Genomic DNA, 122,293 nt, shown 5'->3' on the forward strand with positions numbered 1-122,293 from the left:
CACTATGGAGAGGGCACTTGAAAACTCAGTAGAAGCAGTGAGAGCCCAATGTAGGTTTTTTAAAAATGACAGGTATAATTTGAATATGTGACCTGTATGTGAAGCCTGTATTCCAAACAAACCAACAATCATATATTCTAAAAATAGAATCTACATTGTATGAATAAGGCTGGGTACAGACTCCGTTTTTTTTGTCCATTTAACATTTCATGGAGAAAGAAAAAAAACGGATGCAACTGTGTGACATCCGTTTGGATCCTAACATTTATTATAAAAAATGAAAAAACAGCGTGAAACCAGCCTAGTTTTTTTATCCTGGAAAAAATAAAATTGTTTAGAAACATTATGTCTGCATGGCTTTGTTTAAGTGTCATTTAATTTATTTTTGCAGACAGCAAGCGATTTTAAGAAATTCTATAATAGGTTTTATTAAGCAAAAGATTTTTTTTTTTCTGTATTCAAAAAGCTGTTTTCCTACCTCCCCCCTTACTACTTATCTGTTCATTATCAAAGTCGTATACATTACAGAGGAGAAAAATAAAGATGTGTTTGCTGAGTCCATTATAACCTATGGAGGGGGCCAAGGGGGATAAGAGAGGAGGAAAAGGAGACAAGCAGCCGTGCAGTTTGGAGACTGTCTGGGCACATAAAATCATGGAATCACAGGTCAAACTGCTCAGTGCTGGTCTGGGAACTTGAGGTAAGACAGCAGGATGTTGTGCTGTGCAGGGCTGCCTTTCCTCCTCTTCATGCTCACTCACTGCCCTCCATAGACCATAATGGACACAACAATCCTGCTTTTTGTGAAGTGAGAGGGGAGGTAGGAAAACAGCTTTTTTCTACAGAAGAAAACTCTTCTGCTTAATAAAACCTATTACAGTTTCATAAATTGGTTGTACTATTGCTTTCTGCAAAATGACATTTAAATGCCAGTTACACTTTAAGCACAAAATTGGCTTTATCTCTGTCTTTTGTATGTTAATGGTCAACAAAATTCTGTTTCTGGATATAAGGTATTCCACACATCTAAACATGAAAACGGCATCTCCCCCGTGTGTTTTTTCTGATGATTGACAAGTTTTGATTTCTGTGAAAAACATATTCCACATTCTGAACATGAAAATGGCCTCTCCCCTGTGTGAGTTCTTTGATGCTGAACAAGATTAGATCTAAGAGTAAAACATTTCCCACATTCTGAACAAGAAAATGGTTTCTCTCCTGTATGAGTCCTTTGATGGTCAACAAGGTTTGACTTATGGGTAAAACATTTCCCACATTCTGAACAGGAAAATGGTTTCTCTCCTGTATGAGTCCTTTGATGGTCAACAAGGTTTGACTTCTGGGTAAAACATTTCCCACATTCTGAACAAGAAAATGGTTTTACTCCTCTGTGATTTCTTTCATGTCTATAGAGGTTTGATTTCTGAGTAAAACATTTTCCACATTCTTGGCATGAAAATGGTTTATTCCCTATGTGGGTTTTATGATGTTCAACAAGATGCAATTTCCTACTAAAAGATTTTTCACATTCTGCACATGACAGTAGTTGTTCTCCTGTGTGATTTGATTTCCTGGTGAAACTTTTCCCACATTTTGAACATGGAACTGCATTCTCTTCTGTGTGAGTTTTCTGGTGTTCAACAAAGATTGACTTTCTGGTGAAAGATTTATCTAATTTTGCAAGTGGCAGAGGTTGTTCTCCTGTGTGAATAATTTGATGGTTATCAAGAGTTGATTTCCTGGTGAAACGTTTCCCACATTCCAAACATAAAAATGGCTTCTCTCCTGTGTGAATTCTATGATGGTTAATGAGATTCGACTTTTTAGAAAAACATTTCTCACATTCTGTACAAGCAAATGGCTTCCCTCTTCTGTGAATTCTTCGATGGTCGGCAAGATTTGATTTCTTAGAAAAGCACCTACCACATTCTGAGCATGAAAATTGCTTCTCCGTTGCGTGATGTATCTGATGTTTATCAAGAAATGATTTACTGATGAACCATTTACCACATACTGAACATAAAAACTGCTCTTTTCTGTGAACTCGCTTGTGTGTACAAAAATTAAATTTCTTCTTAAATTGTTTACTACATTTTAAACATGGAAGTATTTTTTCTCCTTTGTGACCACTGTCTTGTATAACAATCTGTGACTGAGCAGATGATGGTTTCTTGTGATTGGTGGAATATGTAGATAAATCTATGTAAAGGGCTAAGGGTATATCTGGGGTAATTGAATATTGCCCCAAACCATCCGTGACAGTAGTATTATACTGTACTTTATGCTGCGGAGCTAAATGGAGACCTCGCCCAACGTTCCTGGTGCAGTCAACTGCCGAAACAGAAACAAATTTAATTAATTTAATTTCAGAAAATAAATTGTCAAATCTTACAACAGTAGGTGAAGCTTCCAAACAAAAGCCCAGATACACATATAAACTCAACAAAATGCAGGACCTCTTCTGCTTTTCCACCGCAAGGCTATGTTCACACATAGAATTTCTATCAGTGTTTTGGTCAGTATTTTTTCATTCTTTCCATTATAAGGGCCTGTTTACACTAAGCAAATTCGGTGGAATTCTCTGCCCCTCTGCCTCAAACAGTGTGTCTATGGGAGGGCTCGTGCGCCTCCGCTCAAAGAACTGACTTGTCAATTCTTTGAGCAGAGGAAGTGGAGCCGCGCAAGACCTCCCATAGACACACTGTTTGACACTGAGGCAAGAGGGATTCAACAGCGGAGAGCTCAGGCACGGAATTTGGCCGAATTTGCTGGGTGTGAACAGGCCCTTAGTGTGCCCTGTCAGTTCCACTTCTAATTTTGGCTGGAAAAAGACTGACCGAGAGGACGACTGAAATATTATGGGAATTTTAAAAGCCCTTGCCTTATCATTTCAACCTTAAAAAGGGTGCTCTATAGTGCATGTATACTGAGTGAGTAAAAAGTAACAAATATAAGGTAAACTGCTAACTTTATTTAGTATCAATGATTTGAAAGTAACTCTGTACCCACAATCTGACCCCCCCCCCCCCCCAAAAAAAAAAACGCTTGTACCTTCGGATAGCTGCTTTTAATCCAAGATCTGTCCTATGGTCCGTTCGGCAGGTGATGCAGTTATTGTCCTAAAAAAAACAACTTTTAAGCTTGCAGCCCCGTGCCCAACGGGAGTATCTGTGCCCTAACTTTGCACCACCACTCCGTCTCTCCTCCCCACACTCTTCATCATTAGGAATGCCACTGAAATATTTTCTCCATGCTGAACATTGCACAGGTCCTTAACGATCCAGCCCATGTGCCGGGCTGACACAGGTGGGGAATAGGAGGCAATCTGCCTGGAGCATTCCTAATGATGAGGAGGGTGGGGAGGAGGGACGGAGGGGTGGTGCAAAGTTAGGGCACAGATACTCCTGTTTGACACAGGGCTGCAAGTTTAAAAGTTGTTTTTTTAGGACAATAACTGCATCACCTGCTGAACGGACTGCAGGACAGATCTTGGACTAAAAGCAGCTGACAGTACAAGCAGTTTGGGGGGTCAGATTGTGGGTACAGAGTCGCTTTAAGGCTGCATTCACACGTGGAATGCCTGTAATGGACTCTCCCGAGCCCGGGCAGCATCTGTAATTAGATGCTGGGAGCGGGGGAACTGTACGGATATGAGCCGTGCTGCGGTGCATATCTGTAAAGTTCCCCCGCTCCCAGCATCTTATCAGAGATGCTGCCCGGGCGGGGGGGGGGGGGGGGGGGGGGGGGAAGAGTCTGTTACATGCATTCCACATCCGTGTGGAACATGGAACGTATTGAATGCAGCCTTAGGCTGGGTTCACACTACGTATATTTCAGACAGTATTTGGTCCTCAAGTCAGGTCCTCATAGCAACCAAAACCAGGAGTGGATTGAAAACACAGAAAGGCTCTGTTCACACAATGTTGAAACTGAGTGGATGGCCGTCATATAACGGTAAATAACTTCCATTATTTCAATATAACAGCCGTTGTTTTAAAATAACAGCAAAAATTTGCCATTAAATGACGGCCATCCACTCAATTACAACATTATGTGAACATAGCCTTTCTGTGTTTTCAATCCACTCCTGGTTTTGGTTGCTATACAGCCTCACAAATACAGCCTCAAATATACATAGTGTGAACCCAGCCTATTAGGCTGGGTTCACACTACGTATATTTCAGTCAGTATTGTGGTCCTCATATTGCAACCAAAACCAGGAGTGGATTAAAAACACAGAAAGGATCTGTCCACACAATGTTGAAATTGAGTGGATGGCCGCCATATAACAGTAAATAACGGCCATTATTTCAATACAACAGCCGTTGTTTTAAAATAACAGCAAATATTTGCCATTAAATGGCGGCCATCCACTCAATTTCAACATTGTGTGAACAGATCCTTTCTGTGTTTTTAATCCACTCCTGGTTTTAGTTGCAATATGAGGACCACAATACTGACTGAAATATACGTAGTGTGAACCCAGCCTTAGTCTGTCCCAAGGAATATAAACCAGTACCCTACCACATGATATCTTTTTTTGTATATACTGCCCCAATATTTGCTATAAATGTATTATGCCTGATAAAGGAGCTGAAGTGCGTAGTATAGAAATAAAACTTGAACCCCTCTAAATATGTACCTTTTCAAGCGACATCACTACTAAACTACTACAAAACACTAGTAATGGTTTAGTACAAGCAAAACCGCACAGAATGACAGAATCTCGGAACTACCCGCAACTCAAGTTCATCTGGGAGTGTTCTGAAATTAGTCCAAGCAAGAAGCGGAAGTCAGTGAGATACAGATGGTGCTCAGCTCAAAGTTCCATAAGTACACAATTCCAACAAAGAGGTAAGGTTGGCCTCACACTACATTTTTGCAATCCGTTTTTTTCATCGTTTTTTTTTTTTTTTGCAAAAAAACAGATTAAAAAACAGATGGAAAAAATGGATGCATGTGTGTGCATCCGTTTTGATCCATTTTTCCATTGAATACTATTATAAAAAAAGGGATCTGTTTTTTTTTAACGTACACAAAAACGTGGTCGACCTCATTTTTGTGACCATTAAAAAAAACAGCCTTTTTTTATGGAATTCAATGGAAAAACGGATCATAACGGATGCACACACGCATCCGTTTTTTCAATCCGTTTTTTGCAAACGTAGTGTGAACCCAGCCTTAAAACAGACAAGCAGCACTGGATAAATTCTCTTCTTACTTTATTGTACCAAAAACTCAACGTGTCAAGCCAGGTGCAGGTGCATGTTTCTGTTTGTGCTTCCTCACCTGCACCTGAACCTGGCTTTATTATTATTTCTATATCCAGTCAGTTCACTGGTCGCCCAGCCACTTAAAGAGGCACTGTGATTGCAAATAATTTTGCAATATGCTGTATTTTTTTTCTGTTTAAATCAACGTTATACATAGACCGAAATAATAAGGTTATAAATAGACCAAACACAGGAAGTCCCAGTCCCTTGCACACTTAGACATGGCTTGGTATTGATTGACAGCCATTCCTGAGCGAGCATGGAGAGGGACACGTCTTCACTGCACATGTGAACAGCTGTTGTGCATCCACATTCAGTTGTCCTGTTTATGGCAGATGGCACCTACCTGTACTGATATCTGCAGGAGAAATCTCAGTGCTGACCATCTTATATGTCTTTTTATTTTGTATTACAGGGTCCTTTAAGATAGCAGGCAGATATTCAACCTAAGTCACCAATCCAAACAAAAAAACAAGGGGTTAATACAGTCAGGTTTATTTTTATTATGCATCTATCACATCTATTACATCAGTGGCAAGTTTCTTCTTAATGGCTAATACTCTATCAATAAAATACTGCTAATAGTGTATTTCTAGAGTTTGGATGGTTTCACTCACAGTGTTATTTACGTCATTGCGTATTTCCCGTTCAAAAAGAAATGAAAATATAAATGAACGCTTTGTAAATAGGGACAATGTGCTATGGGACAGAGTACAGAACTCCTGGCATCATCATTCATAATAATGCCAGGAGTTCCGAATTCCATTATTCGTGCATGGAGCCTTATTACAGAACATGTGAATGCCCACTTACTGTGTAGACAAAAAGGATCCAGCTTCATCCCTGCACCCCTCCTACTAAAAACGGGGAGGGGGGTGACTGTCACCTAGGAAATCTTTCTAGTTTTGCAGTTATAATAAAAGTCCAAATAGAAAAAAGAAAAATAATGATATAATGTCAGACTTTATTTCCTCGGATAGGTACGTAGCCGGCTCACCACATGTCCTGTTCAGACCTCGCACGATCTGTCATTCCAATATAGACAATGATACATTGGATCAGCGCAGTCCAATAAATCAGTGCTTGTTGCTTTATTAAATAAACTGATTTAATGGACTGCGCTATCATGGCTGATTTTACTACAGACTTTATTCAGTCAGTATTGTGGTCCTCATAGCAACCAAAACCAGGAGTGGATTAAAAACACAGAAAGGATCTGTTCACATAATGTTGTAATTGAGTGGATGGCCGCCATATAACAGTAAATAACTGCCATTATTTCAATATAACAGCCGTTGTTTTAAAATACCAGCAAATATTTGCCATTAAATGGCGGCCATCCACTCAATTTCAACATTGTGTGAACATAGCCTTTCTGTGTTTTTAATCCACTCCTGGTTTTGGTTGCATTATGAGGACCACAATACTGACTGAAATATACGTAGTGTGAACCCAGCCTAATTATGATAATGCCGTAAAACACAGCGGAACAAGATTATATCTCACAAATCATAAGATCTTCGCTTCATCTACCTGACTGTCTTGTAGGACTTTGTTATTTCTTTCTGGATAATGGTGTAAATACGGAGAACTGGAACATTGCCCTGGATTCCTCTTACTGGATTCATCTGGTGGAGACACACACAGTCACTAGATAGAATATTCACGTATATATCAGGTGATTGGATTTATCTGTGACTTTCATACCCGCACCTTTCCCCAAAACCAACCAGATATTACCCTTACCTGCTAATGTGACAGGCGGGAGATTTTCCATTATAATGTCCTCATACTGATCTTTGTGTCCTTCTATATACTCCCACTCCTCCATAGAGAAATGGACGGTGAAATCCTGACACCTTAGATCAACCTGATGCACAAACAAATATATAGATTTGGTGTAAGAACACAACCGCAACATTTTTATCCTATGCTTTGTTTTCTATCAACTCCTTTTCTGATTAATTTTTTTCCATACTTAAAGGGTACCTATCATTTTGTGAAACTTCTGACATGTCTCTTTAAAGGGAGCCCATAGGAGATAGCGGCGGTCTGCTGTCACCACTCTCATTACACGGAGCAGCGACAGCAGATCTTTGCCATCATTGTCGTTTGTCTTTCAAAGTGTTGAAAGACATCGAAAGACAATGATTAGCTGACATTGTGCATGACGGCTGATTATTGCCTTTTATTATGGTGCGTTTACACAGAGATTTATCTGACAGATTTTTGAAGCCAAAGCCAGGAATGAATTTGAAAAGAGTAGAAATCTCAGTCTTTCCTTTATGACCTGTTCCCTGTTTATAGTCTGTTCCTGGCTTTGGCTTAAAAAATCTGACAGATAAATCTCTCTGTGTAAACACCATATAACTAAGCAACTATCAGCTGTGATGGACGATAATGGGCCAAATACGGACAATGAACGCTTTGTGTAATAGGGATTTTAGGAAACAGTATGAATTCCTACTGTATAAATAATTAAAAAAAAAAAAAAAAAAAAAAAAAAAAAAAAGGTATCCCAGCATTCCCGGCAGCCCTCACCTCCGCAGTCAGCAGCTCAATGATTTTGTTGGCGATATCCAGGATCTTCTGTTCATTACTTCTATCATTTATTGAGTGCAGTGAAGGCATCGTGATGGGGGTCTGGGCTCTTCTCCATCCTTCACCTTCATCAGGTATCTTCTTCACTATGGTGTACTCCTAGGCATGGAAGGGGACACTGATCTTACTTTCTACCTTCCCAACACTTCACTTGGTCTACTCTATATTATATGAATGAAGATGAAGGTCAGCAGTATCACATAATTCCCCGTATCCCTCACCTCTCCAGTCAGCAGATGGATGATCTCTAGGGTGGCGTGTAATATCCCCTCAGTAACGTGTTTTTTTTCCTTGTCCATCTCTGGTGGGTCGGTCAGGTTATTGTGGAAAAGACATGGACTTAGAAGATGCTCTACTTCAGGGACCTGGGTGGAAAAAAAAATTGTGTGAGTGTAAAAGTATATGAATAAGAGTATAAATGAGAAACAGTACAAAGCACATGTGACATATAGAATATAATGTCGTCCTGTACACTCTGCATAGGACTGCTGTGGCCAATCACTGGCATCAGCGATCACATCTAGGAAGAAGTGCACCACAGAGGCCAGTGACTGGCCGCAGCAACAGTGTGGAATCAGCAGCAACAATATGGGTGAGTATAGTATTTATTTATTTTTTAACTCCACCTTTACATGACCTCCAGCCCCACAAACAATTGCCATTACCTGCTGAAAGCTGGGTTCACACTACGTATATTTCAGGCAGTATTTGGTCCTCTTGTCAGGTCCTCATAGCCACCAAAACCAGGAGTGGATTGAAAACACAGAAAGGCTCTGTTCACACAATGTTGAAATTGAGTGGATGGCCGCCATATAACAGTAAATAACTGCCATTATTTCAATATAACAGCCGTTGTTTTAAAATAACAGCAAATATTTGCCATTAAATGGCGGCCATCCACTCAATTTCAACATTGTGTGAACAGAGCCTTTCTGTGTTTTCAATCCACTCCTTGTTTTGGTTGCTATACAGCCTCACAAATACAGCCTCAAATATACATAGTGTGAACCCAGCCTTAGGGTGCGTTCACACCTACAGGATCCGCAGCAGATTTGATGGTGCAGATTCGATGCTGTGTTCAGTTATTTAAATGAAATACGCTGCGAATCCGGTAAGTGTGAACGTGCCCTTACCGCAACATCAAATAGCACTGCTGCTTACACAGGGAGTAGGATGTGCATGTAATGTTGGAGAGAAGAGATAGATATACACATACACTATACAGATATATGCACACTAGAGATAATTTCACACCATGCTTTGAAGTATCCTGTTGAAAAGTGTAGTTGGTTTTATAGCTACTTTTCAGACAGGATGCGATCAGGAAGACCGTCCTGCCATCACTTACTGCTATTGTTAGGAAAACAGGATCGGCCTGGATCTTGTTCTCCAACAGGAAAAAACAGCCACGTCTCTTCCTGATGCATCCTGTTTTAAATAGCATTTTGACAAAAACCAGGATGCATGGTATGAACCTTACCACCTACACACTAATATACTAATATGTGTATGTCATATATATATATACACACACATATGCATATACATACACACATTCTTTATAAAAGACCATATATTCACAGATATTCCATATATATATATATATATATATATATATATATATATATATATATATATATTTTACACTGTATATATGTATAATATACTAACACTATACACACACAATCGGTATATAATGCATGCACCAATATCACATATCTAGAGATACAGATGTAGCCTGTGTTAATATCACAATGAAGCATTTTACTCTATGTTCTAATTCACTGTCATCATAAACTTTTGACATGTCAGAGAGACATACCAATACAGATGAGTCCAACAGTACCAGGGAATCAGATCCGTGTAGGAAATAGTAGAGAGGAGGATGCACGCGGTTTAGCCGCCAATCCCAAGTACCAGCAAATAGACATTATAAGGTGAGGATTCAACAGCAACCAGGAGAATAGAAAATCTTCAACTATCCAGGAAGAAGCGATGATTCGACTACAGTCTGGTCTTCATCAAGCACAGACCAGACTGTGGTCGAGAGTTCACTTGTTCCCGGATATGCAATAAAGCTCTTTGGAAGATTTTGTATTCTCCTGGATGCTGCTACTCACCTTCTGATGTCAGAGAGACCTGTCACCATGTACCAATCACAAGCCGGGAGAGGACTGCACTCGCACCCGGGCCGACTTATGACATGTCTCTCTAACATAATACGAATGTTTCTCTAACATGTCAACGTTTTTTATGATGACAGCGACACTTTAACATACCTCCCTCACACAATTGTTGTGTCAGGGATCATGTTAACCAGGGCTACAGCTGCATATAAAATAGTAACATAAACAGCCACGTGCGTATTAGATTTTACACAATCACAACCTCCGACCCGACTTCAGGGAACGGGATAAGAAAAGGGAAATAAATGGTGAATCCAGGGTTAGAAAAACCTGGCCACTTTCTTCCAGAGACATTTGGAAGGTAGAGTTTAAAAAAAAAATGAAACTTCTGCAGAAGCATATAGCATTACTTACCTGTCTATCCCAGTTTTGAAACTACCAAAAATCCATTTGTTTGGGGGTTTTTTTGTTTTGCATTGTGTTTCTGTCCTTCTTGGTTTAGCATTTCCTAGAATGCAATGCTTTTCCTCAGCTGATCATCAGTCCCCCACCCATCACAATCAGTAAAATTAATTTTGCACCTGTTTCTGGCTAGTCTGAGATGGTGAATCAGTCAGAGGATTGGGGGATCCAACCAAGCCTCCTGGGACATCATGCCCTGCCCCCTGTCTGCATCATCAGCCTGATCTCAGCAAACACACACAATGTGAGACAGAGGCATGGAAGATTTGTCTCCTAAGGGGGGTTAGCAGAAGGAGCAGGAGACAATGTGGATTGGCACAGAGGCCATTTTTTTCACTTCCTGGATTTCTATCAGCTACCAGTGTGGCAGAACCGTACAGGTATGGTAATACATTGTATAGACACATCTATATAACTTTTAATGTACTATTAATAGAAAACAAGTTTTTCTTATCTGAAGTTCCCCTTTAAAGGGGCTATCTGGCATTTAAAAAACATGGCCGCTCTTGTCTCTAAATTGGGTGCGGTTTTGTAATTAAGCTCCATTTATGTAATGAAACTGAGTTGCAAAACCTACACCCAAACTGGAGACAAGAGTCATGCTGTTTCTGAAAGAAAGCAGCCATGTTTTCTGGGCCTGGACAACCCCATTAAAGGGGAACTATCAGCAGGTTAGACAAATCTAACCTACTGATAGCAACCTTATAGTGCATGGGGCGCTGAGAAAGAAGGTAAGTCTCGTGCTGTTAGCAGTTTACTGCTCGGCCCTGCTCCCATAGCACTGAGTCGTATCGGAGGGGGTGCTCCTAATGGTGCTCTCGACCGAGGATTACACTGCTAACAACACAGGAACAGCGCAGAGGAGGAAGGTAAGATAAATAGCTTCTTCCTCAGTGGGGGGTTATCAGCAGGTTAGATTTGTCTAACTTGCTGATACACCCCCTTTAGTTGCAAACCACATCTGAACTAGAGACAAGAGTTGTGCTGTCTCTGGAAGAAAGTGGCCATGTTTGTCTAATGCTGGTTAACCCCTTTAACAAAACATAATCTCTCTTCAAACAGAATCTGTTGTCCTTAGTCTCTGTATTTCCAAATTAAACCATGCTTGCTATTCCCATTATATGATCTGTTCTCAGTTGTGTGTACTTGTCAATTCAATTTTAGGACGGCAGAGTAAACATGAACCTCAGCATTGGCTGATACCAGAAAACAACAGCTTTCTTAGAAAGTCCTTCTATATCTTCACCTGTCCTCAATAAGTATTATGTAGTGACACACATACACCCCTATATCACTGTAGGATATATATGGGGGCAGAGCACTTGTATATGTACTTTTATCTATGCACAATACCACGTGTTACGCACCAATGTGCCCTTCAGCATTGATGTGTTCGTATTATATGTACTCAGAGCCACATCCATGCCTACCGCAAAGACATAAATCTCTAGTACATGGACCAGGCCAAAAATAAACCTCAGATACATAGGTGGATAGATCCAAAGCCTTACCCTAACACACTGTATATACAGGTGTACTACATACTGTATATTTACTATTAACATTATAGACATTTCTGTACTAAATAGACCAGTGATCCCCAACCTGTGGTTTTCAAGCTGTTGTAAAACTACAACTCCCAGCATGCCTGGCAGCTGCAGACTATTATTAAACTACTATTTGGATACTACAGATATAGACACAGTATAAATATCCACTGTATATACTACACACAGATATACATTATAATATATCAAACTTCCATACAAAGCTGTAGTATATACACTCACCTTATACCACATAGCTACAGATACACAGGTATAGAATGCTCACACTGGACATAAAAGCTATGCATTGTATATAATACATACCAATAACTAACATTACATACACATTATATTACATAGCTGTGCAAATACAAAAAATATATCAAATACTATCTACATATCCCTGGACTAAAGATGCACACCTGTAAATGATATCTATAGGTATCACAGTTACCTAATACACTAACCTTACATATAGTATACTAATACTACACACACAATAGATAAGCACTGCCTGTAATACACACCAGCATCATAGGCATAGATAGATAGTATACCAGATATAATGCACTCTATAGACACATGTATACATACAGATAGTATACTAGATATAATGCACTCTATAGACACATGTATACTAGATATAATGCACTCTATAGACACATGTATACATACAGATAGTATACTAGATATAATGCACTCTATAGACACATGTATACATACAGATAGTATACTAGATATAATGCACTCTATAGACACATGTATACATACAGATAGTATACTAGATATAATGCACTCTATAGACACATGTATACATACAGATAGTATACTAGATATAATGCACTCTATAGACACACGTATACATACAGATAGTATACTAGATATAATGCACTCTATAGACACACGTATACATACAGATAGTATACTAGATATAATGCACTCTATAGACACATGTATACTAGATATAATGCACTCTATAGACACATGTATACATACAGATAGTATACTAGATATAATGCACTCTATAGACACATGTATACATACAGATTGCATTATATCTAGTATACAATCTGTATGTATACATGTGTCTATAGAGTGCATTATATCTAGTATACTATCTGTATGTATACATGTGTCTATAGAGTGCATTATATCTAGTATACTATCTATCTGTATCTATACATGTGTCTATAGAGTGCATTATATCTAGTATACTATCTATCTGTATCTATACATGTGTCTATAGAGTGCATTATATCAAGTATACACTCTATAGACACATGTATAGATACAGATAGATAGTATACTAGATATAATGCACTCTATAGACACATGTATAGATAGTATACTAGATATAATGCACTCTATAGACACATGTATACATACAGATAGTATACTAGATATAATGCACTCTATAGACACATGTATACATACAGATAGTATACTAGATATAATGCACTCTATAGACACATGTATACATAGATAGTATACTAGATATAATGCACTCTATAGACACATGTATACATAGATAGTATACTAGATATAATGCACTCTATAGACACATGTATACATACAGATAGTATACTAGATATAATGCACTCTATAGACACATGTATACATACAGATAGTATACTAGATATAATGCACTCTATAGACACACGTATACATACAGATAGTATACTAGATATAATGCACTCTATAGACACACGTATACATACAGATAGTATACTAGATATAATGCACTCTATAGACACATGTATACTAGATATAATGCACTCTATAGACACATGTATACATACAGATAGTATACTAGATATAATGCACTCTATAGACACATGTATACATACAGATTGCATTATATCTAGTATACAATCTGTATGTATACATGTGTCTATAGAGTGCATTATATCTAGTATACTATCTGTATGTATACATGTGTCTATAGAGTGCATTATATCTAGTATACTATCTATCTGTATCTATACATGTGTCTATAGAGTGCATTATATCTAGTATACTATCTATCTGTATCTATACATGTGTCTATAGAGTGCATTATATCAAGTATACACTCTATAGACACATGTATAGATACAGATAGATAGTATACTAGATATAATGCACTCTATAGACACATGTATAGATAGTATACTAGATATAATGCACTCTATAGACACATGTATACATACAGATAGTATACTAGATATAATGCACTCTATAGACACATGTATACATACAGATAGTATACTAGATATAATGCACTCTATAGACACATGTATACATAGATAGTATACTAGATATAATGCACTCTATAGACACATGTATACATAGATAGTATACTAGATATAATGCACTCTATAGACACATGTATACATACAGATAGATCTTATACTAGATACAATGCACTATATTGTATTACACAGCATGACAATGAAGTGACACTCACCCTGACCACTAACTTCTCTGCAGGGATGTGCCGCCCTACACGGGAGCTGTGCTGGTGAGGACCGGTCACGTGGTGAGGGGGGCGGTCACATGACCCTCCTGTTTCCTCAGTGCGGGCTGTGCAGGAAGCGCAGGATGTGAATGTTGTTGTAGATGGGGGGATGAGCTGCCAGCAGGGGATATTGTTGTTGGGGGCAGGAAGTTCTGCTGGATGGGGGGAGGGCAGAAGTCAGGAGGAGGCTGGAAGTGGGGCACATGAGAGGACTATGGGGCTTTTGGGTTTAGGGCACAGCAGTCTGTCCCCCATCTGCTAGGATTGTGTGTATTAGGCGTTAAAATAATGAACATGCCTATTATTTCCAGACGCTGTTTGCTGAACAATAGCTGTTCACACAATGTACAATACGTCTGGTGGCCATACTTTACATTGTAGTCAGGGCCGTATTTACCACTAGGCACCCGTAGTCCGGTGCCTAGGGCAGCACTTTGCAGGGGGGCAGCACCAGGGAGCAGGGGAACCGAAACTTTTTTTTTTGTTTTTATTTTTTTAGTTTCCCTCCTCCCGTTCAGACTTGCCAGTAAATCTGGTGTCTTTTCCACGGGGGTGGGGGGTATGGTGGTATTGGTCAGGTCTGGTATCACCAATAGGTGCGTGTAGATGGGGCGTCTTCAGGTTAGTGCCTAGGGCAGCAGCAGCTGTTAATACAGCCCTGATTGTAGTGAATGGTTAATTGAATTGCGGCACACTCAACAGGTGCCTGCAATTCAGTTGTAGGGTGCTAACACACACGACTGATACGCAGTGTATTTTCTGCAGCAGATAGATCTAAATGACTGAACACAGCATCAAATCTGCACCATCAAATCTGCTGCGTATCTGCTGCAGATACGGTGTGTGTGTTAGCACCCGTAAAAAGATAATGTTCCTGCAGCCGATACAGCAGTATCAGCTGAAGGAAAGTGCCGAACGCCGTCCGTTGCTATAGTAAGTGTGAACAAAGCCTTACATTGTTTCATCATGCATTCTATGTACTAACCTGTTGGGGACCATAGAGGGTGGTAGGGATGGGGTTTTCAATCTTTTACTTTTTCTTATACAATAAAATACTTTTAAGAAATGGCTTCTTGGTACAAATATACCTATAGCCTGTAGGACATAAAGCAGATGGAGCTCTATGTTTATTTTATTTATACAACCCTAAAGCTGAAACTGAACTCCAAGGTGAGTTACTATAAAATGTGAGCTTAAGGGTAGCTTCACACGTACCGTATCGCTGCGTATTTAACGCTGCGTATTTATCGCTGCGTGTTTGGTGCGATTTTTACATGCGAGTTTTGGTTTTCACATGAAAATCATGATACATACGCAGCGATACGGTACGTGTGAAGCTACCCTATTGGGGTTTTTCCATCTTGTTAAGTTATGCCCTATCCACAGTGCCCCCCCCATTGGCCATTAGTCACGGCCAGGGCCGTTTCTGCCATGAGGCGGAATGAGTATTCCGCCTCAGGCGGCAGATTCTGCGCCCCTGCAGGGGGCGGCAGACAGCAGCCCTGCAGCCGCTCACCTGTCCTGCCGCAGCTGTCCCGTCGCCAACGCTCACCGCTGTCTTCCCGGCCCTGCAGCCGCTCACCTGTCCTGCCGCAGCTGTCCCGTCACCAACGCTCACCGCTGTCCCGCGCCGTCAGCCAGCAGCTGTCATCGCCCTCCAGCGAGTCATGAGTGCCCGGGGTCAGTGGGGGCATCACGGCCCCTGCTGACCCCGGGCACTCACGACTCGCTGAAGGGCGATGACAGCTGCTGGCTGATGGCACGGGAGCACGGAAGGGAACAGCGGTGAGCGTTGGAGGCAGGACAACCCATCGGCGGCAGGACAGGTGAGCGGCTGCAGGACCGGGAAGACAGCGGTGAGCGTTGGCGGCGATGACAGCTGCTGACTGACGGCGCGGGACAGCGGTGAGCGTTGGCGGCGGGACCGGACGGCTGCTGCAGGACAGGTGAGTGGCTGCAGGGCCGGCCGGGGAGGGGGGGGGTTGTTCAGGTGCTGGGGGGGGTTGTTCAGGTGCTGGGGGGGGGGGGGAATTGTTGTTAGTGAGGGGGCGGCCGCCTGAGGTTTGCCTCGGGCGGCGGAGACCCCAGAATTGGCCCTGGTCATGGCAGCACTGATTGGCTGAAGAGGGGAGCTGGGAATTTCAAACTATCGGAGCGGGGGGGGGGGGTGGCGATCGGAGCGGCAGCGGGGTGGCGATCGGAGCGGCGGCGGGGTGGCGATCGGAGCGGCGTTGGGGGGCGATCGGAGCGGCGGGGGTGGCGATCGGGGCGGCACAGGGGGCTGCGGTTGAGCGAAGGGGTGGGCTGCCATACGATATATCGTACCGTCTAAACGCTGATAGTTATTTTAAAAAAATCGGTACTTCGAAATCGTTAATCGTACGATCGGGCCAATAATCGCCTCGTGTAAACTTAGCATTACTGTGGTTTAGATGTCCATTAAAAGGGGCTGATCTGCCTTTCCAACATGTTTTGTGTGTGGAATATGCACAAGCCAGTGTTCTATATGTACGTGTGTTATAGATCAGCTAGTGGAGTACAGCTCGTAATGTTTTCCATGGCAGTCAGGGTCCAGGCATGGGTGTCTGAGTACCCGGCTGTGCATCTATACATTGCCTACAGAATGCACTACAATATTGCAGACTATGGCTATGTTCACACACCGTTGAAATGACGGCTGTTTTTATTGGATGACCATCATTATACAAATAACGGCCGTTATTAAATGGCGGCCATCCAATAAGAAACACCATTGTTTTGAACACAGCCTATTATAGCAGTGAAGACCGCTGGGAGTAAGTAAGAAGTTAAATTAAATAAAATGTACTCACCCTCCCCCCACTCCCCACTCCATATATATATATATTTATGTCATTTCATTCTCTTTTCTTTCCTTTTATCACCTAAACATAACGGCACAAACAATAAAATAATATTATTATTTTATTTATCCTGCACAGTAAATTCTGTAAAAAATTTTTTTTTAAATGCTAGATTGCTGTCGCCTCTGTCTGTAAACAAAGAGTTAATAAATTAACCAGTAAGATATATGAGCCCTCACGTAATGTCATTAGGAAGTACAACTGTGTAAACATGCCCTCCTACGGCTTTGTAGACCAAAAAGGCAACAATGAAAAATGCGTGGACACTTTAGGTCCAGAAGGTATAAAGGGGTTAAAGAAGTTTCAAGGGGTGTGACAAGACTGATCACATGACCGTAACATCATTGAAGGTCCTATACACACTGGAATGTAACATTTTCCTTTATCCCTTATAATGATGGTGATCACATGACCACGACATCAAGCTGGGCTTGTCCTATAGCCTGATGTGTAGTTGATCAGGTGACCATGACATCACTGAAGGTCCTGCAACTACTAGAATGTAACATTTGCAGATAAGTGAGTGGTCAGGTTATGTGTGCCTTGTATTCATTGTTATTATGTTCTGGTCTGACGTCCAATGTAGTTGTGTGTGTGTGTGTATATATATATATATATATATATGTGTGTGTGTATAATTGTGGTGTGTATTTAGAGTGAGTATTATTTTATAACGATCAGTGTTTAGACGGAACGATATATCGTACAGAAAATTCGTTTTGCGATCGCTTAAGCCTCACACAGGTAAAATCAGTGAACGACTGTTTACACGGAACGATCGGTGAATTTTTTGCGAACGATGAATGACGATTTAAGAACATGTTAAAAGATCAAAATGAACGATTTATCGATCGTTCGCCGCGTTTACACGTACAATTATCGTTCGAATTCGATCGTTGTCACGAAAATTCGCCCAATAATCGTTCCGTGTAAACATAGCATTAGGGTCCATTTACACAGAAAGATTATCTGCCAAAGCCAGAAACAGACTATAAACAGAGAACAGGTCATAAAGGAAAGACTGAGATTTCTCCTCTTTTCAAATCCAAAAAAGATATGGAAAACATCTGTCCGATGCCACTTTTAGTAGTAGTCTGTCTGCAGCCTGGCAGCCGCTGCTCAGTACTGACAAGGGGCAAGAACCCCGAAACAGATGTCTGCTTAGGGGAAGCTCTAAACCAGGGATGGGGAACCTTCGGCCCTCCAGCTGTTGCAAAACTACAATTACCATCATGCCTGGACAGCTAAAGCTTTGGCTGCCCAGGCATGATGGGAGTTGTAGTTTTGCAACAGCTGGAGGGCCGAAGGGTCCCCATCCCTGCTCTAAACAATAGTATCAGAGCTGCTTTGCATATCCTTCTTCCCAGAATCCTCAGTGGAGCAGGAATGGTCTATAAGTCTCCAAATACTTTTATAGTGCTCTCCTCAAGAAGAATTAACCCTTTGGTCCAACTAAGTGGATACAGTTTGGGACAAGGTCCATAAAGTCGTGGTTGGGTGAGCTGTGGTTGTGGAAGAACGTGACCGACCAACACATAGCCCTGACCTCAACCCCACTGATCTAGATAAACTAGAATGGAGATTGTGAGACCGGCCTTGTCTAACATTAAATGAACTTAATGGGTAGAAATGTATTCTTGTGGTTGCTATTGAACAGGGGCAGGAAACCTTGGCTCTCCAGCTGTTGCAAAACTACAACTCCCATCATGTCTGGACAGCCAACGCTTTAGCTTTGGCTGTCCAGACATGATGGGAGTTGTAAGTTTGCAACAGCCGGAGAGCCAAGGTTCCCTACCTCTGCTCTAGAAGGTCTCCTTTGTCCATTATGTATGTTCTTTTATCATTCCCAATCAGATATACGTTAGTTCATGTAGGAAGTTCTTTATGTTTCTATTTAAAAACACTTTCTCCTCCATTTTTTCCCAGGTCCTGGAAGTAAATAATGGCCAGATAGAAGCCCCTCCAGAGAAAATGAGTCTCTCTCCAAGGATGGACAAGGACAGACAATACATCAATGAGATGATATTAAATGTTACCCTAGAAATAATCTACCTGCTAACAGGAGAGGTGAGGGATTCTGGGAATTCTGTCACATGGTGTCACTATATAAGAGGCTGTATAAAGGGAAACTATGTATTGTTGTATATTCAGGCTTATACATTGACAAAGAAAAAACCTGAAGAGGATGACAAAAGGAACAGGAACCAGGTTCCTATCGTGGTGTCTCCATGTTTCTCGCTGGCCAATGTTAAAAGCAATGAACAGAAGATCCTAGAACTCACCAACAACATCATTCGTCTGATCACCGGAGAGGTGAGCGCTGGAACACTACAGAGGAGGGAGGATAGTGTATGGATGACTACTGTATCATTGGGCATGAAAGGGTTAAAGGAAAAAAGGAGGCTTTTATAATTTTTTGACATGTCATAAATTATTGATCACAGCGGGTCTCACTGCTGAGACCCGCTCTGATCAGAAGATATAGCCGGGGAGAGATCACAGGCCCCTCATTCTGTCACTATTTTTTTATAGACTTACATTGATAGTATTGACACAATCTGATCAGAGCAGGTCTCAGGAGTGTGACACACTGTGATCAATAACCTTTAATGTCAAAAGTTATTTTTAGTGACAGGTACGCTTTAATGATTTCACAGATAGGCTAATGAACTGAATTGACTAAATTGACTGCCTTACAATAGTCAGAACTTTTTTTGACAAATGATGAATAATAATAAACTTTTTTTTCTACTTCTAGAGGAATAATACAGCTCTAAAAGTATTGCATTTGGTCCAAAGTCATTGGATTTAGCTTGTGGTTTGTACTTGGCGTGTAAATGATAAGTTAGCAGGATTTTTGTATTAAGGGGGAACTATCAGCAGCTACGCATCAAACCTGTTGATATGTCCCTATAGCGCTAAGGAGGAAGGTATGTGTGTTATCATCCTCCTCTGTGCTGGTCCTGCGCAGTTAGTCAGAGTAATCTTTGCACAGTTAGGAGCCCTGCCTTGTTATCGGGCCAGATTACGAAGCAGTGCCCCTAAGGGTGCTCCGGAGCAGAGTTTACCCCGACTAACATCACAGGACCAGCGCAGAGGAGGAAGGTAACATACATACCTTACTCCTCAGTGTCCCAGGGAGTTATTAGCAGATTAGTTAGATTCGTCTAACCTTATGAGAGTTCCCTTTTAATAGTATAATTGATTGACCAATAGTCCATTTAGCGGAGTTGATATTACTTTTGAAAGTTTATTTTTTTATAAAGATTTCATGTTTTATGTATTCTGTTGAGCATCAGAAAACGTAACTTGTCTAGTTGGAGACCATTCTGGGGTTGCCTAGTATTGTTTTGTTTTGGTGAACACATTGACAGTTTGAAGTATTCTCTGAATTTGTTACCTTACATATCAGGTTCCTATGAGATGTGAGGACGTCACTGTCCATCTTTCCACGGAGGAGTGGGAATTTGTAGAAGAGCATAAGCATCTCTATAAGGACATTTTAATAGAGAACCACCACTCTGTTGCATCATCAGGTAAGAGAAGACCATCATTGACTGCAAGGAGAGGGTTGATTTCGGTCTAAAAAAATTATTTATCTCTTAAACACATTCTCTAGGCAACTTATTTGGTGGAGATCCCCATCCCAGCTATGAGACATATTGCTTTCCCTCACTATAGACTAGGGGTAGGGGTCAGTGTTGGTCTCAAGCAGGGATGGGGGGATCCATTGGCACTCCAGATGTTGAAAAACTGCAATTCCCACCATGCCTGGACAGACAAAGCTTTGCCTGTCCAAGATTGATAGGAATTGTAGTTTTGCAGCAGCTGGCATGCTAAAGGTTCCGCCATCCCTGCTATAGACCAACACTGACCACATATGAACAAAATATTTAATAACCCTCCATATGTTTTTTACAGAGAGATCCACTAAGGAGAACATAACAGCGGATGAATTCTCTTGTCTGCTTCAAACCCAGGACTGCCCAAAGACAAATGACAATGTCCCACACGATTTCCAGGTAGATGCCTATGTTCCTATTTAGTGTACAGTGTTCTGTTAAACTTACTTTATAAACTTTCTTCTTATTTGTAATTTATGTAAAAAAATTAGGCAGAATATCTGACTTATATTAAAGAAGAAAATCTAATAGAAGAAAAAGAGATGTACGAGGAGATCAGCCAGCAATTTATGGAAACTGAAATGTCAACAGATATTAACACAGGTTAGTGATACCACTTGGTGCTGTACATGTAGCTTAAAGTGACTCTGTACCCATAATCTGTCCCCCCCAAACCACTTGTACCTTCAGATAGCTGCTTTTAATCCAAGATCTGTCCAGGGGTCCATTCGCCAGGGGATGCAGTTATTGTCCTAAAAACAACTTTTAATCCTACAGCGCTGTGTCTAACGGCCTGGGCTTACATTTGTTTATGCATTAGGCTGGCACCACCTCTACGTCCTTCCTCCCCACCCCTCCTCATCATTAGGAATGATCCAGGAACATTTACTGCTGTTTGAGCTTTGCACAGGTGTCTTAACGATCCAGCCCATGTTCAGTATTCACACAGGTAGGGAATAGGAAGCAATCTGCCTGGAGCATTTCTAGTGAAGAGGAGGGACAGAGAGGTTGTGCCAGCCTAATGCATATACAAATGTAAACCCCGGCCGTTAGACACAGCGTTGCCGGATTAAAAGTTGTTTTTATGACAATAACTGTATCCCCTGCCGAATGGACCCCAGGACAGATCTTGGATTAAAAGCAGCTATCTGAAGGTACAAGTGGTTTGGGGGGGTCAGATTGTGGGTACAGAGTCGCTTTAAAGGGCTAAACTGGCAATACAAATATTAGGGCTAGGCTGCCTTAAAAAAAAAAAAAAAAAAAACACGATGAGCTCAAACTCTGCTTGGGAAACAGAAGAAAAGAACAGATCAAAACGTTCCATGGTCAACCATGTGCGTTTGATGCATTTGATTTGTTTTTGTTTTTTTTATAATGGAAGTCAATGAAAAAAAAACAGACAATAGCGGATGTACACAAATGCATCCCTTTTTTCCATTAAACAGACAGCAAAAACGCAATGTGAACCCAGTTCTGTATTCATGTCTTTATTACATGAGTATATTTTATTTTGCTTTGCAAAACATTAAATATACTTTTTTCTGCTTCCAATAGGTAACTTAAGCGAGAACTGGGAAGAACAGCTTTTATCTCCAGAAAATGAGGCAAAATATAACAATATTGCACATGATAATTTTGAAGAAGACTCGGTTACTTCAGAGGTAACTCTAGTCCTTCTCAACAGAGATCTAGTTTCCAATCACGGTAAAACCGAGGAATTTTTAGCTGATCAATTACAAGATGATAAAGAAATTGAAAATGATAAAGAGGGTCAAATAATTCCATACTTTGAAGGTGACAAAATGTCTGACATGAAATTGCCATTTTCCTGTGCAGTATGTGGAAAACTTTTTACCCGAAAGTCAGATCTTGTTAGACATCAGAAAATTCACACAGGAGTGAAGCCGTATTCATGTTCTGAATGTGATAAATGTTTTAGGCAGAAATCAGATCTTTTTAACCATCAAAGAATACATACAGGTGAAAAACCATTTTCATGTTTGGCATGTGGAAAATATTTTTCTCAGAAATCCAGTCTTATTAAACATCAAAGAATCCACAATGGAGTGGAGTCATTTTCTTGTTCAGAATGTGGGAAAATTTTTACTAGCAAATCGTGTCTTGTTGAACATCAGAAAACTCACACTGGAGAGAAACAATTTTTATGTTCAGAATGTGGAAAATGTTTTGGATTAAAATTTCTTCTTCTTAAACATCAAAGAACTCACACAGAGAGGCCATTTTCATGTTCAAAATGTGGAAAGTGTTTTGCCAGTATGTCAAATCTTGTTGACCATCAGATAACTCACACAGGAAAGAAACCATTTTTCTGTAGAGAATGTGAAAAATATTTCACTAGGAAATCTGGACTTGTTGAGCATCAGCGAATACATGCAGGAGATAAGCCATTTGCATGTTCAGAGTGTGGAAAATGTTTTATCTTGAATTCACTTCTCATTAAACATCAAAGGACTCACACAGGAGAGAAGCCATTTGTATGTTCACAATGTCATAAACGTTTCACCAGGAAATGGAGTCTTTATGAGCATCAGAAAACACACACAGGGGAGAAGCCATTTTCATGTTCAGAATGTGGGAAATGTTTCACTCTGAAGTCGCTTCTTTGTAAACATCAAAGAACTCACACGGGAGAAAAGCCATATTCATGTTCAGAATGTGGGAAAACATTTACAAGGAAATTGAGTCTTATTAAACATCAGAGCGCTCACACAGGGGGGAAGGCATTTTCTTGTTCAGACTGCGGGAAATGTTGTGCTCTAAAATCACATCATGTTACACATCAAAGAACTCACACAGAGCAGATATATTTTGCCAGCAGATCCCATCTTGTTGAACATCAGATAAGTTCTTGTCATATAGAAGAGGAAAATATATTACCCATCAGTGAAGTCACGGACATCAAACAGTTAATAATTAACATGTCCCAAAAATAGAAAATGTAAAGGGAAGCCTTCTCCTATGGATCTGTTACAGTCTTGTAGATCTACAGATGCTTGTAAATCTGTTGTTTATGATGTGTACCCCTATTCCCTTAGACAAGGCTTTGCTACTTATTCCATGCTTTATACATTGTTTTAGTTGCTCTGCTTTAATATGATAATTTCTATAAAAATCTGCTGGAAAAAAAATACAATAAAAATGCAAATAAACTAAAACAAAATGCATTGTTTTGTGGCAGAAAAAAGAGAAATGATTGTGTTAGTAATATGAAGCATGGATTCACATTGGCCAAGATCATCAAACTGAAAGATTGTTGAGCTTAAAACTCCACAGAGAGATACATGTCTGGATGCTTGCTCAGTGTATTCTGACTTCTGCAGGGAGAGAGACATGGCTCTAGGCCAATGTTTCCCAACCATTTCTACCTTGGGGCACCCCTACCAAGTAACGTTGTACAAAATACAAAAAAAAAATCCTCATTCAGTGACTTGCAGGTGAGAGAAGAGAGCAGCGGTGTGCTGCTGCTGTTCCTATTTCACAGAAGCATGCTAAAGACAACATGATCTTTTACACAAAACTGATTATCGTCTGTAATAGGACCCTTAGGCTCTGCACTTTTCCTGCAACTTCCTTCCCACCTATAGGCTCCCAAACTGTAGTAATTTCACTGTTTGGTGGAATGCGACTAGCTATGTGGGTTTTCTCCTGTATGTAGGATCCCGTGCTGTGTCCCCCCCTATAGTAAAAATGCCCCTTGCTGTGCCGACATATAGTAATAATGATTCTTGCTGTGCCTCCATATTGTAATAAGGCCACCTGCTGTGCTCCCATATAGTAATAATGCCTCCTGCTGTGCCCCCATATAGTAGTAATGCCCATTGCTGTACCCTCCATATAGTAATAATGTCTCCTACTCTGCCCTCCATATAGTAGTAATGTCCCCTGCTGTGTCCCCATATAGTAATAATGCCCCTTTCTTTGCCGACATATAGTAATAATGCCCCGTTGTGCCTTCCATATAGTAATAATGTCCCCTGCTGTGTCCCCATATAGTAATAATGCCCCTTTCTTTGCCGACATATAGTAATAATGCCCCGTTGTGCCCTCCATATGGTAATGTCCCCTCCTGTGCCTCAATATAGTAATATTTCCCCATTGTGCCCTCCGTATAGTAATAATGTCTCCTGCTGTGCCCTCCATATAGTAATAATGTCTCCTGCTGTGCCCTCCATATAGTAATAATGTCTCCTGCTGTGCGCCCATAGTAACAATGTCCCCTGCTGTGTCCTGCATATTAATAATGCTCTCTGTTGTGGGCCTTTATATAGTAATAATGCCCCCTACTGTGTCACCCACATAGCAAAATGCCCCTTGTTGTGCCCTCATATTTAACATCTTCACGTCCTCAATACGTATACATATGTTCCTATTGCACTTGTCCTGTGCAGTAGGAACGTGTGTATATATCTATCTAACTATATATAATATAATATATATATATATATATATATATACACGTTCCTGCAGTGAAGGGGCTCACTGATGCCCGGAACACATCCAATCAGCAGGGATCTTGCACTAGCCCACCCCCTGTGTGACGTCGGTATTGCTTTAAAACGAGCGGTCACATGACCGCACCACACAGGAAGCAAGCTGCTGTTGTGTACTACAGACTACTGAGAAGATATTGTTGGAAAGGAAAGATTAGGAAAGCGGAGAGGAGAAACATCTAGTGATTGAGAGAGAAATATAGAGAGGGCGAAAGATAATTAGGCATAGGACAGCAAAGGGTGCAAGGAACCAAAACGTACTGTACAGATATACAAGTCCTATACTTCTGATGTGTATATCACATCCGTCTTATCCTGAGAGACAAAAATACCTGGTGCAGGTGTAAGCATTAGATCTTAAAAAAGTGCTATATATACATACATATACACAATTTTTATACTTGGACCCTTCTGATTGATAGTGTGTATATCACATCTGTCTTATCGTGAGAGACTAAAATATCTGGTGCAGGTGTAAGCATTATATCTTAAAAAAGTGTTATATATATATATATAGACAATTTCTATACTTGTCCTATATATTACAAGTCATTCATATATATATATATATATATATATATATATTATACACAAGTCCTATATATTACAGAAAATACTGTTCTCATCTACCAAGTGTAGCAATCAGAATTTGAATATAAAGTCATGGCACAGCGGCAGCAGGAAACCTCACAAAGCGTTTCAGGCAGAGGGCAGGGCAGAGAGTCTGGCTCAAGGGGCAGAAGAGGAAGTAGCGCAGGAAGAGGGTCCAGTGGCAGGCCTGAGCTTCCTTTGTCACACCAGGGTCGTGTCCACATGTCTAATTCCACAGTCCTGGAGTGGCTGGCTCACACTTCGACGTCCACAAGGATGAGTAGTGAGACAACCAGACAGGTATCTGTGGTACCTCGGACACGACCCTGACTTGGCATGGGCACGCAGCAATTCCCCCACGTCCTCGATCTGACATCCTCAGCAACATCCCGCTAACTTTTGACCCGCCGCCTGCAAGGGATCTGTTGGCGTCTATGAGCAGCGAACTGCTCTTTGATGATGATGAGCACATGGGGGAAGAGACAGGGGACAATCAAGTGCATGGCATAGCTGTGTCGGAGGCGATATCAGAGCAGGCCCTTGTTAGGCCTGGCAGGAGAGCAGAAGACAGTAGACGAGAGAGGGCTGGGCAGGAGCCTGATGAAGATGATAGCATCATTCTGGAACAGGATGATGCTACATCGGATGTTATATGGGATCCACGGCAGGATTTGGCTTATTCTACGGATTCGTCAGCCGGGAATCCATCCGCCAGAAGGCCCGCACCAACTTAAAAGCAGACAGGCAGCAGTAGTCAACTAACAAGTCGAAATGTAGCCGGGACAAGTAGATGACCACTGGGGAAACCTCCTCCACTGCAGGTCCTAGTATCGACAGTGCCGCCCATCCTCGCAGCCTGTCGGTACTAGACTGTACACCTCGCCTGTGTGGCAGTTTTTTAAAAAGTGCCCGAAGGATACCTATGTGGTCATCTGTCACCTTTGCGACAGGCGCATTATGTTGGCTACTGCTGGGCCTTAACTGGCATCTAGGTTGACTACTGGTGTGCCTGCCCTTGCCTCCTTGTTGGCTACTGCTGGACCTTAACTGGCATCCATGTGGACTACTGCTGCTCCTGCTTGGCCTCCACGTTGACTACTGTTGCTCCTGCCTGGCCTCCATGTTGGCTACTGCTGATCCTGCCTAGCCTCCATGTTGGCTACTGCTGATCCTGCCTGCCCTCCATGTTGACTACTGTTGCTCCTGCCTGGCCTCCATGTTGGCTACTGCTGATCCTGCCTGGCGTCCATGTTGGCTACTGCTGATCCTGCCTGGCCTCCATGTTGGCTACTGCTGATCCTGCCTGCCCTCCATGTTGACTACTGTTGCTCCTGCCTGGCCTCCATGTTGGCTACTGCTGCTCCTGCCTGGCCTCCATGTTGGCTACTGTTGCTCCTGCCTGGCCTCCATGTTGGCTACTGCTGCTCCTGTCTGGCCTCCATGTTGACTACTGCTGCTCCTGTACTGGCCTCAAATGACTATTGTTGGACCTCCACTGGCCTCCAATGACTACTGCTGCTCCTTCACTGCATTTGTGACCTTTTTCCTGCATATACCCAGTAATGGTAAATCAAGGGTTATTGGTCTGGGGCTTGCTCAATGGCTTCATCCTGTCCCCTGTGATCATCTAATCTGCCTGTTAAATCTTACTCCCAAGACACTTGGAAACAAACTGACTAAGTTGCTCTTGCAAATACAGCGGCTAGGACGTGAATAGCTTGATGCTGGAAGCAGTCCTCTCCTCCATCTTTACCAGATCTGATCTCTAGAATCAAAGAAATGAGGTCCATGGATTACCTTACCGCTTCCCTAAATGACAGAGTGGTCAAGTTTGAGGCTGTAAGGTCCCCTAAGGATCACTATTGTGTGCAAAGTGGTTAGGTATAAGGCCTAGCCTCTCTTATTTTACCCCCCTCCCCCATTCATATCTATTTCCCTTCTTATGTTTTATGTGGTATGTAATTGTCTATGATCCAGTGATATATCAGTTTTGGTATAATGACTACCTACTAATAGTTGAGGCTTGATTTTCCTACACTTATTTGCTTTATTATCCTCCTGAAGTAGCATAAGAATTCATACATGTTGCATATTGTAATATCCTCTCTTTGGGGTCTTGGGACTCCTTGGGCCTTTTTTTTTTTATACCTACCTTGTTGTTATTGCTTACTGTACGTCATATTCATTGCTATGTTTGTCCTTTTATTTTGGTATAAACATTGAAAAGTTAAATAAAAAAAATGTAAAAAAAAACAAAAAAAAAAAACACTTTTCAAACTACCCTAGTCTAACACCCTCCTGTCTCCTCCTTTCACACCTCTCCTGCTCTCATTGTTGTCGCCATTGCTCTGTTGTAAGTTTTTGGATATCCAGGACTATATTGAAGATGACGCTTTCCGGGTAACTACATCTCCCAGCATGCCGTTCACCAAGTCTGAATTCCCCAGACAAACATTGGGTTTTAAAGGAGATATGTGCTGTGCCCTGTACTATGAGTGGTGCCTTGTACTGAGTAATATCCGCGGAATTCCGCTGTCTGTCCGCGCGCCTTTCCGCTGGCTCCATAGACACCATTCTATGGGCCGGCGTATTCCGCTATCCGCTGAAAGAAGTGACATGTCACTTCTTTAGGCGGATAGCGGAATACGCCGGCCCATAGAATGGTGTCTATGGAGCCGGCGGAAAGGCGCGGCCGTGCGCGCGGACAGCCAACGGAATTCCGCTGAGTTTATCCGCGAGAATTCTGTAGTGTGAACCCACCCTTAATGAGTAAATCTCATATTTTGGTTTCACAAAATACATTTACTATAAAGATGAGAGTGATCCAGATTTATTATTGTCTGCTGACTGTTCAACATGCCAACTGCATTATGGGGCTTCTATTTTTCCTTTTCTATTCTTACTAATTTGATGCATAATAACTGATCAATCTCTGACAATTTGCAAAGGGCTAATTTTCACCAATGTACAGAAATAGTAAATGCCATCTACCTACCGTGCACCAAACTTTGGGGCTTGAGGGACCGATATATAGAATTTGCAATAAGTAAATTGCCCAAGTGTGTGTGTGAGTTAGCCACTTTATTTTTAAGAAAATTGTTGATCCACTGAGACATATGTAGGAGATTTACATATATTTTATTGCAATATAAGACATAATAAAATCAAATAAGGTGACATTAAAATTAGAATTGCCGAGAATGTTTGTGTATCTTCTACATTATTTGCTCCTTTAGTGCTTCTTGAACCGTATACCTAGAGGAAAAACCTATAATCTGAACTTCTTCATTACTGTGAAGTTTCTGATGATTTAAAAAGGCAGATTTATGAATAAAACATTGTCCACAATCTGAACATGAAAACGGCTTCTCCTCTGAGTGAGTTCTCATATGTCCAAGCAATTCTGCTTTTTGCGTAAATGATTTCCCACACTGTAGGCATGAAAATGGCTTTTCAACTATGTGAGTTTTCTGATGATCAATAAAATCCGATTTCATGGTAAAACTTTGCCCGCATTCTGAACAATAATAGGCCTTCACCCCTGTGTGAGTTCTCTGATGTCTTTGAAGATTTGATTTTCTGGCAAAACAATTACCACATTCGGAACATGAAAACGGTTTCTCGCCTGTATGAATTTTCTGATGGTCAACGAGATGGGATTTCACAGTAAAACATTTTCCGCATTCTGAACATGAAAAGGGTTTGACCCCTGAATGAATTCTCTGATGTCTTGTAAGATCTGATTTATTTTTAAAACTTTTCCCACATTCTGTACATAAAAATGGCTTTCCGCTTCTGTGATTTCTTCGGTGTGCATAAAAACTTAATTTCTTTTTAAACTGTTTCCCACATTCCATACAAGTATATATTTTAGTTCCTCTGTCACCTGTACATTGTTGATCATTCTGTGATTGATCACATTCAGATTCCTTGTGAGTATTGGGGCAAGTGGATAGATCTTTCTCGTAAAGGACCGACTTTTCACTTGAGGTAATGGAATATTCTCCAGAATTATATTGTGAGATATTGGTATATTCTACTTCATGATCTGCAGGTAAAAGATGCCCCTCCTGTTTTTTGTTGCAGTCATCTGTTAGGAATAGAAAGAGATGAAATTTTTGATAGCCCAGATTTTGTATGTCACAACATAATATCTATTAAAAGGAGAAGGCCAGAGAAATGTTTTATTTAAGTATTCTATTGCCCCCCATAAGTTATACAAATCCCCAATATACACTTATTACAGGAAATGCTTATAAAGTGCTTTTTTCCCTGCACTTACAACTGCATCAAGGCTTCACTTCCTGGATAACATGGTGATGTCACTTCCTGGATAACATGGTGATGTCACGACCCGACTCCCAGAGCTGTGCGGGCTGTGGCTGCTGGAGAGGATGATGGCAGGGGGATGCTCAGTGTCCCTCCAGTGCCCTGTGTCCCTCAGTGTCCCCCTGCCATCTTCCTCTCTAGGAGCCACAGCCCGCACAGCTCTGGGAGTCGTGACATCACCATTTTATCCAGGAAGTGAAGCCTTGATGCAGTAGTAAGTGCAGGGAAAAAAGCACTTTATGGGCATTTCCCATAATAAGTGTATATTGGTGATTTGTATAACTTTTGGGGGGCAATACAATACTTTAATAAAGACATCTCCTTTAACTTTTCCAAATGATCAGTTCTATTTTTTTACGGTGATTAAAAAGTCCAACCTATTAGCCTACTGTATTTATACAGAAGAAATAATTGCCAGTTGTCTCATTTTAGGAAAACAAAACTCACAAAATGATGAAAGCGGATAAATCCCTGGAACGAAAGCTCCCCTCCTCTTAGCAACCTAGTAGTCATACTTTTTTAAATAAATGAGTTTACATGTTACCCAGGGATTTAAGGTTCAGTCAATAGTTATCTCTCCTGTACTTATATACATAATGAACACATGATCATGTTCTGTATGGGAAGGGGAGGGGTAATCCGCAGCCACAAACAGCTGGCGGTGGCTTATCTCTCTGAGAACACACTATCTCCACCAGCATTATCTGTCTGTGGAGTCTTAGGAGAGCCCTTTACACTTTATACTGACAGCCAAAATCAGCATTAAAGGGGCATTGAAACTTTTGTCTTACCCCTTCCCTTCCGAGACCTGGGGAGAGGGCGGGACTAAGTCACAATCATTGCATGCTGAAACGTCAGCTATTTGACATTGCGTGTGAAGGCTTACTCCCAGGATGTGGGGTCTAAAGAATGTAAGCACTGGTGAGCAGAAGGCTTCAGATATTTTCTGCTCACCGGACAACTCCTTTAATTATATGGGGACCTTTAGGCTCAGAAACAACAAGCCTCTACACAGGCAGATTATCTGCAACGAGTGTTCCTAGATGCCCTAGGGAGTCCTGGAAAACATGGATACAGACTACGGCTGTATCCATGTTTTCCAGGCAGTCTTTGGCATCCAACTTCTTAAGCCACAGTAATCAAATGCAGAGTGTTCAGGTCCGGATGCACCCGAGCATGCTTGAGGTTCGCACATGTATAATAAAAAAACGTCTCTAAGAATGTGCTGTCCGGCAAGTAGAGCACTATGTGGCAAAATAAAATGATAGCCACCCATGGCATGAAGAGGTCCATCTTCCTGTTTTTTTTGGTTTATCATTAACCCTTTGAGGACCAGGCCCAAAATGACCCAGTGGACCGCGCAAATTTTGATCTTAGTGTTTTCTTTTTCCCTCCTCCCCTTCTAAGAGCTCTAGCACTCCCAGTTTTCTATCTGTAAGTGCTTGTTTTTTACAGGAATAGTTGTACTGTGTAATGGCGTCATTCATTTTACCATAACATGTATGATGGAATCCCAAATATATTATTTATGAAGATATAAATAGGTGAAATCGTAAAAAAGAATGCAATATGGTAACGTTTGGGGGGTTCCTGTGTCTACGTAATACACTATATGGTAACAGCGACATGATACTATTATTCTATAGGTCAGCCCGAACACAACCATATGCAGGTTACACAGATTCCCTAATGTTATATATTTTTTAATGAAATCCTTTTTTTTGGCAATTAAATATTAATAAAATGGGCCTATTGTGACGGTTATAACGGCTTTAGTTTTTTACCTACGGGGCTGTATGGGGTGTCATTTTTTCCGCCATGATCTCTAGTTTTTATTAATACCATATTTGTGAAGATCGGACATTTTGATCACTTTTTATTAATTTTTAAATCGGTAATCCGTGCATTTTTCCCTCTTTTCGTGTACGCCGTTCGCCATGACTCTTGTTATAATTTAATAGATCAGATAATTACGCACGCTACGGTATATTATGTGTTTAATTTATTTTTATATGTTTTATTTATATAATAGGATGGGTGGTGATTTAAACTTTTATTGGGGGAGGGGTTTTGGGGTAGTGTGTTGTGTTTTTAACTTTTTTTTTTTTTTTTTTTTTTACACATTTGAAGTCCCTTTGGGGGACTTTTACATAGACTAGTGTGATTACACACACTGATCATTGCTATGCCATAGGCATAGCATTGATCAGGGTTATCAGCGATCTGCTTATCAAGCCTGCCTGTGCAGGCTCAGTGAAGCAGATCGCCAATCAGACCGCACAGATGCAGGTGAGAGACCTCCGGCGGTCCGTTTCAACTATCGGGACGTTTAAGGAGTTAATGACATGCGGCAGCGCGATCGCTGCAGCGTGTCCTGAATGGTGAGGTGCCCCCACCTGCTATGAAGCGGGAAAAACACCCAGGACGTACAGTTACGTCCAGGGTCGTCTGGTGACAGACTTCCATGACGTAACTGTACGTCCTGGGTCATCTAGGGGTTAAAGGTGTTATCCAGGGAAATTTTTTTCATTCAAATAAACTGGTGTCAGAAATTTATATAGATTTGTTATTTACTTCTATTTAAAAATCTCAAGACTTCCCATTCTTATCAGCTGCTGTATGTCCTGCAGGAAATGGTGTTTTATTTACATTCAGACACAGTGCTCTCTGGTGACATCTCTGGCCAAGACAGGAACTGTCCTGAACAGGAGAGGTTTTCTATGGGGATTTGCTACTGCACTGGACAGTTCCTGTCTTGGCCAGAGATGTCAGCAGAGAGCACAGTTCCTGAATGTAAATAAAACAACATTTCCTGCAGGACATACAGCAGCTGATAAGTATGGGAAGACTTGAGATTTTTGAATAGAAGTAAATTACATATCTATATAACTTTCTGACACCAGTACATTTGAAAGAATTATTTTTCGCTGAATAACCCCTTAAAGCACACCTGTGAACCAAGACCTTCCACTGCTCTCTCTATCCTGGTTAGAGCTAGTTAGAACCTCAGTTTGACGCTACCTTTTTAACATCATTAGATTGGGATAGCCTTTATTTTCCAAAAACAATAGACTGACAGGTTTTGTAAGAAAGCTTTTTATTCTGACATTTTGAGACTATAATTGATGCTGATGCCTCAGAAAGTCAAGTGGTAAAAAAAAGGCCAGATCGTCTTGGAGCTATGTATGCCTATGTAGATATTTAACTGGTGTTGGGATTAGTGGGAGTCCCAATGGCCAACCCCCCACCCCGATCAACTGAGTTGGGAATACCCCTTTAAATATTATTCTGTATAGGACTTACCCATTATTCATGGTAAATGATTCTATGAGTATTTTATCTTCCAGTAAATTACTTCTGGCTAAAACGGCTCATCTAATGAAGGTATGAATCTATGGTTAATAATGAATTCACATATTAAAGGTGTTAATATGTGAAGACAGTTTATAAACCTTTAAGATTTTAAAGCATAATTACACTGGAATTTATGTGCCTTTCCTTTTAGATGCTTTTGGTTTAAAGCTCAGTCATTGGTTTGGTTTAAAACTCAGTTACTTCTCCATCCTAACAAAAAGAAGCTGTGATCGGATCGGTTTCAAAAACCTACAAACTCCCCCTAAACTTGCTAATCTCTGGTCAGTGCTGTGGCTTCTGCCCTTTAAAACTGACCTGTCAGCTGTATGTTGCTGACTAAAGTAAAGGCTGTGGGCTTTATCTCCTAATTTGCATAAAACGTCTGAAGCTCATATCTCAGTGTTACTGTCTTAAACAGTGCAGAGGCTGCTGTAATCACAGGACTTTTATTAAAGGGGTTATCCAGCATTAGAAAAACATGGCCACTTTCTTCCAGAGCCAGCAGGACTCTTATCTCCAGTTCATGTGTGGTTTGCAATTAAAGGGGTAATCCAGTGCTACAAAAACATGGCCACTTTTACCCCTCTCTTGTCTCCAGATTGGGTGGAGTTTTAACTCAGTTCCATTAAAGTAAATGGAGCTTAATTGTAAACCACACCTGAGCTGGGGACGAGAGGGGGAAAAATCGCCATGTTTTTGTAGCGCTGGATAACCCATTTAAAGGGGAACTCCGGATAAGAAAAACTTGTTTTCTATTAAAAGTACATTAAAAGTTATATAGATGTGTCTATACAATGTATTACCGTATGTGTGCGGTTCTGCCACACTGGTAGCTGATAGAAATCCAGGAAGAGAAAATAAATGGCCTCTGTGTCAATTCACATTGTCTCCTGCTCCTTCTGCTCTCCCACCTTAGGAGACAAATCTTCCATGCCTCTGTCTCACATTGTGTATGGGTACTATTACACCAAGCAATTTTTCGACGACTAACAATTAACGATAAACGATCTTAAACGACCGCTAAGGCAAACAACCCAAAATCATTCGCCCAATTACATGGAACGATGATCGTTATTTATGATCGTTCTTGCGGTCGTTTAGTCGTTGGTATTGCGTACATTTCAGCTGCGAATTCTTATTCCACCGAATAATGTGGGAACGATCAAACGATAAAAATAGGTCCGGATCCTATTAAACGATCAATGATTTCTCGTTGGTCGTTTAATCGTTGCCTGCTATTACATGAAACGATTATCGTTCAAATCCGAATGATTTAACGATTTTCAACAATAACAATAATCAAGAACAATAATCACTCCGTATAATACCAGCCTATGTCTGCTGAGGACAGGCTGATGATGCAGACAGGGGGCAGGGCATGATGTCACAGGAGGCTTTGCTGGATCCCCCAATCCCCTGAGTGATTCACCATCTCTGAATGGATGATGGATCAGAAGCAGCTGATTGTGATGGGTGGGGGACTGTTATGATCAGCTGAGGGAAAGCATTGCATTCTGGGAACTGCTCATTCTTCAGCGCGGACAGGGCAGGAGCGCGTGCCTCCCATAGACTCCCATTATGAGCGGGAGGCTAACGGCATTCCGCTACCTTTCCTCAGTGGGAACGGGGCCTTAAAGGGGTATTCCCCCCAAGAGCTAAAAAAATGAAATGCTCCCAAACCTAGCTGTTCTTACTCACCAAGTCCCCCGGAGTATTTTGAGCAGTCTCCCATCTTTCTAGCTGCTGCCGTTCCATAGTTACAAGTTTCTTAAAAGATGGTCTATAATCAAGATAGGAAACTACATTTCCCATCATGCAATGCTTATGCCTGATGATGGCGATGTAGCAGAGCTGAGATGATGGTGGTAATGTAGCAGAACTGAGATAGCGATTGCGATGTAGCAGAGCTGAGATAATGGTGGTAATGTAGCAGAACTGAGATAGCGATTGCGATGTACCACCAGGAGATCGCGCTGCGGGAGGGGGGGGGGGAACTACACTCACTGGGTGAGCTCCGGGTAGGTGGCCGCTGTGGGGCCGGGAGATCGTGCATCCGGGGGCTGCACTCACAGGAGCTCCGGGGTGAGCGGCGGACTCTACTGAGGAAGGAAGGGAGGGAGGGATGTGTGTGTGGGGGGGGGGGTCACGGGCGCCACCAAGAGATCGCACTGGAGGAGGGGGGGCAGGGCCAGGAGACAGTGCGCCCGGGAGGTGGTGGGGCTGCACACTCACCGGGTTAGCTGCATGGGCGGGTGAGCTCCGGGCCGATGGTGTTGGTGGTGGCCGCCGCGGGTCTGGGTGGGATGAGTTCCAGGGTGAGGGGGGTGGGCGGCACACAGTGGGGTGAGCTGGGTTTGGGGGGATGGGGGTTACACTCTGCTGTCAAAGAGGGAGACAGTGCTCAGCAGCAACTGTCACTGTCCTCCCTCACTTTAGTGGACTGGATTAGAAGCGCTTACCCAGCCCACTGAAGAGAAGGAGGACACGTGATCCCGTCTCGGAGGGTATGGGCCAGGAGCAGGGAGTGGAGACGGGTTGGACTGAGATTTGATGATTCTATGTGTTTGGTGGGGGTGAATGAATCTAGATAACTGCAAAACTGTGCAAAATCCATAATAAATTGATATTGGAAAGATGGAAAGCAACGGGTGGGCAACGTATTAACTGGAAAACTGCAGGTTCCTCATTCCTGCCTTACAGCATTAGGCCATGTTCACACATGGTACAACACAGGCCAATCACAGGCGGTGTTGCTGAAGATCATCATGATCTTCATTCCTGGTGAATTCGGATGCAGGCGCACCCGTGTGCGCCCGCATCCTTATTCACCGCTGCACTGCCGCATGCTCCATTGTGTGAACTGACATGTCTGTGTGTCCGGTATTCAATAAATAGCAGCCGCACAAAACTGATATATGAGTTTTTCGTGTGGACTCCACAGTCTGATCTAATGGTGTGTTTACAGAGACAGATATAAGTGACAGATTTCTGAAGCCAAAGCCAGGAACAGACTCTAAACAGAAAACAGGTCATAAAGGTAAGACTGAGATTTCTTCTCTTTTCAAATTCATTCCTGCCTTTGACTTCAAAAACCTGTCAGATAATCTGTCTGTGTAAATGCACCGTACAATTAGTGAGTAATTTGCTGATCTCTTTGGGACACATATAGATTACTTCTTTAGACATTCCACACAGTTTTATTCCAATTTGAAACAACATATGATCAAAGAATAAAATAACATTAAGGGAGGAACTGGGGTCTTTTTGGTCATTTTCAATTTTTTACAATCTGAACACAGAAATTTCGTCTATTTCATCGCTATGTTGTTTCTGATGTTTTACAAGAGCTGATTTATAGGCAAAACATTTTTCACAATCTGGACATGAATATGGCTTTGCCACTATGTGAGTCCTTCGATGTCCAGCCAGCTGTGCTTTTAAAGTAAAACATTTCCCACATTCTTGACATGTAAATGGCTTCTCTCCTGTGTGAGTTCTCTGATGTCCAATAAGATGTGATTTTATACTAAAACCTTTCCCACATTCTTGACATGAAAATGGTTTCTCCCCAGTGTGAGTTCTCTGATGTCTAACAACGTGTGATTTCCTTGTAAAACATTTCCCACATTCTGTACATGAATATGGTTTCACCCCTGTATGAATTTTCTGATGGTCAATAAGGTGGGATTTCACAGTAAAACATTTGCCACACTCTGAGCATAAGAACGGCTTCACCCCAGTGTGAATTCTTTGGTGTCTAACAAGATCTGACTTATGATTAAAACATTTCCCACATTCTGAACATGAAAAAGGCTTCTCGTTTCTGTGAATTCTCAAGTGTGCTGAAAAGTTAATTATGGTCTTAAAATGTTTCCCACATTCAGAACAAGTAAATGCTTTACGTCCCCTGTGACCTGTTATTTGTTGATCATTCTGTGAGTGATAAGATGAAGGATCCTTGTAACTAGGGGGATGAGGAGACAGATCTCTGCTGTGAAAGGCTGAGGGTATATTTGTGGTAATACAGTGTGCTCCATAAGTATCATTATATTCTGCTGTATAATCTGGAGCTAAAAGAAGTTCCTCCAGGGTTTTGTTGCGGTCATCTGTTAGAAATAAAAACAAATGTAATTTGTTTTATGTGATACTGTATGTTCCTATGTGAAGTTTATTAATCAAATGATGCAGTGAGTAAAATAGGATTTATAATTGTTAAAAAGTCACACATCTACCATAGAGATGAACTATTAAAGTTCTACATAGCCGTGGTAAGAAACCAGCACTGAACATCCATCTTCCCCTGATCCTGTCACACTACACAGTATGCCTCCTCCTGGGAGAACGCAACAGCTCCTATTAGATGTAATAAGCCCAATAAGGTAGAGAGGCCAATGACTTTAGACTTAATGGGACATTTAGTCTACATCAGAGGATTTACATTTTTAGGCCATGTTCCCACTGCGTAAGTTTCGTAATAATCATGACAGTTTTAACCACGGCCGTGATTACTACGGAACTTACGTAGTGGTAGCTTATAAGGTAACCTGGCCGAAGTGTATACACGTAGTATACACTCCATCTGGGATCCCTAGCGGCGCAGCAAGAAACTGACTATTAAATGAATAGGCGGCCGCAGAAAACCCTGTTAGTGCTCACAATGGAGCATGCGGCTTCGGCCGCACACTTCATTGTGTGCAGCGGGGAATTTGGATGCCGGCGTGCACGGATGCGCCCGCATCTGAATTCTGCAGAGGTCAAGATCATCCGGCCAGTACTGCAGTTTGGTTACAGAATGGCCGGTGTGTTCCCACGTGTGAACATAGCTTTACACAGAAAAAAAAAGTGAGCAAACCTCATGAAAGTGTCTCTGGGTTCGGCAACTACTCTGAACCCGCACACTCTGCATTTAACTCCCCGCGACTGGAGAAGTTGGAGGCGGCTCGATCAGTGCCAGGAAAACATGGACACAGCCTATGGCCATATCTAGGTTTTCCAGTACTCGCTAGGGTAGCTTCCACCTTCTCCAGATGCGGAGAGTTAAATGCAGAGCGTGCGGGTTCAGAGAAGTTAGCTCAACACTGCACAGGAACAGAAATAAAATGATAAAGTAAAAGGATCTGGGCCTCCCAGTCTCTATTAGAGAACAGCTTCCCCAGCTGCCAAGCTAAAGGCCACTATGAATCATATTCATATGTACAGCCTGGCTCCCATAGGCTGGTTTAAAGTATCAATGATACTGAACAGCTGAAAGGCTGGAATTGTTTCCACATTGATCGACTGACACCAAACAGGACTCACATTTAAGGATTTTGGCAGGACTGGCCAACCATCTAACATGAATGGAGAACCTTCCAACTCTCCCATCTGTTCAGGTATGTTCTTAGGGAAATAATCTGGCAGCAGCCTATCCCTCCCAAACCTCTTCATTCTAGCTAAGCATTCATATGTATGGGAGGACTGGCAGAGATAGCTGTTGAACATCAGCTTTCATATGTGTATGGCTACCTTTACACCAGCAATTTAAAAAAAGGGAGGTTCCTAAATTCCTCCTAAAGTGAGGATAAAAAGCAGTGGTACTCACTCTCCTGAAAGTATATGTATCTGGACCACACCATGGGCCAGAAGAAACAGGGCTACCGCAAAACAGCCACTGCCTGTCAGTGGGGCATCCCAAGCACTGTTCTTTGTACCACTGCTGATCTTGCTTATGATGACTAATAAAGTCTGATTGCACATACATAGAAGAGGGCGAGTGCCGCTGCTTTTCATTGTGCATTAAGAGGTGGACTGTTTTCTCAGCTGTGTACCGCCTGTAGATATCTTTCCAGCAACTGCGGGTGTCCATTAAAGAACAGTAGGAAGCTTCATTTTAAAAAGAATAACAGTCATACATTTTTCTACTGTGGCTATAATACTAAAACAGGTTCTTTCTTCTAATCCGTTTCTATGTTCAGATTGTATTTTTTTAACTTAATTTTTCATATTATTATGGGGGCTGCCATCTCGTCTGAGCTGCTTTTTATTTCCCTACAGCATTCAGATATGCTTTACAGCAAGCTCCATGGACATAATGTAGGCTCAATAGTCTGGCTCAGACTCTATTAACTATATGTAGAACATTATTATCTGGGCATGCTCTCTGGCCTGTCCAAAGGTTATTTTTCAAGTTTTTCATACTCGTGTTATGTATCTACTGGTGCCCGCTTTAGCTGCAATACTGCCTGTGGTGATAAGGTGGAAAGTCATCTGTACAGAAAACGATGTCTCAGCATAATATTGAGCCTTGTGGCTAGACTGAAAACTGCAAACATTAAGGATTTTGAAAAAATATATACTTAGTATAATTGAAAATGAGAAAAAACATCACCAATTATCATAAAATATGTTGCAAATCATGTTTTAAACTGCTGACACTGTCAGATAGCTATTAGGTCAAGGAGACACATAGAACCTTTCATATATCTGTCTGTGGTTACATAATGTAAAGAAATTGATTTTATGCTCCTGTGCAAATTGTCAAAGATGCATTCTCAAGCCCCGGATCTGCTTCAAGCTGTAATGTCTCTTTACTCCTCCTCCCATCCCCATCAGCTGAAAGCTTCATGTATGGTTAGCCTAAGCCAAACCGCTCCCGTACCAAATTATTCCTCAGAGAACAAAAGAGTTGGGCAGTAAAATCCATCACACCCAACCCTTTTCTCCACTGACATCATCTGTTGCTGGAGATTCGAGAGGCTGTCATACACCGTATACTGCCACCAGCGGTGACAGCTAACTTTAATAAACAGTGTATGGGCACTGCTGGACTACACACTCAAAGAATGTTCTATAAAATTAAAATGGCTCAGGGTGTTCAATAAATTTAATGCATTTTTAGGCTGTCTAAGTTAAGACCACCCATTATTTGAACTAGACTGGGGCTACATGGCGATTCCCAGTGACCAGGAATCATTGTGTCACACTGTTGTGCAACTCTATCAGTCAAAAGAAGCTGCGACCTAGCCACAAAAAAACCCAAAAAAACACCCTGGATGAAATCAGTATATAACTGGACAATGCAGCTATATCTAGTAGACCCTGCTAGACAGGAATAATAAAGGAACTAATAGGTACTGCAAAATCTTAATAATAATTGCATGATATGGAGCAGCACAAAGCAGTACACACAGGGTGACATATATCATCCGGCGTACGGATGATTTTCGGCGGAAAGTGCCGATTTGCGTATTTTTTTATTCGCAAATGGCGAACTTTCCGCGGAATACGCCGGGGGGCGGGTGTGAAGGGGGCGGAACGGAGGGCGCGGACTCGGAGTCCGCGCGATTCACCATCCGTTCCGCCAAAAGATACGCCGAAAACCTACTCCAGTCCTCAGCTGGCGTAGGTTTTCGGCTGTGCGCACCAACGCGCACGGGATTTATGTAGAGGCAGTCCGCCTCTACATAAATCTCCGTAGCGCCGGAGATGCGGGACATTTATAAGTCCGGCGTAAAAAACGCCGGACTTAATAAATGTCCCCCACAGTGTCTATAGCTGTAGAAACTCTGTATATAGCCAAACCACCCCTTGCTGTCATAAGACAGCTAGAAACTAGTTTGACACTAGTAGATGCTCTATAGTCATCATACATCTTATTACTGCAGCTAGAACTGGTATAATCAATAACTGGTATATATACTGTTACATTTGCACTGCAATCCTATGACATATAAACTGTTGTTGGTGCCATTATATAAGCACTTTGGCTTCTAACTCAAGGGATGTTTCATCTCAAGACACACTGTGTACTATAAGGCTGGGTTTCTGCAATCCATTTTTTTTTGTGCAAAAAATTGATGCACTTGTGTGCATCCATTTTTCCATTGACTTCCTTTATAAAAAAAAAAAAAAAAATTTTTTTAACAGACACAAAAATGAGGTTGATTACGTTTCTGTGTACGTTAAAAAAAAAAAAAAAACAGATCCGTTTTGATCCGTTCTTTTTATAACAGGAATCAATGGAAAAACGGCCTAACACATCATTTTGATGAAGGGAAATCCTTTATTTGTGGCCCTGTGATTTTTATATACCTCTCTAAGATATGATGTCCCCATATTCTAGCAAAAGTTTAATAAACAGTAATGTTTCCTAGGACCTCTACTGGAAAGGTAGGTCTCCTCTTTTTTTTTTTTTTTTTTTTTTTTTAAATATAAAATTTTTTTTAAAATATTTGTAGTATTTAACAGTGATCACTCACCTGGGGTAATGTTTACAGGGATTTCCTCCTCTTTACACTGCTGGATAACTACTTCATATATCTCATCATCGCTGGTCATAACTTCACCTTTAATAGCTGTCAGATACTCCACCTGATTCCCAATGCAGAACAAATAACGTACAAAACATTAATACCTGCTAACTAATAGGATACAATAGTCTGAATATGATTGTATACAGCATTGAGGAGATCTTAGCTATATGTACCTGCTCCTGCTCATCCTCCACCACATCACAATTTTCTTCTGAGCATTTCTGTGAAGGAATTGTGAAGATTTCCTCTGTTGTGTTCTTCACACTGGCTTCCTCTGTAGAAGAAGCAAACATGTTTTGATGGTGACCCACTAAACTGCTCCCTACTTTATAGTATAGAAAAGATTCCTCTTACCTGGTATGGGGGACTGGTAGGGCAGGTAGTCCTCTACAATGACCTCTTTGTATAGATCCATATGTTCTTCTAAATAATCCCACTCCTCCATGGAGAAATAGACAGTGATGTCCTCACACCTTATAGGAACCTGGCACATGCAAAGACAAATTAGAAACCGTTCTAAACCTGTTTTTTGATCAATTTTACAGGCTAGAGAAAAGAGGATATGATTCCAATTAGAAACACATAAACAGGAATGTCAGACAACATTTAATAGACAAGTGGGTACAACTGCACTAGAACACATTCTGAATGCTTGAAATTTGAAAAAACTTTTGACAGTAATGTTTCATAATAGTTTTGGTTTGTAATGGTTGGACAGTTGGGACCCAGCGCAATCTCTAGACTGGGTCCCAAATGTTATGAATGGAGAGGGTTGCACATGCACGCCAATGTTCCATCGACTGTTTATGGAGCTGCCAAAAATAGTCAAGTCCTGCGTTCAGCTACATTCATCAGCTCTATAGAATATTAATGGAAAAGCGGTGCATCATCTATATACCTCCCTTGTTGTTACTGAGAATGTCCCAGCACTCACCTCTCCAGTCAGCAGCTCAATGATCTTGTTGGTGATAACTAGGATCCTCTGAATGTTGCTTCTATTGTTATTCAGCAAGTATGATAAAGACACAGTAATGGGAGTCTGGCGCCTGCTCCAGTCTTTATCCCCATCACTCATCTTCTTCGTCAATATGTAATCCTGTGCATAAGAAAAGGCATTGAGTTCCCTTTATAAGTTTTGCTCATATCATCCTCACAGTTAAAGGAGAAGTCTGGCGTTTTCTAAAAGCCAGCAGCCTGCAGAGGGAGGGGGGAAATTGATTTGAAGTAACAACTTACCTCTCTCCGTTCCCGCAGTGAGCCGTCACAGGACCCCCGGCCAGGCTCCAGGATCGCCACGTCACGACCTGGCTGATTGACTGGTGCTCCAGTCACTGACTGGCTGAGCTGCCAATCCATCAGCCAGGAAAGGCATTTCCCCCTCCAGCCCCCCGAGTCGTGACATCACAACTCGGGGGTGGGGGTGGGGGGATGACTTCTGGCAGGAAGAGGTAAGTAATGCAGGCTGCCGACTTTTAGAAAACGCCAGACTTCTCCTTTAAAGGGGGTTTATAACATTGATGGCCTATCCACAGAATAGGCCATCAATGTCTTATCATGTGGGTGTCAACAATCAGCTATACAGGGAAGCTGCTGCAACGGCATCTACACACAGCAAACGGTGCCTGAAGTCCTGCACTGTCTACTGTGTAGTGGTATCGTGGGTTACTGCAGCTCAGCTCCCTTTATATTCAATAGGAGATGAGCTGCAGTAGCTCTTACCACACCTACACAGTAGACCATGCAGGTCTTCACCAAATAGCTAGATAGGCCACCTTTCTTATAAACCTGGCCGATCCCTTTAAAGGGGTTATCCAGGCTTAGAAAAACATGCCCACACATTCCTCTGAGCATTTTCTGCCTAATGTACCACATAGACCCCTTAGGTTTTATCACGTTACATCCTCTACCTCACTCCTTCCCCTTGAATCTCTGCTCTCGGGCCAAGCCCACCCCCCGTCTGTGGTGCTGCAATATTTACAACTAAAACACTTTTATACCTCCCTAGCCACACGCTGTGACATTCACAGAGACTTAACTGACTTCGAACACTTATGTGTGGCTACTGAAGCACCTTGTCATACGGTTTCGCTCCTTTATAACTTACTTCTACGTACAAATGGGGAGGACCGATTGAAGTTCCAGAGGGCATGGGAGCGGGATGTGGGTAGAGCCCTAACCCCGGAAGAATGGGACAAATCCTTCCACTTCTGCCACAAAGCCTCAGTTTCCTGTAAAGTCCAGGAAACTAATTACAAGATTATCTCCAGGTGGTACAGAGTGCCAGTGTTGCTGCATAGACTCTTTCCCGAGGTTCCAGATACTTGCTGGAGGTGCGGAGCTGCTGGCGGAGACATGTTACACGTCTGGTGGGATTGTGGACTCCTCAGAGACTTCTGGGATAAGGTGAGAGACCTCATAGGTAAGATCTCGGGCTGCACTCTACCTAACGACCCAATGGTCTTTCTCCTCCTGGTCCTGCCAGGTGAAATACGCCGGCAAAACAAGAGCATTGTCAGATTTCTAATTGTAGCGGCCCACTCAGTCATCCCCAGGAGGTGGCGGTCTGCCTCTCCCCCGACAGTCTCTGAATGGCTCCTGGAGGTTAGACATATTGCTAGGATGGAGGAGCTCAGGGCGGAAACGCACTCCACTCAGGCCGTAGTTGCACGTACATGGTATCCTTGGGATAGTTTTGTCTCCACACCAGAACTCTGTACTGCATAGAAGAACCTTGCGTCCTCTCGCATTTGATCATTCCTCTTCCCCTCTACACCCCCACCCCTTCCCACCCCTGGACCACGCTGGCTGATCCACTCTCTCCTTCTTTCTCTTTTTTTTCTTTTTTCCTCTCTGTTCATTCTTATCTTTTTTTTTGTTGCTTTTGGTTCTAAAGCATAGACGCACTTGTGTCAAATTATCATATTTTTTTTTTGTTTTTGTCAGAATCGCTACGCGTTGAAGGGAACTGTTACTGCCAGTTTATATATAAATGTCTGTGTGTCTATCCCTGGAGCTTGTGCTCTTTGCTCTTTATTTTATGTTCTCATCTATTGTTTTGACATCATTTGTACCTTCCACTGGATTTAATAAACAGTTTGAATATGAAAAAAAAAAAAAAAAAAGAAAAACATGCCCACTTTCTTCCAGAAACAGCACAACTCTCGTTCTCAGTTTGGGTGGACTTTGGCAGCTCAGTTTCATTGAAGTGAATGGAGCTTAACTGCAAAACCACACACAACCTGGAGGACAAGGGTGGCACTGTTTTTACAAGAAAGTAGCTTTTTATATTCCTGGAGATAGAATTCCCTGAGCCCCTCACCTCTCCGGTCAGCAGATGGATTATCTCCAGTGTGAGGTTGAGTATTCTCTCACTGTGTTTTCTGTCCTTGTCCATACTTTCTGGGTCACCGAGGAGAAGACTCATATTTTGTGAAGAAGACTTTGTATTATACACTTCAGGCGCCTGAGAGGGGGAGAAGGGAGACATAAGAATAACCAAATTATAATCATAGCAGAAGCATAGACACGTAGCTATAAGTAATAGAAATATATACACACATTATATATATATATATTTAGCACATTGCCTCACTGCAGTATATAACACTGTATCATATACTATAGAGGTGCACTGTATACAGTACACACCTATATTACATATCTATAGACACACACACATATATATATATATATATATAACATTACTTACATCCTAGTACTATGTACACTGTGCATAATATATACACCTATGTTAGATAACTACACAGATATAAGAGACTATCACTAGATACATGCAGGTACTGTATATACACACACAGCATCTATATATACACCCAATGAATCCTGGACATAATAACAATGAGTCTAGGTCACACAATGGCCACCTACTTTTCTGCAGCTATTACATTCCAGTGGCTAAAGGACCTTTGTGACATCACAGTCATGTGGTCAGTCACACGTGATAGCAGCAGACTAGAGGACCTGTGGTGATGTCACAGTCATGTGATCAGTGTTGGGCGGAGTCTTGTATTACAATGATACATAGATGACACAAATGTTCGGCATGTAGCAGAGCTGCCGTGTGTGCTGGGGATTGTGTGGAGACGTGGGACTCTTGGTAACTCGCAGTCAGAGTATCTGGCTGGTGCTGATTTTACTTTGCAGGGTTTAAAGGGGTTGTCCAGGATTAGAGAAAAACATAGTTACTTTCTTCCAGAAACAGCCCCACTCTTGTCCTCAGTTTGTGTGTGGAAATGTAGCCCAGCTCCACTAAAGTAAGTGCAGCCATGTTGTAATACCGTTCCTCTGACGTGCTTCCGGCTCAGGGACAGTCCACTCGGCCAAATACTGGCTGTGCAGGCTGTCAGGGACCGGAGAAGCAGCTGAGCACGCCGGAGGAACAGCATGGCATCTTTAGGATTTTTACTGGCACGGCATACAAGTAGTTAAAGAGGACCTGTAACCCCCCGTGCTCGGGTAACAGGCTCCCGACCCCCAGCTAGATCCCCTTATACTGACCTCATCTCGCCGAGTCCCGCTCCCGGAGCAGATCCTGGGATGGAGATATCCTGGTCAGAAGCCGGCGCGTGCGCTGTGGAGATAGGTCTGACGTCCATAAAGCATAAATGGAGCCAGACTCATCTCTGCAGCGTGCCCACGGTTCCATTCATTCTCTATAGACGCCAAACCTATCTCTACAGCACACCGCCGGCTTCTGACCAGGATATCTCCGTCCCGGGAGCAGGACTCTGCAAGATGAGGTCAATATAAGCGGATTTAGCTGGGGGTCGGAAGCCTGTCACCTGTCACTGGGAACTGCTGCAAACCTATTATGTGTGAATCTACCCTCTAGATTCACACTACAGAACCTGCGCGGATAAGTTTCGGGTGATTCCGTGCCTCGTATCTGTTTGTGGCGACGCGCATATCCTCCGGCTCCATATACTCCATCCTATGGCCGTCCCGATTCGGCGTTCCGCCGAAAGAATAGACATGCTAGTTTTGTATTCTGAACCCACCCTTAGGGTGGGTTCACACTACGGAATTCTCGCGAATAAAGTCAGCGGAGTTCCGCCGGCTGTCCGCGCGCCTTTCCGCCGGCTTCATAGACACCATTCTATGGGCCGGCGTATTCCGCTATCCGCCAAAAGAAGTGACATGTCAGTTCTTTCGGCGGATAGCGGAATACGCCGGCCCATAGAATGGTGTCTATGAAGCCGGCGGAAAGGCGCGCGGACAGCCGACGGAATTCTGCGGAGTTTATCCGCGAGAATTCCGTAGTATGAACCCACCCTTATGGGGTATTGCCATCGCAGCTTCTTATTTTGCAGATGAGCACGCCTGTCATGCAAGCTAAAGACAGATGGAAAGTTACCAGTTGCAGTCTCAGTTGGAATCATGTAATTCACACAGGTGGTATAAAGTGCAAATGTTCTATATTCCATCATGGCAGCACAAACAAGCAACGTTTTAAAAAAAAATAAAATAAATATTGAATTGATGAATTATAGAAAATGTACACTTTATACCACCTACGTGAATGCTGCTACCTTCTTGCACCTTAAGCCATTGTAGCCTGCCCTCAATTCATTCTCTATGGGACCGCTGTATGCTTCCAAGCCCTGAACGCCGATCCCATAAAGAGCGAATGGAGTGAGGTGGCCAGTACTATTAGAGTCCAACAGTACTAAGCTTATTCAGAGAGGGACAAATGCAGAAAGAGGATGCAGGCTGGAAGACCTTCAATCCTAAGTGTGGGTACTATACATATACACAATGGAAAAGTCCTGCAGCATCCATAGTCAACTCAATGAAATTTTAATTCATATGATCCAGTACAGAAAATGTGACGTGTCGACCTTCCTGCAGGTCTTTATCAAGCAAACACCTGCATGAAGGTCGAAACATTGCATTCTGTTTACTGGATCATATGGATTAAAACAGTTACAGTTCAGTTTCTACATAGGTGTAGTGTAAGTGCATCTCCTGGTATGACCCAAACTAGCACGATGCTGTCAGAGCGAGTCACCCCTGCTTTATCTATCAATAAAGGAAATCTGTAAGGTTATGATCCCACATTGTTATTTTCAGCAGTTTTTTGAGCCTCAATAAAAGGCTAGTAAAGAAAAACATTTGATCCATTGTGGGTTTTTTTTTTTTTTTTGGCCTTAAAAAAACCAATGTTAAACAGATCAATAGCTTATTTAAGCTGGCTGGACCCCGTCTGTGTATCAATGAGGCGGTGCAGCCTCTCCATATTACCGTCCAATGTAACACATGTATAGTTTGACTTATCAAGTAATTCTACTGTGGGGCGACTTTCCAGAGAATTGCATACATAGCTATTCCAGGACTTGATCTTCAGTCATTGCCTTTAGCCATTGCTATACACAGAGGGTGTAACGCTGCCAGATGAAATTCACCAGCGGCATTGCTGTCCTGTCCACTTCTGTGCTCCATGCTTGTCCTGGGGCTGCTTGTGTCGTCTTCCACCTTGTGCTGCAGTGACACCTCTGGCCACTAGGGTGCGCAGGTGAACAACTGCTCTGGATTTATAGAGGCTGCTTGTCTTTTAGGGTGCCTTCACACCCACCGTATCGCAGCAGATTTAACTGAATGAATGAACACAGCATCAAATACGCACTGTCAAATCTGCTGCGGATCCGGTGTGATTGGGTGTTATAACAATAAAACCGTATGGCCTCCGGGGGGCAGAGTATTGTAACACCGGGAGCCTGAAGCCGGTCCACAAAGAGAGGGACCAAAAGTCATAAAGAAGAAAAAAGGAAGGAGGGGAGGAAAGCTGGGCGCGGGGAAAGGCAGGATGGGACAGAAGCAATCGAGAAATGAAATAATAACATAGAATATATGTATAAAAAAATAAAAAGGGGGGGGGTGTCGGGTACAGACGGGAGAGTAGACGTGTCTTAATGGCGTGGAACTGTGCAAGGGTGACAGAGGACACTGTCAGAGCGACTCAAGGGAGCCAACGTGCGAGGGAGAGGCTGGACCTAAACGTGACCCAGGGGAGCCAGGTGCGGTCCACTTTTTTGCCACGATCCCTGATCCTCCGCCGTCAAGGACTTCATGCGATGGATAAAGTCCATTTCGGCCACCCACGCAGCAATAGAGGGGGGGGGGTCGTGGACTTCCATAGCCTGGGAATCACTACACGTGCTGCAGTCATGAAGTGCCGGAGTAAACCCTTCTTGGCGGCAGAGGCTGGGCCGGGAACCAAGGACAGTAGGGCCAATCCCGGGGATGGAGTGACGTCTTTATCGGTCACCTCTTTGTAAATGGCAAAGACAGCGTCCCAAAAAGGCCTCAAAAGGGGGCAATCCCACCAAATGTGGAGCATAGAGCCAGTGGCCGATTCGCAACGCCAGCATGTGTCCGTCACCTCCGGGTAAAATTGATGTAGCGTCACCGGGCAACGGTACCACCAGGTTAGAATCTTAAAGTTTTTTTCTTGTGCGTGGTATGCCATGGGCCATTTATGGGTTAGGGTAAAAGTTTTCAGCAGGTCTGATTCAGAGAGGGTGACACCTAGCTCGGATTCCCACGCGGAGACATAGGACAAAGTCTGGTCCGCGTCTTTTTTCAGAAGTAGGCGGTACAGGCGGGAGATGGATCTGTCAGGAGGTGAAGACTGTAGTAGTAAAGATTCCAGGTCGGTGGGGTCCGGAAACCGAATCCCCCCCGGGAAGCTTTGAGACAGATATAAGCCCCTCAATTGTGCGTATTCCAACCAGGACAGACTCCTCTCCGGGCACAACTGTTGAAGTATGGAGAGGGACGGGATAGTGGTGTTGTTCCCCAGAACCTGACCAATCCTGGCACCCTCCGCGGCCGACCACATAAGAAAGGAGCCCCTATCCCGAGCAGGGGGGAAGGCCGGGTCTCCAAATATTGGGCTCATTAACCCGGGGCGGTGAGAAAGATTATATAGAGGTACGAGCTTGTCCCAAAGCTGTAAGAAGTGCTTAGTAAGGAAAGGGAGTCAAGGCTCGGCCGATTAATGGGTAAGATCCAGGGCAGGGATCTCAAGGGCAGCGGAGTCAAATCACTTTCAATCCGCACCCATTGTTTGTCTGTGGACCTGTGGAACCTGTCTATCAGGCGGAGCAAAATAGAGGCCTTGTGATATGAAGTGAAGTCTGGGAGACCCGCTCCTCCCGTTGTTTTTAGGCGCGTGAGGGTTTTGTATTTGATACAAGGGCGCACGGATCCCCACACAAACTGCCGAAGAACGGTCTTTAGCTGTTTGAGGTAGGAGCCTGGGAGGCGGAGGGGAAGAGATTGAAAGAGGTATAGGAACCTGGGGAGGACGTCCATCTTTACGACGTTGATTCTCCCGAACCATGAAAGCTGAGAGCGATCATAGCTAGAGAGATCAGTTTTGGTACGGACCAGTAGCGGGGGGAAGTTTAGAGCAAATAGCGAGGAGAGATCAGAGGGGATCCATATCCCCAGGTATTGGAAGGCTGATGACTGCCATCTAAAGGAGAAGGCGGTTTTCAGGTGGCGCACCAGGGGGGCAGGAAGGGAAATATTCAGTGCCTCAGTTTTGGAGAAGTTGACCTTAAAGTTACTCACTTGGCCGTATGCCTCAAACTCCCTGAGGACCGCAGGAATGGACACGCCAGGGTTAGATAGATACAGTAATAGGTCGTCGCATAAAGAGCCATTTTATAATGGGAGCTCTTCAGGCGGATACCAGAGATATCCGGTGAAGCCCTTATAGCCACCGCCAGGTGTTCCATTGCCAATACATATAGCATTGGCGACAATGGGCAACCCTGGCACGTGCCATTCGAAATCGACAGGGGCGCCGAGAGCACTCCATTGACCCTAACTCTTGCCGTGGGGCCAGTGTAGAGGGCATTAATCTTGCCCAGCATGCCCGCGCCCATACCAATCTGGCGCAGGGTAGCTCGTAGGAATGCCCAGTGGACGCGGTTGAATGCTTTTTCAGCGTCAACCGATATCAAGCACGCGGGAGACCGCGTCCCCTGGGCATGCGCCATCAGCATTAAAGTTTTGTTGAGGTTATTCCTTCCCTTCCCGACGGAGCACAAAGCCCACTTATCAGTGTGGATAAGTGTGGGGAGAGAGGGTGAGAGCCTATTTGCTAGCAATTTTGAGAAGAAATTTATGTCTGCATTAATTAAGGATATGGGTCTATAGTTCGCACAGAGCGTCGCGTCCTTGCCAGGTTTAGGGATTACTATTATTGTAGCCATGAGGGACTGGGGTGGAAAAGGGCACGAGGGAGAAATGAAAAGACCCTAGTCAGGAAGGGAGAGAGCTGGGGGAAAAACATTTTATAGAAGCGGGCTGTGAACCCGTCCGGGCCAGGGCTCTTACCATTGGGGGCGTCTTTGATGACTGCTGTAAATTCAGCTTCCACGAAGGGGGAGTCCATATCGGCCACCGCGTCAGCCGGCAGGGCGGGCAGGGACGTGGCCGATACATAGTTGTCGACCCGTTCCCGGAACGCCGTGGGGGGCATGTCAGCCATGGGGCCTTTCAGGTTATACAGGGCACTATAATAGTCCCGAAAAAAGTCTACAATCTCGGTTGGGTTGTGACAGGGGCCTCTCTGGGACATTATGTAGGGAACAAAGGAGCTATTAGATTTGGGGTGAATAAACCTGGCCAGTGCTGCTCCACACTTGTTTGAGAACTCATAATAGAATCGGCGCATCCGTTCACGGAAGTTAGAGAATTTTTGGTCGATGAGCGCTTTTAATTGGGTTCTATGTTCTAGAAGGGACGCCAGGGTGACCGGGTCCTGTGTCCGTTTATGGGTAGCTTCCCCCTCGTGTATCAAGGTGAGAAGCTTATGGATCTTACGCCCGTTTTCCCTTTTTAGGCGGGCCCCATGTGGGATAAGAGTGCCTCGCACTACACACTTGAGGGCCTCCCATTGGAGAGGCAGCGGGGTGGGGTCTGAGCTATGTGTGGCCAAAAAGTCAGTGATGACCTTTTTCACATCCGCCTGACAGGCAATGTCCTTGAGTAAGTTAGGGTTCAGGCGCCACGACCACTCTCTCGGGGCAGAGCCCGGTAGAGAGAGCAAGAGGGTCACTGCCGTGTGATCTGCCCAGATGATCGGATCAATTACCACGCAGAGGTGCCAGGAGAGGAGGTGATGATCTATGAAGAACATGTCAATGCAGCTGTATGAGTCGTGCACTGAGGAGTAATAGGTGTAGTCTCTTACCCCAGGGTTCGGGATCCTCCAGACATCTACCAGTCTGTTAGAGAATAACGATCTTTGAAAGGACTGGAGGGGCGCCATGGGGATAGAGGAGCGGCCCGAGGAGGAGTCCGTCCGGCGGTCCATCACCATATTGAAATCGCCTGCAGAGATCAAAAGGCTCTCTGCGAATCTCAACAGCTCCGACAGATAGCGCCGTCCCACCTGTGCCTGATTGTGATTAGGGAGATAGAAATTAGCCACAGTGAACACCCTCTCTGACAGACGTAATTTTAAAAAGAGGTATCTCCCGTCAGGGTCAATACGGGAATCTATAACGGAAGCCGGTAGATATTTGTGGATAGCCACACTAACACCTTTTGTCCTGGCCTCGGCATTGGTGCTATGAAACCCTTGGGTATAGTATCTAGTGGGCATGGAGGGCACATGGCCTGTTTTGAAATGAGTTTCTTGGAGCAACAGGATATGCGCCCTCTTCTTGTGCATATGATAGAGTAACTGTGACCGGTGCTCCGGTTTATTAAAGCCGCGGACATTTAACGTGGTCACTTGCAAAGTAGACATAGTCAGTGTGTGTGTGGGGGGGTAAAATTAAAACCGTAAGCAAACAAAAACCGAACACAAAGCAAACATACAGAAACAGACAAATAAAAAAAAAAAAAAAAAAAAGGGGGGGGGGGGGAAGAGGAGGAGAAAAGTGGGGAAGAAGTGAAAGGAAAGTAGTCGGAGGGGAACAAGAGAAAGAGAGAGATAAGGGCAGGGCAAGAGAGACCTGCCCACCTCTTTCCACTGAGGAAGGAGGAGAGGAAAGACAACCAAATGAAGTGGTGTATCGAATGCACCACAAAAACCTATGGGACACCAACAGGAAACCGGAACACCTCCAGCACCTCACTGCAAGAGATAACCTAAGAACAGGAACAACTATCAGATGCCCCCAACAGCTGGGACCCGTCCCCCGAAGGTGAGTACACCCTGCGTGCATTCCCTTTCTGCCTCTGTATCGGAGCAGGTATAAGGCACATGGCCTGGGCAGGTGTGTAGGTCACAGATGACATTGGCAACCAACCAACCTCCCCCCCCCCCAACCACAGGGCAGTGCAAAGTCAGGGCTAGCCCTGCCATCCCTGCAGTCAACAGTGCAGCGTCAACAGAGTCCAGCCGTATGGACCAAAATGGGAGTGAGGCGGGCTGCATGTAGGTGGGGGGGGGGGGCCAACAGGCACAGAAGGGGTGACGGGGGGGGGGGTGAACACAGACTCGGGGAGGAAAAATAGGGGGACACAGTGCCCAGAGGCATAGGCAGCATAGCGTCTAACAGTGGGCCGCTGACTCGGGTCGGGAATTCAGGAGTCGGGGGGATCCTAGGAAGAAGCCCGTATACTTGCCACTCCCGAGCATGACAGCAGGACGAATGGGGCGTCACAGCTAGTGCAGGAGCGACACCATCAGTCCTCGTGTTGCAGGGGCTCGGAGATCCGGCATCTTCGACGGCATCCACAAGGTGGTCTTGATGGGCCCTGGCGGTCTAAGAACAGCACACCTTGAGAAAGAGGTGGGTGGAACGGTCAATCCGGGATGGTGATGGAGGGAAGGCGAAGAGTCTCCAGCACGGCAGGCAGATCTGACGGGGAACGCAGGAACACTGTCCCCTCACCGTGGCGTATTTGCAATTGGAAGGGGTATCCCCAGGAGTAGGGCACGTTTCTTTCTCTGAGCAATGACAGCAAAGGACGGAGAGCCCGCCGTTTAGCAAGTGTTGTTCGGGAAAGGTCTGCCAGGAGCTGAATGGGGGCCCCGTCAATATCTATGGTGCCCTGATCGCGCGCCCTGCGCATTATTTCTTCCTTAATCTGGAAGTAGTGGACCCGACACACTACATCACGTGGCCTGGCTGGGTCATTGCTTGGTGGGCCCAGGGCGCGGTGCGCACGGTCCATATCTATAGGAGACGTGGGGGGCTTCCCCAGGAGCATGTTGAAAATGCCGGTCACTGTAGACATAATGTCCGGCGGTTTAACCGCCTCCGGGATCCCCCACGCCCTTATATTATTCCGGCGATTCCGGTTCTCGGCAGCGTCAGCCATATCAAAAAGCATGTGGATCTGCTGAGTGCAGCTTTAGTTGCTCGCTGTGGGTCTGTTGGAGGACAGGTACCCCAAATCGTCCTTCAGGGAGAGGATCTCCGCTTTGCATACAGCCTCCATCCGGGCGATGTAGCCCTCCATGTCCACCTTAGTGGGGATGGCAGCCATTTGTGTCTGTAGCAGGCGTAGGTCGTCACCTGAGGCAGTGGAGGGAGAGGCAGCCCGGTCTGTGGCAGGTCCAGGGGACGGCTGCTCACTCAGCAAGGCAGGAAAGTCTTGGGAGAGCGGGGAGACAGGATGCAGGGTGGCCGTACCTCTCGTCACTGTACTCGGTGTGTTCCAAGCGGCCATCTTGTGAGGGAGAGCGCGAGAGCCCGGTCCTGTCGTCTTAGTGAAGAAACGCTGGATACCGCTTCTCGTGCGCCCTGGGGTCTCGTCCACAGGTGGGTAGGGCTGCGGGCGTGCTTTATGTAGTCTCCTGTAGTCATGTAGTCTCCTGTTTGTGCTGATATAAGCTGGTGATAAGCAGTGAGGGCCGGGGATGAGATGGAGCTCTCACACTATGCGGCTGTTCAGCGCCATGTCCAGGCCACGCCCCCCATTGTGTCTTTTTTGAGCAATAAAAGGTTAGTTTCTAAAGACAGACTAAATGACTGTGTGTAAACATTTAAAAAACACTTTGTTAATATTTTTTTTTGTTACAAGTACACTTTAACCCTACCCTGTAATATCAGTAGACATGCTCAGTACAACCGCCCGATGTGCAGTAACTATAACAGCACAGAGCTGCTTCTCTAGATTAGATAATAACAAAAAGAGAGGAGGAGCACATTTCTTTTTGTAAAGAGAATAGTTAAAGGGGAACTCACACCTTCCAGTACTTGTCAGCTGCTGTATGTCCTGCAGAAAGTGGTGTTTCATGGCTCTTCTCCTCCCATCATCATAGGAGCTACACTTTCCTAATCTCTATCAGCCTTCTTCTTCCAGTTTAGTGATGTTTACTAGTTCTGGAAACACATCTTTTCCAGCTTTGTAAAGGGAATTCAGAGCAGCCTTGTTAAACAGCCGTGGTAAAAAAGAAAAAAAAAAAAAAAAACCTTCCAAACAATGTAAGGTTCTTACCGATGTTCCCTTGACACTCTTCATGTGGTTTTACAGCATTCCTGCTCCTCTGAATCAGTTTTCTGCCTGCTCTGTATCTCTTGCGATCCTCTTCCCATGCATTGCTTTAAAGGGGAACTCCAGGTAGAGGTTAAAAAAAGAAAACTTCTGCAGAAGCATATAGCATTACTTGTTACCTGTTTATCCCAGTTTTGAAACTACCAAAAATCCATTTGTTGGGGGGGGGGGGGTTGTTCTGTATTGTGTTTCTATCCTTCCTGGTTAATTAGTTCCCAGAATGCAATGCTTTCCCTCAGCTGATCATCAGTCCCCCACCCATCACAATCAGTAAAATTAGTGCTGCACCTGCTTTTGGCCGGTCAGAGACTGTGAATCACTCAGGGGATTGGGCGATCCAGCCCCGCCTCCTGTGACATCACGCCCTGCCACCTGTCTGCATCATCAGCCTGTGCTCAGCAAATACCACAATGTGAGACAGAGGTGTGGAAGATTAGTCTCCTAAGGTGGGAGAGCAGTGGGAGCAAGAGACAGTGTGAATTGGGACAGGGGACTTTTTTTTTTTTCACTTCCTGGATTTCTATCAGCTACCAGTGTGGCAGAGCCGTGCAGATATGGTAATACATTGTATAGACACATCTATATAACTTTTAATGTACTTTTAATAGAAAACAAGTTTATCTTATCCGGAGTTCCCCTTTAAGACTACCTTTCCCAGTAGTCTTTGCAATGCACACTCAGAAAATGCTGTTTCTCCCACCAACTTACCCCACCTGCATATGGCCGCCCGCCCCACCAGCACCCCAACCCCTATCCAGGGCTGTATTTACCACTAGGCACCCATGGTCCCTTGCCAGTAAATATGTTGTCTTTGGTGATGGTGGTGAGGGGGGGGGGGATAGGCACAGGCATGATTATAGAGTAGAGTGAGGGAGACTGGTATAATAGTGTCATCCAGTCACAGTATAGCGGTGTTGTTAAGGTCTGGTGTGGCGGTTTTAAATGTGACACCTGGAGCTATTACCTACCAATCTAGCGGTGGGGCATTTTCAAGTTTAGTGCCTAGGGAAGCAGCAGCTGTTAATACGGCCCTGCCCCTATCTACCCATGACCCGCCCATGCCTGCCCCCTCTCCACCCCTTGCACAGCAAAAAAACTGAATGAGAGACAGTGGTCACATGATCTTTGTCCCAATTTGGGGGAGGGGGGGCAGTGAAAAGATGATGAGACTGAGTGGATTACAGGCAAGCAAGTTTTTTTTCACTTACTGGATGTCAATTACCTACCAGTGTGGAGGAACTGTGCAGACATGATAATATGTTACATAGAGACATCTATAGGACTTTTTTTTTTTATATATAATAATTTTCCCTATCCAGAGCTCCTCTTTAATTCCTGCCCACTCCAGAGCTGTGTTGTAATGCGGGAAGTATCCCGCATCAAGATAATTCAGAGCACATATATGTGAGTGGTCTTTTTATAAGGGTTCCAAATCCAAAAAAAAAAAAAAAAGTGTCTTGGAGGTTGGAGGGGAAGCTTTAATAAATTTATAATGGAAGGAATTATAATCATGGGGCTGTTCTTATTATGCCTTATAAAAAAAAACACTCGTGTCTCCAGTTTGGTTGTGGGCTTTGCAGCTCACTAAAGTGAATGGAGCTGAACTGTTATACCACACACAACTAGGAGGGGTGGTGTAATTTTTGCAAGAAAGCAGCTGTGCTTTTTCTAATCCTGGATAATCCCTTTAGGGTACCTTCACACCTACCGACTCGCAGCGCTAATAACGCTGCGAGTCGGCTAGGTCCTGGCAGATCACTGTCAGTACATACACGCAGCGGTCTGAACGACCGCTGCGTGTATGTAAACCTGCCGGCCGCTTAACCCCTTCTGATGCCGGCCGCCTCCCGCTCCGCTCTGTATACATTACCTGTCCTCGCTCCACGGGGTCCCGGCGTCCTGCTCTCGCGCCCGGCCAATCAGTGTTTTGCCCTGCCGCAGCCACTGATTGGCCAGGCGGGAGAGCAGTACTCCGGGACCCAGTGGAGCGAGGACAGGTAATGTATACAGAGCGAAGCAGGAGCTGGCCGGCATCAGAAGGGGTTAAGCGGCCGGCAGATTTACATACACGCAGCGGTCGTTCAGACCTCTGCGTGTATGTAATGACAGTGATCTGCCAGGACCTAGCCGACTCGCAGCGTTATTAACGCTGCAAGTCAGTAGGTGTGAAGGCACCCTTAAAGTTATCTTACTTTACTTTGGATTAAAAAGACACCGTCACAAAAAAACATCAATTTTGAACGTTCAGGGTCTGAGTGAACGACTCAGGAGAAGTCACGCTCATTGCATCACGTTAGGAGACAGCCGCATAATGGAGCACGTCTCCACACACAGATACAGAGTGGGGAGAAGAGTGCATGGCAGCACAGCCCTCTCCACGCTAATTCTACTAAGTGGTCGAACTCAAACCATGACCAACAAACACTTTTGACACGTCGTTCTCACATGTCAAAAGTTCTTTCCCGTGACAGGTACACTTTAGAGCATACCTGTCAGGGTTCAGGCTCCTGAAATTCCATGTGCAGATGCAGCTGCCGTCAATTTGGGCTGCCGTGGAATTCTGTGCACAAGCTATTAAGAAGAAAAGGGCTTGTCCACAGATATTGAACTCTTAGCACTGTACCACAACAACCCAAAGTTTTGTCTGCATCTGCACATGAAAGTTCAGGATGAAGAGGATATGAGGGGGAAACTATGGTTACACATACCTCTCCCTTTATCCACATCATCTCCTCCCTTGTTCGGACTTGAGGGACATAAAAAAAAAAAAAAAAACTATACTATATTAACTATATGTAACTAAGATATGGATATTAGAGGTTTAAATGTCTGCTGTTCGTGTGAGCACTACAGTCTCTTCAAAGTTTACTGCTGCTTGCCTTGACAGCTATGCTCGGAGCTGCCATACTGTCTGGGTGAACACTGCCGTTATTTTTATTGCTGCTACTTAAAGTATAGTGATTGCAGGACGAGCAACTTTAAACATTGAAAAGGGCACCTTAGCCTCAGGTGAGTGCCACAACCTTTTCATCCACTTTTTATTGACTAAATTAGAGGCAGTGTACAACAGAGCTTCTTAACCTGAACCAGGAGTTATTATAACTCTTATTTCAATCTTTTGATCCTGCTCTCTAGATTTAGATGTTTTATTCGTATCTATTAAAGTGCCACATTGAAGTCTACTGAAATAAAGCCATCTGTGCGCATAAAGTACAAAAAAAAAAGTTAGTTTTTACAATATGTGCACAGACATATTTTTCCATAGATTATAAAGAGTACCTTCACAGGAGGCGGCCGCCACGACCAGCCAGAAGTTAGGGTATCTATGGAGGCCAAACACACATAGACGGTAATGCATGCAACCCCCATTCTAATCCAACTGGGGTCATGCCCATTACTGTCTCGATGTGTTCCGTCTTCATGGATACCCAAATTTCCAACCAGTATCTTCAAAGGTAGACTTTAATGTAGCACATCATTAGTAAAGAAAAAAATTCTGTTTGTCACATTACCAGCCAGTGGCCTTATAACTGGACGGGTCTGATCTGAGTTTTGTTAAGAATGGAGAAAATGGCAGATCTGTTGGGATATAACAGGGAGACATAAAACTTCCAAAGGATGAAGGCTGGAATTCTTTATTTATACAGTTGTGGGAGATGTCAAAGGGAAGGAGGCATGCAGAGACTGAAGGATATAATAAGCCTTGCCACATAATAAGAATATAAATACATGATGAGAAAAGTTAGATTTTCCTTTGTTGTATAAAATTCACAACAAACGTAGGGGCCGATGCATGACTGTTTGCGTTAGAATTCTGGTTAATACTGAATTTTTGCCCATTGCGTCAAAATTTGTGCTAGATTTATAAAGGCTTTGCACTACTTTTGAGCAGGTTGCGTGGTTTCTTATTAGCTACTTTGTTAGTGACATTTATCATGTGCAATTTTTCCGGATTTCGAGACTCCACTCCTACCCTTCTAGTCTTTTCAGCCAAGCTGTTTTAGCACGAATTTTTTTTTTTTTTTTTACAGACAACTGTAAAAATTCTGTGAAGCCCATAAAAAAAAAGTACCACCTGCTCAAAAAAATGGGCAGATGATGCATCTGCCCCTTAGCGTTTATCGGTCCAAACACTTATAATCATCCCCACAATCTGAACTTACATATCACTTCAGCAATGGGAAGATTCTGATGTTAAACAAGGGCTGATTTCTGAGTAAAACATTTCCCACCATCTTGACATGAAGATAGGCTTCTGCTCAGAGTGAGTTTTTTGGTGTTCACAAAGATTTGATTTTCTGTTGAAACATTTCCCACAATCTGGACATGAGAATGGCTTCTCCCCTGTGTGAATTCTTAGATGTCTATCCAGGTCAGATTTATGATTGAAACTTTTTCCACATTCTAGGCATGGATATGGCTTCTCCCCTGTGTGAATTCTTAGATGTCTGTCAAGATCTGATTTCTGACTAAAGCATTTACCGCATTCTGGGCACGAAAATGGTTTTAATCCTGTATGAACTCTTTGATGTCTCAGAAGATTTGATTTCATGGCAAAACAACTTCCACATTCTGGGCATGAAAAGGGCTTCTCTCCTGTGTGACATCTTTGATGTTCAACAAGAGTTGCTTTTACGCTAAAACTCTTTCCACATTCTGAACATAAAAATGGCTTCACCCCTGTGTGAGTTCTCAGATGTTTAACAAAATCAGTTTTCTTGCCAAAACATTTCCAGCATTCTGAACATGAAAACGGTTTGTCATTTCTGTGAATCCGCTTGTGTGTGGATAAACTTATTTTAGTCAGAAAATGTTCCCCGCATTTAGAGCATGTAAATATTTTACCTCCTCTGTGACCAGTGGCTTGTGGATCATTCTGTGATTGATCATATGCAAATCCCCTTAGATCACTGGGGTCAGTAGATAAATCTCTGCTGTAAAGCGCTGAATGAAAATAAGTGGAAATGGATTGTTCTCCATCAGTATTATTATATTCGGCTGTATAATTGAGAGGCAGAAGAAGTTGTCCCTCTGAGTTTCTGGTGCAGTCATCTACTGGAAATAAAAAGACAATCATATTTAAAAAATTTTGTGGTGAACTAATAGATACTGCATACAAAAAAAGCACTTTATTAGCATTTCCTGTAATAAGTGTATATTGGTGATTTGTATAACTTTTGGAGGGGCAATACAATACTTAAAAGAAGTCTGGTGAAAAATTTTATTAAAATTTCATCCCAAAATGTCTAGTTTTTGGAGATGGCTGTATTCATGTTTTCTCGGACTCACCATCCAACTTTTTCAGCCACTGGTATTCAAATGCTGAATGATTGGACTAGTTACAGCTGTCAAGATTTTAAAAAAAAATGTAGAAAAAGTGAAAAGCTCTGCAAATGTAAAGGAAACAGAAATCCTATTCTGATGCAAAGGGTTTGTTTGTTTTAGCAAAAGGTAAAACAGCTTTTAGGCTAGGGCTAAACCTAGACTTTTCCCTGCACTTACTAATGCATCAAGGCTTCACTTCCTGGATAAAATGGTGATGTCACAACCCGACTCCCAGAGCTCTGCGGCTGTGGCTGCTTAAGAGGATGATGGCAGGGGGACACTGAGGTACACAGGGCACTGGAGGGACACTGAGCATCCCTCTGCCATCATCCTCTCCAGCAGCCACAGCCCGCACAGCTCTGGGAGTCGGGTTGTGACTATGTAGTGTCCCAGAACAGAGTGTTTGTTTGTTACTTTATCTCTGCGCCTTTATTGTAGCCAGTTCTTTTCTGGAAAGCTATGGTCCACTGCAAACTGTGTGTATTGTGTCACCTCTCTCAGTATTCAGGTCTGTTATTCAATTCATTTCTTGTATGCATATTCAGTTATCAGTGCCTAATGGTATTATGTCGCCCCCCCAGTGTTCAAGTATGGTACTTCTCATGTATATTTGGTCCTATATGTCCTAATGGTGTGATGATGCAATGGCTGGATGTCACGTGACTGCCCCTGCTTCCATGGTAACCCCAATGGCCATAGCTTTGGCTGGGGAATGCCATGTGACTTCCTTGGTCTTGTCTTCCACCTTCAGGGGGACAGGTTGTGTGTGATCTCTCTCCCCTGTCAGGAAAGAGATACGTGTGCTCTGCTGCTCCAGCTTCACAAGAAGTGTTCCTGGCTGTGTTCTATTCTCAAGTCCTCAAGATTCTCATCCTAAAAACAAGATCTGGGTGCCGTTCTTCAGTCATTCCTCTCATCATCTTCTCTAATCATCAACAGCAAGTTCAGTTCCATTCCGCCCAGCATTTCAACTTCAGTCTCACTACTACTCCCATCATTCAGTACGCTACCATCACAGCCTATTGCAGCATCACCCATTGCTATGCCTTATCCAAGTCTGCCTTATACCCGACTGTTGCTACTAGTTACCACCGTTATAATAAATACACAACTACCGTTGTTTCTGAACCTTGGCATTGGTGTAATTATTGGTGCCCTGACTAAGGACAACGAAGAATTGCTCGGGCTCCGCATGGTCAGGTTCCTGCTGGTCAGCTGCACCCCCTCGTGCCATAAGCGTGATCTAACATCTGTCAGGCAGCTGCCCGGGATCCTACCCGGTACTACCATCTACCACTACTCTCAGCTGAGTGCTCAGCGCAACATCACCATTTTATCCAGGAAGTGAAGCCTTGATGTAGTAGTAAGTGCAGGGAAAAAAGCACTTTATAAGCATTTCCTGTAATAAATGTATATTGGTGATTGGTATAACTTTTGAGGGTAATACAATACTTTATTAAAAATTTTCGCCGGGCTTCTCTTTTAAACATTCCAGGAGACAATGTCCCAAAAGGGTTAAAGCGCCAATGCATACTGAAGTTCTATCTGTGAAGTGCCCTTCTCCCATTGGTTACTGCCTGTACAGGGATATTCCTAGGTTTCTGTGTTTGGGTAAAGATGTTCTACAGTTCTGTGTAATGCACTTTTTACCTGGCTTGTTTAAGGTCATTGTCTGATCATCCACTGCCTGCTGTTCCTATCTGCCTGTCCTCACCTTGGCCTGTCTAATTTATTGACTGAACTCTGCCTGCAAGGAGTATGCTAATTCACCATTGCTGCTAATAGAGACTAGTACTCCCAGGGCAGGGACCAGAGGGTTACCTTCATCAAAGTCCAGATCCCTTTAATGGGTGAAAACAAAGGGGTTACTTAGACTTCACTAGCTCTACACCAAACTGTTGAAACCCATGCATCAACCACACAAGCCTCACACACTTCATCTAACAAGTAGTCTTTGTCAGGACCTACACCAAATAGGTCCACATCCTTTTACTCTAGGTGTGGTGCTAAAAAAATTTTATTAAAAAATTTGTTCCTCTCAAGGGCATAAACTTTTCAGGAGAGAGAGAAGCTGCACAAGTCAAGGTAAAGCTGAGATTTCAGATGGAGTCCAGACAACTTCTGACTTGTAATGGCTGAATTTACCATAATTTATGCTAACTGCAAGCTGGCATAGATCTCAGAGATGTGGATCATCTGAATTTATCAAAAGTTATACTCACAAATAAGATGCTGGTGTTAGTAAATAATTTCTCCCTATTTGTGTATATTTGAAATGATGAGCTAGTAAGGGTAGCTTCACACGTACTGCATTAGCAGCGGATTTCACGCTGCAAGTCTGCAGCGAACTCCGCTGCGAGTCCTGGTACAGTGAACTTCAATGGGGTTACATACCCGGTATGTTACCCGGCCCCTTTAACCCCCAGTCGCCCGCAGCCCCGGCCTGAAGCGTGCATTACCTGCTCGCCGCCACGTCTGCGTGTGAGGCTCCTGCTCAGCCAATCAGTGACTGCGGTGGGGCCATGTACTAATCGGCTGAGCGGGACCGACAGGAGCCTCAATGCAATGAAAATTCTGCTGCGGGTATGTAACCCTATTGAAGTTCACTGTACCAGGATTCGCAGCAGATTTTGCTGCAAACTCGCATCGTGAAATCTGCTGCTAATCCGGTACTTGTGAAGCTACCCTAAAGTGTAGATAATTTGTACAAGTTAGTTTTAATTTTTTTAACACTTCCATCACTGATCTGCCAGTTCAGTCAGGCACAGACCAAGTGACTTCTCTGTACTCCCCCTTCCATGCTCTACAATCTTTGATAAAGTAAGCTGAACTATAGTATAAGAGTTTGTAAGTTACTGTTCTGAAAGGAGAAGCAGCTTCTATAGACAACGTCACAACATATATAGTAGTTATCACTCACCTGCGCCGGTATCTCTAGGAATTTCTTCCTCCTTACACTGCTGTTCATCTTCCACATAATCATCCATATACATACTCTTCCACATCATCTCTTTCTCTTCTGTTATAACTTCCTCTTTAATATCTGTCAGCTCTTCAACCTAATTCCACACATATGGAACAAATAGCATACAAATAAGACAGCCGAAGACGCTTAGCCAAATATTTTATAAAATCCAAAATTATAACCATTAAGGATACTTTTGTATGTGACAAACAATGCTGCCTTTGTACCATGTGGTGGAACTCCGCACACATTTAAAAGGCATTTTTTACCTTATGCTATCGATAGGTAACAGGTTAGAAGTACTGTCTGGCCAAAAACTAAAGCAATTTGCAGCAAGACCAAACATACTTTTACATGTTAAGGCCCCCTTCACACGTCCGGAAAACCACCCGGATTTCCTATCAGGAAACCCGGACGAATTGACTTTCATTGGACACGGACACCCTTCCGGAAAATAGGACCGGATTTTTTTAGAACCGGTCCTACTTTCGTCCGGAAATCCGGCCCGGACGCCCCCATAGGAGTCTATGGGAGCGCCTGGGCCCCGGACGCTTTCCTGATGCACATCAGGAAAGCGTCCGGAGTTCCACTCACCCGGACCACCTTCCGCCTCTGCCCCGGCCTCCTGCTGCCTCTTCGTCCGCTGCCTTGTCTGCAGGTACCCCCCGCGGCCGCTCGCGGCACCCCCGCAACCCTCCCCACCCCCGCGGCCACTTGCGCCAACCAAGCACCCCCCATCCCCCCCCCGGCGGCCAGGAGACCAGGACAGGTGAGATTAGAACTCCCATCATGCCCTGCTGACGGGCCATGATGGGAGTTGTACTTCTGCAGCCTGTGGCCATCCAGGTTGCAGAAGTACAACTCCCACCATGTCCTGCTGACAAGTCATGATGGGAGTTGTACTTCTGCAGCCTGTGGCCATCCAGGTTGCAGAAGTACAACTCCCATCATGTCCTGCAACCTGGGTGACCACAGACTGCAGAAGTACAACTTCCATCATGACCTGTCAGCCAAGCATGATGGGAGTTGTAATTCTGCAAGCTGTGACCATCCAGTTTGCAGAAATACGTGTCCTATTTTTCTTCTCATCAGGAAATCCTAAAGGTTTTTCCTGATGGTTTCCTGAAGGTAAAAACGGATTACTGTCAGGAAATCCTGATACTTTCCTGATGACATTTAAAGGACAACTCCCACAAAAATTTTTTTTTGCTCATTTAACACACATTACAAAGTTATATAACTTTGTAATGTGGTTAAATACCCGGCCTGGCCCCCTTCCCCCACTTTCGGACCCCCGACCCCCCACCCCGGAAGTTAAGGAATGTATACATTACCTATTACGATCGTCACGGTCCTCTTCTCCGGGGCGGCATCTGGTGACGACGACGTCAGAGCCGAGGGGCGGTCCGGGTCTTCTTCCTCCTCGACGTCTTCATGCAAAGTGAATGGGGATGAAAAGGCTGCTGGTGCACATGCGCACCAGCAGCCTTTTCATTGGCTGGAGCGCATCACATGGCTTCCAGCTTGCTCAGCCCTGATTGGCTGAGCTTGCTGGAAGCCATGTGATGCGCTCCAGCCAATGAAAAGGCTGCCGGTGCGCAAGCGCACTGGCAGCCTTTTCCATCCCCTGGACCCGGAAGTTGGAGACATCGCTGGATGGCGGGCGAATCGAGTGGCGATCGTCACCGGAGGGATGGTGAGTATGGTGTCTGTGTGTGTCTGTGTTTTTTTTTTTTTTGGGGTCCCGCGGGAGTTGTCCTTTAAGGCCTCCTGATCAGGATTTCCTGACAGTAAAAACTGACACGGACGTGTGAATGGGGCCTAAACAGATGTTTTTTTTCAGTAAATACCAGAGAACTCTCACTATTAGAGATGAGCTAAGCTCGAGCAAGCTCAAGTCCGACCTTTTACATCTGATTAGCATTGGATGCAGACCTAGGGAGTCTGGGAAAACAGATACAGCCTATAGCCGTATCCATGTTCTCCAGGCAGACCTCGTTCACACGTCAGTATTTTTCATGAGTATTTGCTGATCAGCAAAATTCTGATTTCTTTACAACCCATTAATTTCTATATTGTTATTCATACATCCTGTAAATTTGCAGATTAATAATCCACAATGCAAAAAAATAGGACATGTTGTAATGCGGTCCAAAATTTTTTTTAGAACTACACCTTTAATTTGTGGATCAGCAAAATACAGAGCACAATATGGATGCACTACAGATTTTTTTTTTTTTTTTTTTGCGGATTGCAGATAAAAATTTGCGGATCACAAATTTCATCCTTGAAAAAAATACTGAGCTGTGAATGTGGCCTTAGGGCTGCATCCTACCGGTATTCAAATGTAGAAGGATGAGATTTGAACATGCTTGAGCTGTGCTCATCTCTACTCACTAAGATTTCAAAAATTGACCACATACTGAGATTAAACATAATCGTATAAAGCGTTTAGCGAAGGATCAGCACTGTTTACCTGACAACACTCATTCTCTGGTATGTTCTTCATACTGTCTCCATCTGTAAAAGACATACATATCAACTAAATACAATATTTATATGTGGTAAACAATTGCTGAGTATCTCTTGATAATCTTCATAACCAGCATCTCTTACCCAGTGATATAATTGACTGGTGATTCTCCATCATTACATTATTGTACAGATCCTTGTGTCCTTCCAAATACTCCCACTCCTCCATGGAGAAATAGACAGTGATGTCCTCACATCTTATAGGAACCTGGTAAGTAAAAAGACAGATTTAAAGGCAAAGAGAAAAGTAATGCATTCTTGACAGAACTGTTACTTTTATCCAAATACTGTGAGACTAACAATTCATTCCATACTTGTTATTATCTATTCAGTCTCATTCCCCCAGTTTTGAGCTGCTGCTTTCTGCTGAAGACACAATAAAAAACTGTGTGAGCTTTTCTCTCCATCTCCCCCTCTTCCCCCCTCCCTTTTAAGACAGCTGATGTAAACACGTCCCTATCTGCAACTTTGTAGCAATTTTGTAATGCTGTGAGGAATAATCCCAGTAAATTCATCAGCAACTTGACAACAAATTAACACTCCAGGCGTTACAAACAAGCTACGAAGTTGCAGATAAAGTCAGACTTGTTTATATCAGCCAGCTCCAAAGAGGGGGGGGGGGGGGGGAGGAGGTAGAGACAGAAAAAAAACTCTCAGTTTTTGTGTCTTCAGCAGAAACCAGCAGCTCAGAATTGGGGGAAGAGGACTGAAGAGATAATGGAGGGAAGGAATTCTTAATATCACCATGGACAGCAACATATGAAAAGTTATGTTTGAGTGGACTACCCTTTAAATAGTACGGTCAACGTAAAAAAAAATATTCAGAATTTTTTCAAATAAGCAAGTTAAAAAATAAACCTAAAGCCCTAAAATACTTTTAAGTGCAACTACTATTGATCAAGATCTATTGCGGCTAGTGTGGTATACTGTACACCCCAAAGTCCACAGACAGCATCAAATAAAGTTCTTCCACTAAATGTGGCAAGACTTTTGTAGGACTTTTACTTATGGTGTAATTTGCATTATTGTGAAAGTACCACAATCATCCGTAGGACTCCAAAAAGTTGCGGACCATGCACTATAGAGCTGGACACGGATATGTGCAGGAAGCCTTAAGCCCCGTGCACACAGAGCAAGAGCGGCGGAATTGTCCGCCGTGGAATGCCGCCAGCCTCTGTGTCATAATGACACTCTATGGGAGGCTCACAAGGCTCCTCTCTCCACGCTAAAGAATGAACATGTTCATTCTTCAGCGCCAAGAGATGCAGCGCGCAAGCCTCCCATAGAGTGTCATTATGACACGAAGGCTGGCGGCATTCCACGGCGGACAATTCCGCCGCTCTTGCTCTGTGTGCACGGGGCCTTAAATGTACTTCCTTGTATCTGTATATGCTTGTAACATTGGCATAAGATTCACACCGAAACTTGTAGCCCAGCATCAGGCCCAAGAAAGCCTCTATTGTTGGCTTTACTGTCACTGCACAAAATGACGGTCCTCATCCATACAACCCCTTGGGCCAGTTTCACATGAATGTAATACAGACCCTAGGCTCACAACCCACCAAGGACTACATTTGCAAGGAGTTTGTATGTTCTCCCCAGTTTTCTCCCATACTGCAAAACATAGGCCAGTTTAGAATGTGAGCTCCAATAGGGACGGGGACCAAAATTAGTAATGAGAAGCTATGTAAAGTGATGCAGTTAGCACTATATATAGAGGAATTATTGTGTGCACCCTGTCCCAGCAGCGCTCACCTCTCCAGTAAGCAGATGAATTATCTTGTTGGACAGTTCCAGAATCTTCTGTTCCTTGTTGCTCTCATTTATCAGCGAGTGAGATAAAGACTCCACCATGGGAATCTTGGACATGCTCCATCCTTCATCCTCATCGGAGGTTTTCTTTCTTAGTGTATATTTCTGTGCATAGAGAAAGCCATTGATTTACCTTTATGTATCCTCGTCACAAAGTGGGTCAAATGCCCATTTATCAAGTGTATTATTCCCACAATTCCTCACCTCTCCGGTCAGCAGGTAGATCATCTCCAGAGTGATGTTTAATATTCTCTCAGACATCTGTGTTTTGTCCTGGTCCATGCCTAGGTGGTCAGGATAGAAAAGAATTTTTTTTTTTTTTTTGTTAATTAAAGCCATCTGTGATCATCATGTGCTCAGTTATCTGTGGATGGTTTACAGGAACAATGCCAACAGCAACATGATAGAGATTTAAAGGTGTATCCCCATATCATCTAGTATAGGAAATCTATTAGGACTCGTCAAGTTAATATTTTTACAAATACATTTATTTAGCAAATGTGTCTCCTCCTATTTAGCAAATTTGTCTCCTTCTTCTTCACTCTTTTCTTCCCATTGATCACCTCTGTTCTAAAATCAGTGGTCTGGCTGGTATATAAAGCTATAGTAAACATATTTCTATACATTATACAGTATATACACACACTCACTCTATTTATAATTAAAATAATATAGCTAAATAAATATATACACCAGCGAAATCAGGAAGATATCACTCATTTGTTGGCTGATCAGTCTTTCAAGGAAAAAAAAAATGTATTAAATGATGCATGGCCAACAGCTGAATAAAGAAGTTATCCAGAGTTAGCGATAAACATGGCCACTTTCCTCCAGATAACACAGGGCTCTTGTCTCCAATTTGGGTGTAGATCTTGCAATTTGGTTCTATTGAAGTGAATAGAGCTTAAAGGGAACCTAACATCCCCCGTGCCGGGGTGACAGGTTCCCGACCCCCCGCTGGAGCACCCTATACTCACCTGATCCCGCCGGGTCCCACTTCTGGAGGTGGTCGGGTGACTGAGATATGAGCGCCCGAAGCCCGGCACGCTCCTCAGATGAGTCCAACACTCATAGAGAATGACGGAGCGTCGGACTTGCCTGTCATTCTCTATGAGCGTTGGACTCATCTGAGGAGCACGCGCGGGATCATCTGAGGGACCTGGCGGGATCAGGCGAGTATAGTGTGCTCCAGCGGGGGGTCGGGAGCCTGTCACGCCGGCACGGGGGGTAACAGGTCCTCTTTAATTGCAAAGTACACCTTAACTGGAGACAAGAGCGGTGCTGTCTATGGAAGAATATGGCCATGTTTTGCTGAAGCTGCATAACCCCTTAAAAGCGAGGGCTGCGCGAACATTGATAGGGATGTACGGGCAACCCTTGCTGCACGATTATGGAGCAGTGTAAAAGGGACAGTAAGTGAATGCCAATGTAGCAGATTGTTGCTTGCTGGCAGCACAGGCTGGACCATCTATAGGGGTACTCCAGAGAAAATATTTTTTTCCCAAATCAACCGGTTTCAAAACGTTAAATAGATTTGTAATTTACTTCTATTTAAAAATCTCAAGTCTTCCCAAACTTTTTAGATGCTGTACACTCACCGGCCACTTTATTAGGTACACCTGTCCAACTGCACGTTACCACTTAATTTCTAATCAGCCAATCACATGGCAGCAACTCAGTGCATTTAGGCATGTAGACATGGTCAAGACAGTCTCCTGCAGTTCAAACCGAGCATCAGTATGGGGAAGAAAGGTGACTTGAGTGCCTTTGAACGTGGCATGGTTGTTGGTGCCAGAAGGGCTGGTCTGAGTATTTCAGAAACTGCTGATCTACTGGGATTTTCACGCACAACCATCTCTAGGGTTTACAGAGAAAAAAAGAAAAAACATCCAGTGAGCGGCAGTTCTGTGGGCGGAAATGCCTTGTTGATGCCAGAGGTCAGAGGAGAATGGGCAGACCGATTCGAGCTGATAGAAAGGCAACAGTGACTCAAATAGCCAACCGTTACAACCAATGTAGGCAAAAGAGCATCGCTGAACGCACAGTACGTCGAACTTTGAGGCAGATGGGCTACAGCAGCAGAAGACCACACCGGGTGCCAGTCCTTTCAGCTAAGAACAGGAAACTGAGGCTACAATTTGCACAAGCTCATCAAAATTAGACAGTAGAAGATTGGAAAAACGTTGCCTGGTCTGATGAGTCTCTATTTCTGCTGCGACATTCGGATGGTAGGGTCAGAATTTGGCGTCAACAACATGAAAGCATGGATCCATCCTGCCTTGTATCAACGGTTCAGGCTGGTGGTGGTGGTGTCATGGTGTGGGGAATATTTTCTTGGCACTCTTTGGGCCCCTTGATACCAATTGAGCATCGTTGCAACGCCACAGCCTACCTGAGTATTGTTGCTGACCATGTCCATCCCTTTATGACCACAATGTACCCAACATCTGATGGCTACTTTCAGCATGATAATGCGCCATGTCATAAAGCTAGAATCATCTCAGACTGGTTTCTTGAACATGACAATGAGTTCACTGTACTCAAATGGCCTCCACAGTCACCAGATCTCAATCCAATAGAGCATCTTTGGGATGTAGTGGAACGGGAGATTTGCATCATAGATGTGCAGCCGACAAATCTGCGGCAACTGTGTGATGCCATCATGTCAATATGGACCAAAATCTCTGAGGAATGCTTCCAGCACCTTGTTGAGTCTATGCCACGAAGAATTGAGGCAGTTCTGAAGGCAAAAGTAACCAACCCGTTACTAGCATGGTGTACCTAATAAAGTGGCCGGTGAGTGTATGTCCTGCAGGAAATGTTCTCTTTTCAGTCTGACACAGTGCTCTCTGCTGCCACCTCTGTCTGAGACAGGAACTGTCCAGAGAAGGAGAGGTTTTCTATAGGGGTTTGCTGCTGCTATGGACAGTTCCTGTCCGGGACAGAGGTGGCAGCAGAGAGCACAGTGTCAGACTGAAAAGAAGCTGGTAAGTATGGGAAGAATTGAGATGTTTAATGAGAAGTACATTACAAATCTATATAACTTTCTGAAACCAGTTGATTTGAAAAAAAAAAAAGGTAACACCTTTAAGACAACTGAGCTGGAAAAAAAAAAAAAAAAAGGATTATATATAGTACAGTTGGGGCCACTGAAAAATAACGGACAGTGTCCGCAGTGGGGTAAGTATAAAGCCCTTGTGCCAATTTTTCATCCACATGGGACTAATGTATTAACCACCAATCACTATTATCCCGATAATGAATGTGATGGTAGCTGCACACCCTCCCAAGATGCATCATGGCTGATAAATCTCCTCCCAATCATCCCAATACTAACAATGAACACAAGTCACACGTACCCAGACCAATAACTTGTCTGCAGATGTTCGTGCAGGACCTGTGATGATGTCACAGACATGTGATCAATGGTAAACACATGTAACGGCCCACATGACCACGACATCATCAAAGCTCTTTAACCCTTAGATACCCGTGAGTTTGTGAATTATAGACCAGAGCAATTTCTGCCAAGGACAGACCTTATGCTAAATATTATTGTCTGTTTTGTGTATACAGGGAATTTCACATGTGCTTTCCTTTATTATATATTAATATAGCTTTGTTCTTTTATCATTACTAAGAGATAGAAAAAACATTCCCATTTTTTTTTTCCCTCATCATTGCAAGATAGACAGACTGGCACAAATGTGATTATTATAAATATAATATGTCATTCTAGCACACATCTTGCATTTGTCCTGGTGACCGAACCTGATGTAGTTTATGATCGGGAAATATTATATAAAACATCAGTGTCGTTCTTGACTACTGTTCTATGGTGTATAACATCTGGAATAGAGATGAGGGAATTTAGAGTAATAATGGAGCAAAGAGCTTCATTATCTCTTAAAGTGTCACTGTCAGTTTTTTTTTTTTTTTTTTTTGCAGAAATCAATAGTACAGGTGATTTTAAGAAACTTTGTAATTGGGTTTATTAGTCGAAAAATGCATTTTTATCATGAAAAAGCAGTTTGGAGCTCTCTCCCACCCAAGGAGGAGCAGAAGTCAATTAAAAGGCAGCAAGCCAATGGAGCGGATTGCAGAAAAATCGTAGCACTTGGCTCAGTTATTGCTGTAAATTTACTCATTTCTAATTTAGAACATGTTTGAGGGTGTTGTACACAGGTAGTGACATTGTTTGTCTGGTACATTGACGCATGCGCAGTGCTTTCTTCTTGCGTTTTCAGGCTGGGCAACATGTGTTGTATATGCACCAGTATGTGTAATTGGATATAATCAGCTGCATGATTATTGATAACTAACTGGTTTGATTTGAAATTTGAATACACTATTGCTTTGATATAGGGCTGGGCAATATACCGCAAACATACTGATGCCATCTCTGGCGTCCCCCCCAGCACCCGTCCAGCGGTTTTGTGACCTGGAGCTGTCACTACCCTGCAGGAAGATGCTGCTGCACCTTCTTCAAAGCCTGGAGGAGGGAAGCGGCTGCCAGTGCCTGCAGATTGTCTTCTACTGCTCTGTGCTCAGCACCCAGTCCATCAGAGCACCTGCACCTGGTCCCCTCAGAGCACCTGCACACGGGTCTTGTCCCATCCTCTCAGAGTGCCTGCATCCGGTCCCGTCCCCTCAGAGCGCCTGCACCCTGTCCAGTCAGAGAGGTTATGTGACCCGGACCTGTCACTACCCCATAGGAAGGAGCTGCTGCACTTGCCCCGGAGCCTGGAGGAGGGAAGCAGCTGCCAGCCCCTGCAGATTCTCTTCTCCTTCTCTATGCCCAGGTGCTGGAGCTGCTGTGTGCCCTCTGTCTGCCAGAGCAGTTAGTGCCCATATAGTAATACATCCCTATGTGCCCCCTGTACAGTCATGGCAAAAATTTGAGAATGACACAAATATTATATTTTCACATGATCTGCTGCCCTCTGGTTTTTATGTGTGTTTGTCAGATGTTTTTATCACATACAGAAATATAATTGCAATCATATTATGAGTAACAAAAGCTTATACTGACAGTTAGAATGAGTTAATGGAGCAAGTCAATATTTGCAGTGTTGACCCTTCTTCTTCACGACCTCTGCAATTCTCCCTGGCTGCTCTCAATCAACTTCTGGACCAAATCCTGACCCATTCTTGCACAATCAATGCTTGCATTTTGTCAGAATTTGTTGGTTTTTGTTTATCCACCTGTCTCTTAATGATTGACCACAAGTTCTCGATGGGATTAAGATCTGGGGAGTTTCCAGGCCATGGACCTAAAATCTCTGTTTTGTTCCCTGAGCCATTTAGTTATCACCTTGGCTTTATGGCAAGGTGCTCCATCATGCTAGAAAAGGCATTGTTAATAGCTAAACTGCTCTTGGACGGTTGGGAGAAGTTCCTCTTTGAAGACATTCTGGTACCATTCTTTATTCATGGCTGTGTTTTTAGGCAAGACTGTGAGAGAGCCGATTCCCTTTGCTGAGAAGCAACCCCACACATTAGTGGTTTCAGGATGCTTTACAGTTGGCATGAGACAAGACTGGTGGTAGCACTCACCTCGTCTTCTCCGAATAAGCTGTTTTCCAGATGTCCCAAATAATCGGAAAGGGGATTCATCAGAGAAAATGACTTTACCCCAGTCCTCAGCAGTCCACTCCCTGTACCTTTTGTCCCTGATGTTTTCTGGAGAGAAGTGGCTTCTTTGCTGCCTTCCTTGAGACCAGGCCTTTCTCCAAGATTCTCCGCCTCACAGTGCGTGCAGATGCACTCACACCTGCCTGCTGCCATTCCTGAACAAGCTCTGCAACGCTAGTAGCCCGATCCCTCAGCTGAAACACTTTTAAGAAACGGTCCTGGCTCTTGCTGGTCTATCTTGGGCGCCCTGGAGCCTTTTTGGCAACAATGGAACCTCTCTCCTTGAAGTTCTTGATGATGCGATAGATTGTTGACTGAGGTGCAATCTTTCCAGCTGCGATACTCTTCACTGTTAGGCCATTTTTGTGCAGTGCAATGATGACTGCACATGTTTCTTTAGAGATAACCATGGATAACAGAAGAGAAACAATGATGCCAAGTACCAACCTCCTTTTAAAGTGTCCAGTGGTGTCATTTTTACTTAATCATGACATTGATCTCCAGCACTGTCCTCATCAACACCCACACCTGTGTTAATGGAGCAATCACTGAAACGATGTTAGCTGGTCCTTTTAAGGCTGGGCTGCAATGATGTTGAAATGTGTTTTGGGGGATAAAGTTCATTTTCTAGGCAAATATTGACTTTGCAAGTAATTGCTGTTAAGCTGATCACTCTTTATAACATTCTGGAGTATATGCAAATTGCCATTTTAAAAACTGAAGCAGTAGACTTTGTAAAAATTAATATTTGTATCACTCAAAACTTTTGGCTATGACTGTATAGCAATACGCTTATCTGCGTATATGCTTGCTTATACACTTGCTGCCACCTCTGTCCGAGACAGGAACTGTCCTGAGCAGGAGAGGTTTTACATGGGGATTGGCTACTGCTCAGGACAGAGATATCAGTAGAGAGCAGAGTGTAAGACTGAAAAGAAAACATTTCCTGCAGGACATACAGCAGCTGATAAATAGTGGAAGGCTTGAGATTTTTTAAATGCAAGAAATTTACAAATCTATATAACTTTCTGGTACTAGTAGATAAAAAAAATATATATATATAATAATAATAAATATATATATTTTTTTTTTGCTTGAGTACACCTTTACGTTCCCAGCACTAAGAATACCGATCAAGTGTGAGCGGCTGGGAAAAGAGCAGACACAGTATGACTACATGCCGCTGCAGATTTGATCCAATACATACTGACTGGGCACAGGGATTAAAAACCCACCGTGTGTGTCTCCAAAAATAAAGCTCCACATTTATTTTGTAGGGTTTTTGGAGTGGGCTTGAAATAGAAGCCCTACCCATAAAATAAGCCCTAGTTACATGACAGAGATGGAGAATGGGCATCCTGTAGCTGAGCTGACAGCTCTGCTGGGTGCACTGGCTCACTGGGTCCTCAGCATCCTCACTGTATTCTGCTGTGTCACAGCGGCAGTGCCATGGTCAGAGGTTCAGTAGCACTGCCGCCTGTCATCTGGAGTGTGACAGGCTCCGCTCACACACTGCGCTGTATGCCAGCCGACTTTGTTTGTAGACTATGGGAATCACCAATAACTCAAATCATTGCATTGAATAGCATAAGCAATCAATTACTTGTAGAAGTCCTTAACAAAAGTGTCCTAGAAGTTACAACACCACATTACCTAATTCAGTCCTAAGTCCAAATCACTGACAGATCCTGATTCCTTATAGACTCCAGATGGGAGACCCCTGAATACAGTCCTCAGGACCCCCATAGGTGCAGCTCTCCCCAAACACCCTTCTGCTTCAATGCAGACCACCCTCACTACAGACCCCTCAATACACAGAATAGGCCTCAGGTCCCCAGACCAGTCACCCTTCCTCTTCAATGCAGACCACCCTCACTACACAGAATAGGCATCATAAAGCCCCTCCCAAATAAAAGAACCATACAGACCTCAGACCCACCTTAATGGAGACACCCAATACAGCCCCCAGACCAGACCCTGGTATACAGCTATTCTCAGCCTCTCTCATCACAGAGCACAGACCCCAGCTGCCCTAATGCAGACCAGACCTGGCTTATAGGCCCCTCGCATCCCCCACCCACCATAGTAAGCACACGCCCAAAGCTTCCAATAAACACAGGGAGCTGCTGGAACCCGCCGCCTGCAGCCGCGCTTATCAGCAAGCCGTACTGCGCGCTCCCAAAGCAACAGTTCGCAAGACGACGCCCCTTGCGCATGCGCTCAAGAAGCATGACAGCGGTCACGTGCACAACGCGAAGACAAACAAAGCGTGTATTCCGTACCGTACAGGACCTTTCGTGACGTCACAGCCATGTATCATTGTTACTGATCACATGACTGTGACGTACACGATCATAGTGAAAGGTCCTTTAGCCTTCAGGAGCTGCCAGCAGGGTATTTGATTTGTATCCATTGTTATTGTGACTTTGGAGAAGTTAGTATAATGCTACATGTGTATGTACTTGGCATGTGTTGTATTGTAACATGCAGGACTGTCTCTACAGAATTGTACTATAGGTGTAGTATTTATAGACTAGTATATAGAGTGTACATATGGCACAGGGTTGTATATTGTCAGGGTGTTATTATTATATAGGTGTATCTATAGATTGTAATATGTTTGCATGTCATTTTATATGATATACATTGTGTAGTTATAACATGTATTATATGAGCTAAAACAACACATTAAGTTTTCCTATCAGCTGCTGTATGTCCTGCAGGAAGTTGTGTATACTCTACAGTCTGACACAGTGCTCTCTGCTGCCACCTCTGTCCCTATTAGGAACTGTCCAGAGCAACAGCAAATCCCCATAGAAAAACCTCTCCTGCTGTGCACAGTTCCTGACATGGACAGAGGAGGCAGCAAAGGGCACCGTGTCAGACTGGAAAGAATACGCCACTTCCTGCAGAACATGCAGCAGCTGATAAGTACTGGAAGGTTTAAGATTTTGGAATAGAAGTAAATTACAAATCTATATAACTTTCTGACACCAGTTGATTTAAAAGAAGAACATATTTTTCACTGGAGTACCCCTATAAAGTGTTAAAGTGACTGTACCACCAGGCCCAGGCTGAAGACCTGGAGGCGGGCCGACCCACCCTTAGTGGGAGGAAACCCTAGCCCCTCTATGATAGGGTTCCATTAATTCTAATGGAGTCACGTCATGGAGGGGCGGGGGTTTCTTCCCACTGGGGGTGGGTCGGCCCGCCTCCAGGTCTTCAGCCTGGGCCTGGTGGTACAGTCACTTTAATGCATTTGCAGTAACTCTGACATCATCAGAGTGGTCAGAAGTTACTGATCACACCTGGTCTTTTAAAAAATATTTTTTTTTAATCTAAAAAAATTAAATTCATGCGTAAAACTAAAGTAAATAAAAAGTCCCATCTACTTAACGGAAACAGTCCAGTGTTATAGAAGAAGTTGATCTTTATTTCCAATTCATAAAATGCTCCAACAGGAAATGTATTTCAGGCTGTATCTTGGCCCTTACTGCCAACCCGCGTTACCTGTTCTTAGAGGATTTTATGCAATATCTTCTATAATTCCGGGCCTTTTACATTGGGTATTCTGGATTCTGGAATCTGCAAAAGTATATATTTTTTATTTGTAAAAATGCTCATGCGGGGGGCTCATTGATAGTTAAGGCGGGCCATAGCAAGCTGCACCCAAAACCATGTACATATTTGAGGACCCCACCAATGCCATGATGTTAGCGATTTAAAGTGTCACTGTCGTGAAATTTTTTTTTGCAGAAATCAATAGTCCAGGCGATTTTAAGAAACTTTGTAATTGGGTTTATTATCAGAAAAATGCATTTTTATCATGAAAAAGCAGTTTGAAGCTCTCCCCCCTGTCTTCATTGTTCTCCTATGGAGAGAGCTAAAGAAAAGACCAAAACAGGACAACAAAGAGTTAATCTACAAATATCTCACCCGTTATCTTCTTGGACAGTCACCAGTGACCTGTCTGAGCTCGGATTACAGCTGTCACCCAGCTCCGTGCCTGTAATCCTCTGTTATCTGCTTTCTGCTGCCGGCTAACTCCCTCCTTCCTCCTCCCCCCTCCCCTCTCCCTAGAACAGACAGGGTACGACTCCTGCAACAAGTCACAATTTTCAGATTTTTCAGAGTGGATGAAAAAGAGGAAGGAGGGGGGGACCTGGGAAAAGGCTTTTTACATGCAGATAATGGCAGATTTGGCTAATAAACCCAATTACAAAGTTTCTTAAAATCGCCTGGACTATTGATTTCTGCAAAAAAAAAAAATACGACAGTGACTCTTTAAAGGAGAAGTCTGTGCAAAACAAAAAATACTCTGCAGACAGGAGTGCAGGACCATAATAAAGCATAAAGCTTACCCGTGCAGGTGCAGTGCTGCGTTACCGCTCCTGGACCTCACCTGCCTCATCTGGCTTCCTCTTTCCCCTACTGAAATGGCACAGCCCAGGTTAAGAAATGCCTGCTCAGCAGTCTGTGACACCACTACACTGCTGAGTGGGTACTTTCCCAGGAAGACAGTAGAAAAAGATGTCCAGCTACTGACAATGAGCAGTAAGAAGCACTGGGATGGGTAAGTATTCTTTATTATGGTCCTGCACTCTCCTGCCCACACTATATTTTTTTGTTCTGCCTGGACTTCTTTAAGACTCATTTGTTTAGGAGAAAACACAGTTGACGTTGTTTGTCAAAAAAAAAAAGTACTACTGCTAAGGCCTCTCCATTGGTCAGCAAAGATTGCCCCCCAAAAAACGGATCCTTATTTTATATAATTTTTTCGATTGACCGCAGCTATGGCTACTGTATGTAGATGCTATTTAGATATAGTGTAGTTACATGTGTCACATACATCAGAAAACTATACATATTGAGGAAGATTTATAAAACATGGTGTAAAGTGAGACTGGCTCAGTTGCCCCTAGCAACCAGATTCCACTTTTCATCCCTCACAGACTCTTTAAAAAATAAAAAGTGGAATCTGATTGGTTGCTAGGGGCAACTGAGCCAGTTTCACTTTACACCATATGTGATAAATCTCCCCCATTATGTTCTGTATGATCGGAAGTAGGCCGGTGTATTTAGACTGCCTGCTTATTTAATTAAAGGGTATTCCTATCCAAATCATTAATACAGTGTTCCACAGTATGCACAAATATGTATGTATTTACAATTGGTGACCCTTCCCAAGCATCCCAGCCCGCTTCCGAGACAGAGGACACGTGATCCAGTGCAGTGGGCTGGGTTATCACTTATAACCGGGAACACTGCCGAGAAGAAGGAAACGGAATCAGTCCTCAGTGGGAGCGGGAGAGTAACACAAGTGGGCTTTGGAAGTGATTGTTTGGAGGGGGCCATAGCGGAATACCCCTTTTAGGTATTGTTTTACATTTTTCAATCATTAAGAAACTCATAGTTTACCCTCATCTAAGCTGGGTTCTTAAGGGTCCATTTACACAGAAAGATTATCTGACAGATTATCTGCCAAAGATTTGAAGCCAAAGCCAGAAACAGACCATAAACAGAGATCAGGTCATAAAGGAAGCCTAAGATTTTTCTCTTTTCAAATCCATTCCTGGCTTTGGCTTCAAATCTTTGGCAGATAATCTGTCAGATAATCTTCCTGTGTAAATAGACCCTTAGCTAAGAGTGTTCACCCTCATCTAAGATGTGTTCATTCTTTTTTTTTTTTTTGACCTTTCTAGGTTGCTGAAACAAAGCATCCTGGTAGAAGTATGGACAAGGACAGAAAACATGTGGCTGAAAGGATATTAAACCTCACCCTTGATATAATCTACCTGCTGACTGGGGAGGTGAGGAGTGTATTTTGCAGGCATGATCCTTGCCACTTACAGGCAAAGGCTCAGCCCTGCTGATATCAGATGCAGTACACACTGCACCCCAGGCTTTCACTGCTGCAGACAGTGGCCGCTCTAATCTGAACACCACACTTCTGTATGTCTCGGTGAGAGTTAGAAGCACATACAGTGTTATCCTCAAAACTCCTCATTCCATCCGCTATTCCATCCTCTCTCACTATTGGTAGGGACTATACCAATCCTAAAAAATGAAAAAAAGAGGAAAAATCAACTTTTATTATTTATATAACACATGGAACAGTCATGTTCTTTTTCAGACCCTAGTATGTCAGTATAGTATATGAACATTGTACCCAATAGGGACCTCCACACTTACTCAGGGGCCCATTTTTGACCGACTTATACATGTGATTTGTCCAGAGGCATAGCTAGGATTCATGCACCTCTTAGCAAAAGAACTATACCCCCCTCCCATTACGTTTTTTTGCTATCAGGTCCCATGAAACCTCTTCCCCCCAATACACATACTCCCCTGGCCAAGCGCAGTCCCCTTGCGTTTTTTCTGTCTCCCACTTGTGCACCAGGGGGCCCCCTTAGTACATGGGCCCTATAGCAGTGGTTTGGTCTGCCTTCATGGTAGCTACGCCACTGGATTGGTCGGAAACACTGCAGCATTTTAGAATGAATCATATATCATTATACAAAGGGAGCCTGTCAGTGACCATGGGCAGCATGAAATAAGAGGTTCCCTGTAAAGGAGGAAAGGAATGTGAAAATTAAATGATTTTTCTCTCTCACCATCCATAGGATTACATAGTAGTGAAGACGATATCTGATGCAGAAGAAGGATGGAGCAGTACCCAGATCCCCATCACAAAGACCTCGCCTCACTATCTGATAAGTGAGAGAATCAACGAGCAAAAGATCCTAGAACTCACCAACAAGATCATAGAGCTGCTGACTGGAGAGGTAAGAACTATATATAGAAACATAATGTTCTTTTTTTTAAAAACAAACATTGTTAGGCCATTTTCACACATGGCAAAACAGCGGCAATTCTGTGACACGTGAGATGTTAAACCCGGTTGATACTGTAGTATGGTCTGGGTGAACATCACTTCAACCTAATTGGAATGCGGGCACATTCGGGTGTGCCCGCACTCCAATTAGCCATAGCACACAATGTAAAGTACGTCTAAGAGTCGTACTTTACATTGTGTGCACAGTGTATTTCATGCAGCTGCTGTTCACTGAATAGTGGCCGCACAAAATAGACATGGCAGTTAATGCGATCGGCCGCTGTGATTAATAAATACATAGTGTGAACCTGGCCTTACACTGACTTGCATCAGTAAGGATGGACACACCATTCTGTTGGCACCAGTGGCCGTGTCAGGAACTGCAGGGCTGCAGAACAATTACACACACACATATATACGTGTGTGTGTAAATATATACACCAATGTATATTATTTTTCTTGGTCTGACATAGTATAACTGTATAAGTTGAGATGGGAATGCCCCTTTAAGACATAACACAATTCAGATAAAAAACACACATGCTTTTTCATTGAGCTTATAAAGCAGTTTTTCCTCACTCGCTGCTGCTGAAGAATTGCCAGTGAATCCTCCCTGTGTGGCACTTTTTCTATTTTAAGTTAATTGGCTGAAGATTGTGATCAAACCTTTTCCCTATCTTTAATCATTGTGTGTAACAGGTTTCCATAAGATGTCAGGACGTTGCCATTTATTTGTCTGTGGAGGAGTGGGAGTATATAAAAGGACACAAGGATCTGTACAAGGATATCACGGTGGAGAACCCGAAGTCGTCCACATCACTTTGTAAGTATAGACTTTTATCGACTGGAGTAGGGCAATTTGGCGATAGAAACAGTGTTTTCAGTCACTGAGTTTGCTTCCTTTACAGATGGATCTAGTGTAAAAAACATCCCAGTCAGATTGTCCAGTCCTCTTCATGCAGACGATAGTCCAGAGGAAAATCACGATGTCCTAGAGGATTATAAGGTAGATGAGAGTTCAAAACAAATGCTGGGCAGGGTGTGGTGGTAATATAATAAAGAAACTATACTTACCTTTCCCGGTGCCTCTGCAGTGCAGCGTCACCAGCTCAGTCTCCAGTTTCTCCTTCCTTCTATTTCCTGTGTCACCACGACCTGGCAGAAACTACGCACTCAGCCAGTCAGTGACTGCACAGGAGTCCTGTTTTAGTCATTGATTGGATGAGTGGGCATTTCTGAGCCAGGTCGTGATGTTGCAGACCTGGAGCTACAGGAGACCAGCAGGGGTCTGTGAGCAGGGACACTGCACTGCAGGGGAACAGGTAAGTATAATTTCTTTATTATGTTCCCACCACCCCCTGCCCACCATGGAATATTACTGTTCACCAGAGTTCTCCTTCAGTATTCATTCCCTAATTTATTTTCAGTCGGCCGGATATGTAGTTTGCTACATGGACATGTTACTGTAATCAGTACACAATGACAGGAGTTCTGTAAATCTGCTGCTACCCACAACACATATAGTCTACTACTACTACTGCTTTCTTTTCTACTGCCCATGAGGGATCTTCTTTACCTTTTAGCAACAGAAATTTGTCTGCTATCAGGAGTCTCCTTTCAGCCTTGGTAATTCATTCTCTCCCCCATTGTATATTTTCCTCCCTATCTACAGTACAGCCCTTTCTGATGCTTTCCTCCCTCTTCACGCCGATCTGCTGTGTACAACCTTCTTCCCCTGTTTCCTGCTCATATCCCTAAAGTGAACTAGAGATCAAAGAGACCCAAGATCTGTGTCGGAATCAGTAGCACAACTAGCCATATGAAAAAGTCATATGGACTTTACAACAGCTTTTATTTAAAAAGTTGCTTAAAAATCAATTGTAACCTGGTTTAAGAGCATTACTTTGGTTTAGAAGCTCCCTGTACTGGGTGGGAGGAGGAGTGGGGAAGGGGCATGGTCTGTATAGCGGGGTCTACAGTACTGTACTCCACCCAGGAAGTCTCCCTCAACCTTCTCCCTCACCTTCCAAATCATAACAGATCCATTTCAGGCTGAGGCTTGCATCGAGGGACTGTGGAGGTAACCTCTTCATAGCTGTAACTCCTCTCTCCCCAGACAGAAAGTACTGCTATACTGTGCCCACATATGCCCTGCTCATTCCTCCCTGCAGTCTCTGTCAGCTCTTGTTTCCCATTATCTCCATTTCTTCTATAATCTGCCTGCACTTATACTCAGCTATACACACTGCTGCTATAATATGCCTGTACTCACACTCAGCTATACACACTGCTGCTATAATGTGCCTGCACTGTAACTTACAATATGACACACCCGGCTTTCTAAATGTTTGTTTCATTTGTTTTATATGTTATTTAGAATTTTAAAAATCATTTTGGGGTGTGGAACCAATTGTCTGCATTTCAGTGATTTCTTATGGGAAAATTTGCTTTGGTTTAAGAGTGGATTTGCATTACAAGCATGGTCCTGGAACAAATTATGCTCGTAATCCAATGCACCACTGTACCTCTTTAATTTCTTAAGCTTATTTGAGTTTTATTTGTTCTTTTTATGGAGAATTAGATTGAAGAACTGGCTGATATTAAATGTGAAGTAATATCCGAAGATGAAGAGATGTATGAGGAAGATGACGATCAATGTAAGGAAGAGGAGGAGGAAATTCCTACATTCATCAGCACAGGTGAGTGATAACCAGTAAATACTGAAAAGGTTCTCATAGTGCCTGTTACACTCTTGCCTTCTTTATTACAGATGGAATAGAGGAAGACATCTACCCAGGGACATACGTAGAGTCTCCTGAGTCCCATAATAAAAGTAAGTGTCCTATTACAGAGCCCAGACGAGCTATCACGTTTTTGTAAAAGGGGCTGTCCGGGATAAATTGATGATTACCGATCCTGCTGGGGCTGCGAGGGACATGACAGTGATACTTACCTGTCCTTCTCCGCCACAGCTGCCGAGTCCCAGACTGCCTGCTCTCTGCTGATGTCACTATTTCCGCAACATCCACTGACTATACAGAGAGATTCTATACTGAACGGCCACTTATGGTGGGATCATTCCCCCAAACCACCATGCCATTTCATAGTAATGCCTGCACCAACATCAACCATTGCTGGCTTTTACTAGCAGCCCACATTCCACTTGTCAATTCTTTGGGCAAATATCATTCTATGGGATGGGGGGAACTTCAAGTAGGCGCCACACGGTGGCATTCACTTGAAGTCTCTGCAAGTAGTCCGTAGTGTGCACCAACTCTAACAGTGAAAGCAGCAACAACTTTAGGTTCAAAATTGCGTCTGTGAGCTGTGACGATTCAAGCTCCCTGTATTCATTGTTCAGTACTTATTGGGTGTTCAGAGTGTAAATGTAATGTAACACTACACTATTCATTTTAGTAGGAACAACAATATATAAATCCAATATAAAGACCATTGTATACAATGCATATTTGTGGTTATAGTGCTTACGTAATTGCCTTCATATGCAACCTATAAGAATGTGTTTCTGACTAGTCTTGAGCACCTTCTTGTGTTACTTTAGTCCTCAAATAAACCAAGAATGGGAGATCTTGACCCATATTCACATTATGCACGTGCAGAACATGAAATGTAACTTTTAAGCGTTAAACCGAGTATGGTCAAGGTGATATCCAGCATATTAGAGAATCATGAGAGATATGTGTTTGATATGTAGTTAGCTCTCAGCTCATTAGAAGCATTGAAATATCTAAAGAAAAGGTTCAAACACCTATAAACAAGACACCGGCCGTTCCATGACACGGTCGGGTCACGAATTGGCCGGTGTCAGAAAAGATCATCCTGGGCATTACTGCAGTACCGGCCGGATGACCTTTACCGTCGCTGAATTCGGATGCGGGCGCATCCATGCCTGCTCGCATTCAAATTCCCCGCTGCTCCGGCCGCACGCCCCATTGTGTGAACTGACAGGGTTTTCTGTGGCCGCTATTCATTGAATAGCAACCACATAAAACTGACATGTCAGTTTCTTGCGGCGCCGCTAGGGATCCCGGCCGGAGTGTATACCATGTGTGCATACACTCCGGCCGGGATTCCTTAGAAGGTACCACTATGTAAGTTGCGTAGTAATCATGGCCGTGATTATTAGGAAACTTATGCAGTGGGAACATGGCCTAAAAAGCAGTATATAAGTCCAGCCATTGTACTCTATCATTCCTAGGAAGCTGCAAGTAATTTCTCTCATTGAGTGACCATTTCCACAGAGATAGGGGTGGGGGGTTGTGTTAAAAAAAAAAAAATCTCCAACAAATAATGGTAGAAATAGTTGCCATAATATCACGCAGCTATTGAACACACAATACTCACAACATGCACCCGTATTAGAAAGATAGTGGAAGTGGGAGGAAGTGAGCTTAGACCTCTTCTGCTTCATGGATAATCTCTTTAAATTAATAGGTGACATACTCCCTTCTAACATACTCTCTTCTAACAAGAAACAAGCTCTCATAAAGTGATGTCTGCAAAAAAGCAAAAAAAAAAAAACTGAGGCTCCTAGGCATGTAGGTATCAGCATTACTATAGTTAACAGCAAGGTCAAATCAGCCAGATATTTATTTTATAGATTGCTCACCAAGAGCAGCTTAGTATCTTCAAGGCTCATCCTCTTATCTTGGCTTGTTTTATTCTGCTTTGTGTTTGCTATCAGCGCCATAGAATATAATGGCGCAGAGTCTTATGATAGCTAGGAAACCAAACAGGAGGCTCTTTCTCCTATTGCAGAGTTATATGTGGCTGGGAATGGGGCAACAGAAGCTTTGGACAGTAACAGAGTGAGTAGTTTGTTTATTCTCTTTCTGTAGCTTACAGTCATATAATAATAGTGTATACTTTACATTGAATACATTTCAGCCACTACTAAACTCATATAGACAATTTACTAGTGCATCCACCTACACACCACAAAGACACCACCACCATTGCCATCCGAGAGCCACTGCCGCTCTCATAGGCAGGAATGGTTTAAATACATATCTACCCAGATAGTCTTTCCTTTTTATAAATCTTACTTATTGAGACAATAATAATGTCATCCGTTTCTTTTTCTAGTAGATCATTATGGCAACCATTTAGAGGAACATCTTCTTTCATCTCCAGACTATAAACCATCATCTGATCAGTCACTGAATGATCAACAAGATCCAGCTTCCCAAGGGGGCAAAATTTTCACATGTTCCGAATGTGGAAAGAATTTTAAGACTAAATGTAGTCTTTGTAGACATATGCGGATCCACAGAAATGAGAGACCATTTTTATGTTCAGAATGTGGGAAGTGTTTTATTCAGAGATCACACCTTGTTCAACATCAGAAAAATCACAGAGGGGAAAAACCTTTTGCATGTCCTGAATGTGGAAAATGTTTTACTCAAAAATCAAGTCTGCTTGGACATCGGAGGATTCACACTGGAGAAAAACCATTTTCTTGTCCAGAATGTCCCAAATGTTTTAACCACAAATCAGATCTTGTTAGGCACCAGAGAATTCACACAGGAGAGAAGCCATATTCATGTTTAGAATGTGGGAAACGTTTTACTGTGAAATCTCATCTTGTTGAGCATCACAAAAATCATACAGGGGATAAACCATTTTCATGTTTGGAATGTGGGAAATGTTTTACCCAGAAAGCCTATCTTATGAAACATGAGATAATTCACACAAGAAAAAATATGTTTTCATGTTCAGAATGTGAGGAATGTTTTCCCTTGAAATCTGCTCTCGTTTCACATAAGAAACAACACACAATACTGAAACCATGTTAATGTTCACCCTAAAAAAAAGGCTTAGAGTGTATTCACATGTAACAGTTGTGTGCCGCACAGTTGGTAGCCAAATAGAAGAACCAGCTGCAATTTTATTACTACACTTTACTGTTGCACAGTGTCTAACATGTTTCACATATTAAAGGGGTATCCCAGTGAACACCTGGTGTCAGAAAGTTATATAGATTTGTAACTTCTATTATAAAAATATCAACCCTTCCAGTATTTATCAGCTGCTATATGCCCTACAGGAAGGGGTGTATACTTTCCAGTCTGACACAGTGCTTTCTGCTGCCACCTCTATCTATGACAGGAACTGTCCAAAGCAGTAGGAAATCGCCATAGAAAACCTTTCCTGCTCTGGACAGTTCCTGTCACAGACAGAGGTGGCAGCAGAGAGCACTGTTGTACAAAGAACAACATTGATCTGGAAAAACAAGGTCTGCACCTCCACAATATATTCAATATTTTTTATTTTAATATACAAAAGACACAAAGTTAAAAACCTTTAAAAACACACACATGATCCTACCAGTGGCCCCAATAACGACAGTGACAAACTGATCCACCCCACATAACAGTACAGAGATAGCAAGAAATAATGAATAGATATAGCAATAATAATGTAAAGTGCCAAAAAGTGTATGTAAACTATCTGACCCTATCATTAAAGGAGAAGTCCGGCCAAAATTAATTTTTGATATGTTGTTACGTATGAAAAGTTATACAAATTTCTAATGTACATTAATTATGGGAAATGCACATATAGAGCTATTTCCCTTAATTTAGTAGATCAGGAAGTGTTAGAAATATCTCTGAAGAAGTGACGTCACGACCCAGGGTGTAATTCCTATGGAGTGTCCAGCAGGGGGCGCTCTCTATATAGAAGTCTATGGGACTTTATTGTTTCTATGGGTTTCTATGTAATGTAATGTAATGTAGTGTACAGTGCTTTATTGAATGAATACATCTATGGAATACTTTGGGGAGCAAGTGTCCTTGCTCCCCAAAGTATTGCATAAATGTATTCATTCAATACATTCAATACACAGTAAGCCCGCCGATCCGCCGCATTCCCGCCGATCCGCCACACGCTGATCCGCCGCATTCCCGCCGATCCGGACCATATACATTGAACTACAGCTCCCATCATCTGCTTATAGTGTGAACAGGTGATGGGAGCTGTAGCTGGGTAAGGGATATGACATGCCGCCGGGCGCAGGGGGGAGCCGCTCAGTACACAGCAGCTCTCCCCCCTCCTCCTCCTCCTTCCGGGATAACTTCCGCCTATACCAATGCTGAGTCCCTGCCTGGCCGCCGCTCTCCGCTCTCCCCCCCATACATACCGGCTCCCGATGCATCCTGGTGTCCGCGCTGATGCCGGGAGCCGGTATATGTGAGCGGAGAGCGGCGGCCAGGCAGGGAGTCAGCATTGGTATAGGCGGAAGTTATCACGGAAGGAGGAGGGGGAGAGCTCCTGTGTACTGAGCGGCTCCCCCCTGCGCCCGGCGGCATGTCATATCCCTTCCCCAACTACAGCTCCCATCACCTGTTCATACTAGAAGCAGATGATGGGAGCTGTAGTTCAATGTATATGGTCCGGATCGGCGGGAATGCGGCGGATCAGCGTGTGGCGGATCGGCGGGTGGCGGCGGAAATTCGGCGGATCGGCGGGCTTACTGTGTATTGAATGAATACATTTATGCAATACTTTGGGGAGCAAGGACACTTGCTCCCCAAAGTATTCCATAGATGTATTCATTCAATAAAGCACTGTACACTACATTACATTACATTACATAGAAACCCATAGAAACAATAAAGTCCCATAGACTTCTATATAGAGAGCGCCCCCTGCTGGACACTCCATAGGAATTACACCCTGGGTCGTGACGTCACTTCTTCAGAGATATTTCTAACACTTCCTGATCTACTAAATTAAGGGAAATAGCAGTATATGTGCATTTCCCATAATTAATGTACATTAGAAATTTGTATAACTTTTCATAAGTAACAACATATCAAAAATTAATTTTGGCCGGACTTCTCCTTTAAGTGCCCCAAAGTGCAAGTGCATATAATATAGGACAAAGCAGTATCCTGGGGAGAGAAAGAGATAAACAATATGCAATAAAGTGAGAAAATAGGCATAAGAGAATAAATAAACAGATAATGTATCAATCACACATGCTATCTCACAGATGGATCAGGCAGATTAACCCCACGCGTTCCGTCACATGGACTTCATCAGGGGTACTTGTCTTGTGTCATAGTGGTGGTATATATAGAACATATCAAGTCTAAGTCTAATCATGATAATAAGATGGTATATAAAACATGGATGTACCACTCAATATCTCCGCCCGGACAGATCTCGCATAATATAAAAAAGAATAATGGCGCCATATTCACCTGTGCGACCGCCGGCGTCTGAGCAATCCAATCACCCAACCGGATGTATGTCACTGAGAACCCCGGATAGTTCTAGTCACGTGACAAGATAAGTCACCAAAACCTCAGTGTCATGTGACTACCCGGAATCACATGTCAGGAGTCACATGCCAGGAAATAGCTACTGCCTCCTGGTAAGGCTGGGTTCACACTGCGTTTTTAGCATACGTTTAACGGTTCTTTTTTTTTTTTTTAACGGACAAAAAAAAGTGTCAGCAATGTTTTTGTGTCCATCATAAAAAACGGATCCGTTTTGATCCGTTTTTTTTTTTTATAATGGAAGTCAATGGAAAATGGATCAAAACTTACGCACACAAATGCTTTCATTTTTGTAATTTTTTTCAAAAAACGGATGAAAAAAAACGCAGTGTGAACACAGCCTAATCACATGACCGGACGCATCATCAGGGCCTCCATGTCATGTGATTGCGTGGAATAACATATCAAAAAATCACAAATAAGCAGTCTAGCTGCTGCCCCATAATAAGTGCGCATGCGCCCTAAAGGGTAAACATGTTATGACGCATGCAGAGTCCAATGCATTCATATCCTGAGAACCAGCTTAGTAGTATCTAGTAGAACTACAATACGTGTATACCATAAAATGCACATATAAGGCAAACTGCCTGACCATAATAACGATAAATATACGCGCACCCTTAAATGTAGATATATAATATCACGCACGCGAACCGTTATCCAATGCGCATGCGCCTCAGGTTACAAATCAAATCAAATTTTGTGGCATGTGACTCCTGACATGTGATTCCTGGTAGTCACATGACACGGAGGATTTGGTGACGTGTCCGGTCATGTGACCGGAACTATCCGGGGTTCTCAGTGATGTACATCTGGTTGGGTGATTAGATTGCTCAGACGCCGGCGGTCGCACAGGTGAATATGGCGCCATTATTCTTTTTTGTATTATGCGAGATCTGGCCGGGAGGATTGGGAAACCAACCAATAATGTAAGATATTAAGTGGTACATCCGTGTTTTATATACCACCTTATTATCATGATTAGACTTAGACTTGATATGTACTATATACACTCACCGGCCACTTTATTAGGTACACCTGTCCAACTGCACGTTACCACTTAATTTCTAATCAGCCAATCACATGGCGGCAGTGCATTTAGGCATGTAGACATGGTCAAGACAATCTCCTGCAGTTCAAACCGAGCATCAGTATGGGGAAGAAAGGTGATTTGAGGGCCTTTGAACGTGGCATGGTTGTTGGTGCCAGAAGGGCTGGTCTGAGTATTTCAGAAACTGCTGATCTACTGGGATTTTCACGCACAACCATTTCTAGGGTTTACAGAGAATGGTCCGAAAAAGAAAAAACATCCAGTGAGCGGCAGTTCTGTGGGCGGAAATGCCTTGTTGATGCCAGAGGTCAGAGGAGAATGGGCAGACTGGTTTGAGCTGATAGAAAGGCAACAGTGACTCAAATAGCCAACCGTTACAACCAAGGTAGGCAGAAGAGCATCTCTGAACGCACAGTTTGTCGAACTTTGAGGCAGATGGGCTACAGCAGCAGAAGACCACACCGGGTGCCACTCCTTTCAGCTAAGAACAGGAAACTGAGGCTACAATTTGTACAAGCTCATCGAAATTGGACAGTAGAAGATTGGAAAAACGTTGCCTGGTCTGATGAGTCTCGATTTCTGCTGCGACATTCGGATGGTAGGGTCAGAATTTGGCGTCACCAACATGAAAGCATGGATCCATCCTGCCTTGTATCAACGGTTCAGGCTGGTGGTGGTGGTGTCATGGTGTGGGGAATATTTTCTTGGCACTCTTTGGGCCCCTTGGTACCAATTGAGCAACGTTGCAATGCCACAGCCTACCTGAGTATTGTTGCTGACCATGTCCATCCCTTTATGACCACAATGTACCCAACATCTGATGGCCACTTTCAGCAGGATAATGCGCCATGTCATAAAGCTAGAATCATCTCAGACTGGTTTCTTGAACATGACAATAAGTTCACTGTACTCCTATGGCCTCCACAGTCACCAGATCTCAATCCAATAGAGCATCTTTGGGATGTGGTGGAGCGGGAGATTGGCATCATGGATGTGCAGCCGACAAATCTGCGGCAACTGTGTGATGCCATCATGTCAATATGGACCAAAATCTCTGAGGAATGCTTCCAGCACCTTGTTGTATCTATGCCACCAAGAATTGAGGCAGTTCTGAAGGCAAAAGTAACCAACCCGTTACTAGCATGGTGTACCTAATAAAGTGGCCGGTGAGTGTACATGCTCTTCAATTTGAGCCCTGAATAGAACGGCGCTGTGGTCTGTTTTTTGATCCGCGGCCCAGTTCCTGTGTACTGCGCTGTTCTATCTACGGGTAGCGGGCCGGGGCTGAAGCACAGGAGGTGGTCCGGGCCATCCCCAGTGGGAGGTAATTCCCTCCCCTCTATGACGCGGCTCCATTGATTCTAATGAACCCGCGTTATAGAGGTGTGGGGGATTCCGCCCACTGGGGGCGGGCCAGCCCGCCTCCTGTGCTTCAGCTCCGGCCCGGTAACCGTGGATAGAACGGCGCCGTACACAGGAACTGGGCCGCGGTTCAAAAAACGGACCACGGCACCGGCTTCCCTGTGACGACGCAGTTCTATTCTTGGCTCAGATTAATGAGGATGTACTTAATGGTACATCCTCTTTAACACTAAAAACTCCACTAATCAAAACTTTTTATATGTCTATATGATGTAATTTGTTCGTAAATGACCGCGCCCGTTTAAGATCCCATGTCTAATCACATGAGATCTGCCTGCTGGGACTCCCTGCTATCTTATGGAGAAGCATGCACACCCATTCTCTATAGAGTCAGTGAAGATGCTGTACTGTTATATACTACTACTCTCTGTGGGACTATTGGAGGTAGCCAAGCGCTGTACTCTTGTAGCTGCAGCATAGTGGGGCCTTGTTATTGCAGAGTTCCATTTCTTTTATCCACAAGAATCAACAAGCAAATGCAAAGCAGAGCACTGCATAACAGCACCGAGTGTTTGCAGAGCATTACAATCCTAGGCATTTCCAGTCCCAGCAGAGCATTGCATAACCGTGCACCTCAGTTCTTACAAAGCCTCAATCCCTACAGAACATTAGACAGCAGTGCGGCCACATTCTCTGCAGAACATTACAGACCAGCGCTCTCCCTTCCTCCGTAGAACATTACAGATCAGTGCTCTCCCTTTCTCTGCAGAGCATTACAGAACAGTGCTCTCCCTTCCTTTGCAGAGCATTACAGAACAGTGCTCTCGCTTCCTCTGCAGAGCATTACAGATCAGTGCTCTCCCCTTCTCTGCAGAACATTACAGATCAGTGCTCTCCCTTTCTCTGCAGAGCATTACAGACCAGTGCTCTCCCTTCCTCTGCAGAGCATTACAGACCAGTGCTCTCCCTTCCTCTGCAGAGCATTACAGAACAGTGCTCTCCCTTCCTCTGCAGAGCATTACAGACCAGCGCTCTCCCTTTCTCTGCAGAGCATTACAGATCAGTGCTCTCCCTTTCTCTGCAGAGCATTACAGACCAACGATCTCCCTTTCTCTGCAGAGCATTACAGACCAGTGCTCTCCCTTTCTCTGTAGAGCATTACAGACCAGTGCTCTCCCTTTCTCTGCAGAGCATTACAGACCAGTGCTCTCCCTTTCTCTGCAGAGCATTAGACAGTGCTTTTCCTTTCTCTGCAGAGCATTACAGACCAGTGCTCTCCCTTCCTCTGCAGAGCATTACAGACCAGCGCTCTCCCTTTCTCTGCAGAGCATTACAGACCAGTGCTCTCCCTTTCTCTGCAGAGCATTAGACAGTGCTCTTCCTTTCTCTGCAGAACATTACAGACCAGCGCTCTCCCTTTCTCTGCAGAGCATTACAGACCAGTGCTCTCCCTTCCTCTGCAGAGCATTACAGACCAGTGCTCTCCCTTCCTTTGCAGAGCATTACAGACCAGTGCTCTCCCTTTCTCTGCAGAGCATTAGACAGTGCTCTTCCTTTCTCTGCAGAACATTACAGACCAGTGCTCTCCCTTTCTCTGCAGAGCATTAGACAGTGCTCTTCCTTTCTCTGCAGAGCATTACAGACCAGTGCTCTCCCTTGCTATGTATACCACAGCTGTTGATGCTAATTCACTGCCCTCGAACCCCAGAATAACAAACTCTCCGGGACGAACCTCTCTGCTGCATAAGGAGAAAGCCCCTCCCCTTCCCGCTAAGTCATGTGACCTCCTCCCAGCCTCTATTCGGCACCAAGGAGACGGACTCACAGAAGATGATCACATGACCGCGTAGACATCATCAGACCCACCAGAAGCGTCACATGACCACTGAGGATCACGTGAACGGCATCAGCTTTATTAGGAGCAGCTCGGCTCCTCACACTTTTCTTCCTCAGGGTATGTGGCACTTGTGTTTAATGTTATCACTGTTATTGTGTACTGGAAATTATGTTGTGCCATGCTATAGGTGTATACAGTGTATATAATACTATGTTATAATTCTGCATATCAAGATGGCTGTGTAATACACAGTATATATCTGTATTGGGCATATGTAGCAGTGGAATATCTAAAATACTATGTTATATAGCTGAGCAGGCTCATGTATATAATATTAGGTATAGATGGGCTATATGGCTGTATATATAATGGGGGGGTATCAAGCAGTCAGGAATGGTCTTTGTTGCCCATAGCAACCCGTCACTGCTCATTGTGACATAAGTCAATAACCGTATGAAATACTGTACGACCGATTGCCTCAGGACCGACATTTCTGTCAAACAAATAAGCAGAAGGTATCTGGGCGCACCCCCGGGTCTCTGCCTTATGTCTGTTGCCATAGCTTGTCCTGTGTTTTTAGACATGAAACGCGTTGTAGGTCTGTATGTGTGTGTGCTCTTACTAATGTGAATAAAACAGTTTTTTTCCAGCAGATTTTTTTATTGCTAAAATAAGGTCAAAAACGTAAATGATAAAAAAATGATAGTAAGGTGTGGGGGTGCGGGAACATAATAAACAAAATATAGTTACCAATCCTTGCTCCCCGCAGCACCGCTTCCAGGTCTCTCTGACAGCCGCCAGCCTTCTGCAGTTCCTCCTAAAGGGTCACGTACCCAGATGATCGATTGCCGGCTCAGTCAATCAGTGACTGGGGTGTACCTGTCATTAATTTAGAAAAGAGGACAGGCTGTACTTTACACACTCCTCTCCCCATTGTGTCTCTCCCCACACCTGGATAAGGCCATAGACTTGCACTAGGACTCCACCTAGGTCACATGACATAAAAAAAGGCGGGATTCACTGCGCTAAATGCAGACTTAATCCTGGCTCAATGTTGACAGATCGTTGTTAAAGTGATGCTGTCATCCCGGTGTTCCTGTGTGCTTTTATCATTGTGGAAAAGAGAATTTGCAGAATATTTCTCACACCTCTTAGGCAAAGTGGTGTCTCTTCCAAGTCAGTTTCTCACTCTATCTAGGAGTCTTAGCCTAGATTAACACTAGAGATGAGCGAACCGGGTTCGAGTCGATCCGAACGTTCGGCATTTGATTAGCGGGGGCTGCTGAACTTGGATAAAGCTCTAAGGTTGTCTGGAAAACGTGGATGCAGCCAATGACTATATCCATGTTTTCCACATAGCCTTAGGGCTTTATCCAACTTCAGCAGCCACCGCTAATCAAATGCCAAAAGTTCGGGTTTGGATGGACTCGAGCATGCTCCAGGTTCGCTCATCTCTAATTAACATGTTCTGTGGAGCAGGAATGGCCACCTGTCTTTATGACGGACTCTCCTTAAGGCTGCGTGCACACGTAACGGACCCTCTGCGGATCCCTGCCCAGTATACCCTATGGGCAGACAAACCCGCAGCAGGATGCACATCCCGTTGCAGGTATGTCCGCAGCCCGCCCCGTTAACCTCCCGGCAGGTCCCGCTTGGCCAATCAGTGCACTGCCCCGCGGCAGCGCTCTGATTGGCTGAGTGGGACGTGGCCGAGCGGGACAATGAAGCAAGCATTAATTATGGGCCACTGCAAAAGTGCACCCACCTGCCATTAACCCCTTAAAGAAGTAAAAATAAAAATTCTTTCAAATCAACTGGTGCTAGAAATACTTCTATTCTTCTTACTTCTATCTAGTACTTATCAGCTGCTGTATGTCCTGCAGGAAGTGGTGTTCTTTCCAGTCTAAAGAGCAAGAGATGTTTTCTATAAGGATTTGCTACTGCTCTGGACAGATCCTGGCAGAAGTGACAAAAAGCATTGTGTCAGACTGGAAAGAATACCCTTTCTTGCAGGACATACAGCAGGTGATAAGTACTGGAAGGTTTGAGAGTTTTTATTAAGCAAATTACAAATCTCTGGCACTTTCTGGATCTAGTTGATCTGTTAAAAATTTTTTGGGCTGAACTACCCCTTAAAATGCCGCAATCAAGTGTCAGTGACAGGAGCTGCACTCGTCTCACTGTTCCATCGGGACCCCCACAGTGTGTTTGCGGTGGTCCTGATCGGTTTGTGTGACTGCAGGAGGTTAAATACTTACACCCTTGCGATCCGATCTGCAATCTTTTAATAGAGTCTGACACAGGCAGACTCTGTGGGAAGATTGCGAATAATACTGATCAGTGCTATGGCATAGCGAGGAGGAAAAAACTAACATGCAAAAATGAAAATTGGCCTGGTCAATAAGGCCATAAAAGACGGCAGAGGCAAGAGGTTAAGGGGAATAGGGATCCCTTGGACCTAGGGAGATGGACGTCTAGCTCAGCCTAAGTAACACTGTCCAACAATCAACTAAACTGATTTTAGAGCATAAAGAAGACAAAGACCTTTTATGAAGGTGTATATGAATTTTGCAGCACCTAAGCTTGTGGATGGTGTGGAGAACTGCACATAGAGCAAAGGGGGTGGGGGTGACTATCACTTTAAAGTTAGCGAAAATTGCTGTACTCTAAAAGTAGTGGTATGGATGGTGTATGTATATATTTATTATATATATATTACAGTGTATATATACTATGGGGGTGATTTATCAAATCGTGTAAAATTAACACTGGTTCAAACTGCCCACAGCAGCCAACCACAGCTCCTGTTTCATTTTACCAGAGATGAAAGCTGAGCTGTGATTGGTTGCTGTGGGCAGCCTTTGATAAATCTCCCCCATTTTATATATATATATATATATATATATATATATATATATATATATATACTGTATGTATATATATATATATATATATATATAAAATGGCAATATCTATTGGCTTAAAAGACTTAGTGATTACAAATAGTTTAATTCAGTCTGGAAAATTAGCAAGTTATGTTATACGGTGGTTCTGAATCTGTGATGTGCCCCTCGAGTGTTGGTGAGGGCGGCTGGGGAGGCCATTCCGAGTGATGAAATCATTGGTTGTGTAGGAATTTCTCCTGCCACACAAATATGTGGTTTATCAACATTTCCGTCTTGTGTGGTTATTACTGTATTATAATATATGCAAGAGGCAAATGAAGGATGAAAAAAATTAAAGGGAACTGCCTGAACCAAGAGTCATGCCTGATCCTGTGAAATAATCCCAATAATGGCAATGATAGGGATAACCACATGGATGTACACCACCAATAGATACAGTCTACTCAATACCTGTTAAATTTGATATGTTACCCATACTTCACCAATATTCTTTATATATTTAATGTATGATGGGTGCTGCATGTGTTCATACTTACATATGTATTATAGGGCAGTTGTCTAGTGCGGGTAGTAATAGCTCGATTAGTATATTACATTATAACTTTCCCTGAGATACTTATACTCCATGTTTTTCCAAGTGTAACGTTACATCTGCTCCCCTTTTTTCCCCCTCTTCTAGATTATTAAAATAAGGACCCTAGATGAGTGTTATATGTCTAAGCCACCAAGGATGGACAAGAACAGAAAACAGATGGCGGAGAGGATACTAAACCTCACCCTAGAGATCATCTACCTGCTGACCGGAGAGGTGAGGAGGGCTTGGGAAAATACCATATGACGCTCTTTTATGTGTTCAGAGAATTATGTCACGTGTTGTCATTTTTTACAGTAATAACTATATACTGTTATATGTATATAAAGAAAAAGACAAACATGGCCGCACATCCATATACTTATGACTGTATCTCTCTGCTTCTCAGCCCTATACACAAGTAACATCAGGAATTAGTCACATTTTTATCAAAGTGCATAAGCCCACACACCAGGTCAAGGTTCCTTAAAAATGTGGCTACCTAACTAAAAAATGACGCAGCCCCACATGGCAAACACCACCTCAACAACAACCGGAGGGGGAGCGACCCAGTCATCCAGCAGTCCTAAGGGTATGTTCACACTGAGCAAAATTGGTGGTATTCTGAGCCACTTTTGCTCAGTGTGAAGGGGCCCTAATACTGCTGGACCTAGCCCCCCTGGGCTTTGGGCAACATATATATGTAATTTTGTGACATGGGATTGCCCTCTCCGGGGTAAGATGGTTTGCACACACAGGACTCTCATTTCAAAAGAGTGAATTAGGTTCCAAGCTGGCTTCAAACGATTTTATTCTTCTCAGGCAATTCACAATACTGTTAAAAAAGAAACCCTAGGCAGTCTGACTTCTAACAAAACACATATTTCTCACTATCTAATAACCAGTACCTAAAAATTCATCATAGTCCTAGCTTCCTCAAGCCTCGGTACAGCCCCACGCTGGCAGCAGTGCCTGAGAGGATCACATCTCCCAATAGGCTCAAGACACAGGTTGTCCTGTATGAAGTAGCATCTTCTTTCCTTCTTCTAATCAGGTTTTCCTCCAAGTTTTCAACACACCACCATATAGCAAAGAAAGACCTCGCTGTGCTGCACACACTTTAGTGGCCACCAGCGCTTGCTATTCACCAATGATTGCAGATTGCTTCTGGAATTGCCCTCCCTTTAAAGGGAATCCAACATCTAAGAATGTACAAACACCATTATTCTTATAGGTTTCTTTGTTAGAAATCCCCTTTACACCAGTGTTTCTTTCCATATGTAGGATTACATAGTAGTAAAAACAATATCTGATGAGGATGGAGGATGGAGCAGAGCCCAGATCCCCATCACAATGACCTCGCCTCACTCACTTGTGAATGAACAGAAGATTCTAGAACTCAGCAACAAGATCATTGAGCTGCTGACTGGAGAGGTGAGTTGTGAATACTGGCACATGATGCTTCAAGGGAGAGCTAGAAATGATGACTGGATCATTGTTTGTGGAGGTAGTTGGCACTTATTTTATCTAAGTCTGTGGCTGGGTTTTTCCTCCAAATCTCTATTTTTCTATGTATCAGGCTTCTATACGATGTCAGGATGTTGCTGTTTATTTCTCTGTGGAGGAGTGGGAGTATATCGAAGGACACAGTGATCTATACAATGATTTCATGATGGAGGAGCACCAGTGCCGCCAGTCTATGTGTAAGTAGAAATTAGAGCAGTTTTGAAGTTCCCCAAGAAACTTTTCTAATATGAGAATCAGATGTGGTTTTAGTTTTGATGCTATTTTTTTTTTCTACAGATGGACCATATATCAAATATCAGATGGACCATATATCCAATCTCCCCACAGACAGTGTACAAAAGGACAATCCCAGTATCCCACAGGATCATAAGGTAGATGAGGCATCATTATTCACTTTTTCTCAAGATACAGTAGTTACTTGTTATAATTGTTCTCGGTTTTATAATACATCTCCTGTTGTCTTCTTATTTGTATATTATTTGCTCCATAAATGGGGATCTAGGCTGAAGAAGAATTGGCTGGTATTAAGTGTGAAGTAATAGCCAAAGAAAAAAAGATGTGTGCGGAAGATAGCCAACAATGGAAGGAGGAGGAAACTCCTACATGTATCAGCACAGGTGAGTGACAGCTATTAGGTAGTGAAACAAGTCCCACTTTCTTCTGGATCAGCCTCTACAGCAGTTCTGTCAGCATGGTAAAGTGACAAAATTGACGTCTCAGCAACACATAGGAAGTATGGGAATACTTATACCCAGAGATGTGTATACAATTCAGAGTCTCATAGCAAAAGTAAGTGTTATAAATATGGGACATCCAAAGTTCCACTGAATTACTGTATTTTCCTGTGTATGAGACTACTTTTTATGGGGCGGGTGCTGAAAAACTTCAGAACCGGACTAGAGGATCTGCGGTCACCGCATACGGTGGGGGAGCTAAAAAAAACAGCCGCATCACTAACATATGTGCCGACTGTATGAAGGGGAGAACAAGCGGCAGACATCTGGGGTATGGGAAAAAAAAAGAGATACGGTAGAGCGACGTACCAGTATTACTGTACTCCCTTCTCTGCCGCTCAGATCTCACTGCTCTCTGATGTTTTTTATTCATTTTTATTTGGTGTGCATTGGAAGAAAGGGAGTCTTATACGGCGAGTATATCCCACACTCTATATTTTAACTGGAAAATTTGGGAGTCGTCCTATACACCGGAAAGTATGGTACTTACGAGCTTAAAGGGGCTGGCCACTTTATTATAAAATTGTTCAGTGTACAGTATTAGTAAATGTACTGCACTTACAATAGCTATGCGTGGAGAAGCATGTGACCGTGCCTCTCCTTCTGTTTCCTCTGCTGAGCCTGTATATGCCTATGGAGGACACAGAGGGACAGGCATAGTCGCATGCTCTTTTGTACTCAGCTATCTTATGGACAGAATTACCACAGAGCAGGATAACACAGCCTGGTGGTGGGTCATGTGATTTTAGCTCTATGAGGTACATGGTGAACAAAGAACCATTCAGAACCGTCCTTGTGTCCCCCCATTCAGGGAAATGGAGGGACACAAGGACAAAAAGCATTTGTCCCTACCCGGGATATCAACATTTGATCAGCCCACCTGGTGTTGAAGTGCATCGCCAATAAAGAATTCTTCAGATGGATTTTGTCACTGGTTATCCGTAGCTTGATTTGTCTTCCATATTTTGCAAAGTATTTCTTATCAAGAGGTGGAAGCAGCTGCAATGGACAGTCCCTGTTTATGTATACAGAAGTGTTGTGTCTGTTTTTGCACACCCAATACGTCTTAGCAGTCCACCCCCTGAGCATATTTCGTATCTTTATTGATTAGTTGTATACTAGACACCGTACCTTACATCTCATTTCTAGCTGAGCTAAAAGCTTCTTCTGCACCGCTACCTACTTAATCTTGGCCTGTCCGTGTAGTGATACAGTCCTTAACATGGCGTGTTTCTAGTGTGCAGTGTGTTTCCAGGGAGGTGGCTGAATGATGTAAAAGTTACATACCCCTCCAGACACTGCCATGTTATGGACTGCACAGTGCCCAGATGGGCCAGTGATCAAGGGGCAGAGAACGTGGTGGTGCTGTTTTTGCAAGAAAGTAGTCGTGTTACCAGTACTTCTAAAACTACACCACAGAGATTCTTCCAAATCCGCTGTTACTGCTGACACCCAAAACTGCTGTAGCTCCCTGGATACTTAGTATTAATAAGCGTACGTACTGAAAATCCTAAAAATCTATTTTTTTTTTCTTTCCAACAGATGAAATTCCAAAAAACTTGGAGGGACATATCCTTTCAGCACCCGATTATCAAGTAGACTGTAATGATATCACAGAAGATAATTCTGAAGAGCATTGCAATACTTCAGTATTAACCTCTGTTTTGCACAACAGAGATTTATCTACTGATCATACGAACCACAAGGAATCCTCATCTGATCAGTCACTAAATGAACATGAAGTTCCGGGTCACATAGGGGGGAAAAAATTTACATGTTCTGAATGTGGAAAAAACTTTAAGACTAAATGCAGTCTTTATAGACATAAAAGAATTCACGGAAATGAGAGACCATTTATATGTTTTGAATGTGGGAAATGTTTTATACAAAAATCCCACCTTGTTCAACATCAGAAAAATCACAGAGGGGAGAAGCCATTTTCATGCACTGAATGTGGGAAATGTTTTACTCAGAAATCAAGTCTCACTGGCCATCAGAGAATTCACACTGGAGAGAGGCCATTTTTATGCTTGGAATGTGGGAAACGTTTCACCTATAAGTCAAGTCTTGTCGATCATCGACGAACTCACACAGGAGAGAAGCCATATTCATGTACAGAATGTGGGAAATGTTTCACAAGGAAAACAAATCTTGTTGAACATCTGAAAAATCACACAGCAGGGAAGCCCTTTTCTTCAGAATGTAAGAATTTAACCAGAAATTTTATTTTATTGGCTAATTCTAGCTTGTCAAATATTTCAAAAGGGAGAGAATCTGTATTTGGGTTCAGAAAGTGCGGAATATTTATCACAACTCACGCCATGGTAGTGTTCCCCCTACAACAAATGATTACAACAGTTCCATAACTTTCATAGCAGACCATAAATGTGCGCTGCCATCTTTACATTTCCTCCTCGCTAAACAAGTTGGGGGATCTCTACTGTTAGATGCAACTCCTGAAGAAGGGACCGACATCTATCTGATGTCTGTGGACTATAACTAGCATTCTTTCATGTCATAGCAGCAAACTGTAGGATCTGTAATATGATTGGCCGGACAACTAAGGTAGAGGTAGTGTGTGTCACTGGCAAGAAGCCCACTAGAGATGATCGAACAGCGGGAATTTTCAGGTTCGTTCGAAGTCGAACCTTCGTCATTTGATTTCTGGTGCCTTCCCATTCCGTGGGGAAGGTGGAGACAGCCTGAGTACTGCCTGGAAAACAGGGATACAGCCTCTTACCCAGTGCTTTGGCTGCGGTCACAAGAGGCCGCGCTCTCCTAGCAGTTCCGGCGCTGACGCTCAAGTGACGTCAATCGAGTGACGCCACCACAAGGAGAGTGCTGCCTGCGGCCACAAGAGTCACTGACAGGGAGGGAACCGATGGCTCCTGCTCTGTCAGTGCTGCTGCAGGTAACTATGAGCACTCCATGAGAGCACTCATAGTTACATTGCAGAGCACACCGGCGGGCGTTGGGCCATGGGGATGGGTAAGTGGTTTAATTACTTACCCATTTGCCCTATGGTTAAAGCGGCCTTGCTACTGTGTTATAAATAGTTTAAAGAACAACTCCAGTGATTTGTGTAATGTATGTTAATAAGCTGTATATCCCCCCTGAAAGAAAGTATACATACCTAATAACTGTCAACCACACCCTCTTTCCCAGCACCATCTTGTGTCAGTGTCGTCAGAGCGTGTGGGGGGGGGGGGGCTGGTCTTCTACCTCTTCTGCGTCTTCCAGTGAAGTGAATGGGAGAGGAAAAGGCTACTGATGCACTTGCACACCAGCAGCCTTTTCATTGGCTTGGCACATGGCTTCCAGCTTGCTCAGCCCTAATTACGTGAGCTAGCTGAAAGCCATGTGATGCAGTCCAGCCAATGAAAAGGCTGCCGCTGCGCAAACGCACCACCAGATTAAACTCTCCCATTCACTTCACTGGAACATGGAAGTGAGGGAATTCCAAAGACCTGACGGGGACATGTCCGGCGGGAGATTCATGTGGTGATTGTCACCGGAGGGATGGTGAGTATAAAATGTATGTGTCTTTGTGTTTGGGGTTTTTTTGTACTGCAGGAGTTGTCCTTTAACATTCTGTCAGCTTCACAGATGTTACTGTCTGTCTGCTACTATTCTCTACTTTATAGGTTTTATTTATTTTACTTTGCAGGAGAAGAAAATTATGAATATTGTTTTTGTGTTTTTAACAGATGACTTTGCCAGAAACTTGGAAGAGCATGTCCTCTTATCTCCAGGTTTTAAAGTAGAATGTAGTGAAATCACTGAAGAGAATTCTGTTGGCTCAGCATTGACCTCGGTCCTTTACAACAGAGATGTGTCTACTGGTTTCACTAACCAAAAGGAATCCGCATCTGATCAGTATGATACCGCTTCTAGAGAGGGTAATGTGGAAGAAATTTTAGGACCACATGTAGCCTGTGTAGACAGAAGAAAAGTCACAGAATAGAGGAATTGTTTTTATGTTTAGAATATGGAAAATGTTTTATCCAGAAAGCTTACCTTGTTCAATGTGATGAGTTCCCTACAATTTACATCATAAGTAGAGTGAGTGATTGTGAGAATTCATACTAGACAGGAATGGGCTCCACAGGCAGAAAGAATAAACACAACCACAGTCTATGACCAGTATGCAAAGATTTACAGCCTATGGCAGGGGTCCTTAACTGGCAGACCGCGGTCCGAACCCGGACCGCGGAGGCCAGCTGTCCGGACCCCTGGTCAGACCTCCAAACCGCCCCGGATCCGGTCCATTCCGGGACAGTTAGGAGGTCCCGCTCCCCCACTGCCTTCCGTCCCATAGGCGTACTGTCCTTAGGTTGCAGTACGCCTGTGTGGCTGCGGGCAGTGTCGGTCCGGCCCCCGGCTGATACGCACTCTGTAGGGATGTCCCGGGGATTCCCCAGCAGAGCGCGCACCAGTGACCTCAGTGTACTGCTCTACCAGAAGTACAGGCCAGCGCCGTACGCTGAGGTCAGTGGTGCGCCCTCTGCTGGGGAATCCCCAGGACATCCCTACAGAGCGCGTATCAGCCGGGGGCCGGACCGACAGGAGAAGAGAAGACAGGCGCAGCGGGGGAGCGAGGTGCTAGGTGAGTTGGGGTTTGTTTGTTTGTTTTTTTTGTCTGGGGGCCATCTATAAGGGTAGAGCGCACAGGGGGGCTATATACTACAGGGGGAGAGCACAGGGGACTGTATACTACTGGGGGGAGATCACAGGGGGCTATATACTACTGTGGGAGAGCACAGGGGGCTATATACTATTGTGGGAGAGCACAGGGGGGCTATATACTACTGGGGGGAGAGCACAGGGGGGCTATATACTACAGGGGGAGAGCACAGGGGGCTGTATACTACTGGGGGGAGATCACAGGGGGCTATATACTACTGTGGGAGAGCACAGGGGGGCTATATACTACTGGGGGGAGATCACAGGGGACTATATACTACTGGGGGGAGAGCAAAGGGGGGCTATATACTACTGGGGGGAGAGCACAGGGGGGCTATATACTACTGGGGGGAGAGCACAGGGGGGCTATATACTACTGGGGGGACCTCACAGGGGGCTATATACTACAGGGGGAGAGCACGGGGGGGCTATATACTACTGGGGGGAGATGACAGGGGGCTATATACTACAGGGGGAGAGCACAGGGGGGCTATATACTACTGGGGGTAGATCACAGGGGGAGAGCACAGGGGGCCTATATATACTACTGGGGGGAGCTCACAGGGGGCTATATACTACAGGGGGAGAGCACAGGGGTGCTATATACTACTGGGGGAGCTCACAGGGGGGGCTATATACTACTGGGGGAGCTCACAGGGGGGCTATATACTACTGGGGGGAGCTCACAGGGGGGCTATATACTACTGGGGGGAGCTCACGGGGGGCTATATACTACTGGGGGGAGCTCACAGGGGGCTATATACTACAGGGGGAGAGCACGGGGGGGCTATATACTACAGGGGGAGAGCACGGGGGGCTATATACTACTGGGGGGAGCTCACAGGGGGCTATATACTACTGGGGGAGCAACAGGGGGGGCTATATACTACCAGGGCAGTCACCTCATTTCTACCATATATCAAAGGCCTCGTGAGAGAGAAAAAATGCCAGTTTTCCCTCTAATAAGCAGCAATTCTGTATGTAAATAGTTGAACGTTTGTGAAACGATGTTCAGCTCGGACCTTCACCTGACTATAGACCCCGGTAAGTGGACCTTCACTAAAAGTTGTTGAGTACCCCTGGCCTATGGTATATTGTCCACATGGAAATACTACCTACTGGCCACAAGGGGCAGCAAAGATCTAATTTCATGTCTTGCAGAGCGAGCAAGTTTTGTCTGTTCTAATGCATTAGGGAGGGACATTATTGCAAGCGCTGCATGTGACAGCACTAGGATTGTGTTACTGTTCAGGGCCCTGGCTTTAGCAGCCCTGTAGTTTCCAACAAAACCATTGGTGGCAGGAGAGAGGCAATGTTGCCCCTTACTACTGCCATTTAGTGTAAGGGTAGCTTCACACACCGTATCGCAATGAATTTTCTGCTGCGGATACACAGCAGATACGCAGCAGATTTGATGTAAATAACTAAACACAGCATCAAATCTGCTGCTGATCTGCTGCGCATCGGTTGTGTGTGTTAGCACCCTAAGGCTACGTTCACACTATGTATTTTTTATTACAAGAACAGCCGTTGTTGCCCATTAAAAGAAAGGCCGTCCTTGTCATAAAAAACTGAGTAGCACTGAAATCAATGCAAACAACGTCGGTTGTTTACAAATTGTATTGAACAACAGCCGTTGTTATATACGGCCATGGAAATAATTGACCTGTCAGTTATTTCTGGCCGTTGCTTCCAAACAGCAGCCAGAAATCATTGACAGTTCACACAAAGTGTGGCTGTCTTACGGCCATAAGTGTGACTGAGAACCAATGCTTAATTGATTTTTAGTCACATCTATACAGAGGCCAGATTATAATTGCAAAGGCTGGCCAAGTATATATGGAGTTAGAACAGGATGTTGTAAAGGTTCTCTTAGTGTAATGAGTAGTTGTCCCAATATTTGTGTCCATATAGTGTACATGGAAAAAAAAAATTTAGGAACTTTTTAATCTGTAATATGTCTTTTGCCATTTTTAAGGTCAGAGGTACTGTTACAAATAGCTCAACATACAGCTATATTAACAAATAGTATTTTACTATTCTCCACTTTATAAACCTTATTTATTGTTTTGTTTTTGCCAAAGAAGAAAATTATAAAAAACGTTTTTTTTCCCTCATCAGATGACTTTACAAGAAACTTGGAAAGACATGTCTTCACATCTCCAGCTTTTAACATAAAATATACTGATTTAGCACAAGATCATTCTGAAGACCCTTCTATTACTTCAACATCAAACTCTATCCTTCACATCAGAGATTTATGTACTGATTCCACTAACCACAAGGAAGCCATTTCTGATCAGTCTGTGAATGATCAACTAGATAATATTCATAGAGGGAGTAAAATGTTTACATGTTTCGAGTGTGGAAAGAATTTCAAAACTAAATGCAGCCTTTGTAGACATAAGAGAATCCACAAAAATGAAAGACCTTTCTTATGCTCAGAATGTGGCAAATGTTTTATTCAGAAATCACACCTTGTTCAACATCAGAAAAATCACAGAGGGGAGAAGCCATTTTCATGCACTGAATGTGGGAAATGTTTTACTCAGAAATCAAGTCTCAGTGATCATCAGAGAATTCACACTGGAGAGAGGCCATTTTCATGTTTGGAATGTGGGAAATGTTTTGCATATAAGTCAAGTCTTGCTGACCATCGACGAATTCACACAGGAGAAAAGCCTTTTTCATGTTCAGAGTGTGGAAAATGTTTCACCAGGAAATCCAATCTTGTTGAACATCAAAAAAATCACACAGGGGAGAAGCCATTTTCATGTCCAGAATGTGAGAAATGCTTTACTCAGAAGGCATATCTTCTTAAACATCAGATAGTTCATTTAAAAGAGACTCTCTTTTCGTGTTCAGAATGTGGGAAATGTTTTAACCAGAAATCAGGTCTTGATACACATCAGAAAATTCACACAGGAGAGAATTCATTTTCATGTTCAGACTGTGGGAAATGTTTCACTCTGCTTTCAGACCTTGTTATACATAAGAAACAACACTCAGTATTGTAGCTATGCTAAAAGGGTTATCTGGCAAAAAAAGGTTATCGGGGTGAAAATAAAACATTACAAAACAGGTACCTGCTGTCATTTTAAACACCTTAAATGCTCACCATGAAACAAATGCTTTACCCTGTGTTTACATTTGTATTATGTCTAGCATAAAAATCTGTATCAATGTTGTATCAATACACTGACATTCCAAAAAAATAGATTTTCTCTCATCAATATATTTTTTTAACCATATCAAAATTTTACACGGGAGAAATCTTTTTGTCTTTGTACTTATTCTGTTTTCTTTTAACCTTCTAAATTATACTTTCATTAAAGGAGAACTCCAAGGAAATAAAAAAGCAGGGGGGTGCGGGGACATAATAATAAAGTATACTTAACTATCCTTGTGCTCCGCTCTGGGGTCCAGCTGACAGCCTCCAGCCTTCTACAGCTCTTCCAGCTGCAGCGCTTATGGATTGCCTGCTCAGCCAATCAATGACTGGGGTAGGACGCCGTCACCGCCCCAGTCAATCGATCAGCCGAGCCGTGACATTGCAGCTAGAGGAGTCCAGTACGTGAAGTAACTGATTCCAGCCGAAAATGACAGCCAGCAAGACCTGGGAGCAGCACTATGGAGGCACTTTGTTTATGAAGTTCTCACACCTGGTACCAGTGGATATGAAAGAATTTTTTTTTTAACTGAACTACCCCTTTAACAAACCTGACTCTCTATGTGTTCTCTAAAATGTCTTTTTCTTTCTAAAAAGCCTTAACCACTAGTTAGCTAATACCTCTCCCTCAACAGCACCCTGCTATCAGAAATAAAATCATAGTAGCGAACTTACAGTAAGTTTGGCCGAACCCTAACCTAATCGCTCAGTCATTGATTTCTGCCCGGAAAAGTCCAGGATCACAGTCATAGGTGTAACGGCACGTGGCTGTGTCCATTACTGGATCAACACAGTAGGGTTTCTCTAGGTTGAACCTGATGGACTCTTGTCTTCTTTCAACCGTATTAAAGGAGAAGTTTGACCAAAAGCATTTTTTAATATGTTACTAGTTATGGAAAGTTAGACAAATTCGTAATGTACATTAATTATGGGAAATGCACATATACTGCTATTTCCCTTAATTTGGTAGATCACGGAGACTTAAAATTCTCAGATATACTGTGACGTCACAAATCCGCATGCATTCAGCGAGTATTTGGCGAGTAAACTAGACTATACCAAAATATATACTAGAATCCTCCCCCCCCCCTTTTTTCCCCATTTCCGCGCTGATGCAGCGCGTAATTTCCGCTTGTATTACCCTTGTATTCCACGCGTATTCCGCGCTGAAACAGAAAATCAGAGGCCCATTGGTTTGTATAGGCTTCCGCTAGCGGAAGAATGAACATGTTCATTCTTCTGGCGGAAAGTGGATTAGTTCAGTGCGGAAATTCCACCGTGTGAACTGCAGAGCAGAATTTCCATTCAACACAATGGAAATTAGCTCTGCACCTATTTTAACGGCTGAAATTTCAGCGCAGAAATTCAGCTGCTTTTGCTCTGTGTGAACGAGCCCATATACTGTACTACTCCCCCATCATCTGCTCATAGTATGAGCAGATGATGGGGGAATAGTACCAGGGCCATCCCCAATCCGGCCTCCCCGCTACCGCCACATATGCCCTGGTACTACTTCCCCATCATCTGCTCATACTATTAGCAGTTGATGGAGAAATAATACTAGGACTATCCCCATCACCGCCGATGCCGCCACTGCTGTTATTCGTACGTCCGGCGAGTCTGCTGCTGTAATTTAAGGCCCCTGTCTCAGGAGGGAAGTAGGCCCCAGTCTCAGGCCTACTTTCTCCCTGAGACTGGGCCTCAATTACAGTAGCGGACCCGCCGGACGTATGCAGGGTAAGGGTTCAGCCTGGGGGGGGGGGGCGGCAGAGAGTCTCAGTGGGCCCCCAACCGATTATGTTACACATAGGGAACTTCAACAGATGACAATGCTTTACAAATAATAAAGGGTATATTCTGCTATATTACTCATAGTGAACAGGGACTGAGAACAGTGGAAAAGACTTTCTATATTTCACATATATAATCATGTAAAAATTAAAGGGGTTATCCAGCATTACAAAAACATAGCAGTCTTTTTCCAGAAACAGCGCCACTCTCCTCCAAAGCTTGGGTGTGGTAGTGCAGCTCAGTTCCACTAAAAGAGAATAGAACCAAGTTGTAATACCACAAACAACATAGAGGAAGCTATGGCGCTGCATCTGTTTTCTAATTAGCCATCCATCCATTCTTCTATATCTTTATCTCATATCTATCTTTATCTCATATCAGGCAATCCCCCCCCTGCATCCTGCATGTAGGCATCCCCTCCAGCACCATCTCATGTAGGAAATCCCTCTGGTATGTATTCCCCATGCAGCCACCCCCTTCCCCAGCAGTAATCTCCCTGGTAATCCTCCTGATGGTTAGACACCCCCACCACTGTGAGTAGACTGTACCTCCAAATTAGGTACCCTTTTCAGTTAGCCACCACATCCCATACCCAAATCCCTATAGATGACATCCTTCCCAGGAGTTAGTCACGCCCACCCCCATAGGTCTCCTCTATAACTAAGAAAACAAAAGCCATACTTACCTGCTGTGCTATTGTAGTACTGTAGTCTCTGAGCGCACATCACTCATGTCTCACAGCTCTATGAAAGCTAACGGCCTCTTTTGGCCACAACAGTGATTGGCAGGGTGGAGAGCCTTTTCAATTACCGTGCCGCATTCAGCCATATGTTCTCCTCGCATCAGGCACGGCATTTGCTAGCCATATGGGCCCCCCAGTAGCACGTAGTGGTGGCCAGAGGCCACCTACAGCCAATAGACATTTGTTAAATTTGTCTGCAAAAGCAATAGCTTTTGCGGACAGCATTAACGGGTGAAATGTTCAGTGGGCCCCATGGTCGGGGGCATACACTTAGGCCACATTCACACGTTCCGTGTTCTGCATGGAACAGGGACGTGAAATGCATGTAACAGACTTCTCTCCTGCTCGGGCAGCATCTGTGATAAGATGCTAGAAGCGGGGGAAATGTATTCATATGCGAGGCGCTGTAATGAATTAGCCGTGCGGCGCTGTCATTACAGCGCAGTGCATATGAATTCAGTTCCCCAGCTTTCAGCATCTTACCACGGATGCTGCCCAGGTGGGGGAGAAGCCCGTTAGATACATTCCACGTCCGTGTTCAGCAGCTCCATGTGCAATCCATATCTTGTAGTAAAAGTCTGTGTTTCACTGTATTGTCCAGGCTGCTCTACACCAGCTACTCACAGGTGCAGTCTCACTACTAATCAGCATGGGGGATTTAACCTGCTCCATTTCCGACCTGGGCTGGTTCACCCCTCCTTAGACAAGCTGTTAGCTCTGAGCTCCCCCAGAGTCACTATATTGATACTGAGCTTAGCGCGAACACCCGATTAGCATAGCACAGGGCAGCACAGAACTCCTGGACTCAAGTGATCCGACAGCCTCAGCCTCCCAGGTAGCTGGGATTACAGACACACACCACACCCCAGCAAGAGAAGCAGCTGCTGTGTAATATATTGTAGGGACCTGTGTGCAGGGCCGTTTTATAGGTCATTCGGACTACAGGGCGAATCTTGCTAAAAGTGCCCAACCTCCCCCCCTATCAGGGGCGGGCTGGGTCGGGGGGCAGGAGGGCATGTGCCCCCCGGGCCGGTCTTCCCCACCAATGAGTGGGCCGCGACCTGCGGCCGACTCTCTACAGTAGTTGAGACTGAAAGAATAGCGCGGCTGGCCGCCGCGCTATTCCCTCAGTCTCTTCCGGGCCGCCTGATCCCCCCAGGAGCCGCAGACGTGCTGTACGCAGGCACGTCTGCAGGCACCTACATCAGGTCCCCAGCGGTGACGTCACTTCCCTGACGCGCCGCTGAGGACCTGATAGGAAAGGGAGAGGAGAGGAGCCGCCGCGCTGCAGCAGCAGGGAGAAGCTGCTGCACACTGAAGATCCGGCCCGAGGAGAGGTGAGTTGTTTTTCTTTTTTTTTAAACCCATTAACATGTGGCCACACCGGGGGGGGGCTATTCTATATGGGAGGATGCGCAGGGGGGCTATTCTATATTGTGGGGATGCACAGGGGGGCTATTCTATATTGGGGGGATGCACAGGGGGCTATTCTATATTGGGGGGATGCACAGGGGGGCTATTCTATATTGGGGGGATGCACAGGGGGGCTATTCTATATTGGGGGGATGCACAGGGGGGCTATTCTATATTGGGGGGATGCACAGGGGGGCTATTCTATGAAGGGGGATGCGCAGGGGGGCTATTCTATGAGGGGGGATGCACAGGGGGGCTATTCTATATTGGGGGGATGCACAGGGGGGGTATTCTATGAGGGGGGATGCACAGGGGGGCTATTCTATATTGGGGGGATGCACAGGGGGGGTATTTTATGAAGGGGGATGCGCAGGGGGGCTATTCTATGAGGGGGGATGCACAGGGGGCTATTCTATATTGGGGGGATGCACAGGGGGGCTATTCTATATTGGGGGGATGCACAGGGGGGCTATTCTATATGGGGGGATGCACAGGGGGGGCTATTCTATAAGGGGGGGGGTGCACAGGGGGGCTATTCTATGAGGGGGGGATGCACAGGGGGGCTATTCTATTAGGGGGGGATGCACAGGGGGCTATTCTATGAGGGGGGGATGCACAGGGGGAGCTATTCTATAAGGGGGGTGCACAGGGGGGCTGTTCTATGAGGGGGGGATGCACAGGGGGGCTATTCTATGAGGGGGGATGGACAAGGAGGCTATTCTATATGGGGGGGTGCATGGGGGGCTATTCTATGAGGGGGGATGCACAGGGGGATATTCTATTAGGGGGATGCACAGGGGGCTATTCTATGAGGGGGGGATGCACAGGGGGGCTATTCTATAAAGGAGAATGCACAGGGGGGGTATTCTATTAGGGGGGGATGCACAGGGGGCTATTCTATGAGGGGGGGATGCACAGGGGGAGCTATTCTATAAGGGGGGGTGCACAGGGGGGCTATTCTATGAGGGGGGGGATGCACAGGGGGGCTATTCTATGAAGGGGGATGCACAGGGGGCTATTCTATGAGGGGGGGATGCACAGGGGGAGCTATTCTATAAAGGGGGGTGCACAGGGGGGCTATTCTATGAGGGGGGGATGCACAGGGGGGCTATTCTATGAAGGGGGATGCACAGGGGGCTATTCTATGAGGGGGGGATGCTCAGGAGGCTATTCTATGAGGGGGGATGCACAGGGGGCTATTCTATGAGGGGGGATGGACAAGGAGGCTATTCTATATGGGGGGGTGCACGGGGGGCTATTCTATGAGGGGGGATGCACAGGGGGATATTCTATTAGGGGGATGCACAGGGGGGCTATTCTATGAGGGGGGGATGCACAGGGGGGCTATTCTATATTGGGGGGATGCACAGGGGGCTATTCTATATTGGGGGATGCACAGGGGGGCTATTCTATATTGGAGGGATGCACAGGGGGGCTATTCTATATTGGGGGGATGCACAGGGGGGCTATTCTATATTGGGGGGATGCACAGGGGGGCTATTCTATATTGGGGGGATGCACAGGGGGGCTATTCTATGAAGGGGGATGCGCAGGGGGGCTATTCTATATTGGGGGGATGCAGAGGGGAGCTATTCTATATGGGGGGATGCACAGGGGGGCTATTCTATGAAGGGGGATGCACAGGGGGCTATTCTATGAGGGGGGGATGCTCAGGAGGCTATTCTATGAGGGGGGATGCGCAGGGGGGCTATTCTATATTGGGGGGATGCAGAGGGGAGCTATTCTATATGGGGGGATGCACAGGGGGGCTATTCTATGAAGGGGGATGCACAGGGGGCTATTCTATGAGGGGGGATGCACAGGGGGCTATTCTATGAGGGGGGATGAACAAGGAGGCTATTCTATATGGGGGGGTGCATGGGGGGCTATTCTATGAGGGGGGATGCACAGGGGGGCTATTCTATTAGGGGGGGATGCACAGGGGGCTATTCTATGAGGGGGGGATGCACAGGGGGAGCTATTCTATAAGGGGGGGGGGGTGCACAGGGGGGCTATTCTATGAGGGGGGATGCACAGGGGGCTATTCTATTAGGGGGGGATGCACAGGGGGCTATTCTATGAGGGGGGGATGCACAGGGGGAGCTATTCTATAAGGGGGTGCACAGGGGGGCTGTTCTATGAGGGGGGGATGCACAGGGGGGCTATTCTATGAGGGGGGATGGACAAGGAGGCTATTCTATATGGGGGGGTGCATGGGGGGCTATTCTATGAGGGGGGATGCACAGGGGGATATTCTATTAGGGGGATGCACAGGGGGCTATTCTATGAGGGGGGGATGCACAGGGGGGCTATTCTATAAAGGAGAATGCACAGGGGGGGTATTCTATTAGGGGGGGATGCACAGGGGGCTATTCTATGAGGGGGGGATGCACAGGGGGAGCTATTCTATAAGGGGGGGTGCACAGGGGGGCTATTCTATGAGGGGGGGGATGCACAGGGGGGCTATTCTATGAAGGGGGATGCACAGGGGGCTATTCTATGAGGGGGGGGATGCACAGGGGGAGCTATTCTATAAAGGGGGGTGCACAGGGGGGCTATTCTATGAGGGGGGATGCACAGGGGGGCTATTCTATGAAGGGGGATGCACAGGGGGCTATTCTATGAGGGGGGGATGCTCAGGAGGCTATTCTATGAGGGGGGATGCACAGGGGGCTATTCTATGAGGGGGGATGGACAAGGAGGCTATTCTATATGGGGGGGTGCATGGGGGGCTATTCTATGAGGGGGGATGCACAGGGGGATATTCTATTAGGGGGATGCACAGGGGGGCTATTCTATGAGGGGGGGATGCACAGGGGGGCTATTCTATATTGGGGGGATGCACAGGGGGGCTATTCTATATTGGGGGATGCACAGGGGGGCTATTCTATATTGGAGGGATGCACAGGGGGGCTATTCTATATTGGGGGGATGCACAGGGGGGCTATTCTATATTGGGGGGATGCACAGGGGGGCTATTCTATATTGGGGGGATGCACAGGGGGGCTATTCTATGAAGGGGGATGCGCAGGGGGGCTATTCTATGAGGGGGGATGCACAGGGGGGCTATTCTATATTCGGGGGATGCACAGGGGGGGTATTCTATGAAGGGGGATGCACAGGGGGCTATTCTATGAGGGGGGGATGCTCAGGAGGCTATTCTATGAGGGGGGATGCACAGGGGGCTATTCTATGAGGGGGGATGGACAAGGAGGCTATTCTATATGGGGGGGGTGCATGGGGGGCTATTCTATGAGGGGGGATGCACAGGGGGATATTCTATTAGGGGGATGCACAGGGGGCTATTCTATGAGGGGGGGATGCACAGGGGGAGCTATTCTATAAGGGGGGGTGCACAGGGGGGCTATTCTATGAGGGGGGGATGCACAGGGGGGCTATTCTATTAGGGGGGGATGCACAGGGGGCTATTCTATGAGGGGGGGATGCACAGGGGGAGCTATTCTATAAGGGGGGGTGCACAGGGGGGCTATTCTATGAGGGGGGATGCACAGGGGGGCTATTCTATGAGGGGGGATGGACAAGGAGGCTATTCTATATGGGGGGGTGCATGGGGGGCTATTCTATGAGGGGGGATGCACAGGGGGATATTCTATTAGAGGGATGCACAGGGGGCTATTCTATGAGGGGGGATGGACAAGGAGGCTATTCTATATGGGGGGATGCACAGGGGGCTATTCTATGAGGGGGGATGCACAGGGGGGCTATTCTATAAAGGAGAATGCACAGGGGGGGTATTCTATTAGGGGGGGATGCACAGGGGGCTATTCTATGAGGGGGGGGGATGCACAGGGGGAGCTATTCTATAAGGGGGGGTGCACAGGGGGGCTATTCTATGAGGGGGGGGATGCACAGGGGGGCTATTCTATGAAGGGGGATGCACAGGGGGCTATTCTATGAGGGGGGATGCACAGGGGGAGCTATTCTATAAGGGGGGGTGCACAGGGGGGCTATTCTATGAGGGGGGGATGCACAGGGGGGCTATTCTATGAAGGGGGATGCACAGGGGGCTATTCTATGAGGGGGGGATGCACAGGGGGCTATTCTATGAGGGGGGGATGCACAGGGGGCTATTCTATGAGGGGGGATGCACAGGGGGAGCTATTCTATGAGGGGGGGATGCACAGGGGGAGCTATTCTATAAGGGAGAATGCACAGGGGGAGCTATTCTATAAGGGGGGATGCACAGGGGGGGCTATTCTATAAAGGAGAATGCACAGGGGGGCTATTCTATGAAGGGGGATGCACAGGGGGGCTATTCTATATGTGGGGGTGCATGGGGGCTATTCTATATGGGGGGGTGCATGGGGGCTATTCTATGAGGGGGATGCACAGGGGGAGCTATTCTATGAGGGGGATGCACAGGGGGCTATTCTATGAGGGGGTGCACAGGGGGCTATTCTATATGGGAGGATGCACAGGGGGGCTATTCTATATTGGGGGGATGCACAGGGGGGCTATTCTATGAGGGGGGATGCACAAGGGGCTATTCTATGAGGGGGGATGCACAGGGGGAGCTATTCTATAAGGGGGATGCACAGGGGGAGCTATTCTATAAAGGAGAATGCACAGGGGGGCTATTCTATGAAGGGGGATGCACAGGGGGCTATTCTACGAGGGGGGTTGCACAAGGGGGCTATTCTATATGGGGGGATGCACGGGGGGCTATTCTATATGGGGAGATGCACAGGGGGGGGGCTATTCTAAATGGAGGGATGCACAGGTGGGGGCTATCCTATATGGGGGATGCACAGGTGGGCTTTTCTTTATGGAGAGATGTGCAGCGGGGGGGGGGGGGGCTATTCTATATGGAGAGATGTGCAGCGGGGGGCTATTCTATATGGAGGGATGTATTGATGAGGATGTTGCTGGAGCAAGAAGCCTAAAATGTCTGTCTGACAGATCCCGTGGAGAGGAGTCATGGCCAGGGAAGCCTTCATGTTGGCCGGAGCCGGATGGAGAAGAAAAGGAAAAGTGGACGTCTCTTCATGCAGAGAAGACGCCTACTGTGAGTCACTGAATGTAACTGCACTATAATAACTTATAAGGTCTTATAACTTATCAGGGGTGTCAAACTATGTCCCTCCAGATGTTGCAAAACTACAATTCCCGTCATGGTTTATCTGTCCAGTCATGATGGGATTTGTAGTGTTGTAACAACTGGAGGGTCGGAGTTTGACAACTGTGTTCTATTGTCAGTGTTCTTATACCGGAGATAGATAGATAGATAGATAGATAGATAGATAGATAGATAGATAGATAGATAGGAGATAGATAGATAGATAGATAGATAGATAGATAGATAGATAGATAGATAGGAGATAGATAGGAGATAGATAGATAGATAGATAGATAGATAGGAGATAGATAGATAGATAGATAGATAGATAGATAGATAGATAGATAGGAGATAGATAGGAGATAGATAGATAGGAGATAGATAGATAGATAGATAGATAGATAGGAGATAGATAGATAGGAAATAGATAGATAGATAGATAGGAGATAGATAGATAGATAGGAGATAGATAGATAGATAGATAGATAGATAGATAGGAGATAGATAGATAGATAGATAGATAGATAGATAGATAGATAGGAGATAGATAGATAGATAGGAGATAGATAGATAGATAGATAGATAGATAGGAGATAGATAGATAGATAGGAGATAGATAGATAGATAGATAGATAGATAGATAGATAGATAGGAGATAGATAGATAGATAGATAGATAGATAGATAGATAGGAGATAGATAGATAGATAGATAGATAGATAGATAGATACATAGGAGATAGATAGATAGATAGATAGATAGATAGATAGATAGATAGATAGGAGAAAGATAGATAGATAGATAGATAGATAGATAGATAGATAGATAGATAGATATCCAGTAGGAAATAGCTATCTAGCAGTTCATTATGTATCTTTGATTACACATGAGATCACAACCAGCAGACACAGTTTAATAATGAGAACCTTCTATGGGGATGATCCTGGTATTTGTACGGTGGATGTTAGTTAGTAATGGCGGTGGTGGTGAAGGGGTTGTGATATTTGTTTCTTTTATACTGGTATTATTGGTCTTGTTATACTGGATCTCAGTTATGGTGTGGTGGTATTAGTTAGTATGGGGTGGTAATGGTTGTGGTCACAGTGACAATATATGTTTCTTATATACTGGTGTATTGGATTTGGTCAGTAACGGTATATTTCTTCTATCCCCTATTAGTTCTGTTCTGGGGTCACATCCACATACTGATCCCCCACAGAACTCTGTATACTGATCTCTCACAAAGCCTCCAGTATACAATACACCAGGAATCCTCCAAGTACAACAGCTGCAAACACTACAACTCCCAGCATTTACTTACAGTCTGCAGCCCTCAGGATATGCTGGGAGTTGTAGTACATCCTCTGATAACAGCAGGGCTGATGGTTTTAACATGATAAGAGAACCAAAAGGGCATTACAGCACTGATAACAGGGTCACCGGGTACACAGCATGGTACCTTAAGGGTGCATTCACACAGACAGATTTAGCTGACAGATTTTTGAAGCCAAAGCCAGGAATGGAGTTGAAAAGAGGAGAAATCTCAGTTTTTCCTTTATTACCTGTTCTCTGCTTATAGTCTGTTCCTGGCTTTGGCTTCAAACATCGGTCAGATAAATCTCTCTGTTTAAAGGCATCCTAAGGTAATATGCTGTGCACCTGGAGCTAGGTTCCCTTTAATCCAATAGATATATATCACAAGGGCTTTTCGTGGCTGGGAACACTGGCCACAATACTATAATTCTGTGGCGCATGTGTAATCTTCCTTTCCCGCACTTATTTGGGGAGGGTAATACCAGGTAAGGGCCAGGGTGGTGGATGGGCCGCTAGCCTGCCAGTCAAGGGCCAGTGCCGTGTGCTTGCCCCCCAGGCTAAAATCTGCCAGCCAGCCCCTGCCCCCTATCCCCCCCAAAAAAAAAGTAATTCCGTGACTCACAGGTGACGTCTTCTTTGATCTAAAGCGTCACTTCTCTTTTACTCTCCTTCTGGCCCCAGCCTCCGTGATTATTTCTTCCAGCTACAATTCATCTCTTCTGAACCTGCCAGACAAACATCTTAGGCTCCGCACTTTTACAGCAACTTTCACATTTTTGTGTCATGTGCAGTAAAGTCAGTAGGTATGTGGGTTGCCTCCTGTATGTAGGATCCCCTGCTGTGACCCCATATAGTAATAATCCCACCTGTGCTTCCCTCATAGCAATAACACCCCCCCCCCCCCGGCTTCCCCCATAGTAATAATCCCCCTGTGCTCCCCTCCATAGTAATAATCCCCCCTGTGCTCCCCCCCATAGTAATAATCCCCCTGTGCTCCCCTCCATAGTAATAATCCCCCTGTGCTCCCCTCCATAGTAATAATCCCCCCTGTGTTCCCCCCATAGTAATAATCCCCCTGTGCTCCCCTCCATAGTAATAATCCCCCCTGTGCCCCCCATAGTATAGCTCTCCCCCGAGTAGCCCACCATAGTATAGCCCTCCCCCTGAGAAGCCCCCCATAGTATAGCCCTCCCCCCCGAGTAGCCCCCCCCGAGTAGCCCCCTGTAGTATAGCCCTTCCCGGAGTAGCCCCCCTATAGTATAGCCCTCCCCCCGAGTAGCCCCCCATAGTATAGCCCTCCCCCAAAATAGCCCCCCATAGTATAGCCCTCCCCCTGAGTAGCCTTCCATAGTATTGGCCCCTTTGTGGCCCCCACATTGCCGCAATTATGAGAAAAAAAATACACTCACCTCTCCTGGATCCTGCAGCAGCGTCTCCCTCTGTCTGCGGACATGTGACGTCATCATGTCACATGTCCACCGCCAAACAGGAGAGAGAAGTCCGGGCGCCGTGGGGCTACAGCGGTGAGCTTCTGGGCCGGTTTGTGGCCAGCTGCCTGTGCCGAAAGCTCACTTTACTTGCAAAAGATCCGGCTGTCTGGAGGGACCCTGCCGGGCGGGATGTCGGCAATCTGGGCAGATAATGGGGTGGGCGAAGCATACATTACCTGCTCGGCCTCGCAGCTGTGTGAGGCTCCGACTTCCGTCGGTTCCCATCAGCCAATGTGGTAATGAGTGCTAATGAGTGGTAAGTTCCTATTTGTAATCAATTTCCCCCCTGCCGGCTGCTGCATTTTAGAAATTGCGGGACTTCTCCTTTAAAGATTTTTTTTCCTTGACAATTGACAGATGCTTACCAGCTGATAAATTATCAACCATCATACAACGCTCTCCAGTAAACGGGGGAACATAAAATCCTTATTCCCTGTCCCGACGGGGAACACTGGCCCTTTAGGCGTAAGACCAGGAGAGGAGGAAAGAAAGCACGTAAACAAAGGCAAAGGAGAAAAGAAAAGGAAGCAAGTCAGCTGGCATTGATCCACAACAATATGAGCACAACCAACGTCATCAACATCTCCAATGAGACCTTGCCCCCCGAATGTACAGACCTCCTTGCAAAGGGACTTAATTACGGCTTAACGGAAGATTTTTCCCCCTCCACTTTTGTTATTGATTTTTTTAAAGCCGTACGCAAAATAAACCTTAACCCTTTGAGGACCAGGCCCAAAATGACCCAGTGGACCACGCAAATTTTGATCTTAGTGTTTCCGTTTTTCCCTCCCTCCCTTCTAAGAGCTCCAGCACTTTCAGTTTTTTATCTACAAGGCCATGTAATGGCTTATTTGTTACAGGAATAGTTGTACTGTGTAATGGCGTCATTCATTTTACCATAACATGTATGATGGAATTCCAAATATATTATTTATGAAGATATAAATTGGTGAAATCGCAAAAAAGAATGCAATATGGTAACGTTTGGGGGGTTCCTGTGTCTACGTAATGCACTATATGGTAACAGCGACATGATACTATTATTCTATAGGTCAGTCCGAACACAACCATATGCAGGTTACACAGATTCTCTAATGTTATATATTTTTTTTAAATGAAATCCTTTTTTTTGGCAATTAATTATAAATAAAATGGGCCTATTGTGACGCTTATAACGGTTTTATTTTTTCACCTACGGGGCTGTATGGGGAGTCATTTTTTCCGCCATGATCTCTAGTTTTTATTAATACCATATGTGTGAAGATCGGACGTTTTGATCACTTTTTATTAATTTTTTTTAATATATAATGTAACATAAAATCGGTAATCCGCACACTTTTTTCCCTCTTTTCGTGTACGCCGTTTACCGTTCGCAATGACGCTTGTTATATTTTCATAGATCGGATAATTACGCACGCTACGGTATATTATATGTTTATTTGTTTATTTATTTTTATATGTTTTATTTATATAATGGGAAAGGGGGGTGATTTCAACTTTTATTGGGGGAGGGGTTTTGGGGTAGTGTGTTAGTGTTTATAACTTTTTTTTTTTTACACATTTGAAGTCCCTTTGGGGGACTTGTACATACATTACTTTGATTTCTACACTGATGAATGCTATGCCATAGGCATAGCATTGATCAGTGTTATCGGCGATCTGCTCATTGAGCCTGCCTGTGCAGGCTTGGAGTAGCAGATCGCCGATCGGACCGCACGGAGGCAGGTGAGAGACCTCCGGCGGCCCGTTTTACCGATCGGGACCCCCGCAGTCACACTGCGGGGGTCCTGATCGGTAAGTGACAGGGGACTCCCCCTGTCACTTACACTTAAACGCCGCGGTCGAGGAGTCGCCGCAAGGAGTTAATGACACGCGGCAGCGCGATCGCTGCAGCGTGTCATTACCGGTGAGGTCCCGGCTGCTGATTGCAGCCGGTCCCCACCTGCTATGAAGCGCGCTCCGCTCCGGAGCACGCTTCATAGCGGGAGAAACACCCAGGGCGTACAGTTACGCCCTAGGTCGTCTGGGGACAGACTTCCATGGCGTAACTATACGCCCTGGGTCGTCTAGGGGTTAAAAAGTGTTTTTCTAATAAAAATTCTGATGAGCACCAATCTGCCTCTGCTTCATCTAGATGTGTTATCGGCCCTCTGGGCTTCCAAATACCCACAGAATTTAGTGTCCAAGAGGGCGAATGTGTAAGGGCTCTGGCGGATGTCAATATTGAGTCCCAATCCCAAAAGAAGTGAAGTTTTCACAGGAGGGAACAGATCCACTTTTTGCCCCCAGATAACACCTGGCAGCCCCTTAGACCTATTTCACAAACTCGTGACCCAGGAGGTCAAAGCACTGGTCTATCCGCGCGCAGTCAACAATCTGTCCCCGATTGAATACAGAGCATTAACATGGCTCAAGAAAAGACCGGACTTGATAGTCAGGAGAGCCGATAAAGGCGGAGTGACAGTCGTGATGTCCCGCAGCTACTACCTGCAAGAGGCGAATCGGCAGCTCGATGATCCAACGACATACAAAAGACTCCCGAGGAACCCCATTCCGAAAGTGAAAGAACAGCTCCGCAGTCTCTTGAACAAACACTGTCAATCAGGAGCCCTAGATAAAAAAACTGCCGAGAGATTAATACCCTCAGAGCCTAGGTCGCCCAGGTGGTACTTCCTCCCGAAGGTCCACAAATCCTTGGAACGACCACCTGGGCGACCGATCGTGTCGGCAATAGGGTCTGCAACTGAAGCTCTCTCTCAATACCTAGACTGGGTGCTCAGACCGATATTACCCGGGACGATCGGTTATATTAAAGATTCAGGGGACTTCATTCAAGCTCTGAACACTATTGAATGGTCTGACAACTATACTCTCATGTCCATTGATGTAGAGAGCCTCTACACCCGCATCCCTCATGATGCGGGTGTAGAGGCTATCGATTGGTTTATGCAACGGTGTCAGAAACCCAGTAATTTTAGGCTTTTTGTCTGTGAGGCTTTACGGTTTATTTTGAATAATAATGTCTTTACATTTGAAGGAGATTGGTACGGGCAGGAGATCGGCACTGCGATGGGCACGCCAGTCTCCTGCACCTACGCCAATCTCTTTCTCTCCAAGTTGGAGAATGATATTGTCTTTTCGGCCCAGAATCCATACATACAGCACATCGTCACCTACCTGCGGTTTGTGGACGATGTGTTCATTGTATGGAACAGCACTGCAAATTCCTTTGAGGAGTTCGTGCAATACCTCAATCAAACTAATAATGTGAACATGGCCTTTACCTTTAAAATAGGAGGCAAATCCCTTGAGTTCTTGGACGTTCAGGTAGATGTCATAGATGGGATACTCAATACATCAGTGTATAGAAAGCCGACAGCTTGTAATTCATTATTACTATGCCAGCTCCCATCCTACACATGTCCGCAACGCCATCCCCTATGGCCAAATGGTCCGGTTATGCCGGGTGAATAGCACTGACAGCTCCTTCAGCTCCCAAGCTTCGGAGCTCGAAGAAAGGTTGGTAGCTCGAGCTTACCCAAGACCCCTCGTTCAGGCAGCATACCAACGGGCCCTTAAGCTTAATAGGAGACTACTTGTCTATAACAGTAGTAAAAACAGACAGACCGAACAGCCCTTATTC

The 122,293-nt window shown here is 44.3% G+C and overlaps 4 protein-coding genes across 6 annotated transcripts in view; 2 read left to right on the forward strand and 2 right to left on the reverse strand.

Annotated features, from left to right (window-relative positions):
• The window catches only part of LOC138799578 (oocyte zinc finger protein XlCOF6-like), an 8,742-nt gene extending 517 nt beyond the window's left edge, over nucleotides 1-8,225 (reverse strand). The window contains exons 1-6 of one of the 2 annotated variants that reach the window (XM_069980963.1): nucleotides 8,096-8,225; nucleotides 7,815-7,973; nucleotides 7,020-7,143; nucleotides 6,807-6,901; nucleotides 5,620-5,719; nucleotides 1-2,331 (exon numbers count right to left, since the gene is read on the reverse strand). The exon at nucleotides 1-2,331 is cut by the window's left edge and continues 516 nt beyond it. In XM_069980963.1, coding sequence (XP_069837064.1) covers nucleotides 986-2,331; nucleotides 5,620-5,719; nucleotides 6,807-6,901; nucleotides 7,020-7,143; nucleotides 7,815-7,973; nucleotides 8,096-8,173 — 1,902 coding nt within the window. In that variant the 5' untranslated portion in view covers nucleotides 8,174-8,225 and the 3' untranslated portion in view covers nucleotides 1-985. The remainder of the gene's footprint in view (nucleotides 2,332-5,619; nucleotides 5,720-6,806; nucleotides 6,902-7,019; nucleotides 7,144-7,814; nucleotides 7,974-8,095) is intronic. The other variant, XM_069980964.1, reaches the window with a different exon arrangement.
• Nucleotides 8,226-15,597: 7,372 nt separating this feature from the next.
• Nucleotides 15,598-24,167, forward strand: LOC138799573 (oocyte zinc finger protein XlCOF22-like). Of its 2 annotated transcripts, none has more exons than XM_069980944.1 (7): nucleotides 15,598-15,676; nucleotides 19,315-19,455; nucleotides 19,540-19,701; nucleotides 20,801-20,924; nucleotides 21,310-21,410; nucleotides 21,503-21,614; nucleotides 22,566-24,167. In XM_069980944.1, exons 1-7 carry the CDS (start codon nucleotides 15,620-15,622, stop codon nucleotides 23,963-23,965), a joined length of 2,097 nt encoding a protein of 698 aa, XP_069837045.1. In that variant the 5' UTR covers nucleotides 15,598-15,619; the 3' UTR covers nucleotides 23,966-24,167. The 2 variants fall into 2 exon arrangements, with proteins under 2 accessions (XP_069837045.1, XP_069837046.1); XM_069980945.1 differs by lacking the exon at nucleotides 15,598-15,676 and adding an exon at nucleotides 17,845-17,907.
• A 5,062-nt stretch (nucleotides 24,168-29,229) lies between these two features.
• LOC138800068 (uncharacterized) lies at nucleotides 29,230-76,150 on the reverse strand. The gene is made up of 25 exons (XM_069981875.1): nucleotides 76,126-76,150; nucleotides 68,414-68,493; nucleotides 68,153-68,314; nucleotides 66,482-66,605; nucleotides 66,342-66,385; nucleotides 63,821-63,959; nucleotides 59,752-60,630; nucleotides 59,088-59,154; nucleotides 58,974-59,035; nucleotides 58,065-58,146; nucleotides 55,519-55,622; nucleotides 54,467-54,593; nucleotides 51,454-52,346; nucleotides 51,002-51,217; nucleotides 50,167-50,363; nucleotides 49,259-50,056; nucleotides 45,902-45,985; nucleotides 45,407-45,550; nucleotides 43,022-43,183; nucleotides 42,442-42,571; nucleotides 42,261-42,361; nucleotides 42,034-42,145; nucleotides 37,083-37,902; nucleotides 31,234-31,250; nucleotides 29,230-30,203 (listed from the first exon to the last, which is right to left on the reverse strand). The coding sequence occupies exons 2-25, from the start codon at nucleotides 68,489-68,491 to the stop codon at nucleotides 29,329-29,331; spliced, it is 6,417 nt and encodes a 2,138-aa protein (XP_069837976.1). The 5' UTR covers nucleotides 68,492-68,493; nucleotides 76,126-76,150; the 3' UTR covers nucleotides 29,230-29,328.
• A 20-nt stretch (nucleotides 76,151-76,170) lies between these two features.
• LOC138800070 (zinc finger protein 585A-like) lies at nucleotides 76,171-106,852 on the forward strand. Its single transcript, XM_069981877.1, has 17 exons — nucleotides 76,171-76,237; nucleotides 79,546-79,653; nucleotides 80,467-80,628; nucleotides 81,378-81,501; nucleotides 81,587-81,684; nucleotides 83,260-83,377; nucleotides 83,449-83,511; nucleotides 85,785-86,489; nucleotides 89,813-89,913; nucleotides 96,820-96,948; nucleotides 97,996-98,145; nucleotides 98,291-98,414; nucleotides 98,515-98,609; nucleotides 98,741-98,855; nucleotides 100,515-101,174; nucleotides 102,680-102,871; nucleotides 105,777-106,852. The coding sequence occupies exons 2-17, from the start codon at nucleotides 79,576-79,578 to the stop codon at nucleotides 106,670-106,672; spliced, it is 3,810 nt and encodes a 1,269-aa protein (XP_069837978.1). The 5' UTR covers nucleotides 76,171-76,237; nucleotides 79,546-79,575; the 3' UTR covers nucleotides 106,673-106,852.
• The last annotated feature ends 15,441 nt before the right edge of the window (nucleotides 106,853-122,293 follow it).

This window comes from Dendropsophus ebraccatus, chromosome 8 (genome assembly GCF_027789765.1).
Source record: "Dendropsophus ebraccatus isolate aDenEbr1 chromosome 8, aDenEbr1.pat, whole genome shotgun sequence".
Lineage (NCBI taxonomy): Eukaryota > Metazoa > Chordata > Amphibia > Anura > Hylidae > Dendropsophus > Dendropsophus ebraccatus.

What these genes read in the sequence shown, in the direction of transcription:
- LOC138800070 (XM_069981877.1), top strand. Translation starts at nt 79,576, where the DNA reads ATGGACAAGGACAGAAAACATGTGGCTGAAAGGATATTAAACCTCACC. An exon ending in TCCTGAGTCCCATAATAAAA is followed by an intron (nt 83,512 to 85,784) that starts GTAAGTGTCCTA and finishes TTCTTTTTCTAG; the next exon opens with TAGATCATTATGGCAACCAT. An exon ending in TCCTACATGTATCAGCACAG is followed by an intron (nt 98,856 to 100,514) that starts GTGAGTGACAGC and finishes TCTTTCCAACAG; the next exon opens with ATGAAATTCCAAAAAACTTG.
- LOC138799573 (XM_069980944.1), top strand. Translation starts at nt 15,620, where the DNA reads ATGGAGCTCTATGTTTATTTTATTTATACAACCCTAAAGCTGAAACTG. An exon ending in TCTACCTGCTAACAGGAGAG is followed by an intron (nt 19,456 to 19,539) that starts GTGAGGGATTCT and finishes TTGTATATTCAG; the next exon opens with GCTTATACATTGACAAAGAA. An exon ending in ATGTCCCACACGATTTCCAG is followed by an intron (nt 21,411 to 21,502) that starts GTAGATGCCTAT and finishes TAAAAAAATTAG; the next exon opens with GCAGAATATCTGACTTATAT.
- LOC138800068 (XM_069981875.1), bottom strand. Translation starts at nt 68,491, where the DNA reads ATGGACCAGGACAAAACACAGATGTCTGAGAGAATATTAAACATCACT. An exon ending in TCCTAGAGATACCGGCGCAG is followed by an intron (nt 60,631 to 63,820) that starts GTGAGTGATAAC and finishes TTTTATTTCCAG; the next exon opens with TAGATGACTGCACCAGAAAC. An exon ending in AGACGGAACACATCGAGACA is followed by an intron (nt 58,147 to 58,973) that starts GTAATGGGCATG and finishes TCTTCTTAATAG; the next exon opens with CTTGTGCACAGAATTCCACG.